The sequence below is a fragment of the Aotus nancymaae genome, unplaced genomic scaffold, assembly GCF_030222135.1.
Source record: "Aotus nancymaae isolate 86718 unplaced genomic scaffold, 86718_ANA_hifiasm-v0.15.2.pri h1tg000040l, whole genome shotgun sequence".
NCBI lineage: Eukaryota > Metazoa > Chordata > Mammalia > Primates > Aotidae > Aotus > Aotus nancymaae.
Genome location: NW_026988454.1, coordinates 61170793 through 61314971, shown reverse-complemented (window position 1 = coordinate 61314971; position 144179 = coordinate 61170793). Strand labels below are relative to the sequence as shown.

Sequence of the window (144179 nt, the reverse complement as noted above, 5' to 3'; positions counted from 1 at the left end):
CCCCACTTAGCACAAGCTTTCAAAGCACCTCACACCTCTCCTGCAGAGCTGGGTAAGTTGCAACTTCAGTCTTTTCTACATGTAAGTTCCATGCAGGCAGGAACCAGGTCTGGTTGGACACTTTTTCCTAACTGTATTCTCTAGCACAGTGCTTGAGATATAAAAGGCTCTCGATGAGTATTTGTTCCATGAATGTCAACACAGATGTGATAAGAGCAGAAAACAGTCCCTCGCCACAGGCACAGCCACTGAAGTTCTTGCCAGGTAGAATCCAGTGGCCCAGTCCTTTTGATGACTCATCAAGTTGAAACTCAAGGTCAAAAAAAGGGGAACTCAGAGAAGCAGTCAAAGCAGACAGAGGGAGGGGGCTTTACTTGCTGAAGACAGAAATGTCTCTGCAGATGGCTGGAGGCGGTCAGTGTGGCTACAGCCTCACATTGATACTGACTTCTCCAAAATACCACCTGCCTCTCAACTCAAACTGGGGCTTATGTAATGACATTTCCTACTTATTACCAGCTGATAAATGTTGAAATTCCCAGAAGCACCTTTTTAAAGTCTTAAATATCAACTCTAGCCTATTAAAGAATAGAAAATGACAAAGAAGTGTCATTACCAGGTTTCTTAAAAATATATATATATCCAGCCCCAGCTGAATTGGAGTGAAGATAAGTGAGTGATTATTACATTTCTTCTTCAGGTTATTTTTACCCTGAGTTACCTGCACTGAATAAGCTAGCAAAGTTCCCAAAATGCCAGGCCACTAGGTCAAGTTTCTAGAAGCATTAGCTACAGCCGATTTCTCAATTCTTTTACGTGGTGATTTTAAGACACATCTTCCAATTCTTCAGCATTCTTCCTAGTGAGAGGTGAAGTCTACATTCCTCCTTTTTAAATCTGGGCAGTTTGCGTCTCCCGTGCCTCTCATGAAATGCATTGGAAGAGCTGTATGTGACTTCCACGGTGGTCATGAATGACAATGAAGTTCTGTCTTCTTCCCAGGAACAGTCATGGTAGGAGCCCTGAGCCCTGAGCCCTGGCAGGTAGGTCTGATTCTCCTGAGGTTGCCTTGCTGTGAAGGAGCCAAGCCATGTGGAAAAGCCACGTGCAAATGCTCCAAGTAGCAGTCCTCCTCTTCAAGCCCTCCTTGCTCAGGTTCGTGAACAAGGTCTCAGATGATTCTAGACCCAGCTGTTGAGTCAACCTCAGCCTTGATTCTTCTCAGCTGAGGCCTCGGCCGTGATGGAGGGGAGGCTCAGACAAGTCACTCCCTTTGTGCCCTTTCAGAATTCTTAACCCAAAAGGATACAAAAACAGTTACTGCTTTACACAACTGTGTTTAGAATGGTGTTTGTTATGTAGCAATAATAACCGGAACAATATAGAAAAATCGGAGTTATTTTGTAGATGTCAAAGCAAATGTCCAACTTTTCTCCATTAACAGCTTCTACCTACAGCAAATCTCTCAAATGTAAACAAATGAACAAAAGAACAAATAAAAGCTAGCCTCAGTACTTTACGAAAAGAGTGAGTTCCAAGCAGCTTCACTTACTGAGAGAGAAAAAGGAATTGCATCTGGAGAAGAGAGAGCTCAATTGATGCTTGAATGAATAAAGGAATGACCCAAGGAGCTATGAAATGTTTCGGTGAGGATACAGGAGGAGGCAAAAGATCATTTTCTGAAACCAATAGCAACCTCAGCCCCCAGTTCAAAAAATTCAGTCCTGCAGAAATCACTACAGCATATCCTTATGTTCTTACTCCGTTATATTGTATGCAACTTAACAACTGAACACACACAAAGAACATATATGTGTAACTGACACGAAACTGAGCTGGATAACAAACACATTCAATGGCAGAAAGACTCGAAATTATTTGGACAAGCTGAAACAGAGAAGAAGAATAAAAGTAAGTAATCTTATCCCAGAGGAGTGACCTCAAACCAGACCACAGCTGAAATGATTGCACAAGGATGTCAAAGTCTTTTGGGAGAGGTATTGGACTCATCTTGAAGATAAGAGCAGCTACAGAATATTTCAAAATAGAAAAATGATAAAATACAGTGTTTTAGAAAACTAACTCGACATCTCTTTGTGTGATGGATTCAAGGGAGAACAAATAGAAGGAATGAATGACACTTAGCTCTTAGGAAATGTTTGCAGTCCTACCACAGTGAAAGTACATGGATCTTGACTGGTCTGACCATGGTGGGAGTGAAAAAGGAGCAAAGATGATTTGGTGGTATGACCAGGAAGACTTGGGCAGCAGGCTGGGTATCAAGAGGCAAGGAGAAGCCAAAGAAGACTCCGAAGCCTGAGTGAGAGGTCAGTAAGTTAAAGGAAACAGAAAAAGATGAGGGAGGAAGTATATTTGGAGACAAGGAAAACAAGCTCAATAGAAATCTATGGACTTGGGGTAATGCTATCAAGATTTTTAGCTTAAAAAAAAAGCTGATGGATAATTGGAGATCTTGGATTAAGGTTTACAGAGAAGATAGGCCTAGAGTAATGGATTTAGGAAACACATCAGCTTGAAGGTGGTACCTAAAGCCATGAATAAATTCCCATATTTTTGCCATGTTAGACTCTATGCTAGACCTTTAGCCTTCATGGTATATTATATTCAGGGTGAAAATTTTTGAAAATATATTGCATCTTTTGCTTTCTTTTTCCTTTTTCTTTCTTTCTTTCTTTCTTTTCCTTTTTTTGAGACAGAGTCTCACTCTGTTGCCCAGACTGAAGTGCAATGGTGCTACCTCGGCTCTACCTTGGCTCACTACCACCTTCGCCTCCCGGGTTCAAGTGATTCTCCTGTGTCTGCCTCCCGAGTAGCTAGGATTACAGGTGCACACCATAATACGTGGCTAATTTTTTTTTTTTTGGTAAAGTCAGGGTTTCACCACTTTGGTCAAGCTGGTCTCAAACTCCTGACCTCAAGTGATCCACCCACCTTGGCCTCCCAAAGTGACGGGACTACAGGTGTGAGCCACCATGTCTGGCCCACTGAATCTTTTTCTTATAGCAAACCACATAATTAGGTCTACCATGCAACAGCAATTTTATTGATATTTTTATAATTAAGAAACAAAATATGAATTGCCAAGAGTACCTATATTCATTTTGGCTCTCAGTATGTTTTGAACTATTTCTCCTACTCCTACCTTCAACTGAGAGGGTTGGCCACAGAAATCACAGAACCATTTTTAATGCTTTTAAAGACTACCTGGGTGGGCCACCATCCCTACTGCTCTTCACTTGAATAAATTGTCAGAACACCAAGAGCTTTTGCAAAGCCAGAAAGAACCAAAGAACGTGCAGCTGGAGGTATCAGCTGTGCATATCTAATTCTGGCCAAAACAAGTCCCCAGAGTGTCCAGCTGGAGAGAGGGGAAGACAAAAAGAAGAAAGACAGTAATTCAGTCAGAGACGCCAACAGCGGCTAAAGTCACGAGCTGGTTGCAGAGCACTGATACTGCTGGGTACCAAAAGAGGTGCTGCTGCCACCACAATATTTGGATAACCTGCAGTTGCAAAGTACACATCTGTCTGTGACCATCTGTCTGAAAGTAGATTGGAGGTCAGAGGCACGGTGAATACAGCAACCTGAAAGTGGAATGAGATAAGATAAAAAAAAAAAAAAAAGAGGGAAATACGCAAGGAATCTAATTGGTTTCACTTAAAAAGAGACAGCAGGTTGAAAGAAAGCGTAGGATATAATCTCCTTAAGTAAATTGTGATTCAGCAAGTGCCGTTTTAACTGTCTAAAAAAGTAATTACAGGAAAGCAGTGTTTCCTAAAAAGTGTCTTTATGGATGAGCCCATTTGGAATAGTGAGAGGGTGGTGGCAGATGAAGGGCAGCAGCAGCATGGCTTCCCTGGAGGTGACCTGGCCTCATCTGTCGGTGCAGAACTGAGATTATTAGTACAGAAAGGTTGGAAACTTACTTTTCTTGACTTCCACAACACCCAGCACCTTCCATGCTCTGATATTCTCCTACCTGTCTTGGCTATCCTTCAGTTGCCTTCACAGTTTATCTTCCTCTGCCTGTTTCTTAATACTGGGGCTCCCCTGGGCTTCAAGCCCTCCTCTCTTCCTATTCAAACACTCTCCCTAAGTGATCTCATGCACTCCCTTGGTTTCAGTGTCATTTGTATATTAACAACTATCAAATATTTACTCTAACTCAGATCTCTTGTCTAGGCTTGGACCTGGATTGTAACTACATCCTTGGTACCTCCTCTTGGGCATTTGATAATCTCAGCTTGTCTGAAGTTGAACTCATGGCTTTCTTCTAGAGACTCATGCCTCTTCTATTGTTTGCTATCAGTGAATGGCATTCACCGGCATTCACATGTTACCCAAGTTGGCCACCTAGGAGTCCTCTCTTTCCCTTGGCCCATGCTTCCACCACACATCAGTGTCCCAATTCCATCTACTGCTCTCCAACCCCACTCCCATTATACTAGGCCAAGGAGCCACCATCTTTCATGACCACAATAAACTTCTGATTTATCTTCCTCTGATTATCACAACAGCCTCCAACTGGTCTGCCTGTCTGTGGTCTTGACTCTGCCCTACTTCATCCCTAATTCATTCTCAAGCTCGCATTCTAAAATTAATTCAATCATCTCACTTCTATCGAAAACTCCTCAACGGATTCTATTGCTCTTAAGATAGGTCCAAATTTATTCAAAGATTTGCACAGTTTGCCATATCCGCCTTTTTATCCCTCACCTTTGCCTTCCTTTAAACTCTGCGGTCTAGTTATACTGAGTTGGTTTTTTTGTTTGTTTTTTTCCTTGAACCCACCAAGTTCTCCTACGATTACAGCATTTTGCAAATGCTGCCTGGCATCCTCCTTTTCTTTGCCAGTCACTATTTATCCTTTAGGTCCAGTATAGACATAACTTTCTCTGAGAAGCCCAACGTAGACTAGGGCCCCCCTTTTTTCCACCATCATCTCCCCAACCACCCTGTATTTCTCCCCATCAAATCACACTCTACTGTTAATGCCTATTTACATAGCTTTATCTTTCACTAGACCTTGAGCTCCATGAGGGCAGAAAGCAGGTCTGTTTTGTGGGCGATTATATCTCCAGTACCCAGCCCAGCATTGGGCTTGTGGTATGTTGAATGAATACATGAATACATGAATTGCAGACGCACGAATTGACAGCAGAACTCCACCAGGTCTACGTTAAACAACATCATCTCAGAGAATTAGAAAGATTCCAACGTTCCTTCATCTAGGATGAGCCTGGCAGCTGCTGCATCTCCAGAAACATTCATGAAAGCCAACAAGAATTTTCTGAGAGATTCTCAACTGCAGCTCACTGAAAGCCTCTTGCACCAAGCACAAAGTAATCTCTTTGCTTCCAGCAAGCGGCATTCAAGATTTAATGAATCTTTCCCTTAGTGTCAGGAGTTTAGGAGGGCAGACTATAAAACGGGTAAGTTGAGATGGACTCTTCCTACTCAGTCTTCCTAGAGTAGATTGTCTTGGACTAGTCTCTAAATCAGTGGTTTCAAACCTTGAGTATGTTATCAGAGTCATCTGGAGAGCTTGTGAAAGCGCAGATGTCTGAACCTGACCCCCAGAGTTTCTGAATCAGTAGGTCTGGGATGAGGCCATAGAATTTGCATTTCTAATAAGTCTCCAGGTGATGCTGATGCTGCTGATCTGGGGACCACAACCTTGAGAACCACCACACTAAACATTTGAGTCACCCCTGTTAGTCATACAAACATAAGAGAAGCAGGCTCCCAATGTACTGAGGGAGGATGGACGCCTCTTCCTGAACACTGGCCCACTGCTAAGCAGGAAGTGGGAAAACTTGGAATTAAGGAAACTCTGGGAAACAAGAAATCAGAAACCTGGAAATCCAACCTCTTCTGTATTGAGGGTGAAGATTACTAGAACACTCTAATAGCTTAGGACAGTCCAAATTAAAATATCTCTGCAAGAAAAGGACATCATGGGCATTGTGACGGATGTGACCACCGAGTATCCATTCCTCTTCTGAAAACAGCTCCTCCTTTTCCCTTGATGAACTGCTGTTCTCCAGCTCTTAGTCCTTATGATTCAAGTAAGGGCAGCTTCACACCCTGGGCACAGAGAGGACCCCAAACTTAGATCTGTGCAATAAGGGTGTGTCACACCCAGCCCATAATGATTGCTTCAGAGCTGGTACATGACCCAGGTTGATCTAATGAAAGTAAGCCCTAGAAGACTGTTAAAACTGTTGAGCTTACCAAACCAACAGGGTGTAAGTCTGGGGCTTCTGGTGGCCATTGCCACCAGAGGGAAAAAAAGTACCAGAGAATGACATGAACACTGAAGAACACCCAGCCAAGAGATGAAGAGACATAATCTTGACAATATCATCTGGATCCAGCAGAGCTTAAAGTTAGAATACCCCAGAATCTGAGCTGAGTTTTTATTGTTTGCAATGAGATTATAGACTGAAATAAAAGAGAGTTCTTTTTTTTTTTTTTTTTGAGACAGAGTCTCGCTCTGTCACCCAGGCTAGAGTACACTGGTGCAATATCAGCTCACTGCAACCTCTATCTCCCAGGTTCCAGCAATTCTCCTGCCTCAGCCTCCTGAGTAGCTGGGACTACAAGCACTCATTACCACACCTGGCTAATTTTTTTTATTTTTAGTAGAGACAGGGTTTCACCATGTTGGCCAGGCTGGTCTCGAACTTCTGACCTTAAGTAATCCACCCACCTCAGCCTCCCAAAGTACTGGGATTATAGGCATGAGGCACTGCGCCCAGCCTGAAATAAGAGGGAATTCTACTAGCCAACTCATGCATTGCTCTGCTCCAGGGTACCTAAGTAGCCAACTGCTCTAATGGTTTCTCTCCAGACAGAGCTGCCAGGTCGATAGCTTTACCAGCCCCTCTGGAATTCCAGTGAATAAAATTTTCCCTAAGAGATCACTTATTTAGTGTAGCACTTAGCCCCTCGCCTCACAACTGTTTACTTACCTCCTTTCCCTCCTCCGTGGGCTCTCTGCATGTAAGAACTACACTCTTCATAACAGTTTTCTTGGTAGCATGCACAGTGGCTGGCTCCCAGTAGATGCTCGATGAAGTGACCGCAAACAACCTTCCAAATAAGATAAGAGTAACAAAATGGAGCCTGGTTAGTCTGCATCCAGATAGAACGGATTTTTTTAAATGACAGCAAGGGAAGTACAGCACATTGGAAGTAATGCTAAACGAAAACAGGCAGCAACCCTCAAAGGTGAGCCTCAAAAGTCAGATGAACCTTAGATTTCTAACTGAATCCCAACTCCCACTGGAAATGTCACCATTTTCCTTTTCTTTGAAAAAGCATTATGGGGGAGGGGGTGATGGAGAATGACAACTGAGAGTGTGACTCCCATGTAAGTCAGCTTCCTCTTCCCCAAATCAGTTTCCAGAAACTCTGCCATATCATGAGACGAGAACCCCCAGCTCCTAATTCAAAGGAATGTCTCAGAGGTCTTGGGTAAAGAGGATGGCAGCTCTCCTTTGGTGGCTTTCAATGATAAACAGCTTCCTGCCTGAGCACTTACAAACCCTGATCTCGTGGAAAAGAATTACTACATGAAAAACAGAACCCAGGCAGTGTTCGTAAATGGTACCGGCATGGGTTTGTCACATCTTCGTTGAAAAACGTCTTGTTGCCTCCTGAGGAATCTGTGAGACTCCTTGAGCACAGCCGTGGTCAGGGACACTTCATGCAACAACTGGACCTGAGAAGTGTCCTTCTTTCTGCCATTGAGACCTGCCCTAGAAGAAAAACAGAAACAGCACAAATGGAGCTGCCTGTTCAAATCCTTGTGGATGTCGTAAGATTAGCAGCTTTCCTCTGAGTTTGCCTCAAAGACTTCCTTTGCAATTGTTCCTAAGCTAGCTCAAGAGATAGGCGGTGAAGTTCACTAAAACAAAAACATAACCTCAAACATACAAAACAGCTGGTGGAAATTGTGACTGTTTAAGCGGAGCTGACTTATCTAGCTGAGTCAAAACAAGTGTGAGCGCTTCAAACGGGCACAAGATCAGAAACAAAATTAGGTGTTTATTGAGTTCTGTCCTCTTGATTTTTTTTCTCCTTTGCTTAGACATGAATCTCCCCCTTAGCTTCATCCTGGCAAGAAATAAAATCTTTTATGATATAAAAATTGGCATGTTGGGAAATTAAGTGTAAAAGAAGGGTCTTTTTCCTAATTGTAAAGGTAATATATGTTCTTTAGAGGAAAATGCAGAAAAAAACACAAAAAGTAAAATAAAAGTCACCTGTAATCCCACCACTGTTTCTATTTAACTTCAGTTTTTCATATACACACACAATTAAAATTATATCTGTATCTAGATCTAGACACGTAGATAGAGATCTCTATTTAAATGACTTGTTTTGATCCTGACTTTTCATCCAGTACATGATCATTTTCCTATGTCATTTATATATTCTTCCACATTTTCTATATCTGCAAAATATCAGACCATACAAACACCATAAACTGTTTAGCTAATGCCAGTTAGGAACATTTAGGATATTTCTTTTTTCTTTTTTGCTATTTTTTTGAGATGTCTCACTCTATCGCCCAGGCTGGAATGCAGTGGTACCATCATGGCTCACTGCTGCCTTAAACTCCTGAACTCCTGGGTTCAAGCAATCCTCTCTCCTCCCAGCCTCCCGAGTAGCTGGGACCACAGGTGTGTGCCACCACACCTGGCTAACTTTTTTTGTTTTTGTAGAAATGGGGTCTTGCTATGTTGTCCAGGCTGGTCTTGAGCTCCTAGTTTCAAGTGATCCTTCTGCCTCAGCTTCCCAAAGTGCTCGGACTACACGCATGCACCACTGTGCCTGGCCTAGGATATTTCTGATTTTGTGCTATTATCAACAATACTGTGAAAAAGATCCTTGTTGATAAATCTTACAAATATACATAGGAAATTTACTTTCTCTTACAGTGCACTGAAATTCAGGATATAAAATGGATGGTAATTGGCATCGAAGAAATCTAGCACCCTTCTCCCTGAGAATTGCTGTCAATTTCTTCTTCTACATATTTCTAGTTAGGCAGCTACTGTTAGAATGACAAGGACTTCCTGGTTTCATAGAAGCCTTGCTTTTAGTCAAGTTGATGGTTTCTTCATTTTGTAATGCAGAAATATTAAAATAACTTTTAGAATCTATGAGGAGAAATGAAAGCAAATAAAATATTAGGAAAGATTACTAATCTTGTTAGGAACAAGAAAACATAGAAATAAAGAGTCATTCCATCAAGTAAGGTTTCAGACCTGATTAAACTAGCCTAAAACTTTATCTTCCAGAAAACCCTCAACTTTAGATAATCAGTAGCATGTTTTTCAATTACAGGAAACCAGTTAAAATGTTTGCACTTTCTTCTATTTTCCAATTCAAAAAAAAAAAAATGAGATGAAATGTTCCTAGGAAGAAGACTCTAAAATGGCATTACTAGCTCTCATTCTAGATTTACTGCCCCCACGGAACAGCTGCTTCTGAATTGGCACAAGACCTCCAGTCGCTCGCGATTGGGAATGAATCACTCCCTAAAATCATTCCAGAATTTGGATAACGGAGAAGTTTGCCTCCTGCCAAAAGCCCAACAAATGCTGGTAAAATTGAGGAAAGTCGTTATCATGAAAGCCTGCGATGGTTTCAGAGAACATCTCTTAGTAGTTACTGCGCTCTATGACCTCCAGGAAAAGTGTAAGCAACTCCATGCGTATACACAGCCCCTGCCAGCTTCCCTTAAAAGTCTCATTCTCTTCATCACCACTGAGTGGAATTAAAAACAGTTGGTCAAGCTCCACTAATCGACAGCTGCTTGCAATTAGATGAAGCATTTAGAGCCGTTTTCTTAACTACCTTCCCAACTGCTTAACCATTCAGCACGAGCAATACACCGTGACAATTTGCCAGAATGTTTAACTTAGCTCCATCTCTAGTAGCTTCCATACCTTCCTTATTTTCTTCAGTCTTCCCACACACTGTCTGACTCTTCCAGTTCCCCTTGTTAAATTAGGGGAATACAGAGAAGCGATTAGTTGAAACCAGGTTGAGCTGAGCTGTTTTGTGCTAAGATGGAAAATTCTACCCAGGCGACTATTACGGGGCAGAGTAATGTTGGTGTTTCTCAAAGAGAAAAGATGCCTTTTTCTTTTCTTTCTTTCTTTTTTTTTTTAACAACGAACTGGAAAGTTCACTTTAATTTTTCTCTCTTAGAATGATGAGAAAAGCAAAAGTTACTGGGCTTTTGTCAACTATCTTCAATTTTCATCACTTCTAAATAGTCCTTTTAAAGCAGGGAGAAAATCTACAGATCACTTTATTCAATTGTTTCCTTTACAAATAAAGAAACTGGGCCAGGCACAGTGGCTCGCGCCTGTAATCTCAGCACTTTGGGAGGCCAGGACGGGCGGATCATGAGGTCAAGAGATCGAGACCAGCCTGACCAATGTGGAGAAACCCCATTTCTACTAAAAATACAAAATTAGCCAGGTGTGGTGGTGCATGCCTTTAATCCCAGCTACTCAGGAGGCTAAGGCAGGAGAATTGCTTGAATCCTGAGAGGTGGAGGTTGCATTAAGCCATGCATCGCACCATTGCACTCCAGCCTGGGCAACAAGAGCAAAATTTTGTCTCGAAAGAGAGAAAGAAAGGAAGGAAGGAGGGAGGGAGAGAGGGAGGGAGGGAGGGAAGGAAGGAGGGAGGGAGGGAGAGAGGGAGGGAGGGAGGGAGAGAGGGAGGGAGGGAGAGAGGGAGGGAGGGAGGGAGGGAAGGAGGGAAGGAAGGAACTGGGCATGAAAAGTCTAGTTGCTCTTTCCAAGGTCACACAAAAAGTGGCTGATATGAACTGAATCCACTTCTGATTCTGAGTCCAGATCACTTTCTGTGACTTCAGCTGCCTTTTTCACAGAAAACTTCAGCTCAACAGCTGCACCAGTTGCCTTGTCTGAGGTTAGAACTGCAGTCCTCCCAGGCTCCTCCCTCCAATCAAGAGTCACCCAGACCTCCAGCCCTGCCCATCTTAGGACTTAAAGTCAAAAGGGGAAAAATTATACGGCTTCTTCTTTGTAATCATTTTTCTCATTATCCTCACTACCCTCCTCTTCCCACCTAAAGGAGACTTTCCACAATCCCCAACTATGGTTCTTCTTCTCCAGCTCACCCTCTGATGTACTCATTTTGCCTATTTTGTCATACAGGGGGCAGGGGGAGTGAAAGAAGGGAAGAGAAAAGTAGTGGAGAGGTGGTTATCGGACAGAGGCAATTTTGCCTACTGAAAACTCAGGAGGAAACTGAGAGCTGAGACAAGAATGGCGGCTCCCACACCCTAGATGTCACACTCATAGCCTGTCTCTTCCCAAACCCACCATTCTTCTTGAGGTTAACCTTCTCTAGAAACCTCCTCCCCGCAACCTCAAGCTTCTAGTCTAGTCTTTGAAAATCATGGGGTCTTCCTTCTTTATCTGAGGGTACCCTGAGTACATTATTTCATTTTCTCCTTAAACTCATATACCACCATACTTATCATGTAGAGAATGTTATTCTTTTTTTTTTTTTTTTTTTTCCAGAACAGAGACAAGTAAACATTTATTTTTGTACCTTTCCTCCTATGTGTATTTCAAGTCTTTCTCACAAGGCCCCAGGAATCACCAGATTCAATTATGTCCCTGGGCTTGTCCACTGCTGCAGGAGTCTTAGGGAGCCTTGTACAAATGCTAGAGTTACTCAATTACCAACATTAAACCCTAGGATAAGAGATGCGGCAAAGCAGGACTCCTTCCTCCATGGAATGTGCTGATTTCAGATGAGGCAGCAGCCAATGTAGAAAACGCTGGAATTTTTCCTTGGAACTGGATTGTGATGAGAGGTGCCTGCCATGAACATAAGCTACTGTTTTTTTCTTTTCTTTTTTCTTTTGAGACAATTTCGCTCGTTGCCTAGGCTAGAGTGCAATGGCATGATCTCGGCTCACCGCAACCTCTGCCTCCCAGGTTCAAGCGATTCTCCTGCCTCAGCCTTCTGAGTAGCTGGGATTACAAGTATGGGCCACCATGCCCCGCTAATTTTTGTATTTTCAGTAGAGTCAGGGTTTCGCCATGTTGGTCAGGCTGGTCTCGAACTCCCGACCTTAGGTGATCCGCCCTCTTCAGCCTCCCAAAGTACTGGGATTACAGGCATGAGCCACCGTGCCTGGCCAGCTACTGTCTTTTCTTTGACCCCTCCTTTCCAGTTTTGAAAGATAAAGCAGGAAATAATCTTCTCTGAAGATACTTGATACAAATTCTCCAAACCCAAAAACACATGCTTCCACTTTGTTGATAAAATTTTATTGCAATTTGGCACCTGGTTCTAGTTCAGCTGGCAGATGAGCTGATTGATGCATTCACCCCGAGAGCCAGGTGTGCCCATCTCCTTGAGGAAGCCCACTCTATTTTTGGTAGCATGACGGGCCACTGAGAGGTGGAAAGGGTGCAAGAACCATGAGATCTCCTGGAAATGCTTCCCCAGGAAGGCAATTTCATGAATGAGGTCTTCCAAGCAAATGACACCAAACTTCCCCAGGTGCTCCTCAATCACAGTGTTGTCTGTCAGAGGGATGGTCTTATTCTTGACCCTGGCTTATCCGCGTTTCAAAATGAGTTCCCGGACAGACTTCAGATTTGGAAATCCCCAGGTCACATAAGGTTCCACTATGCGCAGCATTTTTAGGTTCTGGGGAGTGACTTTTACAAAGACACCACTAAAAATTTTCTTCAGGCGAAGTCTTGCAATGGTTCTCTGCACCATTAAACTCATCCCATCAATCCTTTCAATGCGTACGACAAAGGCCAAAGAATGTTTATCTGGCAATTCCAAGGCGTGAGGCTTCACTTCTAGTCGTCTGACACGGACCTTGTCACGCGTCTGCCGCCAGGAATCACGTAGGAATGATTCCAATCGCTTAAACCTGGGCCCTTTTCCTTTTCTCTGCTCCTTCTTTGCCAAAAGTGCCTGCTTTGCCTGAGTGGGTTTGAGGGCTTGATAAGCCTTTCTCTTTTTCAGGAGATTTTCTGGAACCAAAGGGATTTTTCTTTGCTCTTGCTCCGCCGTCTTTCCGGTGTAACAGCTACTCAAGAATGTTATTCTTATATATTTTTTGGCTTCAAAGTCTTTTGATCATCTAATTATGCTTTTGCAACTCTCTATATATGCTTATATTTATATGTTTATCTTTATATATCTGTTCCTGCTATACATTTGTGTATATATATATATTTCCCTTCTACACTTATTTTCATATACATTGTATATATAAAAGTGAGGAAGAGGAAGAGAGGAATTTTTTAAATTATCATGTGGCCATAATGTGTTAAGTGTTAAAAAATATTCTTGTAGGAGTTACCATTACATTTATTTCAAATGTACAGTTAATCAACATCACATAAACGTATTTAAAATCTCATAAATAATTATTAAGTATATAAAATATGTTGTATTAGAAATGAATCTCCTGGTTGTGACGGTGATCTGGCTGGCTAGGTGGGTGTCCCCTTCCTCCCTCACTGCTCCAAGTGTGTCCCTCCCCAAGCTGCACGCTGGGTCGAAAACGACGACCATCTCTGATAGAGAAGGGTGGGTCTTTGGTCAGGGGTATAGGAGCAGCTGTGCTCCCCTGCAAGAAACTCCAAACAAGCTTTCAAGAAATGAATCTCTTAACAAATTCAGTGGCATGTTTTTCATCCAATTAGTTCAGGTATAGCAGGTCCTTGAATAAAGCTGTTTCCTTGAGCATTGTTTTGTTATAATGTCAAAAAAAAAATTGGTTCCCGGGTTGGGCTGCCATCTGTGTGGAGTTTGCATGTTCTCCCCAGGTCTTTGTGGGTTTTCTCTCACACTTCAAAGATGTGCATGTTGGGTGAAGTGGCATGTCTACATGGTCCCAATGGGGGTGTGAGTGTGAATTCGTCCCGCGATGGAATGGTGTCCTGTCCAAGGACAATTCCCATCTGGCACCCCCAGCTGTCCAGACAGACTCCAGCTACCTGTGACCCTGAACTGTAATAAACTGATAATTAATTATCTTACTTGGTTTTAGTCGTCTTTTAAAAATGTATGTATAGCTCACACTTATTTTAATGTTTAGTAAAAGAAGTGTGTCTTTATTTAGAAGTTTGGTGACATTTATGTGACCAGAAATATGCCATAGGAACTTAACTCTTGTTCATATCAATTAGCCTATGGTAAAAATGGTTTCCTATACATCATCTCACTAACGTAGCAGTTTCCAAGAACTTATTGATGATATTGACTTACTATATTTATAATTTGATATTCCTTAGTGCTAAACTGTAGCCATTTTCAGAATCAATTCTTTTCCCAAGTTTCCATTTTTATGGAGGGAAACACCGAGAAAGTAGTTTTAGTCACCTAAATAGAGGAAATGAAAGACGTTTTGTTATAGTAATAACAGTAAAAATTCTACAATTTTGTAGAAAGCCAAGAATTAGAAACCAATTGACTTGAAAACCAATAAAAACAAGTAACAACTTGGTGGTGGTTGTTGTTATTGATTTTCCAGACGGAGTCTCACTCTGTCACCCAGGCTGGGGTGCACTGGCGCGATCTCGGCTCACTGCACCCTCCGCCTCCCAAGTTCAAGCAATTCTCCTGCTTCAGTCTCCGAAGTAGCTGGGATTACAGGCACCACTGCGCCCAACTAATTTTCTTTGTAGAGACAGGGTTTCACCGTCTTTGCCAGGCTGGTCTTGAATTCCGGACCTCATGATCCACCTGCCTCAGACTCCCAAAGTGCTGGAATTACAGGTGTGAGCCACCGCGCCTGCCCTAAAAACTTGTTTTTATTCCATGATTTTCTTTTGAGACAGAGTCTCAAAAGATAAAGAAAAAGAAAAAAGGAGTGGTGCCATCTTGGCTCACTGCAGCCTCGACCTCCTAGGTTCAAGCGATCCTCCTACCTCAGCCTCCCAAGCAGCTGGGACTACAAGCGCATGCCACCACACCTAGCTAATTTTTAGTAGAGGTAGGCTTTTACTATTTTGCCCAGGCTTGTCTCAAACTCCTGGGCTCAAATGATCTGCCGACTTCAGCCTCCCAAAGTGCTAGGATAACAGGCATGAGCCACCATGCCCAGCCAAGGCTGTTCTTTCAAAATTCATGCCTGTGCCCCTGTTACGTTTTTAATCTGGCATTTCCTCCTCCCTTCATTTCCTCACTCCCAGATCCTAATGAATCTTGAAGGCCTACATCTTATAGTGGATTTCTCTGATATGAAGATCAGCTTTCTCTCTTTCAAATTCCCACTGTGCGCACTTTCTCTGTACCCAGCTTATGGCTTTTCTTACTTTCTCCTTTTAATATAGTATTTGTGAGATATTGCCTTTCCTATTAACAGTTAATCCTTTGAAACAGAATTCAAATCTGATTCATCTTTGCATTTTTCATAGTATACAGTGAATACTTCCAAATACCGTTTTCTAAATAAATTGTACTTTCAAGGAGGGAGCTGCTAATTTCAATTATGGTTTTGTAATAAAATAGTTTAAAAGAAAGTTGGATTTCCATGGGTGGCTAAGAGAGGAAGGGCATGTAAGAAAAAAGGAACCATCTGAGCAAATTGTGATCAGTGCCACATTGTGTAGGAAGTCTTAGACTTTAGTGCAATTGTAATAAATTTGCAGGTAGGTGCTTGAGCTAGAAGTTGGAGGAGTTCTATGTTTCTCAGGAATGGCTCAGTGCTAATATTGCCATCCTTGGTGGCGCAGCTGGGGAAATGTGTCCTCTGCACACAGATCTGAGTGGTGCATTTTAAAACAGAAAAACAACCATATTATTCTGCTTACAGACCTCCCATGGCTTACCTTTCATTGCAGAACAAAGGCCAGGTCATTTAAGGTGCCCTGCCCCCCAACCCCATTTGACATTATAGTGTTTACTCCACCACACATGTGACATTGCCAGAATATGCCCTGCGCTCTTTCTGTTTAAAAAAAAAATTACATCTTCAGTGGCAAGATGCAGAGCTATAAGGGCATGGTGGCTATGAAAGCGGCCACTCAGATCTCTGCAGAGGGCACGTTTCCTCAGCCACCCCACCAGTGATGGCAATACTACCACTGACCCCTTCCTGAGAAACACAGAACTCCTCCAACTTTTAGCTCAAGCACCCTCCATCTACCTACCTGCAGTTTAATTAGAATTGCCCTAAAGTCTGAGATTTTCTACACAATCCTCTTTCTTTCCTCCAGTTAGATCTGCTTTGCAGTGTGAAGCCTTTCCCGCCTATTCCTGCTTCCTCATTTTATCCTCCACCGGCGTTCCCCCCACTAAATACGTTTAATCCTGTCTTGCACTTTTAATCCTGTCTTGGCATCAGCTTCTGTGGGAATCTGAACCAACTACAGAGGGGAAGATAAAATCGGGAAGGAGGTAAGAGGCAAAAAGGTCAAGATGGGCATACCTGATTACAACACACATATGGGCCAGGTGCAGTGGCTCACGCTTGTAATCCCAACACTCTGGGAGGCTGAGGCAGGTGGATCACAAGGTCAGAAAATTGAGACCATCCTGGACAACATAGTGAAACCCTACCTCTACTGAAAAAACAAAAATTAGCTGGGCATGGTGGCATACACCTGTAGTTCCAGCTACTCCAGAGGCTGAAGCAGGAGAATTGCTTGAACTCAGGAGGCAGAGGTTGCGATGAGCTGAGATTGCACCACTGCACTCTAACATGGCAACAGATTGAGACTCCATCTAAACACACACACACGCCCTTCTTCAAAAAATTAAAACTAGAATTAACATATGACCCAGCAATTCCACTTGTGGGTATGGTACACAAAAGAATTGAAAGCAGGGATGCAACAGATATTTGTACACCCAGGCTCATAGTAGCATGGTTCACAATAGCCAAAAGGTGGAAACAACCCAGCAGGTGAATGGATAAACAAAATGTGATATATACATATGATACTACGGAATATCATTCAGCTTTTAAAAGCAAGGAAATTCTCGTGCTAGATCATGAATGAACCTGGAGAACATTATATAAGTGAAATAAGCCACTCACAAAAAGACACATACTATACAACTCTTCTTATATAGGTAAGTAGAGTAATCAAATTCATAGAGACAGAAAATAGAATGATGACCGGCAGGGGCCAGAGGAAAGAGGGAATGGGGGGTTAGTTGTTCAATGGTTATAGAGTTTCAGTTTGCAAGATGAAAAAGTTTTGGAAATCTGTTGCACAACAAGGCTTACCACACTACTGAGCTGTACATTTAAAATGGTTAAGACAGTAATTTTTATGTTATGTGTGTTTTACCACAACTTAAACATATGCCCCAAAATGCACATATGTGTTCATTAATGTGTACATACAGATACTGAATATACAACAGACACTCAGACTTGCTGAAATTGTCAAAAGTCAAAGAAGGAAGAGTTCGCCTAGGAAGCCACTACATAAAAAGGGACGTAGATCTTTTGTCAAACTGCACATCTTCATAGACATAAGTCAAACCAAGGTCAGATTACGCCGGACAGTCTTCCACAAAATGTGAGATGGCTAGCTGAGCAGAACACTCTCACCATGTCACAGGCTTCCAGAGAAGCTGGAGCTACAAAATACAAGCAGATGTCAACACTTTCACCTTCCACTTTCTAAATATCGCTGATCAGGCCAAGTTTCATTTCACTTATTGGGCCACTTTCCATGTTGGGGGAGACGGATTGAGGGAGAGAGGAAGAAAGTGTTAGGATCTGAGTTTCATATCTGCTAATGTAAACTGATGTTGCTTACTGCTGGGTTTCAAGAGTAAACTTCCCTAAATCAGCCAAGAGTTGCTCAGAAAGACATATATAGACCAGGGGTCAGCAAATGTTTTCTGTGAAGTAAATATTTTATATTTTAGTAAATATTTAGACTTTACTAGTCATACAGCCTCTGCTGCTTGCAACTACTTAACTCTCATGTTGTAGCACAAACCTACCATCCACAATACAAGTGAATGTGCGTGGCTGTGTTCCAATAAAACTTTATTTGCAAAAATGGTGGGCCACATCTGGCCCATGGACCATAATTTGCCAAATCCTGATATACAGCACTAAGAGTTCTTGAAAAAATACTTTCTTCCAGTTTGGATTTGGATGCACTACCTGCTTTCTGGTCTTTTATCTATTAATGCCAAAAGTACACAATTAAAATCTAGTTGAAAATGATCAGCTTTATTAAGCTCCAACTTTACTAGAGAAAGTGGCCATGAAACAAGCTCTATCTAGCGTGGAAGAAAGAAACCAAAATAGTCATCTGATCTCAAGCTGAAGCTACTGTTATTTATTAGGCCAGTGGTTGTCAAAGTGCAGTGTTTGGACCAGCAGTGACAATATTACCAGGGAACTTATTTGAAATGAAAATTCTTAGGCCCAGCCTCAGGCCTAAAGAATCAGAATATATAGGAGTGGGGCCCAGTAATCTGTTTTAACAAGTGCTCCAAGTGATTCTGATGCAAGATTTAGTTTGAGAACCACTGAGCAAGGCTATGTCCAAAACCTCCCTTGCCTCAAATTCTCCAGCAGCAAAGTAGGAATATTAAAGTCTTATTATTTTCCCCTATCCATCAGATCACAAAGGTATAGCCAAGGCTGGCTGATACACACTTAAGGTGGTTCACCTAACTTAAGCCTATTAATGTTTAAGGTAAAATACACGTTCTTTTTTTTCTTTGAATTTGGATCATCGGCATGTAGAAGAAAAGATTGTTCTGTTCTAAATTAAATGCAGTAGACCCTTGAACAACATGGGTTTTAACCTCATGGGTCCATTTATATTGGATTTTCTTCAGCCTCTGCCACTCCTGAGACACCAAGACCAACTCTTCCTTTTCCTCCTCCTCCTCAGCCTACTGAAAGTGAAGGTGACAAGAATGAAGACCTTTATGGTGATCCACTTCACTTAATGAATAGTAAACATATTTTCTCTTCCTTGCGATTTTCTTAATAACATTCTTTTCTTTATCTTATTATAAGAATACAGCATACAATACATATAACATATAAAATATATGTTAACTGTTTATATTATCAGTAAGTCTTCCAGTCAACTATAGACTATTGGTAGTTATGTGTTTGCAGAGTCTAAAGTTATACGTAGATTTCCTACTGCTTGGGAGGTCAGTGCCTTACCCCCATGTTGTTTCAAGGTCAACTATATATATTCATAAAGATTTTCTTCAGCTTGATCTGTGGAATGATCAATAGAGTCCTTAGGATAGTAGAGATAAGGTATATAACTTGTGATACAGATTAGATCCCAGCTGGACCAGAGCCAAGATATGTATGTCTCTGGCGTGTGGAATTTGGCAATATCCAAATCCCATCCAAGAATCTATTTGCCCTCATAATGTACATAAGGACAAAAGAGAATCCTGGGAAAAATCTCAAGCCATATCCCTGGCTGAGAATTAGATATTTGAGACATATCTGGGAGACTTGGCAGGGTGGGGAAGGAAAGAAAATAAAGAAGAATGAGAGGGGAAAAGAAACCAGTGTGCTTGCAAACACACACTCATACCCCCTAAAATGAAGTTAACCATAAAGGAAAGTTATGAAAAACCAGCCACGCCAGCCACAATGCACTTCAGAGCCTGAGCTCCTGAGCAGAGGTGGGTTCTGACTATAGCATGGCAGCTGGCACAGGAACCATTTCCCCCAACTGTCCTAGAGGCACACGAGCACCCCAGGGATGCATGGTGACTGGGTTCACCAGGCTTATGCATGGAAAATGCAGGCTCATTAAGTTCTATAATGTCCCATAGGTCCAAGCAATTCTCCAGAAGCATGACTTTCTCTCCACTTTGCAAGAGAATGCCGAACTCCTGAGGAAAAGCATGCCGGCTCTGCAGTCAGATGGGGAATTGGCAGTATAGCAGAAGCCAGGAATTTTGTAGTCAGGGGCACCATCAGAGCTTTTATTAGGCACCCTCTAGGGACTTATTCAATACTTGGGGAAGGAAGTCTGTGCAAAGTCCTAGAGCTCGGAAGTGAGCCAGCTGGAGCTTGGAGGCAGCAAGATTCTGGTAATTATGTTAATGTAAATTTACTGTCCCCATAACATGGTAAGATTGGGGGATGTGTCTGGTAACTCTTGTGCCCTATATCAGATTCTCTTTGCCCCACCTTTCATTGATTCCAAAAACCCCTGTAGTGACTGGTTTTGCAGAGACTCCAATCAACCTCACGTAAATGTAACCCAAAGAGCCGTTCCTCAAGCAAGCCTCTTGCCTCCCGCCCCGGGGCATCCCTGTTGAGTTTGGGGAGGGGGTAAGTAACATAATTGGGGTGGAATTTTGACCAGTGGGGTTAGGAACTGATGAATAAATGTTTCTATCTTCTCTCTGCCATCTCCAAATGAAATGGAAAACCATTTCAATCAGTTTCTCAAGCAGACCCAGGTGGGCAGGGGTGGGGTGGGAGGTGGAATCAAGTACCAGTGGCCCACAGGGTGGTTGACTCTATATTACGCATTTGCTCTGTGCCCCCCTCCTTCTCTGCTTTGCAAATCTGCTTTTCACTAGTGCCTTCTGGAATACTTGCACTTATAACTTTGGTTCAGCCTCTTTTTTTTTCCCAAGATGGAGTCTTGCTGTGTCACCCAGGCTGGAGTGCAGTGGCGCTATCTCAGCTCACTGCAATTTCCAGCTCCCAAGTTCAAGCAATTCTCCGGCCTCAGCCTCCTGAGTAGCTGGGATTACAGGCACCTGCCACCATGCCTGGCTAATTTTTGTATTCTTAGTAGAGACGGGGTGTCACCATGTTGTCCAGGCTGGTGTCTGTCTCCTGACCTCATGGTCTGCCCGCCTCAGCCTCCCTGGGATTACAGGCATGAACCACCATGCCCAGCCCAGGCTCTGCTCTTTTAGGAACCCAGGTTGAGGCAGAAATATTTAGGTTTCATATGACTTAGAAGCAATAATACATCTGCAGTCAATATAGGACTTGCATATCTTTCAAGGCAAATAAATGGTATTATTTCCTATTTTCTGTTTTCTGTGATTTACTGTATAGTATAATAATTTTATTATATACCTCTAGCAAAGATATAATAATCTTCATCATTACCCTAGATTCCTGGCCTTGTGATCTGCCTGCCTTGGCCCCTCAAAGTGCTGGGATTACAGGTGTGAGCCACCATGCCCGGCCGATTGTTACTTCTTCCTTCTGTTTTCTGTTTCAGGTTTAAATACCAAACTTCAAAGATCATTTAGACACAGTTTGCAGGCAGAAATCAAGGAGAATACTTTATTAAGGGGAATAAAATAAACACAGCTAATATTTTCAAAACAATCTATATGCCAAAACACTAATTATTATTATTATTATTTTTAGAAAGGAAAAAGGAAAAAAAGAAAAGAATGAAGGAGAGGAAGAAAAAGGAAGAGAAAGAGGGAGAGAGAACGGGAGTATTGCTTTATTGCCCAGGCTAGAATGCAGTCTAAAAATGGGAATCGAAAACCTCTTTTATGCCAATAATTGAATGGAGACAGAAGAGAATAAGGGAAGAAAATAACAAACAAGCAGCCAACCAATATTTCATTTAAACCTATGAAATGCTATGCGATTATTGAGGAGTGATTTACTTCCAATTATGTAGTCACTTTTGGAATAGGTGTGTTGTAATACTGATAAGAATGTATGTTTTGTGTATTTGAAGTAGAGAGTTCTATAAATGTTTATTAAGTTTGCTTGTTCCGGGTCTGAGTTCAAGTCCTGGATATCCTTGTTAATTTTCTGTCTCATTGATCAGTCTAATATTGACAATGTGATGTTACAGTCTCCCACTATTATTGTGTGGGAGGCTAATTCTCTTTGTAAGTCATTAAGAACTTGTCTTATGTATCTGGGTGCTCCTGTATTGGGTGCATATATATTTAGGGTCGTTAGCTCTTCTTGTTGCATTGATCCTTTTACCATTATGTAATGTCCTTCTTTGCCTCTTTTGATCTTTGTTGCCTTAAAGTCTATTTTATCAGAGGCAAGAATTGCAACTCCTGCTTTTTATTTATTTATTTATTTTTGCTCTCTGGTTGGTTGGTAAATCTTCCTCCATCCCTTTGTTTTGAGTCTTTGTGTATCATTGCATGTGAGATAGGTCTGGATGCAACATACCGATGGGTTTTGGCTTTTTATCCAGTTTGCCTGTCTGTATCTTTTGATTGGGGGATGTAGTCAATTTAAATTTAGGATTAATAATAATATATGTGACTTTAATACTGCCATTTGATGCTAGCTGGCTATTTTGCCCATTAGTTGATGTAAATTCTTCATTATGTTAATGCTTTTTACTTTTTGATATATTTTTGGAAAGGCTGATACTGGTTGTTCCTTTATATGTGTAGTGCTTCTTTCAGAAGTTCTTGTAAAGCAGGCCTGGTGGTGGTGAAATCCCTAAGTATTTGCTTGTTCGCAAAACATTTTATTTTTCCTTTGCTTGTGAAGCTTAGTTTGGCTGGATATGAAATTCTGGGTTGAAAGTTCTTTTCTTTAAGGATGTTGAATATTGGCCCCCACTCTTTTCTGGCTTGTAGGGTTTCTGCTGAGAGATCTGCTGTAAGTCTGATAGGCTTTCCTTTGTGGGTAACCTGACCTTTCTCTCTGGCTGCCCTTAGTATTTTCGCCTTCATTTCAACCCTAATGAATCTGACGACTATGGGCCTTGGGGTTGGTCTTCTTGAGGAATATCTTTGTGGTGTTCTCTGTATTACCTGGAGTTGAATATTGTCCTGCCTTACTAGGTTAGGAAAGTTTTCCTGAATAATATCCTGAAGAGTATTTTCCAACTTGGATTCATTCTCTTCATCACATTCAGGTACACCTATCAAATGTAGATTAGGTCTTTTCACATAGTCCCATATTTCTTGGAGACTTTGCTCATTCCTTTTTATCCTTTTTTCTTTAATCTTGTCTTCTCATTTTATTTCATTAAGTTGGTCTTCAACCTCTGATATCCTTTCTTCTGCTTGATCAATTTGACTGTTAAAACTTGTGCATACTTCGCGAAGTTCTTGTGTTGTGTTTTTCAGCTCCATTAATTCACTTATATTCCGCTCTAAATTGTCTATTCTCGTTAGCATTTCATCAAACCTTTTTTCAAAGTTCTTAGTTTCTTTGCATTGGGTTAGAAGTTTCTTATCATCCACCTTCTGAAGCCTACTTCTGTTAATGGAACACACTCGTTCTCCATCAGGGCTTGTTCCGTTGCTGATGAGGAACTGTGATCCTCTGTAGAGGGAGAGGCATTCTGATTTTGGGTATTCTCTGCCTTTTTAGGCTGGTTTCTTCCCTTCGTTATAAATTTATCCATCTGTCATCTTTGTAATTACCGACTTTCTAATTAAGTCTCTGAGTGGACGTCCAACTCGTTGATTCCCAGTGCCGAAATCTGAGCAATCCACTGCGCCGGCCAAAACAGCGGTGTTAAGATTGATGTTGTTTTCTGCCTGGGAATCTCTGGTCTGGCTCCCTTCTTGAGTCCGTCCTTCAATCAGCTGAATAGGTGACTCTGCCTTCCTGGAGCTCCAAACGTCGACTAAAAGGGGACCCAGTCCTGCTTACTCTTCACCAAGAGCTGCCGTGCCAAGGCGCCAGCAAAACCGCCGCGCTGGCCACAAGAGTAACGCTGGTGACCTGTGGGGCTCCTCCGCTGGGAATCTCCTGGTCCGTGAGCAACAAAAATTCGTCTGAAAGTGTAGCATCCTCTTGTTCTCTGAGCTTTCACTGGGATCTACAATCCTGAGCTGCTAGTGATCAGCCATCTTGGATCTCTCTCCAAAACACTAATTATTTAAAATTTGTTCACATCCAAAACACTATTTAAAATTTTTTTTATTTTTATAGATTCAGGGTGTACATGTGCAGGTTCATTACATGGATGGATTGAATAATGGTGAGGTTTGGGCTTCTAATGTGCCTATCACCCATATAGTGAACATTGTATCCAATAGGTAATTTTTCAACCCTCATCTGCGTCCCAACCTCCTCCTTCTTGGAGTCTCTAGTGTCTACTGTTTCCATCTGCATGTCCATATGCACTCGTTGCTTAGCTCCCTCTTATGAGTGAGAAGACACAGTATTTGATTTCCTGTTTCTTAGTTATTTCACTTAGGATAATGGCCTCCAGCTCCATCCTTGTTGCTGCAAAAGACATGATTTCATTCTTTTTTATGGCTGCATAGTATTCTATGATACAGATATAAATATAGATCACATTTTCTTTATTCAACCATCCATTGATGGACACTTGGGTTGATTCCATGACTTTGCTATTGCGCATAGTGCTATGATAAATATATGAGTAAAAGTGTCTTTGATATATAACAATTTCTCTTCCATTGGATAGATACCTAGTACTAGGATTGCCAGGTGAAATGGCAGTTCTATTTTTAGTTCTTTGAGAAATCTCCATGCTGTTTTTCATAAAGGTTGCATTAATTTACATTCCATCAACAGTAGATAAGCATTCCCTTTTCACCGCATCCTCACCAATATCTGTTGTTTTTTGACTTTTTAATCATAGCCATCTGACTGGTATGAGGTGATATCTCATTGTGGTTTTAATTTGTATTTCTCTGATGATTAGTGATGTTGAGCATTGTTTATGTTTGTTGGCTGCTTGTACATCTTTTGAGAAATGTCTGTTCATGTCCTTTATCCACTTTTTAATGAAGTTATTTATTTTTATCTTGTTGAGTTGCTTGCATTACTTATAGATTCTGAATATCCATTCTTTGTTGGACATATAGTTTGCAAATATCTTCTCCCATTCTGTAGGCTGTTTGCTCTGTTGATTATTTCTTTTGCTGCGTAGAAGCTTTTTAGTTTAATTAAGCTCCACTTGTCATTTTTGTTTTTGTATTTGCTTTTGAAGTCTTAATCATAAATTCTTTGCCTAGGCCAATGTCTAGAAAAGTTGTTCCTAGGTTTTCTTCTAGAATTGTTAGAGTTTCAGGTCTTATATTTAAGCCTTTAATCCATCTTGAGTTCATTTTTGTGTAGGGTAAGAGATAGGGGTCCAGTTTTATTCTTTTGCATTTGACGATCCAGTTTTCTCAGCACCATTATTGAATAGGGTGTCCTTTCCCCATTATATATTTTTGCTGACTTTGTTGAAGTTCAGTTAGTTTAAATATGTAGCTTTATTTCTGGGTTCTTTATTCTGTTCCATCGATCCATATGTCTGTTTTTATACATACCATGCTGTTTTGGTTACTATAGCCTTGTAGCAGAATTTGAAGTCAGGTTGTGTGATGCCTCCAGACTTGTTCTTTTTGCTTATGATTGCTTTGGCTATTTGGGCTCTTTTTTTGGTACCATATGAATTTTTAAATTGTTTTTTCTAATTCTTTGAAAAATGACACTGGTAATTTGATGGGAATTGCATTGAATCTGTAGATCACTTTGAGTAGTGTGTAAAACACTAATTCTTAATTTTTAAACACAAATTCTTGGAGAATGAAGGGTTGAGGACGAGAAGAAATCGCCATTTTGGACACTTTTTACTCTTCTGTCAAAAACAGGGCAGCATGGGTTAACTTTTCTACCTATGGTAGCTATTTTAATTTCTTAAACATAAAAGTAAAATTGCCTTCGCTTTTTATTGCGCATGGACCATTTCACAATAAATGTATTTACATGAATGCCTCAAACATACCCTAATGATGATGGGCATCCCATATCATCAAACTTTACTCGTCTCTGCCAGCCCAAGACCTTCCCAGGTATGAATCACTTTAAATTCCAGGAAATGAAGTTTTTTCTTCAAAGACAAGGCCTTTAAAGCCTATAAAAAATAATTCTCAGGAATTTTGACATTATGACAGAAGACTCTTAACCTTTGTAGCTCTGGGGATCATTTCCCTGAGGATAGTGGAAGCTGACCATCTAGTTCTTTGGCCTTGAACCACTGTGTTTTAATGACTTCACTATGATCATCCTATTAAACAAGTACCACCTTGATATTATTTCAACATAATAATCAATAAATTTAGTCAGAAAATGATTTTGTTGAATTCAAGTTACGTGAAAACTGTGTGTGTGAGAGCGAGAGAGAGAGAGAGAAAGACAGAGAGAGAGAGAGAGACAGAGACAGAGACAGAGACGGAGTCTCATTCTGTCACCCAGGCTGGAGTGCAGTGGCCTGATCTCGACTCCCTGCAACCTCTGCCTCCTGGGTTCAAGCAATTCTCCTGCCTCAGCCTCCCGAGTAGCTGGGATTACAGGCGCATGCCACCACGCCCAGCTAATTTTTTGTTTCTTTTTGTTTTTTCACTAGAGACAGGTTTCACCATGTTGCCCAGGCTGGTCTCAAACTTCTGACCTCAAGTGATCTGCCCACCTTGGCCTCCCAAAGTGCTGGGATTACAGACACGACCCACCACACCTGGCCACATGAAAACATTTGAAGTCACCTTGTATGCCTACACAATTGTCTCTAGTAGTAACCCAAGACCCACACAGTTGTGCTAGGGCAGGAAACGTCAGCTCATTTGATTTTACCCAGCAAAGGGAAATGGCTGAAACAAATAAGCTACTTAAATAATCAAAGGACAGCCAGATACAGTGATTCGCACATGTAATCCCGGCACTTTGGGGGGTTGAGGCAGGTAGATCGCTTGAGCCCAGGAGTTCAAGACCAGCCTGGGCAACATGGTGAAACTCTGTCTTTACAAAAAATACAAAAATTAGTCAGGTGTGGTGGCATGTGCCTGTGGTCTCAGTTACTTGGGAGGCTGAGGTGGGAGGATCACCTGAGCCTGAAAGTTTGAGGCTGCAGTGAGCCATGACTGCACCACTGCACTCCAGCCTGGTTGACAGAGTGAGACCCTGTCTCAAAAATAAAAATAATAATAATAATAATAATCAAAGGAATATCCAATAATATATTTCTTAGCCTTCAAGTGTGACTATGTTCTGACTAATAAAATACAAGCATTATAAACATGTCAATTTTTCCTAAGTTCATCAATAAATATAATATTATTCCCATAAAATTCCATCCATTTGGTTTTTCCCTGGAGCTAGACAAGTTGATTATAAAATTATTTGTTCTTCTAGAATAGGTCATTAAAGAAGCCTTTATCCCCTTCCTCCTTCCTGCTGTTAGAAGTGAGATGTCTGGAGCTCCAGCAGTCATCTTGGGTCATTAGAGGCCTTGCAGATGACTGGCACATGCTAGGATAGTAGACCAGAGAGACAGAAAGAGTTTAAGCCACTGATGATGTCAAAACCACTGTACCAGCCTTGACCTCCTCCTTCAGCCTTCTTTCACTGGGTGGGCGGGGGGCGGGGAAAGACTCTTAAAACACATCAGGCTACTCTTTTTTTATTAACTGAGGCTGAACCTAATCCTGTGTGATGCAGCATAAGTCAAATATTGGTCAAATAACTGATGGTATCATCTATGATTCAAAAATTAGAGCATCATTTCCAATGTCTGTAACTAACTTTGAAATGCATCCAAACAATAATAGGCCAGGCATGGTGGCTCAAGCCTGTAATCCCAGCACTTTGAAAGACGAAGGCAGGAGAACTGCTTGAGCCCAAGAGCTCAAGACCAGTCTTGACATCATAGTGAGACTGCATATCTACAAAAATAAAAGTAAAAATTATCTGGACATTGGTGGCATCCACCTGGGGTCTGGGCTACTCAGGAAGCTGAGATGGGAGTAGCTTGAGCCCAAGAGGTTGAGGCTGTAGTGAGCCATGATTGTGCCACTGCACTCCAGCCTGGGTGACAGTGAGACTCAGTATGAAAAGAAAAAAGGAAAGAAAAGGAAAGGAGAGGAGAGGAGAGGGGAGGAGAGGGGAGGAGAAGGGAGGAGACGGGAGGAGAGGGGAGGAGAGAGGAGGAGAGGGGAGGGGAGGGACCAATCAATAATAATATAGATTAATAAATGGATAGAGATAGACATGTTATGAAGTAAATATAGCAAAATACTAATTGTAGAATATAGATGGTAGGTGCGTGTGCATTGACTACATAATTTCTTCAGCTTTTCATAATGAAATGCTGAAAATCCCATCGGCAAGCCATCAGTAGTATTTATTATGTTTTGAAAAAATATATCCTTGGTAATAAGGAATTCTGTAACTTCTTTTCTCTCACAAAAAAAGAGCCATTTCTCTTCCTGTTCTATAAACACTATTGTGAGCTTCAAGCCTTAAAAAATAGAACTGGAAGTACTGCCAATGGGACAAACTGGGTGCAAGTAAAAATTTTAAAGGCTGTATAAACAGAAATCCATCTGGAAAGATGTTTTCTTCATCAGCACAGTAAAAGCTAGAATAGAATTTCCTGATATAGATGTACCGTTTGACTTTGCAGATCCCACTGGGTACGAGAGAGGAATCTTACCCTTTAATTCAAAAGTAACTTTCACCAGAAAATGAGGCTAGGAATATTCAAATCTCAACTAAACTGAGCTCAGCACTAGGAATATCATTTTCTTCCTCTTTTGAGATTCCCTTCTCTCTTTTTGTCAATACAAGGACACTTCTAAGGAGATATCATTTCAGTTTGGTCTCATGATCAACTGGAAGCATTTCTGTTGAGAGAGTAACAACTGGGTGTTGGATCTTTTCCCACAGGTTTGTATCCTAACAAAAAAAAAAAATTGGAAAGGACCAATGAACAATTACTGGCAAGAATGCTAAAGTTGCAGAAGCCTTGGCTGCAAACTGCCAACACAGAAGAAAAAGTCTTTTCCTATTCTCAGAGATGCAGTAAGAATGTAAGGCCGGGTGCGGTGGTTCACACCTCTTGTAATCCCAGTACTTTGGGAGGCCGAGGCAGGCAGATAACCTGAGGTCAGGAGTTCGAGACCAGCCTCTCCAGCATGGAGAAACCTCATCTCTACTAAAAATACAAAATTAGCCAGGCGTGGTGGCGCATGCCTGTAATCCCGTCTACTCGGGAGGCTGAGGCAGGGGAATCACTTGAACTAGGGATGCAGAGGTTGCAGTGAGCCCAGATCACGCCATTGCACTCCAGCCTGGCAACAAGAGCAAAACTTCGTCTCAAAAAAAAAAAAAAAATGTGAATTAGAGCTCCTGAAAACAATGCCAAAACTGATTTGGGCTATTGTATTTACTAAAAGAATCTATCAGTTGGTACTAAAATGTCTTCAGGAAATGGTGCAAATTTAATTCTTGAGAATTCAATTCTGGTGTCATCAGTAGTGTTCATTTGTTATGCTTAATGAAGGCCTGCAGGAGCAGACAGTAAGTTAAATGAGGACATAGATTCACATTATCACCCTGTGGCATCACTTGCTTATGACTTGCTGAGAGGTTCTGCATCTGGATTAACATTTTCCAAATTTGATCTCATCTCAGAAAGAACGCTCTTACAAAGCTGAAGGAAACATCCTCACCTGTGTTTAAATTATTCAAGGATTTTTTTTAAAGAATGAAAAAATAGGCCCGGTGTGGTGGCTCACGCCTGTAATCCCAGCACTTTGGGAGGCTGAGGAGGGTGGGTCACCTGAGGTCAGGAGTCTGGTGCTTATCTTTGACAGGTGGGGATACTCACCACTATACTCATGAGGATTGGCTATGGTACTTACCTTTTGAGTCTGTGCTTTAAAACTCTTACTACTTTGCCTGGCAAAGATGGTGAAACCCTGTCTCTACTAAAAATACAAAAATTAGCCGGGCATGGTGGCACATGCCTGTAATCCCAGCTACTCGGGAGGTTGAGGCAGGAGAATCACTTGAGTCCCGGGGGGCAGAGGTTGCAGCGAGTCAGGATTGCGCCACTGCACTCCGGCCTGGGTGACAGAGTGAGACTCTGTCTCAAAAAAAAACAAAGAATGAAAAATACAATTAACATATATATTTAATTTGGCTGAATATCACCCACTGTATATAGAGTTCTGTAACATAGCCTTGTGGGAGAGAAATAAGGAACGAAGGCCATACATTATATATATTATTGGTGTTTACCACTTTGCCTGTATCATCACCCTCATGAAACTCTACAAGATAGAAATTGTTATCACCATTTTATAGGTGAAGAAACAGAGGCTTAGCAATGTTTGCTCAAGGGGTCACCCTGATAGGAAATGGTGGGGGCAACATTAAGACTCAAAATCTGTCTGATGCCAGATCTTTTTTTTCTTTTTTAGATGGGTCTCACTAGGTCACCCAAAATGGAGTGCAGTGGTGCAATCACAGTTCACTAAAGCCTTGGACCCCTGGGCTCGATCCATTCTCCTGCCTCAACCTCCTGAGTAACTAGGACTGTAGTTGTATGCCACCACACCTGGCTAATTTTATTTTTTTGTAGAAACAGGGTATCACTACTTTGCCCAGGCTGTTCTCAAACTCCTGGGCTCAAGTAATCCTCCCACCTCAGCCTCCTAAGTAGCTGAAAATCCTGATCTTTTAAACACCACTGATACTGCTATGATCTTTGAAAGCCAAGTACCACACAGAACACTCAGCAATGAGACAGCCAGAGAAAGAGAGGAAGAGGAAGAATAAAAGGAAGGGAGGAGAGAAAGATAGGTCAAACCTACAAGTTGGGAATATTTTAGAAGTATTTAGAGGTTACAGATACAAAGTACTTAGCATCAAATCTGGGTGATTTATCTGTGTTTTACTTTGTTCATCCTTTATTTCTTTAGTGTTTTATTTCTTCCAGTAATTAAAAAAATAGGTACAGTACTTATATCTTAATCAATTGTAAAATTGATTCATTGTAAACACTCTTCTTCCCTCCATGTTTTCTGCTTCTCTTTTTCCCAAATAATTATTGAACACTGCTGTGTGCCAGACTCTGTCATTTATATTCTTCCTCTACCATAGAATAAATCCACTCAGTTCACTTCTAATAATTAAGAGGAAAAATATTTTAACTTACTGACATAGAGTAAGACAATGAGGCACTAAGGAAAAAAGCAACAAATGAGCTGTCTGAATATTAAAAATGCTGGCCAGGCATGGTGGCTCACGCCTGTAATCCCAGCACTTTGGAAGGCAGAGGTGGGTGGATCACTTGAGGTCAGGAGTTCAAGACCAGCCTGGCCAACATGGTGAAACCCCATCTCTACTAAACATACAAAAATTAGCCAGGCATGGTGGCACACATGTGTAGTTCCAGCTACTTGGAAGGCTGAGGCAGAAGAATCACTTGAACCTGGGCGGTGGACGTTGAATGTTGCAGTGAGCCGAGATTGCGCCACTGCACTCCAGCCTGGGCAACAGAGCAAGACTCTATCTCAGTAAATAAGTAAATAAATAAAATAATAAAAAGAATGCTAACATTAAGGCATTAATGAAATGGACAAGACATCCAGCTCGAGTGACAACTCCACTTTCTCATATCTTCACTCGAGAGGTTTGCAACCAGCACCACCACCCCTACCACTACCAAAGAAGTTGATGCCACTCGAGAAGGGCCTTTTATGGGGAAGAGAGCAGAAAAGAATGTGGGTGGCATCTATAGTCCCAGTGAAGGTCAATCAGGAGAATGGAAAATACCCCATTTTCACTTTGTTTATGGCCTGCTGGGTCAGTGAGTTATAAGAAAAGTGTTAACACCCCATCTTGGTCACCGTGGTATCCATAGCATTTGGCATTCTCCCTGCAATATAGCAGCTACTCATTTAAAAATTCACTGAATAGATAAATGAATGAATGAATAAGCCAGAAAATGACAAAGAGGCAGTGACCATATATTGTCTCTGCTACATGATGCAAAAGGAATAGCCATTTACCCAGAAAATGTTTAAGTGTCTAAGTCCAAATTATGTACATTCAGAAATCCCTGACATCCTCACGGTTCTAGTATGAATCCCCATCTCTTAGTAGCCTCAACAGAAACCACAGTGCTCTATCTATCTTATAGAAGATGCAATCATAGGTAAGAGATGTAGACAGGCAGCACAGACAGGGAATTACTCACTTCCTTACTCTTAAACCTGTTTGGTTTCATAGAAATTCAGTCACCCTCAAGATTTGTCACACCCATAGGGGAATCTTCCTCTTGGAAAGAACACCTTGTTGGTTTCAGAAAGCCACTGACCACCGCCTTCCAAGCATCTTGAATCATGAAATGATGGTAAGATGTAGGGAAATCTTCTTTAACTCAAGTCATAAGACCCCAAAACCCTAACCAACAGTCACTGATATTTCTTCTCCTCAAGTATAATGGAAGGCAAATATTCTGGTCAGTTTCTCTCATTAAGTCACCTGTTTCTCTTTCCACTTCACCCCAAGAGAGTTTTGTGTAATAGAGCTATGGTACTTCAGTATAAAAAAAAAATTAGAACATGTCAAAATGACAATATATTGTAGGCTTCATTTTTATTCAAGCCTTTGGCATCCCCCAACATTTATTTGCTCCCTATCGTAACAACAACCCACAAAAGACATTGAGAGCAACGGCCCTGGTGCCTTTCTGTCCACAAGTAGAGAGAAGCCAAGACATGACCCACGGGTGAGAAGAGCAAAGCCCAGTGTGAGCCAGGGAGAGCATCTGGAAGCCGCCGAGTAGAGGCACCTGGCGTGGAATACGGGGGTTCTAAGAAAAGCAGCTGCACAGGCAGAGCTAACGTGGGTTACCATCGCCCCTCAGTATCACAGGGGGACTGGTTCCAGAACCTCCTTGGATACCAAAATTCACAGATGCCCAAGTCCCTGAGAGAAAATGGTTCAGCGTTTGCCTATAACCTACACACTTCTGCCTGTATGCTTTAAATCATCTCTAGATTATGTGTTAAGCCTAATACTGCATAAATGCTATGTAAATAATTGTTCTACTGTATTGTTTATATTTGTATTATTTTTATTGTTGTATTGTTATTTTTTACCATTTTTCCAAATACGTTCTATCCACCGTTGTTTAAATCTGTGGATGCAAAGCCCACAGATGTGGAGGGTCAACTGTATAAAGAATTTGGGTCTTGATGTGGTGACAACAGAGTACAATAATACCCAAATAATAATATGAAGAAACCTACATACGGTAGTTCCCCCTTACCCATGGGGGATATATTCTAAGAAAACCTCAGATAGTACCAAACCTGATGTGTTTTATGTTTTTTCCTATATATGCATACATACCTTTGATAAAGTTCAATTTTAAAAATAGGCATAAGAGGTTAACAACAACAGTTAACCATGAAATATCACAATTATAATAATATACTGTAATTGAAGTTAGATGAATGTGGCCTCTCTCTTTCTCTTTCTCTCTTGCTCTCTCTCTCAAAGCATCTTATTGTGCTGTACTTACCTGCCTTCTTTTTATGGTAACGTGGATGATAAAACGCCTCCACGATGAGATGAAGTGAGGTGAATGAAGGAGGCACTGTGGTGTAGCATTAGGCAATGACTGACCTTCAAACAGGACATCAGAGGGAGGCTCATCTGCTTCAGCTGATCCTGGAGGATCAGCCATGACGATGTTGATGGCTGGATGTCAGGAGCAGATGATGCCAGGGACGGATAGTGTATACAGCGTGGATATACTGGAAAAGGGGATTCACGTCCCAAGTGGGATGGGGCAGGTTGACAAGAAATTGTATCACGCTACTCAGAACAGCACACGATGTAAAACTTAGGAATTGTTTATGTCTAGAATTGTCCATTTAATATGTTCAGACTGTGGTTGACTGCCAGTAAATGAAACCGTGGAAAATGAAACCACTGATAAGAGGGACCTACTGTAGATGAATAGGAAAGAGACAGGGAGCGGAGGCAAACTAAATAAACTGTCGGGGAATCCGAACTTAGCCAACAAGGACTTTAGCTAGAGCTGTAGCCGCAGAAAAGTCAAGGAGGGGCCAGATAAAAGACTAGGCTGTGTCCTCGGTGCCTCACGTGTTCCTGGGACCACAATTCACAACACATTTTTGTTGAAAACAGAATAAGGTTGGGCATGGTGGCTCACTTCTGTAATCCCAGCACTTTGGGAGGCTGAGGAGGGCGGATCACCTGAGGTCAGGAGTTGGAGACTAACCTGGCCAAAATGGTGATACCCTGTCTCTATTAAAAATACAAAAAAGCCCGGGCCTGGTGGCTCACACCTGTAATCCCAGCACTTTGGGAGACCGAGGCAGGTGGATTGCCTAAGGTCAGGAGTTCGAGACCAGCCTGGCCAACATGGTGAAACCCCGTCTCTACTAAAAATACAAAAATTAGCCGGATGTGTGGCACATGCCTGTAATTCCAGCTACTCGGGAGGCTGAGGCAGAAGAATTGCATGAGCCCAGGAGATGGAGGTTGCAGTGAGCTGAGATTGTGCTACTGTACCCCAGCCTGGCAAACAGAGTGAGACTCTGTCTCAAAAAGTTTAAAAAAAAATAGTTCAGCCAGATGTAGTGGCACATGCCTGTAGTCCCAGCTGTTCAGGAGGCTGAGGCAGGAGAATCACTTGAACCCAGGAGGCAGAGGTTGCAATGAGCCAAGATCATGCCATTGCACTCCAGCCTGGGTAACAGAGAGAGACTCTGTCTCAAAAAAAAGAAAAGAAAAAAAAGAAAAAGAAAAAATATGGAATAAAAAAGATGAAAAGAATAAGAAGAGGAGGAAGGAGGAAGAGGAGGAAGGCAAGGAAAAAAGGGAGAGAAAGGAGAGGAGGAGTAGGAAGAATAAGAAGAACAAGAAGAGGAGAGGGAAGTTTGGTAGCTGATAGGATGGATCTAAGTATTTACTCCAAAGGAAGGAAAAAGGAGGAGTGTCTGTGACAAACTGGAGAAACAGCATCTGTCCATGGGATTGATGTGGGAACTCCAAGAGGAAGTGTCCTATAGGAAGTCATCAATATGGAGGCACAGCCCAGGACCAAATCAGGAATGGAGATGGGAAGTTGAGGGGGCAGCTAACAGTGGGCACATACATGCAATCACAAGGAGAGAAAAGCTGAGGACAGGGAGCAAAGCCTGAGGTGCAGTAGGAAAGGCAACTAGTAAAGGGGACTGAGAACCAAAAACTTGAAGTTTCACGACTTTGGTGGAGAAAGTTTCAAGGAAATGATTGTGGTATGAAAAGGACTCAGGCCTGAGATTCAGAGAAGCCAGCCCTGAGCACGGGTTCTGCCACAAGCTGGGCTTGTGAGCTAGGGCAAGTGTCTGAACGTCTTTGGCCTCCATGTCATAATCTGAATGTAGTCACTGAGGTCAATCCCAGCTCTCAGGATCCTTGAGACTCTAAGGGTTAAACATTTTGGAGATCAAGAAAGACAGAAGAGGGAAAAGAGGGTGGTAACTATAATAATCTCGAAGAGAAAATGTCACCATTAAGAGTAGAAACTAGAAGGCAAGGATTGGGAGGAAAAGGGTGGCTAGGTCTTCCATACTTTACAAATAAATGCAAGTGTCCCAGAAAGCAGCAAGATCAAAGGGAGGTGATCTTTTTAATCTTCATTTTTTTTATTTTTATGGGTGTATATATAGTTGTACATATTTATGGAGTACATGTGATATTTCCATACAAGTCTGCCATGTTTAATGATCAAATCTAGGTAATTGGGATATCCATCACCTCAAATGTTTTTCAGTTCTTGGTGTATCATTCCAAATTTACTTTCCCAGCTATTTTGAAATATACGGTAAGTTATTGTTAACTATAGCTGTCCTATTGTGCTGCCGAACACTGGATATTATTCCTACTATTTAACTGCATTTTCGCATCCATTAACTAATTCCTTTATTCTCCCATCCCCAGTACCCTTCCCAGCCTCTGGTAACTATCACTCTACTCTCTGCTTCCATGAGATCAACTTTTTTAACTCCCGCATATGAGTGAGAACATGCAATATTTTTCTTCCTCTGCCTGGCTTACTTCACTTAACATAATATCCTCCAGTTCCATCCATGTTGTTGCAAATGACAGTATTTCATTCTTTTCATGACAGAATAATATTCCATTGTGTATATGTACTACATTTCCTTTATCCATTCATCTACTGATGGACCCTTAGGTTGCTTCTGTGTCTTGGCTATTATGAACAGTGCTGCAATAAACATGGGAGTGCAGATCTCTCTTTGATATATTGACTTCCTTTTGTTTGGATATAAACCCAGCAGTGAGATTGCTGGATCACATGATAGTTCTACTTTTGGTTTTTTGAAGAACTCCCATCCTGTTTTCCATAGTGGTTGTGCTAATTTATATCCCCACCAACAGTGTGCAAATGTTCCCCTTTCTCTGCATCCTTGCCAGCATCTGTTTGTTGTGTTTTTTTGTTGTTGTTTTTTTTTTTTTGTGTGTGTGTGTGTGTGTGTGTTGTTTTGTCCTTTTTATAAAAGCCATTTTAGTTGGGGTGTGATGACATCTCAGGAGGTTTTGTTTGGTGATGGGAGAGAATAGAGCTTGTAGAGGCTAAGGAGAGGAAGAAATTAAAGATGAAAATTAGAGGTTAGGTACTGTGGCTCATGCCTGCAATCCCAACATTTGGGAGGCTGAGAGGGGAAGATCACTTGAGTCCAGGAGTTCAAGACTAGCCTTGGCAACATGGTGAAACCCCATCTCTACTAAAAGTATATATTTTTTAATTAGCTGGGAGTGGTGGCACAGGCCTATAGTCCCAACTATTAGGGAGGCTGAGGTGGGAGAATCACATGGACCTGGGAAGTCAAGGCTTCAGTGAGCCATGATTATACCACTGCACTCCAGCCTGGACTACAGAGTGAGATCCCGTCTCAAAAAGAAAAAAAAAAGAGAAAGGTGAAAATTAGAGACAAGAATTTAGAGAAGATGAGTAAGAATGGAACTCAAAGTATAAGCAGATAAAAATGAAAGAACATTTTTTTATCTGAGGTGCTAACAAAAGGGTTGTCAGAAAAGTCAAAAGAGCTATGTTATATAAAGTACTATGAAGGAAAAATGAAAGAATAGAGACTATTCACCTAGAAAGGAGTCTCTTTACAACATAGTCTGAAGAGGAAGCAAGATTTTATATTAGTTATCTATTGCAGCATTACAAATTATCTTAATTATTTGAAACAACAAATGTTTACTATTTTATACAGCTGGTATGAGGCAGCTTAGCTTGCTGGTTCTGGCTCAGGATCTCTCATGAGATTGAGTCATAGTGCCAGCCTGGCTGCAATCATCTGAAGGTTTCACTGCGGCTGGAGAGTTCACTTCCAAGGTGGCTGCCTCACATGGCTTTTGGCTGGTAGCCTCGATACCTTGTCACATGCACATTTTCTCAAGCCATGGCAGCTAGCCTCCCACAGAGCAAGTAATTCAAGACGGTAAGCAAAATGGAAGCTGCCACATCTTCTATGACACAGTCTCTGAAGTGACACACTGTCACTTCCACCACAGTCTATTCATTAGAAAGGACTCACCAAGTTCAGCTCATTCTCAAGGAAAAGGGAACTAGGCTCCACTTCTTGAAGGGAGAAGCATAAAATAATTTGTCAATATATTATAAAGACACTCCAGCCTTCAAAGACATTGAATTAGGAGGACTGGCAGTAGGTATGGATTATCCATTTTGGGGATGTCCTAGGGGTCATTGAGAAAAGATGAAAAGGTTCCCAGAAGAGGTTATACTGTTGCCATAACAGCACCAACAAGTGACCTTTCACAAAGAGCAAAAATGATGATACGGATTTATACCAGTAAGCCCAGAATTTTACAAAGGGGAGAAAAGTAATGTTATCAGACACAGTTGCAGCTTAAAAAGAACCTGTTGAAGGTCACAAAAGGAAGAAGACTGGTACCACCACAGACCCAGCAGACTTATCTGACCTCTTTGAAGATCAGAATGAATCAGCATGGAAACACTGATGCATTCACAACATCTGGCAGATGGCAGTGCTCACTGTGGCTGTCACTGAACTCTAACTTGAATCTCCATCCAAATGGGTCGGAAAGTTGCTGTGCTATTAACCTGAGCACTCTCAGCAACACTGAATTAATTATTCCTTGAGAGCAATTTAAAGCAAGAATCATGTTGGTGGTGGTGGGGGTTTTCATTTTAGTACTCCAGCGGTAGCACAGTGTCTGAGGGGAAAAATCATAGAGATTACAGAAATATCTATTTGATGGAAAGATGGATGGGTGAATGGGTGGATAGAAAAACTAGCCTATTGTATGTTATTCCCCTTCATGTACTTTGAATGCTTAGGTTTTAGTAGGACAGAAGGTTTTGAACTCTGTCTTGGAAATACTGGTAGTTTGCAAAGGATCACATAGCATACAATGTAGTAGCATTTCAAAAGATGCGACAATTACCAAATTTATTAATAAGGTTGCTATTATGCTGAGTAGTTAAATAATTTGTTAGAGTTTTAAGGTACATTTTAAAATCAAATTATGTGTTCATTTTTATGTTCTTCTACCTGTCATTACTATTTAATAATGAGTTTAATAGATACACTTGAACTTAAAACATTTTTTAAAAAAGAGGGATCCAGAATCAATGAATACACTTTCTTAATCTAATTAGTCATAATCAAGGTCTCGCTGTAGCTGAAACCTATGTCTTAAAACCCATAGGTTTAAGGTTTTACGATAGCTCAGTCGAATATGGTAGCTCACGCCTATAATCCCAGCACTTTGGGAGGCTGAGGCAAGTAGATCAGTCGAGCACAGGAGTTCGAGACCAGCCTGGCCAACATGGTGAAACCCCATCTCTACTAAAACATAAAAAAAAAATTAGCCAGGAGTTTTGGTGCACATCTGTCATCCCAGCTACTCCAGAGGCTGAGGCTAGAGAATCGCTTGAACTCAGGAGGTGGAGGTTGCAGTGAGCCGAGATCAAGCTCCAGCCTGGGCAACAGGAGTGAAACTCCATCTCAAAAAAATAAAATAAAATAAAAAATAAAAACCATGCTTGTCAAAAATAAAAGAAAAACAAGAAAGTCAGCTTAAAAAATAAGCTAAATTCTTCCCAATTATAGATAGCCAGGTGTGCATTTTAACATGTAAGAGATATTATTTCTCCTGCCTCATAAAGCATAATAAAACTATATCATCAAAAGCATATGCTTAATTTTGTTGGGTATCTGTAATACATAAATTGGATATTGCACCAGAAATAAACAGCACGTGAATCTACTTATTGAGTAGAGATAATAAAATAGCTGGCGGACAGCTACATTTGCAGAAAACTGTCCAGATCCATTTTCAGCATGGCTATAACTTTTCCGCACACTTTAGTGAATAATGTAAACCAACCTTAAGCTAAATAAGTTAAATAAGATTAAAAGTAAATGGGATGTTTGTTGTTTATTTCAGTATTAACTTTATTGTGACATTATTCTAATTTAATATTATACTCATGTTTGATACTTGCTATACACATGGAGATGTATGTTGTATCAAGTAATGAAACATGAAATGTATATAAATGGAAACTATATCGGATGGCGTCAACACCAACATATTAAATGCTCTTCAGAAAGAAATGCATAGTCTACTCTGGATTTTTATAGAAAAAAGATGAAATGATTGTCTACATTTATACAAATCAACATCCATCATTTTTAAACACGGGGCAATGAAATGTTCTAATCTTTATAACAGAAGGAGAAAAGGGCTAAAGTTTTAAGAAACAAATAAAAATTCACCTCCTTGATGCTTCTAGATAATTCTTCGAAGTAACAAATGGTAAAATAGGAAGAAAGAAAACCCATCCACAAAGAAGAACGGGCTGACAGCCGAGAATTTTCATGAGAAGGTAATGACTTAATTGGACTTCTCCAGTAAGCCTCAGCGTTCCTAACAAAAGGATCAATGTGCCCTAGCCCTACTGCAGAGTAAATGACTCTAAATGCATTCCCAAAGCCTACAATGTTAGAAGCAATCCTGAGACTTCAATGGAGTCATGGGATGATTAGAGACGGTAGGGCAGCTGAGGAGAAATTTCACATGCCTACAGTGTTTGAATTTGTGGATATCTGTTGGGACAGTCAGGGGATTACATTTAGTGATGCGTACTGAGTCAGCACCTACAAGCTCTCAAGAGTCAATTGTGCAAATCTCTTCCCAACTCCACATTCAGTGGTGTTGCACTGGCAGCTGGAAATGGGCTATGGTGCGAGTATTTGTACCACAGTAACTAGCAAATGCTACAAATCAGGCTTTTTCTCCAGACAGCTAGTTTTTGAACATTTATGGGCATACCTTTGATTAATTACAACTCAATATATTCCTACAAAAACACTAGTGAGCAGTGTTCACGCTACATTTTCCCCATCATACTGATCCTAGGAGATCATCTTCTTCTGATCCCAACTTTCTAGGTGAAATCAATTTCCTTTTAGAAATAGGTTAGTCTATAGTTACTAATTACTTTATTATTTAAATGCCAAGTTATGGATTCTGGTGACCCCATTGTCAAAGCTGGTAAAATTTCACTTAATTCAAATTTCCCAAGTTCTTAGTAGCAGAGACACAGAAAAGTAGAAGATGTCTTTCCCAATATTATCTGTACTACTTACAGCATCGAGACTTATTTTACATTACATTAAAGTTTGTTGAAATGATTTGCTCCTATAAATAACAATCATATGTTAAAGAGAATTAAGCAACGTAGGATGAAAAAAGAGGAAGGGACGCTAATAATCCAGGGACACAGATTGTATCAGTTGGTGGGTGAATCCCCTAAAACCTTCCCAGATAATAGAATGAAACAGAGGGTCTGGCTTTTTTCTGTTTTTTTCCCCTAAGCTGGCACTAACAGTAAAGATGATTTTGCTGAGTGTCTTCCATTTCCTTCTCCAAATCTGCTCCCCACCTCTCTCCACCCTTCTCTGTTCCCCAGGAACAGATAAACCTCCCTTGTCATCTGCTCCTGGGAAGGAGGGGAGGGTGGAGAGATCAAGGTCTTTCCCCCAGATCTTCTCCTCCCTGCAGGGTTGCAGTGCGCTGGCTACACCCCTTCACCAAAGATCACAACTCTGTCAGGCAGCAACTCCAGGCACAGTTCTCTTTCCAGCTCCAATAACCCAACCCTCTATTGCCCTCAAGTCTTGGGTGGTAGCAGTGTCTGGCTGTGACAGCTCCGGTGTACTGCATTATTTCTTATGGGTTGCCGAACACCTTACCAAGACCTTTTTAATGGTGCCTTTATCACATTCTCTATTATTCAATTTGAGCATACCACCTATTTTCTCCTGGGACCTTCACAGATACCACAGTATTGGAAAATCCAGAAAAACCACCAAACACTACCAAATTGTTGTCACCTGTGTTGCCTCTGATACCGTCCATATGACTCTGTGCTGTGCAAAAACTTCCACGTCTTCAGACCCATCTAAGGTATTAACCAAACAACCCGCAACAACTCACTAAGTCCCTGTCCTGCACCCAGCACCACCCTGGGAATTGTGTCTTACACTACCTACAAGGGGACCGAAGTGATCAACTTTTTATTTTTCCAAGTTTAACTTCTATTTGGAGCCTGATCTAATTTATCTTACAGAGCTGTACAAATTTACATGATCACATTAATTTTGATATTATTTCATTCCCCATGTCAGACTCCTACATTTAAAGTCCAGGTTACCAAAAAGAAAATAAACAAAGCCCCTACCTCCTGTATTATCATCAGGGTAAGGCTAGCACAGAACAGGTCACAGAGAGAACATCCATCTCCAAAATGTCAAACACATAAACCTAAAGTTAAAGGGACCACTATGTCCACCTCACTAGTTTCACACAGAGCCATCCTTGAAGCCCAGATAACAAGAGCTAATAGTTTTGAGTACTTAATTGCGGGGCATATCCTGTGCTGCGTTTCACTCAAATATCTCACTCAACACTTTAAACAACTCTACAATGTAAGCACACTATATTAGTATTCTCATTTTCTAGATGACAAAACCAAGGCCCACAAGTTACATTCCTGTTCCAGATTCACACAGCTGCTAACAAGTTGAGATTCAAATGCAGGCAGCCTGCTTCTTGAATCCAGGCTCTGAACCACTGCACCTGAAATCAGGTTTGCCTCGCTTCTAGAGGCTGGAAAACCTGACGTTTCAGGGGCAGTTTGTTTGTTTTTGTTGTTGTTGTTGTTTGAGATGGCGTTTTGCTCTAGTTGCCCAGGCTGGAGTGCAATGGCACAATCTCAGCTCACCGTAACCTCCGCCTCCCGGGTTCAAGCGATCCTTCTATTTCAGCCTCCTGAGTAGCTTGGATTACAGGCACCTGCCACTATGCCTGGCTAATTTTTGGTATTTTTAGTAGAGATGGGGTTTCACCATGTTGGCCAAGCTGGTCTCGAACTCCTGACCTCAGGTGATCCGCCCGCTTCTGCCTCCCAAAGTGCTGGGTTTACAGGTGTGAGCCACCATGCCCAGCCTCAGGGACAGTTTTAAAGAAGAAGAAAAAAAAAACCTTTTCATTTTCCTGTAAAGTATTCCTTTTTCCCCTTTAAATCTTCAAGGTTACCCACCTGGAGCTGGGAGCTGATGGGTGTGTTGTTCTGTATATTACATTTGTGTTCTGGACAGAATGTCTTCTTGGCCTCAAATTCGGTTCCCCCCACACCCTGCAGGGTTCTCAAGTTCACATACTTCCAGAAGCCCCTATTGTCTTGATTTGATAAAGGCTTTGCAGTGCTCAAGGACATTAAGTATTTATTCCTGTAGTTCCTTGTAACTGACAAAGGCAAGAACAATGATTCCAATGAATTTTTTACCTACAGCTTCACTCTCCTTTGTGATATTTCAGGTATGCAACAATTAATAGAAAAAGTTCCCCAGGATATTCTAATTATAATCTTCCTTCACATGTGAGGGGAAATGGTCTATTTCACAGAAGGATATTTTGTGAAACACAGATCTCAAATTCAGCTGAAAATGAGTTCAATTATTGCACTTAGGCTGTTTTTGCCCTTGGAGCACTGATATATCAAAACTAGAACTTTGAATCATGGCTGTCAGCTACTTTCTTTGGAGGCGAGTTTGGGTTTAAGGTTATAAATTCATTGGAACTAACGACCCTAGCCTTTCGGGTTTCTCAGGACGTTATTACATCTACTCCATCCACCTAATAGAGCCTTAGACCCTAATCCTTAGAAACTCCCTTCTAGATGTCTTTTTTCTACCACTTATGATTCTTGCTGGGCACCTACCTGCCTATCTCTGCTCTTTTTTTTTTTAATTGCTGTTTTTCACTCATTAGAACATTTATTGTTGTGGTTTCCTTTTTATATATTCCCCAGGGTGAATTTTCCCAATTGGGTTTTCCTTCCTATATTTATCTTTCCCCTGGCTTTGGATGAAGTCCATGTGGGCAGGTTTCGATGGAAAGAACAAGATAAAGGCAATATATCCACCACACACCAGCAAAAGCAAGCAAGCTGTCTTTCATAACATTTCTCCTTGAGTACCATTTCTTACTTTGAGAGATAGCAAAGGGGGAGTTAAATGCAAGAAGCCATTCATTAGCAGCGTATGTATTTTCTCACCACTTCACTTCTGACCACTACAAAATGCACATTCACAAGTTGGCCAAAATGAAGTTCAGCACATGCCCATAAAATAAATATCTTTCTTTCTTTTCTCTTTCTTTCTTTCTTTTTCTTTCCTTCCTTCCTTCCTTTTTCTTTTTCTTTCTTTCCTTCCTTTCTTCCTTTCTTCTTCTCTTTCTTTCTTTCTTTCTTCTCACTGCAGCCTCTGCCTCCCGAGTTCCAGTGATTCTCCTGCCTCAGCCTCCTGAGTAGCTGGGACCACAGGCGCACACCACCATGCCCAGCTAATTTTTGTATTTTTAGTAGGGACGGGTTTCACCATGTTGGCCAGGATGGTCTCAATCTCTTGACCTTGTGATCTGCCTGCCTCAGCCTCCCAAAGTGCAGTGATTACAGGCGTGAGCCACCAGGCCCAGCCATAAATGTGTTTATGTGTTTTATTGTACATAACTAGTTGGTTAGTCATTCAATAGCAGAATTTAGTGATTCAAACTACTAAGTAGCTTATGTAACCTTAAAGTTGTTTCATGTCTTTGCCTCAGATTTCCTATCACTGAAGTATGAGTTATATCACTCAAAATACTTATTTCATAGACTTTTGTAAGAAAAAAATAGAAATATATGTTTTAGAAAAAAAGAGCAAGTTGTTTTCAACTTATGAATGAGCTCTATTTCAAAAGTCCATTGCTAAGAACCTGGAGCACATTTTCCCAGAGAAAAAATATGACAAAGGGTGGTTAGGTTGACAGGCACCCCATGGGAGTTTCGGGAACCCATATGCAGGTGACCTGCAGATCTCATGGCCTCCTAGATTACAATCAGTGTATGAATGATGATGGTGGGAAAGTGCATTCACGTACCAGTGGGGAGTGATTAGGAAGCCTCTGTTAAAGGAATGTGAATAGATGTTAAAAGACAGAAAGGCGAACTTTACTATTTCATCCTTCTATGCTGTTTAAATTTTTACCACAGGCAAGAATGATTTTTTATCATTTTTTTACTGTGTAAAAATACACCTAAAATAAAACTTACCATTGTACATCCATCAGTGTGACTGCACTTAATGCCACTGAAGTGTATACATAACCATGGTATTAAGTAGATTACCAATGTTGTGCAACCATCACTACCACCTATCTTCAGAACCTTTTTTTTTCTTGTGACGGAATCTCGCACTGTCGCCCAGGCTGGAGTGCAATGGCGCGATCTCGGCTCACTGCAACCTTCTCTTTCCAGGTTCAAACAATTCTCCTGCCTCAGCCTCCCAAGCAGCTGGGATTACAAGCACCCGCCACCACACTCAGCTAATTTTTGTATCTTTAGTAGAGATGGAATTTCACTATGTTGGCCAGGCTGGTCTCAAACGCCTCACCTTGTGATCCACCTGCTTCAACCTCCCAAAGTGCTGGGATTACAGGATTAAGCGACCATGCACAGCCTAGAATTTCTTTTTGTCTCCCCAAACTGAAACCTTATGCCCATTAAACAGTGACTCCCCATTCTCCCCCTCCCAAGAATTGTTTTTTAAAAAATCTTTTAGTTTCGGGGTACAAGTGCAGGTTTGTTATATAGGTAAATTATATATCTCAGAGGTGTGCTGTACAGATTATTTTGTCACCCAGGTAATAAGCATGGTATCTAATAAGCAGTTTTTCAATCCTCAGCCTCCTCCCACCCCCCACCCTCAAGTAGAGCCTGGTGTCTGTTGTTCCCGTCTTTGTATCCATGTGTACTCAATGTTAGCTTCACTTACACATGAGAACATATGGTATTTGGTTTTCTGTTCCTGCGTTAGTTCACTTAGGATAATGATCTCCAGATCTACCCATGTTGCTGCAAAGGAGATAATCTCATTCTTTTTTATGGCTGCATAGTATTCCACGGTGTATATGTGTCACATTTTCTTTCTCTAGTCTACCATTGATGGGCATTTAGGTTGACTCCATGTCTTTGCTATGGTGAATAGTGCTGCAATTGGACATAGATGTGCATGTGTCTTTATGGCAGAATGATTTATATTCCTTTGAGTATATACCCAATAATGAGATGGCAGAATGATTTATATTCCTTTGAGTGTATACTCAATAATGAGATAAAGTTAAATTGCCATTTAACCACGTGGTTAAATGGCAGTGCTAATTTCTTTGAGAAATTTCGAAACTGCTTTCCACAATAGAAAACTAATTTACTATTCCTACCAGCAGCATATAAGCATTCCTTTTTCTCCACAACCTTACCAGCATTTATTATTTTTTGGCTTTTTAATAATAGCCATGAGGCCTGGCATGGTGGCTTATGCCTGTAATCCCAGCACCTTGGGAGGCCGAGGCAGGCAGATCACTTGAGCTCAGAAGTTTGAGACCAGCCTGGCCAACATGGTGAAACCCTGTCTCTACTAAAAAATACCAAAAAAATTAGTCTGGTGTGTTAGCACACACCTGTAATCCTAGCTACTCAGGAGGCTGAGGCAGGAGAATTGCTTGAACCTAGGAGGCAGAGGTTGGAGTGAGCCAAGATCGCACTACTGCACTCCAACCTGGGTGACAGAGTGAGGCTCCTTCTTGAAAAAAAAAAAGAAAATAATAATAATAGCCATGAAGAATGGCTTTTATAACTAAGTAAAGTAACAGAAACTTTTTCCATACAAAAGGCCATACTAACAACAGTGCCATCTTTGGAAGTGAAATAATAACCATATGCTGTTTCTGAAACAGGAAGTTCCAAGACACAGTATCAGATTGAGTGTTCATCTGTGTGCCAGTGATGTACGCAATTTATCAATCATCCTGGTTGGGGTTCTTTGCCCCTTCCCATTGTCGATCATTGTTACATCCATACAGTGAAATTCGGAGAACGCCACCAAACAAAAGTATCGGTATGCTAATCAACCCAAATGCTTCACTCACCTTTCCCAGATCCTGTTCCCTCTTTCCTCTTCCTAGTTCATGCCACCAATGGGTCCAGTGAGAGGAGAAATTTTTTTATTTACACAAATTTATGTAAATTTGCTCTGAAAAGAGGACCCACATATAATACACACTACCCGTATTCAGGTACCACCTGAGAGGGGACAACAGGCCAAAAGCAGGGGTAAGCAAGTTGGGTGGGTGTGAGATGAGCAGGGTGTAAAGGGAAGGAGACTGGGGAGGCTCAGATGGCAGGAGCCCTGCCAAGGGCACCTGGGACACAGGACTGGGGAGCAGCAGTGCTCCTGGGAAGGAGGAGGTAGAAAAGCCCCATCAGGAATGATTAATAAATTGCATGCATCAATGCAACAGAACCTACAAAATCCGCTTGTTAGTCCGACTTCACAGCATGATTTTATCATCAAATTATGCCTATCAATAAGTGATTCCGTATTTTTATCACTTCTAACTTAAGAAAATAACAGAGAAACTTCTGCCATCCACACAGAAAAGTCCATACTAAATTAACTAATAACAATGCTATCTTTGGAAGTTGAAATAATAATCAGACTCTGTTTCTAAAACAGGAAATTCCATGACGCAGCATCAAATAGAGTATTTGTCAATAGTATACCATCCAGGAAGCCCCAGAAAGTCTTCAGAGATAAAAATTACTTCTTTTTTCTTGTTTGCTTGTTTTTATTTTGGGGGTTATTTTGATTGTTTGTTTTCTGAGACAGAGTCATGCTCTGCTACCTAGGCTGGAGTGCAGTGGTGTGATCTCAGCTCACTGAAACCTCTACCTCCTAGGTTCAAGTGATTCTCCTGCCTCAGCCTCACAAGTAGCTGGGACTACAGCACAAGCCACCACACCTGACTAATTTTTTGTATTTTTAGCAGAGATGTGATTTTGCCATGTTAACGAGGCTGGTCTTGAACTCCTGAGCTTAAATGATCTGCCCACCTTTGCCTCCCAAGATGCTGCAATTACAGGCATGAGCCACCATGCCTGGCTGAAATTACTTCTTAACTTACAAACTGAGGAAGTGCCTTATGAATGTGATCACTGGGCCAAGGTGGCCTCATCACGGAGGGCCTTGTTGAAAATGTCATTGTAGCTGGGCCATCTACAGGAATGAAGTGTTAAGATTAATTTGCCAAATCCAGTATTGGTTCAGCTCTATTCTTCCCTTACACACAGTTGTAGTTCACTCCAAATCTGCCCTTTCTCTAGATGTTAATTTAATGGCTATTTCTTCACAGATACATGAAGGATTCCCTGGTTAAGAGAAAAATCAGAGGGCTTGGTTCATGGCTTAGATGTTTAAGCACATAAGGGAGGTGATAGAAACTTAAGCAATGAATTGGGGGAAATTCTGCAAACTTTTGTTTTGAGTGTTTAGAACTTAGATTTATCAGGTTTCAAGGTTTTGTTTTTATTGAAGATAGATTCAACAAATATGCATGGAGCATACCTCCATGTCCCAAACCCTGTGCTAGGACCTCTAGATACAAAGGCACATTAAACCTCAAAATCTCACATTCTACAAACCTCAAGAAACTCACATTCCATAGATAGCTTGTTTCTTTCCTCAGCATGGCCAGGAATACAGTCATATTTAATCCATAAATTTTTAAGTTGACATAAGTTTTGTTAATTTCAGATCAGTGAAAGCAACTCAGTAAGTGTTAGTGAACGCTTTTTATTCCACTGTATTTTCTTTCCTATTTCTGTTGAATGACACAAGCCTGAAACTTATTTTCTCAGAGGCAATTAAATAGTGTATTCTATTAGTTTTCTGTGTAGGTTTACTGGTCATCTACTGGAAGCCAGATACTACCTTTAGCTTCATTAATAATAATTCTAATAATGTCAAGGGCATGCATTTTGGAGGCAAGGAATCTGAACATGGTCCCATTTCTACAAACTCATAGCTCTGAGTTTTTCACTTCAGTTTCTTCATTTGTAGGTTGCATATCATAATAATACCTACCCTGCCTACCCTCAGGTGAGTAACACAAGGATTGTTTTCAAAATAAACTATTTATATTTGAAGATAACATTGCTAACAGTATCTTTTAAAAACAAAAACAAAAATACCAGACTTATCACAGGCAGCATTCCATATTCTTCCTTAACACCAAAGCAAGTAAGGGTGTCCTGTGGCTTATCAGGAGTGGAGGCTTATAGGACTTGTTGCTACGTGCTGCTCAACTTCTCTGCAACATCCTGGTCCCTAAAAAGTCTTTGTTAGAATGAAACATAGATGCTGTGATGGCTGCCAGGGTTGTGTTATCAGAAGATGTGCTTCGAGATATTTAACTGCTGAGAAAACTTAGCAGTTGAAAGTCTTAGTGCCTGAACATCTTGAGAACTCTATAACTTGGATGAAAATGTTCATAGTTCAGATCAGGCTTGGTTGCATTAGAAAGCACATCATCACCACTGGGGCCGCTTTGTGATTTTTGTGAATCCTAGGCTCTTTCGGTTTGATGGGTGCTTCCTCCATCAAAAAAAATTGAAATTATATTTTATGACTACCTTGGTATAAAAATGAATATAATCCATGCAGGATTCATTATTACAAATTGAGTATCTCTTATGTGAAATGCTTGGGACGAGAAGGGTTTCAGATTTCAGATATTTTCGGATTTTTGAATATTTACCAGTTCAGCATCCCTAATCCAAACATCCAAAATCTGAAATGCTCCAATGAGCATTTCCTTTGAGCAGCATGTTGGCACTCAAAAAGTCTTAGATTTTGGAACATTTTGTACTTTGAATTTTTGGATTAGGAATACTCGACCTGTATATATTTACTATTATTACTATACTGTCTTTTTCCCTGTGATGTTTAAATAAATTAAAACATTTTCATGGGCCCTAAAAGTAATGCGAACTCTAGCCCCTGCTCCTGCCGTAACTAGCAGTTACAAGTCAGGCCTGCTCATCGGAGCAGACATCCATCATCTGACTGCTGCTACCTCTCCAGCCATATCTCCCACTGCCCTGCCCTCCTTCACTCTGTTCCAGCCTGCCCAGCCCTGCTTCATGCCCTCTATCATGCCCAGCATATTCCTATTCCAGAGCCTGAGCCCTAGAGTTCTCTTCTGAGGAAGAGCATCCTCAGATTTTTGCAAGTCACTCTGGTGTCCACAAATGTCACCTCCCCAGAGAGGCCTTCCCTGACAATCCTGACAATCCCAGTCACCCTCCATGCCATTATCCTGTTGTTGTTTCTTTTTTTTTTTTGAAATGGAGTCTCGCTCTGTCACCCAGGCTGGAGTGCAATGGTGCAATCTCAGCTCACTGCAACCTCTGCTTCCTGGGTTCAAGCCATTCTCCTGCCTCAGCCTCCTGAGTAGCTAGGACTACAGGCGCCCGCCACCAAGCCCACCTAATTTTTGTATTTTTAGTAAAGACAGAGTTTCACCATATTGGCCAGGCTGGTCTCGAACTCCTGACCTTGTGATCCACCCACCTCAGCCTCCCAAAGTGCTGGGATTACAGGCATGAGCCACTGCGACCAGCCTATCCTGTTGTGGTTTCTTAGTGGAACTTACAACAATCTGAAAAGGTCTCGTTTCTTTGTTTATTGTTGGTCTCTTGTGCCAAGATGATATAAGGGCTATGAGATATATGAGGGCAGGGACTTGGTCTGCCTTATTCACTGTCACATCCCCAGTGCTTGGTCCATGGTAGGTTCTTAATAAACATTTATGGAATAAATGAATGGGTGGATAGGCTGCAAAGCTTTCTCAGCTCATTTGAAGAATGTGGGAACAAAATAGACAGTACCTGCCATTTTGTTCATTTATTTATTCTTTATCAATAGCAGGTATCCACCAGATCAGGACTGGAATCCTTGGGGTGTTAGTGCCCAGAGCTGCAGGAAGAGAGAGAGAAGGCGGCAAGCACTTCTGCACATACAACTAGACCAGACTGAAAGGAGAGCACAAAAATGCTCATAGCTGGGCTGTCTGGGTTCCTTTAAGAAAGGTCATTCAGGACGGGGACTGTGGCTCATGCCTGTAATCCCAGCACTTTGAGAGGCCGAGGCGGGCAGATTGCCTAAGGTCAGGAGTTCGAGGCCAGCCTGGTCAGCATGGTGAAACCCCGTCTTTACTAAAAAAACAAAACTTAGCCGGGGGCGGGGGGGTGGCAGGTGTCTGTAATCCCAGCTACTCGGGAAGCTGAGGTAGGAGAATCGCTTGAACCCAGGAGGCGGAGGTTGCAGTGAGCCAAGATCACACCATTGCACTCCAGCCTGGGCAACAAAGCAAGACTCTGTCTGTCTCAAAAAAAAAAAAAAAAAAGAAAAAAGAAAAGAAAAAAGAAAGTTCATTCAGTATCTCTTAAATGGCTGCTTGTGTTAGCCACCAGCTCAAAAGAAGAGGACGAGTTTCCACTCTCAAAGGATACAGTGAAAAGGCAACCACATGGAAAGTTGAATTTGAAAAGCACCTTGAAAGGACATACGTTTCCCTCCTGTCGTCAGGTAGAACGTGGGACATTATTGTGAGACTTGGAGACGGCGGTTTAGGGACTGTGAGAGATGCTCACTTTTTCTCAGCATCCATTCCTTCTTCTTCTTGATAATAACACATTCATTTTCATTTTCTTATGAGGAATTCTTCCTCCCCCATTATACGTAGGTTTGGTGGAATTCTTATTAAAGATCCTCAGCCTTCTCTGAGAAAAGGGGTGGTTGGTCATGTGACCTGAGTCAATCAGACTCAATTCAATTAGAGGCTTGAATTTTAGCAGAGTGATACAAGGTGAGGAACTCAATAAACTACATAAACACTAAATAACTGAGTTTAAAATTTAAAATATATATATTTTAATCTTTCCCACACTGACTCCTTCCTAGTTCCACTCACAGACACATGCATAGACAGCTGATTGAAGTTGAAGGAAGGCAAAATAAATTGTACCAGACTTAATAACAATGAAACATTTTAACCTAAATGAAAAAATCAGTTTTCAAAAGATTAAAATTGGTTTAAGCCATTTTTAAGACTAATTTGCCTATGTGCTGTTAATGAAATTATTCTATTTATTTTTTAAATAAGCAACTACTCAGGACAGGAAGACAGAAAACAAAGGATTTCTCCTGGCCCATCTGAACCAGTTATCAAGAAAGAACATTGTGCTTCTTTTTGAAATACAATTTATAGAGTAACAAAATATGGGTGTGAGGGAAGGAAGAGATCCCTTTTCTCTCCCAAACTGTCCAAGTGTTGACATTAGGAAGATTAACATCTGATTCTAAGTGACCCTAGGATCCACTTATTTGTCATCTTGGAAACAATAGGTTAACAGTTTTCAAAATAACTGAACAATGCAAACAAACAGCTGCTTTGACTAATCTGGGATCTGCTGCTGCCATAAAGTCACCTTCAGGACATTTTCAAAAAGAATTTAGGGGAGTTTTTTTTGTTGTTTTTTATCTCCTTACAGTGTGAAAAGCCTTGCCTGAAAATTGACTAATGTGTAAAAGGAAGCCATCATTCACACTAATGGGGTCCTTCAACAGGTCCTTCTCCCTGTACTCCGAGCTGCCCTAGAGCTGAAATGTGAGGCTTCTTTCACCTGGGGCCGGCTGAAGGAATTTCACTACCCTTCCAAGGCATTCAGTGTAGGCTTCTTTCTAGTACATTTCCTTCAGGTTTTTTATTCACACGCTAATCACTAAAATAAAGCACCTGAAAGGTGCTGACATAGTACACCTCAGATGAATGGGGTGTTTAATCCTCCCTTCCACGTCTCCACCTGCACAAAAACCAAAAATCAGCCCTGGGCAGTGCACGGGCACCATCCATCTGGTACTCAAAACGCCTCACTCAGTTTGTTTTCTCTTTCCTTCACCGACCCTCACCATAGGCGGATGTGCAAAATTTGAATCACCTCCAAACCTGAACCAGTACAACTAAGATGCTCAATATTTTTATTTATCTATGATTATTTCTAAAGCCTGGAAAATTTTGAGTTTTCATAAATTCTGAGAAGGAAAATTCTCCATAACCACAGAAGGTTTCATAATCACTCCAAGGAAATGACAAGTTCTGCTTGGGAACAATTCCTTTTGCTTTCTGAAATTTGAGGTGAGAAATTTCATTTGTTTTTCACCGAACCACAAAAATGAATGATGTCATTTTTATACCATGGGAACTGGTACTATAAGTTCTATCAAGAGACGTTGGTTCTCATTTCCAACACAGATGATTAAATTATGTGTAGGGCTAGTGAGAAAAAGGAGAGGGAGGGTGGAAGCCGCATTACTGTTACTGCTTGTTCAGAACCTTATGTATTCCCACATTTCTCCCTTCCAGTGTTTTCTTGCTAAAAGGATTAAGGAAATATTTGGGACTTTTCTCTTTGTCTCATTTCCCCTCAGTTTTGAGCTGCTAGCTAGTTTTCTAAATAGGTACTGAATGAGAGTAATCTGTGTGCTGAAATAGAAGTTCTACCTCCTAAACCGCGTTTGTAACAGAGATTCTTAGGTCCAAAGAGATATCACAGAAACTGTACCAAACATGTGGTAAAATATCTGCTTCAAAGTCTTTTGATTTATTAAGATAAGATGAGCCTTCTGAAAACTTAGAGACATCAGTCCGGGCACAGTGGCTCACACCTGTAATTCCAGCACTTTGGGATTGGCCGAGGCAGGCGGATCACCTGAGATCAGGAGTTTAAGACCAGCCAGACCAACATGGGGAATCCCTGTCTCTACCAAAAATTAGCCAGGTGTGGTGGCGGACACCTGTAATCCCAGCTACTTGGGAGGCTGAGGCAGGAGAATTGCTTAAACCCGGGAGGCGGAGATTGCAGGGAGCCCAGATCACACCACTGTACTCCAGCCTGAGTGACAGAACAAGACTCTGTCTCAAAACAAACAAACAAACAAACAAACAAACAAACAAACAAACAAACAAACCTAGAGACATTGCAGTCCAGCCAGATATCTCCTCTCTCTATAGGAAGCTAAGCACCAAAATGATGAGTTGATTTTTCCCAAGATCACATAGCTAATTAGGTAGGGACACAGTTGAGCCAAGATCTTTTACATTTCTCTTCATTGTGTAATTATAAAGGGGGCCAAGAAGATATTTATATTTATAAAATGGAATTTAAGCTAGATTTTCATGTTCAAAGAAATCCTCAAATGCTGTTTTCTATTTTTAAAAAATCCACTTACACAATAGCAACGACTTGGAACCAACCCAAATGCTCATCAACTGGATAAAGAAAATGTGGCACACATACACCATGGAATACTATGCAGCCACAAAAAAGGATGAGTTCATGTCCTTTGCAGGGACATGGATGAAACTGGAAACCATCATTCTCAGCAAACTGACACAAGAACAGAAAACCAAACACCACATGTTCACACTCGTAAGTGGGTGTTGAGCAATGAGAACACACAGACACAGGGAGGGGAACATCACACACAGGGGCCTGTGAGGGGTTAGGGGAGGAATAGCAAGGAGTGGGGGATTGGGGAGGGATAGCATTAGGAGAAATACCTAATGTAGATGATGGGGTGATGGATGCAGCAAACCATCATGACACGTGTATACCTATGTAACAAACCTGCATGATCTGCACATGTACCCCAGAACTTAAAGTATAATAAATAATTTTTTAAATTCTATTACATTTTATCTGAAGATTATTACTTCTGTAAGACTATCCAGATCTATCTTCACCTTTACTACAGAGAAAATAAATAAAAATATTCAAAAGATATTAATTGAGTAACTTTCAGGATAATACAATTATTATAGATGGGTACATATTATAGATATAGTCTAAGTCTTAAGAAAACATACTGAAGAAATTTGTAGGACTAGGATGCTAAGGGCAGGCATAGCAAAGTTGGGACCATATTAATGAAACCCAGTGTTATGTATAAAATTTTTTTTTTTTTTTTTTTTTGGTTCAGCAAAGAAAAATTAGTACTGGGACAAAGGATCTCTCAGCAAAGCAATTTTTTTTACATTTTGCAGAAAGGATACTCCCACTAGCAATCCTGCCACAAGAGTACAACAAACAAAGGAAAACAGACATATTTATTTCTTAGGCGTTGGGGTTGTCCTTACTGCTATGTCTGATCTCTGTTGGCTGGAGTCAGACCTCACAATCTAAACTAAAACCTGATTGGCTAACTTGAAACTTTATTCTAAACAGGTAAAAACAATGGAGAGCAAAAAAGGGAAGTCCAGATAAGGAAGGGGAATAGGCTGCCAGCTGGGACATGCCCGTGAGCACGTCCAGCACAGATATCTTGGTTAAAGTACAAGGACATAGAATGTACTACGTGCCTGTAAGCATGTTTAACAGCTACATACTATATGGCTTCTAGCAAAAAGGCAAGAAGACTTTTGAAGAAAGTGTTTAAAACAAACTATTATTTCTAATATTTACGAATTTTTCTTAAACAAGAAAGGAAACTTTGAAGAGGAACTTTTCTGCTTCCAACACCCAAGAAGAACAGTAATAGGTTGCATCCAGGTCTAAATTCAATGTTAGTGATGAGTGGGATCATCCAACCCAGAAAGGTAAGGTAGACAAAATGTGTTTGAACAAGAATGCTTTTGACAGACTTAAAACTGACTGATTTTATATCTCTTACTGTGGAAAAGACCACAAGAAATAACCTACATTATAAAGGAATATGTAAAAAACAAAGCAAAACAAAACAAAAACCCAATAATCTGATCCTTAAAGCACTGAAAAAGTAAAAGGAAAGAAGGTACATAATTCCAGTACCCAGAGCACACCCCACCAGTGTTAAAGAAGAAAAGCAGCCAAATTAAAACGCACGTTCAAAATCTTAATTGAAATGGTGGGCCAGGTGCAGTGGGCTCACACCTGTAATCCCAGCATTTTGGGAGGACAAGGTAGGAGGCTTTTCTTCAGGTCAGAAGTTCAAGACCAGTGTGGGCAACATAGTGAGATCTTGTCTCTACAAAAATAAAAAATCTAGCTGGATGTGGTGGTGCATGCCTGTGGTCCCAGCTACTTGGGAGGCTGAGGTGGGAGGGGCTTGAGCTCAGGAGGTTGAGGCTGCAGTGAGTCATGATCACACCACTGCACTCCAGCCTGGGCAATGGAGCAAGACCCTGTCCCTTCCAAAAAAAACTAACGAAAATAGTGGAATAAGGGTCTCCAAAAATTCTCTCCTCTACAAAAGCAATAAAAAAAATTCTAAATTTTAAGTATCAGTTTTGTGGTTAAATAAGAATGAGACAGAGTGATCTGGAAGCAGCAATAGAAAGCAAGGGAGACTGCCAGGCGCGGTGGCTCACACCTGTAATCCCAGCACTTTGAGAGGCCAAGGCAGGTGGATCACAAGATCAGGAGTTCAAGACCAGCCTGACTAATATGGTGAAACCCCGTCTCTACTAGCAATATAAAAGTTAGCTGGGCATGGTGGTGTGCACCTGTAGTCCCAGCTACTTGGGAGGCTGAGGCAAGAGAATCGCTTGAACCCGGGAGGTGGAGGTTGCAGTCAGCCAAGATCATGCCACTGCACTCCAGCCTGGGCAACAGAACTAGACTCCGTCTAAAAAAAAAGCAAGGGCAATCCCTGCCCTCCACCTCCAAACTCTGAGGGATGAGCATGTGAGCAAATGAAAGCATCCAGGTAACAGCCAGACTCCAGGAGAAGGGTAGAAATGTGTCCAGATGAGATTGCAAACTCGGAGCAGGAGTTGCAGGGTGAATAATAGTGGGCACTGGACCATGTTTGAGGAATGAGAGTACAAAGCATGTTCATGCTGCAGATGGGAACTAGGAGCAACTGCATGGGGGATGGAGAGATTGGTTTTTTGACTACAGATGGAGGAAAACATTCCGTACCTCCTGAAGAGGTAGAAAGATAACCACCCACAGTTATCTTTCTAAAGGCCAATCTGATCAGGACTGCCTGTCTCAAAACACTTCAATGATGTACTACGGCTTCGAGGATAAAACCCATACTCTTCAGTATGATTTGCTAGACCCTTCAAGATCTAGGCCCAGTTTGTCTTCCAACCACCGCACCCTATCTCTCCTCTCTCTGCTACACACTTGATAACACAAATCAACATACTAAACCAGTTCTGGGGCCTGGGATCTGCATGCTCTCTCCTTCAGTGTCTGAGTCTTTGCACCCTCTAAATCCTTGCATATAACCTTCCCATCCTGCCCCTGAAGCAGAAGAGGGCATAGTCCCATCTCAGACACCAGTTCCTTTGGGACACCCTTCCTAATGCATCCTCTGAGCTGGGTTAGTTGGGTCTCTTGAGCATTCCCATTGAATGCTGTGTTCTGCTGGCTTGTAATTGTGTGTTGATGTATCCCATAGCACCTGCAATACTGTAAGCTCTCTGAGGGTACATATTACATGCCCTGTCAGACGTGTATCCATAAAGTAGAGCACAGTGCCTGCCACATCATAAACACTCAGTAAATAATGCTGATTAAGGTCAGATATGGTGGCTCACGCCTGTAATGCCAGCACTTTGGGAGGCCAAGGCAGGAGAATCACCTGAGGTCAGGAGTTCAAAATAGCCTGGCCAACATGATGAAACCCCATCTCTACTAAAAATACAAAAATTAGCAGGGAGTGGTGGTGGGCACCTGTAATCCCAGCTACTTGTGAGGCTGAGACAGGAGAATTGCTTGAACCTGGGAGGCACAGGTTGCAGTGAGCAGAGTTCACACCATTGCACTCCAGCCTGGGCAACAAGAGAGAAACTCTATCTCAAAATAAATAAATAGATACAATAAAATAATTCTGATTAAATTTGTTAATTAATTAAACTGACGCAAATAAATGAAAAATCTGTTAAAGGATTCTAGATTGAAGAGAACCTACCTAATGTGAATGGCAGCTGAATGTGGGAAAAGATATGGGTGTTTAGTTGACCCCAAAGATAATGAAATGTTAAAAATCCACTAAAAAAGATACGTCATCAAGATCAGAAAATGTGATGGTACTTGAGTACTTTGATTGGAAAGTTGGCCTTAAATGCTTTTTTTTTTTTTTTGAGACAGAATCTCACTCTGTCACTCAGCTCACTGCAATTTCCGCCTCCCAGGTTCAAGCAATTCCCCTGTCTCAGCCTCCTGAGTAGCTGGGACTACAGGCGCACACCACCATGCCCAGCTAATTTTTTGTATTTTAGTAGAGATGGGGTTTCACCATATTGGTCAGAATGGTCTCGATCTCCTGACCTCGTGATCCACCCACCTCGGCCTCCCAAAGTACTGGGATTACAGGCTTTAAAATCTCTTTCTATTCTAAGATGATATAGTTCAATGCATTTCTCTTTCAATGACCTGTCTCAAACAAAATGAGATTCAGATAATGATAGTTTGAGGCCTCATTGTTAGCAAGTTGTTAGAAATTCATATCTTTCAAAAATCAACCTATGGGATGGTAGAAAAATCCTCAAACTACAGTAGAACTGCAAAGAATATCTGTTAAGACTGGGCTCAGTTTACTCCTATTGTGGAGTAAGTAATTCTAAACAAGGAATTCAATATATGAACCTAGACATAAGAATGATATTACCCAGCCTCACCCTCCATTCAAGTCTTCCTGTCTAGTCAGTAAAATTAGTGAATCTGTGGATCTGTCCTTATCTCACTTTATAAAGTCAGTGAAAACAGAAACTTTTTTTGAAAAAAAAAAAGGTTTCACTCTGTCATACAGGCTGGAGTGCAGTAACATGATCAAGTTCACTGCAGCCTCAATCTTCTGAGCTCAAGCGATCCTCCCACCTCAGCCTCCTAAGTAGCTGGGACTACAGACGCATGCCACCATGTCTGACTAATTTTTTTTTTTTGGTAGAGTTGAAGTCTCACTATGTTGTCCAGGCTGATCTTGAACTCAGCTCAAGCAATCCTCCTGCTCTGGCCATCTAAAGTGCTGGGATTATAGCCATGAGCCACCATGCCTGGCCGAGAATAGAAACTTTTTTTTTTAAGATGGAGTCTCACCCTGTCGCCCAGACTGGAGTGCAATGGCACGATCTTGGTTCACTGCAACCTTCGCCTCCCAGGTTCAAGCAATTCTCCTGCCTCAGCCTCCTGAGTAGCTGGGATTACAGGGATTTGCCACCATGCTGAGCTAATTTTAGTATTTTTAGTAGAGAAGGGGTTTCGCCATGTTGACCAGACTGGTCTCAAACTCCTGACCTTGTGATCCGCCCGCCTCAGCCTCCCAAAGTGCTGGGATTACAGGCATGAGCTACTGCGCCCAGCCGAGAATAGAAACTTTTTAAAAGGAAATAACTTTGGAAAATCAAAGGCTTGCCATTAGCTTTGGGATCATAAGATACCTGATACTGTGGTTTGAATTACTCTTTGTACCTTAGAATCACTGATTAAAAACAAAGGTATGAGCAATAGAATTGTTGCTACCAATACTTATTCCTCTTTTTCAAGTTTGCTGATACTTTTATCATTATTACTGCAAAATCTACAGTTTTTACAAAGTTATTGCACACCTTAAGAGAATAAATCATCCCTAAAAGGGAAGTGGGGGAAACTTCTTTCCCTCAGGTTCTCCTTTGCAAATTCTTCATTGTCTTATTTCAAAGGGGGTGAAATTTATCTATAGGCTCCAGTTTCCTGTTGGTCAAGAGTGGCCACATCAGCATGAACTCCCTGGTATTTCTGGGTTGTGCAAGCATGAATGGTAAGCGGGTTTCTGCTGGTACCCCCATGATGTAGCACCAAGAAGTCATAGGTCAGATGTTCACTTGAGCCCAGGAGCCCATAGCAAGACCCTGCGTCAGAAGAAGAAAGAAGAAGAAGGAGGAGGAGGAGGAAGCAAAGGAAAGAAGAAGGAAAAAGAAGGAAGAAGAGGAGGAAGAAAGAGAGGAAGAAAGGAAAGAAGGAAGAGGAAGAAGAAGAAAAGAAAGAAGGAAGAAGGAAGAGGAGGAGGAAGAAGGAGAAGAAGAAGAAGACAGTGACAACAAAGTTGTCATTGTCCTAGATCGGGAATCAAAAGCGTGTGAATGTGGATAATGCAGGTCCCAGTGGAGCTGCCATCGGATTACACTTCTGTGAAGCTGGTTGAAGCCTCTGGGACTAATCCCTGTAGCAGTGGCTGGAGTAATAAAAAGAGAGGATTTGAAGTGGTGCCCGATAGGTGTCCGTTACAAACGTGCTCTTTCCTCTGCCTAGAACACTCTTCTTCCAGAAATCCAAATGGCACATTCTCACGGCTCAGATGTCATCTTATTAGAGAGGCCTTCCCCAAGCGTCTGATTTAAGATAGTAACCCGCCACCCCCCACCACAGAGCTCCATTTCCCCATGTCTGTTTTTCTGCTGTCTATGTGCTGTGCTTTGCATGGTCTGAAATATTTATAGATTTAATTGCCTATTTGTTTATAATCTGCATCTCTGCAGCTAGAATGCAGATTCCATGAGGACAGGCACTTTGTTCTGTTTACTGCTGTATCCCTAGAACAAGGTATACACAGAGAGATATATATCCAGATCTTTCACATTTAAAACTAAAATTATGACTCCTATATGGTTTTACTGGATATTTTCCTATAGAGGGAAACATACAAAAATTAAAAATTCCTAAAAGATTGTGAACTATTTTGAAGTTCGTGGAAAAAGTAAACAAAAAACATGAGCATGGTCAGCTGATAAAACTTAACTGAATCTTATTTAATATCAGCTTTAACTCTATAAAAGCTTAATATTAGCCAGACAGCAAGAAAATAGCATTTTCATTATAAATGATTTTCTAAACAGAGTCAAGGACTCTCTATCAACAGGAAAAACAGGAAAAAAAAAAAAAAAAGAAGAGAGAGGAAAAAAATCTCTTTCCCTGAACCACCTAGGTCCCTTGTAGTTTTAGAGCTATTTAAAACCATTGGGACAGTGCATTTAACTGACAGTCAAATCATTTCTCTTTAAGAAACAAGGACTAGGCCAGGTGTGGTGGCTTATGCCTGTAATCCCAGCACTATTGGAGGCTGAGACGGGAGGATAGCTTGGGACCAGGAGATCAGACTGGTCAACACAGTCAGACCCTGTCTCTACAAAAATAAAAAAATAAGGACTTATATAATTAGTGATCTACAGACAGGTAAGAGGTGATGGATTCAGGAACAAGATAAACAGCATGACAATTTAATGTACTGTTTTACAGTGAACACAATCTGTGTAATAATGCCTACTGCTGTGACTATGAACCATCTCTCCTCGGAAGTCATAAGTGGCACTCTGGTTCAATGTTACCTTTAGAGGCTTACGAGAAAAATGCTGCTGGATGACCATCTTATTTTAAAGTCCCATGGAGAAAAGAGGAAATCTAAATGCCCCTTTTAAGGGTCTGTGTCTTCACTGAGACATAATTCTATTCTGCAGTTAACTCAGTCCTGGCAAAGCAGAGGATTGACTTTGAATAGAATGGGAGGCAGATTTGCCCTAAGCAGTTCCCAACTTGAAGGGGCCCAAGATATTTTCCTTTCACACCATTATATGCAGACTTAATAAAGCCATCAAACTCTCTGTGTAACAGTCTATATTTTTGATACATATTATTATAGACGGCCTGTAGTTCCTTTTTTAAAATGCTACAGGAGGCTGGGCGTAGTGGCTCACATCTATAATCCTAGCACTTTGGGAGGCTGAGGTGGGTGGATCACTTGAGGTCAGGAGTTCGAAACCAGCCTGGTCAACAGGGTGAAACCCCGTTTCTACTACAAATAGAAAAAAATTAGCAGGGCATGGTGGCATACGCCTGTAATCCCAGCTACTTGGGAGGCTGAGGTGGGAGAATCACTTGAACCCGGGAGGTGGGGGTTGCAGTGAGCTGAGGTTGTGCCACTGCACTCTAGCCTGGGCAACAAAGCAAGACTCCATCACAAAAATAAATAAAATAAAATAAAGTGCTGCATGATAGTAACTTTTTTCATCCTTTCTGGCAAATTTAATTTTCTCTTATCTCTGGCTCAAAACTTTCTAGATCCTTTGGTCCAAGGATTCAAGAGTTTAACCAACATGGATTTCCATAGCAGGTTAGTGTTTCTCAGTCCAATATGGTCTATCCCCTTGCCATTACTCAAAGTGTGGGTTAGCACGAGCAGCACCAGCATCATCTGAGAGCTTGTCAGAAATGCAGATTCTCAGGCCTACTCCAACTACTGAATCGGCATTTGTGTTTTAACAAGATCCTAGGTGACTCCTTGCATGTCTGAGAAACATTGTTTCAGAGAAGTAGGAAATGAGAGCGCTACCATCATTCCCAATACATACTCTCAGGTCTTGGTGTTTTGATCTCTTACACTGTTGATTTTTTTTTCTTACAACCACATTTCTGGAATACATTAGTAATTTATCTCTAAAAATAGTAAAAACACATTGTTTTTAGACTTAAAAGATGGTGGTATTTATTTTAATCCTTTTAAAAAGTCTTCTCTCTAAGGTGCCATTTACTATTTATCACACAAATGAAGCTCGCTATATGTTACGTGTATTGTTTCTTGTTTATGTCTGTCTCCGTAGTGCCCCGGAGGACAATCACTGGGTTTTATGTCTCTTTGCAACTCTAACTCTGCATATATTCAGATTTTTGTAAGCAGTTGTAAATGATTATAAAAAGAAGGTGGTCCACGGTGTCTTTTGTCTCAAACAATTAACCCACAGATGCAAAAAGCTTGAGTCAAACTGCTCTTCTCAATTTCATTATGGAAAGACAATAACAAAATTCTTGCTAAAATCGATATAGATAAAATCTGTCTTTTTTCCTACCAATTTCCTTTTTCCTACCAATCCCTTTACCATATCACAGTAAGAGATAAGATAGTCTGACCGAATGTAAGACCAGGCTGTCACTACCCAGGACTTCTTCAAACAGTTAGCAGATTAAATCCATGGCTACTTTGTTCCCTAGTGGAACCCATTTAAAGTCATTTATTTTCTAAACTGTAGAGACCTTTTCTATCATATGCAAGTTCTTAAGGATAATCAGTGACATTGCAAATGCAATCAGTGCACTACAGAGTGCGAGTGCAAGATCATTTTTATGCAGAGTAGCCAAGATCAATTTATTTAATTGTTCAAAAGGTAGTGACCTACTCATTTTGGTTCCTCTATCTACTGAATTTCCTGTTAGGAGTGGAAGAATTTTTTTTGCTAAGGAATATATCTACATGCCATGAATGCCTTTTTCATGTCATTCCTTAGCAGCTTTTATCTTTAAAAAAAAGAGATCAACATTTTCCATTACCTTCTCTGATTGCTGTGCATGGTGGTAATATACGGCCTTTTTGAAGAGCTTTTTGGACCTCACTCCTACAAACCTTCAACACTTACTTGAATTTCTTGATAATCTACCAAGCTATCTACTTTCTCTGGCCAATCGTTTTATAAAAAACTTATTCAATACTTTGTTTAAGTACATAGATTTACTTCTCTCATTCTTTTTACATTCCCAGCATAATTGTAACTATTGATAGTTATATAATGTTAACATGTTTATATTAATATTAACATAATATAGTAATAATATACTAGAAACATTAAAATTTATATTATATTTATATCATAAATTTTTATATATTATATAAATTTTATTATATAATACATATTATATATTTATATTAATATATTATTGAATTAAGATATATAACATGATATATTAAATATTTCTATTAATGTATTAATTATTGTATTAATTACTATAGCGATATAATATATAATAGGTTAATTATTGTATTAATATAGTTATATAAACATATGAATTTTTATATGTATAAAAAATATATAAACTTTCAATCCCAGCTACTCTTCTACTACTACAACCCTAGCTCAGGCCCATGAGACTTGCATTCACTGCTACATGAAATTTTTCATTGCTTTGCATTGTGCCCTAATTATTCCATGGGAAACATGCTTATCTACCCCATGTAAACTACTTGATGCGAATTACAGAAACCAGATAAATACCTAGTACCTACCACCACCCTGAGCCCTTTATACTATTCTGAGCACTTACTACAACCTTGAACACTTACACACTTCTTTGTTGGATCAACATCCATTGACTGGCTTTTACTCTTTCGCCAGTAGATGAAGTCTGTATCAATATAGGCAATGTGTAATTCAGAGTTGAGGTAATTATCTAGGCAGTAAAAGCAAAAAGTCAATCACTCTCTCCAGCTTTCATTTCTCTCCCATAATAAAACTTGCAAAATCAGCAGTCTGGGTACTCCCAACCTGAATCTGCATGTAGTTGCTAGTTAGTAGCTCAGACTTCCGTATAAAATAGTTTGTTTAGAAGTAGTCAAAGATAGCACAGAGCTTTGTAAAACACAGAACCAGTATAACCAATATTTCTCCATATGAGCACAGACTTTCAATTTACTGTATATATTATATTGTCCCAAAACATATCAATCATACTATAGGTTACTTATCATTTTCTTTTAAAATCTGATCTTTCTTTTTTATTGGATGCAAAGCAAAGATGAAAACACCTAAATTTTTATGGATTAGAGACAAGTAGGCTTTCTAATAAATATTAACATTTGCTTTGTTTTTAATTAAAACTCTTTCCGCTGTATACATGCAGTCTGTAGCTGTATTAGTTTTTAACAAAATTTTTTTTAAATTTTGTGTGTGTACATGATTTGGAAATAGAACTATATTTATTATTATACTTATTTATAATCACCTTATTGGAAAAAAGTATCTAAGACGTTACACCGAAATGTAAAACCCACATCCATGCGCTTATTAGCATATACAAACACATTTAATGGCTCCTACTATGCTAGGCACTATTAAGAATCAACTGTAGAACAAAATTCAAGCTTTAGTTCCTGTTTGATGTGTTTCACTGAATTACAGAAGGCCGCATATTTAAATATTTTTATTATATAAATTATGTTTTAAAAGTGTATATAAATTATGTTTTAAAAGTGTATATAAATTCCTTTGCTAATTAGATTTGAATGAATACAATGGCATACTTTGATTTCAGAAATATAAGTAACAATATACTGCATCGTTAGTCATCTTCAAAGACTAGGAGGTCTTCACACCTTTCTCTCAGTTTCCCTTGCCAGGACCAAAAAAGGATACTATAAATGTCATGTTGTAAATGATAAATCACATTTTTATGGACTTGGAAGTTAATTTTGCTTAGAAGCATTTTTATGGACTTTGGAAGCTAAAGAATAAAAGCAGCTAGTTTGTAAGATCAAAAACTTTCCTTCCAGGGAGTAACATTTGGGTTTTTTTTTCCTCCACATTCACCATTGGTTTCAGTTTCCTCTTGCTATTTTTTCACTGCTAACAGGTACAAGCTGAAAACAATATACTTACTTAAGGCAGCTTTTCACCTAGCCTCTCAATTGAAAGCAATTTTGTTGTTGTTGTTGTTTTTATGTAGTAGAAACAATAAAACAATTTAGAAAGCCCTCCCCACTGACTGTTGCTCTTTCTTCCTGTGATCCAGAATCACAGATGAACCATGATTCTCTTCAGGTGTCCACACTCCTTTAAAAACATGAGAAAGGCTGGGTCCAGATCCAAGAGGTGCATTTGGTTAGTGTATGGCACTCATAGCAATGAATGATGACCTTAGGAAGGGGCATGTGACCCAGGTCTGGTCAATGAGATCCCATTTTCTGCCCTTCTTATTGTCCCCCTCAAAGGGTTTGTGGAAAACTGAAGCAGGCATCTTGCCACTACTAGAGAAGGTAGGTCACCTGGGTAAGGACGGTGCAACAGAGACGTGGAACCTGGATCTCTAGTGACACTACTGAGCCACCAAATTAACCAACCTCGAAACTGCCCAATTTTTGAATTTTCTGTAACATAAAATAAAAATTACTAATCTTTAAAGCCAGTTGAAGTAGAGGTTTTGGTTATTTGCAACTGAAAATGAATAGAGTCCCCTCTATCTCGTGCTGTGATGAGGTAGGGCAAAAATCAAAATGTAAGGATGACTTCTTCATACTTGACTCTACAAGTTGTAGGAGGAAGGGAGAAAGATGAACACATGGCCTAAACATGAACACTCCATTCACGTATTAACTGTCTCATTTAACCTCAGTGCTCACTCACTCATTCCATAGTCTGTTAAAGAACACAAAACTCCCCCTCATTTTGCAAACCCTTACCCTTAAAGAACTCATAGGCCAATGGATGAGACAGATGCGTCTACCAAAATCTCTACCTCACTGTGCTCATACGCCATCTGCCAAGGAAGTCCTAAGCAGCACCTAATTCAACCTGGGAGTGAGAGGCTAGTTATTAGGTTGGGTTCAAGGAAATGGACTGTTCAGGGAAGATTCTAGAAGGAATTTTTTTTAAGTTATGAAGGTATTTTTCTTTAATTTATCCAAACATTTCACATTCATGAAGCCATTTATTTCAAAGCGAATCTAAGTGACTCTTGGAGTTGATCTTGAAGAAAGAGCCTTAGACAGACACATCAGAGAAGGGACCATCTAAGAAGGGAATAGGGTACACGAGGGCACAGAGCATGAAAGAGCACCTCTGGGGAAATCAAATTAACCCCGAAGGGCAGGGCAAAGCTGCATGTGAGGGAGTGCCGGCAATGACCTTAGAGGAACAGACAATGAAGGTCTTTATCCTAGTGAAAGTCAAGCGCTACTGAAGGATCACAAGTGACAGGGGGGCGTAATCTGATATGCTTCTCAGGAAAACCACTCTGGCAGTAGAAGAAATGATACATTTGAAAGAGGAAGAGTTAAGAGAGAAATGGACAAGACTCTGAAGCTATTACAGAAATCCAGTCCAACAAATGGTAAGGACCTGAGCAAAGACAATGAAAACAGGGACTATGAGGATGATTAAAAGAAATTATTGTTTGGGTTGAGCGCAGTGGCTCATGCCTGTAATCCCAGCAGTTTGGGAGGCCAAGGCAGACGGATCCCCTGAGGTCAGGAGTTCGAGACGAGCCTGGCCAACATGGCGAAACCCCATCTCTACTAAAATACAAAAAAAATTAGCAGAGCATGGCGATGGGCACCTATAATTCCGGCTACTTGAGAGGCTGAGGCAGGAGAATTGCTTAAACCCAGGAGATGGAAATTGCTGTGACCCAGGATCATGCCACTGCACTTCAGCCTGAGTGACAGAGCAAGACTCCATCTCAAAAAAAAAAAAAAAGTATTGTTTGATGGCAGAAAGTGCATGAAGGGAGGACAAGAGGTAACTTAAACTGAATCCCTAGGACTAGACTGGATTGGACAATAGGGGAGAGGACTGTGCAGCCAAGAGGGGCAGGGCACTTCTGGAGAGGGGACAGTGCCCAGGCCAGCAGCCAGAGGGAGAGCACCGCATGTCCCAACCCCAAGTCACCATAACAGTCATAACCCATCAGAACTGATGATCTCAGAAAATGTTATCTGTAGCTGTGAACAAACTGTCAATGGATTCCTATTCCTAGCCCTCCCAAACCTCAAAGTAACAGAAAACTTGAGGTGGATATTAATATGCTAATTTATTTTATGCATAGATAAAACATAATGTAATACAAGGGAAATGGAAGAATACGTTGAATGTCTGTTTACATTTAGAAGCATGAGTCCAAAATTAAAGAGAAATAATTGGAAATAACTTTCCTTTTTTAATATGGCTAGTTGGTCTAGATCACACTATGTAAATGCAACAGTTAAATTACGTTATTTGTATTTGTTTGTGTATATTGTATAGGATATAGAAAATATATAAATACAGATGTATTTTTATGAGCCTTCTGATTGAATCCTTAGAGACACAGATGTTACCTATAAAAAAAGTACTTGAAGCTCTCATTGAGATTCTGTAAGAAAGAGAAATGGCTTTCTATAAACAAATGAGAAACTAAACCCCTAAGGGGCAGATTTTTTGGCCCACGGCAGTTGCTTAAACCTGCTTGTTTTCCCCCGAGTCCCCCATTGCTGGCTGAGAGTCAGCAGTGGCTGCACCGGTATCTCTCTCCAACGTATCTGGTTTATATAACAGTAACTTATTACTGTTGCTGAGGTTAATTTTTTTCTCACTGCCTATCTGAGAAAAGTTGTATTGGATGAGTAGGAGTTAGGGGATAAGGGATGCCTACTACTGATGGAAGAAAAAAATGCATGAACTTATGGGCAAAGTTCCCACTGAGATGCATTTCCCATTTGCAAGGAGATTAAAACAAGTGTTATTAGCATACTAAAGGTGAAAAGCGTGTATAGCAGAACTATAGCAGCACCAGACGCTTCAGGGCATGTTCACAGTTGAGCGGGTTTTTGAGCTAGCTCTTATAACTGAGTAACAGCGGCCAGGGGCTATGGCTCATGCCTGTAATCTCAGGGTTTTGGAAGGCCGAGGCAGGCGAATCACAGAGTCAGGAGTTTGAGACCAGCCTGGCAAACATGTTGAAACCCCATCTCTACTAAAAATACGAAAAATTAGCTGGGCATGGTGTCAGGCACCTGTAATCCCAGCTGCTCAGGAGGCTGAGGCAGGAGGATGACTTGAACCCAGGAGGCGGAGGTTGCAGTGAGCTGAGATCACGCCATTGCACTCCAGCATGGGCAATAAGAGCAAGACTCCATCTCAAAACAAACAAACAAACAAACAAACAAAAAACCCTGAGTAACAAACAGAAACAGGAAGAAGAAAGAGTACTCCAAGTGAAGAAACAGCATGAGCAAGAAATGGAGTCTAGAAAGAAGATGGTAATCCACATGGCTTAATGCAAATTATCTCCTTTTTGATGACCTCCCTCAGGCCTGAGACACCACTCTGGGGCCCCCATAGCACCTACCATATGTATTACGGTTATTTCTTTATGGATGTCTCTTCCCAGCTAAAATGCTAACTCCTAAGGATCTGGAACTGTCATTTTTCTCATCTTTGCATTCGTAGCACATAAAACCACACGAGGAAGGAGGGAAGGTAGGAAGGAAGGAGGGAGGGAGGGAGGGAAGGAAGGAAAGAGGGAAGAAAGGAAGGAAGGAGGGAGGGAAGGAAGGAGGGAAGAAATGAGGGAAGAAAGGAAGGGAGGGAGGAAGGAAGGGAGGGAGGGAAAGACAGACCACAAACCTCACTTTGTGGTATATAGTAGTATTTGTCAGGAGACAGCCTCTTAAAGCAGGTTGCTCTCAGGAGGCAACATCCTGACTGAGCACAAGTTAAGGTTTATTGCCCTGGTCAAAAACAGACAAGTATGGGGGGAAAATGTGAAGATCCTTGTTGCCTGGAATGAAGATAAGCAGCAATGAAATGCGGAAGAGAGAAGGATACCTACATCCTTTTTGGAAGAAAACAAGCCTTAGGCAATAAAAATCATGATTGTCTCTATTGTAACAGTTCAGGAAGTGAGCAAATGGAGTCAAATCAGAAGAAACATAGAAACAGAAACCAGGAGACCATGAGGTAGTTTTACACATCAGTATTGTTATTGCAAAGAAAACCATGTGAACATACCCTCACTTCTGAAAGGGTGTGAGCTGATTTCAGTTTTAGTGTTGATGAACGTCTGACACAACACAACATCTTCATGGATATGCTCTCAGCACACGCTCATTTCAAGCGTCATCAATCTCAGCTTGTTGCCTTTTGGTTTTTTCCCTCACTAGCTCAAATAAGGTCAAGAAATCTCTGAAACATTCTTTTTAAAGAACAGAATCAATCTCCCAAATCTTTCGTTCTTTGTACTGTATAAATATTTTTACTGAGCGTGTGCTAAACATGAAAGCATGAATTTGCCATGTGAAGACTTCACCACACGGCTGTGCCATGGGTAAAGTGATGATAAAAGACACATTGCAGGGAGTTTTAAACTTGTGACAGGGAGAAGTGGCACGTATGCAAAGAACTGTAATTCAAGTAGTAAGTGTCATGAGAGAGAAGCATGCCGCTAAGAGTTCAGAAAAGGACATATCACTTCTGGCTGGAGTGATCTGAAGAAGTTCCATGTGGAAGAAAATGAGCACATTTCTTGAACCTCAAAATGCCCCTGATGGCTTACGGCAGCCTCAAACTTCCGGGCTCAAGTGATCCTCCCACCTCAACCTCCCAAGTAGCTGGGACCACAAATGCGGGCAACCACACACTCCTAAAAAAGAAACACACACACACACACATTTTGTAGAGTTAGGGTCTCCCTATGTTATCCAGGCTGGTCTCAAACTCCTAGGCTCAAGCAATCCTCCCACCTCAGCCTCCCAAAGTGTTGGGATTACAGGCATGAGCCACCACACTCGGCTCATTTGACTTTTAGAAAGAGTTTTTACCTGATGACAGTATCTTTGCTTTCTACTCTGTGTGATTGCTAGTTGATGAAGGAGAGAAATCCTAACCTATCAGGGTGTCCCTAAGCCAAATATAATAGCACACAAAAAATACCCACCAATAGAATTTCTAGTAATGTTTTCAAATCACGAACAATCACAGAAGCAAAGTGGGCAGTAGATACAGCAGTGTACTGTGGGACAATCCACCCTCTCACTCCTTATGCTTCACCTCATTTATACAAAGGAACTATTTTCATTCTACCTGTAAGGTCTGTGAAGAAACTGAGGCCAGCACAAGAAGATTCAATGCGAAGGGATTTATTCAGGCTCCCGGACGAGGTTCTGCAGTCCGACAGGAGGGGCCGGAGAATTCGCGCAGACTCCTCTCAGACGTGGGGTTTTATAGGGAGTGGAGGCATTTGATTGGTTGTGCCTAAGGTGAGTGGGACAAAATGGTGGGGAGTGGGGCCCAGATAGGACAAAATGGTAGGCAGGGAGTGGGGCCTGGATGGGACAAAATGCTATCAGGTAGGTCCTGGCGGGGCTTTTTTCCCGGGCTCCCGGGTGAGGGGTGTCCAAGCTCCCGGCAAGGGAAGGAGGTGTGTCCGAGCTCTCCGTGAGGGAGGGGGGTGTGTCCGAGCTCCCCACAAGGGAAGGGGGTGTGTCCGAGCTCCCCACAAGGGAAGGGGGTGTGTCCGAGCTCTCCACGAGGGAAGGGGGAGCGTCCAAGCTCCCGGCGAGGAGAGGGGTGTGCACGAGCTCCCGGCAATGCAACCAGCCTTACACTACCTATCTTTGCACCTGAAAAAATAAATAATGCAACAAATAAAAAACTCAACACTATTGGCTGTAATACGTAAAGCTTTAATATTAGTGGTGATGCCATCATGTTTAGTTTTCACTCCTGGCACTTCTGTATATGCCAGGAGCCCTTCCAGTGGATTGGGAGTACCAAAATTCCATCCCTAACCCCTACCTCCAAAATCTTGCCTGCCTCTGTCCCCTTCTGAAATTCCTCACCCTTCTGAAAAGAGTAGGGTTTGCATAATGAGGGTGCTATACAAGGGAATCACATAAAACACTTTTTTTTTTTTTTTGAGACAGGTTCTCTGTCGCCCAGGCTGGAGGGCAGCAGTGCGATCATGACTCACTGGAGCCTCCACCTCCCAGGATCAAGCAATCAGTCCACCTCAGCTTCCTCAGTACCTGGGACTGCAGGCATGTGCCACCACACCTCTGGCTAATTTATTTTATTGTATTTTTTTGTAAAGATGGGGTCTCACTATGCTGCCCAGGCTGGTCTTGAACTCCTGGACTTGAGCAATCCTCCCGCCTTGGCCTCCTAAAGTGCTGGAATTACAGGAATGAGCCACCTCACCTGGCCAGGATGTTTCCCATTATTCAAATTACAGTGCTGCTAAGATCCTCTTCCTCTGCCTTTTTGTGCCCCTGTGCAACAGTGTGGTACATTTGTGCCATGTTAACTTTGCTAAACTGAACTGTTTCTCAGAATTCCCTCCTGGCATATATATGAATTAGCATGTGCCTCAGGAGTTATTTTGCCCAAGGTTTGGGAGGGAGCTTGAATCAGCAGCCAGGCCTGCAGCTTCCCCAGCTCCTATAGATGTCCTTCAGCTCCTCTGCCTCCTGGGCCAGATGCAAATGGAGCTCCCTAACAAAGAGAATCAGCTTTTTCTGCAGGTTACACCCGTCATCAAAGCCAAAAGCTTGGAGGTAGTGAGAGACCCATGCAGGCTCCAGGCCATCCCTGGAGTTCCAGCTTGTCCCTACTCTTCCCCACCTCACATCCGTCATTCTTTCCTGACCGCTTGACCTTCTGACTTTAAGCTCAAGCACCAGCCACAGAAGCCAACAGGTCTCACATGAACTGTTTAAAGTAAATCCCTATAATCAAGCCCTCATTCTATATTGTATCTCGTGGTTCAGCTTCCATTGATCCAACCCTGACCTGTTACACCAGGAAGTGTCTTAAGAGTCAGAGAAATTGACCCTAAACTGCTCCCTACTCCAATCACTTTACTCCCTTACTCCCTCCTGCTTCCTTTGGAGGTTTGGATGGACAGTAACTGCCTGTGCCAAGGAAAGAAATGTTGTCCATGCCAGAATGACATTGCCTCCCACCTCCTCTGCTGACCTTCCTTCTTCCCTTTTAAGGACACTGTCTCCTCCTTGCTCAGAAATTAACTGATCAGGGGACCATAAAAATCCCTCTTTGCCAAGTACCCACAAAGACGGTGACTGCCTTATTTTTGAAATAAAGGAAATTCACTTTCTTGACATTAAATACCAAACATTATCATTTGAAAACAATAAGTCAATCTAGTACTCCACCAGGGGATTCCCCTTTATTAGGATTTCATCAACACTGAAACAGACAGGGCTCGAGAAAAAGCAAGTTCTTTTAGTTTTTAAAACTGAAAAGTAGCTTACATAGGCATTAAGCCATAGTAAAAATCCAGCTCATTTGCTTGTCCCAAGGAGAAATAGACATAGCTAACTCTGTAACATTCTAAGAGACTTTCATATGGCAAGGCTAAATTGAACATCCCTATCAAGAGGATGCCAACAACCAGGCCATCAACATCAACACAGAGAGCAGTGAAGAGACTATGTGATTTGGGTAACTCAGCCTCGTACAGGAGAAAATTACTACTTCTTCAATGTTGCAAGATGCTGAAAGCTTGGGACTTAAGAAAAGCAAAGCACAACAAGATAGGCTGAATGACACCAACTCTATCACCTTTTTCAGTAAGATTACATCATCCTGCCAAAACGAACACTCTTCCTTCAACTTTAGGATTGACAAGGAGAAATAATTCATCCTTCATTGCTCATCTTCTTAAAAGAGAGAGGCTGGGTGCGGTGGCTCATGCCTATAATCCCATCACCTTGGGAGGCCAAGGTAGGAGGATCTCTTGAGCCCAGGAGTTCGAGACCAGCCTGGGCAACATGACAAAACCCTGTCTCCACAAAAAATAAAATAGGCTGGGCTCGGTGGCTCGTGCCTGTAATCCTAACATTTTGGAAGGCTGAGGCAGGTAGATCCCGAGATCAGGAATTCAAGACCAGCCTGGCCAACATAGTGAAACTCTGTCTCTACTAAAAATCCAAAAATTAGCCAGGCTTGATGGCGGGTGCCTGTAGTCCCAGCTACTAGAGAGGCTGAGGCAGGAGAATTACTTGAACTGGGAGGCGGATGTTGTAGTGAGTGGAGATTGTGCCACTGCACTCCAGCCTAGGTGACAGAGCAAGACTCCATCTCAAAAAATAATAATAATAAATAATAAATAAAATAAATCAGCCTGGTGTGGTGGTATGCCTGTAGTCCCAGCTATTTGGTGGGGACTGAGGCAAGACTGTCCCTTGAGTCCAGATTGTGGTTGCAAGGAGCCAAGATCATACCACTTCACTCCAGTCTGGGTAACTGAGACTCTATCTAAAGAAAAGAGAGAGAGAGAGACAGAGAGAAAATGTCTGAATAAATTGAATACTTTCCTCCCATTCAACTTTTATCAAATTAGGGTTATGAAACAGACTCATGAAATCATTTTTTAAAGTATAAGTCAACAATTATTTATTGTTGATTTATTTTATATCTTAACTCAAAAAGCATAATTGGAATGTTCATAACACAAAGAAATGATAAATGCTTGAAGTGATGATTCTTCAAGCTCCTTCTCATCTCCTTGTCCAGAAGCCCATTTGCCCTGATGTGTTATTATTTTACGCCTGTATCAAAATATGTACCCCATAAATAATATGTTCACCTACTATGTACCCATAATTTAAAATTAGAAAAATAAAAAATATAAGGTAGAAAAATATATTTTTGGCAAACTAAGCGGTAGAATGCAGTTAGTGAGAGTGATTATTGTACATAATGCTCCACATGGTTGTACACATGTCATAGTGAAGAATATATCTTTATGCGTCTATAGGAATCTACTTGTAGAGTGAGGGGAAAGTTAAGTATGGTAGTTTCTAAATCCATCTCCTGTTAAATACTCAAATACAAGTAAGAAAGAAGCTCCAGACAGCTATAAGGAGGTCTTTGTTTCCATTAGAATGTCTTTAGAAGTGAGCGACTGAAGATGGCCTATATTCTAAGGGGATTTATTTTCTTATGTAACAAAAGTCCAGAGGAAGATCAGTTCCAGAGCTGATTAATTCAGTGGCTCAGCAACATGGCCATGGACCCAGGGTCTTTCCATCTTCCCACTTCATCATCAGGGTGTCAGCTAGATCATAATCACAAGACAGTAGCAGCCTCACATCCTCAAACCCAATGTCCAGAGGTGTATTTCTCTTTTACAAACTAAGATGCTCCTTCTCATCTCCTTGTCCAGAACTTGATAGTGACCCATCCCGAAGCCATTCACAAGTAAGAAGAATGAGACCTTCATGAGCTGCTTAGATCAGGCAAGGTTTAAGTAAGTCCCATGGTTGGATACAGGAACAAAGTCAAAACTCTGGGTGAGCCATGGACCGTGCATGTTAGGCTGCTGTTAAGCCAATGTGTGATTCTGCATAAGAATAAACTACTTGCTATGAGATCCAAAATGGGCTATTTCCATAATTCTTTTTCTAGTTTAATACTTTGTCCTTTGGAAAACCTCATGAATAAAATGTTAGCAGACACTAGCCCTAAATGAAACAGATTTATACTGGTAATTAGAGCTTGTTCTAAATTAGCAACATGAAGGTTTTTTTAGATAGCATGCCCCCAAAACATCAGCAAATAGTCAAAGACTACCTATCTTTTTGTAGCCTTGAGAAAGACTTGTTGAGAAAATACTGTTACTCTGAGTTAAATGAACAACTTCGATAACAGTGGGTTTTTATAAGAAAGGCATCTTGTTTTGTCTACACAGCAGTCTCTTTCTGTTGGAAAACATAAACCCTCACCACCTAGTATTCCTATGTGGTTCTAGCAGACCTGCCAACCACCGTGTGCACTGCAGAGGTGGACATGTGGCCCAGGGCTTGGCAATGAGGACACTGCAGTCCCCTGATCACAATATTACACCACACCAACAATTAAACAATTAGACACTTAACCTTGCACCAGGCAGGGACCAAAAAAGTCCTCCCCTGATATTTACTAGATGAAAAATCAAGAGAATAAATGTCACCCTTCTTTTATTAGATCCTGCCATGTTTGGATCCTGAGGGCGCCACAGGAGAAAATGTAGTCAATGCAATGACACACACACACAAAATCAGAGACTAATGACAGAGCGAGGGTGGGGGGAATAAAGAGGTAGGTTTAGCTGGCCTAAAGCTACGAACTTCCCAGTGATGACAGATTGTATAATTGGCCCCAAATTTCAACCCTCCCTGCATCCAAAATTTTGCCATGAGACTGCAGTTTCCCCTACTTCCATGGAGAAAGTATATTTCCCCACTCCCTGACTTGGAGCTTGACTAGGTAACTGACTGTCCAGTGGGAGGTTAGCAAACAAGATACAAACAAGGGTTTTACTGTGCCTTCACCGTGACCAGGAGAACATGCCTCAGCTCAACTGCTGGTCCAAAGACAAGAGACACATGAAGCAGACCCACAGCTCTGTACCACAGCCTTCCAAGCCTAAATCTGCTGATGTATTAGCAAGCTCAGCTGAGATCAGCAGAGCTGGTCTAGTCACCCACAGATGTGCGAGCTAAATAAATGCTTGCTATCACATGTCACTGGGATATGCATGGTTGTTTATTACGCAGAAATGGCTGGCCAATACACAGGTTATGTGAGCCAATAGATTACATGCACATCATTTTCTTAATAATTTTGTTTGTTTTCAAATACCAAAATGGAGGATTCAAACACAAGGGACTTCCTGCCTGTTTGGTTTTCTATTATATCCTCAAAGTCAGTAAAATGAGCTGGGACATCGTAGGCACTCAATAAATATTTGATGAATAAAGCAAGTTTGAGTTGAGTATCTGTCACTTCAAACAAGAGCTCTGACTAATACAAGCCCCAAATCAAATATTTGTTTTCCTTTGATCTGGCAACATAGATTTCCATCACAAAAATCACATCAGTAGAACTTATCCTAGTGGTTTTCTCCCGTGTTTGAAAGATTTTTAGTGTTAACAAATCATTAATGTATCAAGAATCAACACAAAAGTACAGACTGTACTTAATGAAGTCAATCCGCTTAGTAGAGAAAATGCAAGTTGTAAAGCCCTAAACTCAGCCAGCCAAGGACACACTTGTGCCACTGGTTTGTTGTTTGTTAATTGCACCATTTCTGCTGATAAACTAGACCAGGTGGCTTTGTATCATATGGCTTCTATTTGTTTTTTAATTTTTATTTCACACTTAGAGAAAAATTGTAAGAATAGTACAAAGAATTACTGTACACCTTTTTTTTTTTTTGAGATGGGGTCTCACTCTGTTGCCTAGGCTGAAGTGCAGTGGCGTAATCTCGGCTCACTGCAACTTCCACCTCCTGGATTCAAGCAATTCTCCTGCCTCAGCCTTCTGAGTAGCTGGGACTACAGGTGCCCACCACCATGCCTAGCTAATTTTTTTGTATTTTGAGTACAGACAGGGTTTCACTGTGTTAGCCAGAATGGTCTCAATCTCCTGAATTTGTGATCTGCCCACCTTGGCCTCCCAAAGTGCTGGGATTATAGGCGTGAGCCACAGTGCCCAGCCTACTGTACACCTTTTATTCAGATTCAGCAGTTGTTAATATTTTGTTCTTTTTGCTTTATCATCTGCTCACTCTATATATTTTTACACTTAGTCATTTGAGAGTAATTGCAGGCATAATTCCCCTTTACCAGTAAATACTTCAGTGTATACGTCTTAGGAAGAAGAACTTTCCTTGACATACCACAGCACATTTATCAAAGTCAACAAATACAACTTTTAATATAATATCCAACCCACTCTTCATATTCAAATTTTGTCAATTGTCCCAGTAATGTTCTTTACAACTTTTCTTCCCCTGATGTGGGGTTCAATCCACGATTACATAATATAATCAATCGTCATATCTTTTTAGTCTCCTCTAACCTAGAACATTTCTTCAACCTTTCATTCTTTTCATGGTTTAAGCATACTTTAAAATTTGTAATTGAAGCTACATTTATTTAATAGAATGTAAGAGAGAAACTCTTATGCTCACCTTCTCTCTCTCTCTCTCTCCCCGTCCCCATTATATGATTGACTATATAGTTGCAAGAAATTTTATTTATCCTAAGACACTTTTGTGGTAAAATATACATAATATGAAATTTACCATCATTACCGTTTTTAAGTGTAAGGTTGAGTAGTTGTACAACCCTCATTATCATCCAATTCCACAGATCTTTTCATCTTACAAAGCTGAAACTCTGCACCTATTAAACAATAGTTTTAACTCCCTTTCTCTCTTCCCCCAGCCTCAAGCAACCATTTTACTTGAATTTAACTATTCTAGGCACTTCATATAAGTGAAATCATACAGTATTTGGATTTTTAAAAATAGCTTATTTCACTTAGCATAATATGTCAATGTTCATCTGTGTTGTTGCGTATATCTGAATTTCCTTCCTTTTTAAAGTTTAATAATATTCCATTATAGGAAAGTAAACCAAGTTACAATATATACTACCCTTGAAGAAAGTTCAGGTTAATCTGTGCACTTAGTCAAAAAACACTTATTAAGAAAATGTGGAGAGAGAGATCCAAGATGGCTGATGATTAGCAGCTCGGGCACGTACCTCCCAGTGAAAGCGCAAAGAACGAGAGGACGCCACACTTTCAGACGAATATTAGTTGCTCACAGACCAGTAGATTCCCAGTGGAGGAACCCCACGGGTCGCCAGGGCGACTCTTGTGGCCGGCGTGGTGGTTTTGCTGGTGCCTTAGCACGCCAGTTCTTGGTGCAGAGTCCGGAGATTCCCGGGCAGAAAAGCACCATCAATCTTAACACCACTGTTTTGGCCGGCTCAGTGGATTGCTCAGATCTCGGCGCAGAGAATCAACAAGTTGGTCGTCAGAGACCCAGTTAGAAAGCCGGTAATTATAAAGACGACAGACGGACAAATATATAATGAAGGGAAGAAACCAGCATAAAAAGGTAGAGAATACTCAAAATCAGAATGCCTCTCCCTCTACAGGGGATTGCAATTCCTCATCAGTAACGGAACAAGGCTTAATAGATTACACGTGTGTTCCAAAAACAGAAGCAGGTTTCAAAACGTGGGTGATAAGAAACTTCTGTGAATTAAAAGAACTTGTTCTAACCCAATGCAAAGAAACTAAGAACCTTGAAAAAAGGTTTGACGAAATGCTAATGAGAATGGACAATTTAGAGAAGAATATAAGTGAATTGATGGAGCTGAAAAACACAACACGAGAAATTCGCGAAGCATGCACAAGTTTAAACAGTCGAATTGATCAAGCAGAAGGAAGGATATCAGAAGTCGAGGACCAGCTCAGTGAAATGAAACGAGAAGACAAGAATGCAGAAAAAAGGATGAAAAGGAATGAGCAAAGTCTCCAGGAAATATGGGACTATGTGAAAAGACCTAATTTACGTTTGATAGGTGTACCTGAATGTGATGAAGAGAATGAATCCAAGTTGGAAAATACTCTTCAGGATATCATTCAGGAAAATTTTCCCAACCTGGCAAGGCAGGGTAATATTCAACTCCAGGTAATACAGAGAACACCACAAAGATATTCTTCAAGAAGACCAACCCCAAGGCACATAATCGCCAGATTTATTAGGGTTGAAATGAAGGAGAAAATACTAAGGGCAGCCAGAGAGAAAGGTCAGGTTACCCATAAAGGGAAACCTATCAGACTTACAGCAGATCTCTCAGCAGAAACCCTACAAGCCAGAAAAGAGTGGGGACCAATATTTAACATCCTTAAAGAAAAGAACTTGCAACCCAGAATTTCCTATCCAGCCAAACTAAACTTTATGAGCGAAGGAAAAATTAAATCTTTTGCGAACAAACAAGTACTTAGAGAGTTCACCACCACCAGGCCTGCTTTACAAGAGCTTCTGAAAGAAGCACTATACATATAAAGGAACAACCAATATCAGCCTTTCCAAAAATATATCAAAAAGCAAAGAACTTTAACACAATAAAAAATTTACATCAACTAATGGGCAAAACAGCCAGCTAGCATCAAACGCCGGTATTAAACCTATATATATTTTAATTGGATAAAAAGCCAAAACCCATTGGTATGCTGCATCCGGGCCCATCTTACATGCAACAATACACAAAGACTCAGAGAGAAGGAGGAAGATTTACCAATCAAACAGAGAGTAAAAATAAACTAATAAACAAAAAGCAGGAGATGCAATTCTCGCCTCTGATAAACTAGACTTTAAAGCAACAAAGATCAAAAGAGGCGAGGAATGACATTACATAATGGCAAAAGGATCAATGTAACAAGAAGAGCTAACGATTCTATAGATCAACGAGATAGAAAATTAACAAGGATATTCAGAACTTGAACTCAGACCCGGAACAAGTAAACTTAATAAACATTTATAGAACTCTCCACTTCAAATACATAAAACATACATTACCACCTCACACCTATTCCAAAGGTGACTATATAATTGGAAGTAAATCACTCCTCAGTAATCGCATAGCATTTCATAGGTTTAAATTAAATATTGGTTGGCTGTTTGTTTGTTATCTTCTTCCCTTATTCCTTCCTGACTACATCATTAAGTATAATTATCAGTATAAAAGAGGTTTTCAATACCCATTACTAAATTGCATTCTAGCCTGGGCAAGAAAGCAATACTCCCATTCTCTCTCCCTCTTTCTTTTCCTTTTCCCTCCTCCCCATTCTCTCTCTGTCTTTCTCTTCCTTTTTCCTCCTTCCTATTCTCTAAAAAAAAAAAAAGAAAGAAAGAAAATGTGAAGTTTGTGGCAAGTGGCTCTCTTGGCACTGAAGTTCCAAAGGTGAAGAAGATCCTTTCTTCCAGAGTGCCACAGTGGGCTGAGGGAGCCAGGCCCGTCCCAGGCAGCTCAGGTAGTCTGTGCCCTAGACACAACAGTGTATCAACCACATCCTCCTCTTAGGTCATGGAGTTCCCTTAGACCATCATGCCCTGACCCTCCTCCCGTTTTTGCTTGTCAAAATCATTGAACTGCCAGGTGTGGTGGTTCACACCTATAATTTCCAGCACTTTGGGAGGCTGAGGTGGGCAGATACCTTGAGCTCAGTAGTTCAAGACCAGCCTGGGCAATGTGGTGAAACCTGGTCTCTACAAAAAAATTAGCTGGGCATGGTGGTGCATGCCTTTAGTCCCAGCTGAGGTGGGTCCCAGATGAGGTGGGAGGATCACCTGAGCCTTGGAGGTTGAAGGCTGCAGTGAGCCATGATTGTGCAACTGCGCTCCAGCCTGAGTGACACAGTGAGACCCTGTCTCAAAAAAAAAAAAAAACTCATAGTTTTTTTTCCAGTCCTAGCTAAAATTCCACTTATACTGAGAAATCTTTTCTGATCACCTTGTCCAGAAGTAATTATCATGTCTCTGTAATAGTTTAGAAACTATTAAAGGTATATCACAGGATGAAGCAAATAATTACTTGTGTTAATTTCCTTGTGACCCAAGATTTCAGCATAAGGGAAAATAGATATAATTATAAAATCACAGAAGTTAAGGGAAAATGCTGTATTTTAAATTTGAATTAAAATATCTTAGTGTAAATGAAAGATTTTTCTTTAAAAAAAATTTCCTATCTTTCACCACCAAAAGGCTTGTAAGAAATCATAAATTCAGCAGCAAGAAGCACCCATGATGCCCAGTTATGCTCTATAAATATAATTTACCACCAAAAGGAACCAGGACTTTGAAGAAATGACTGTTCCAGATTTGCAGCAGGAAATATATAAGATGAGCTAAAGACATTTTGTTGTACCAGAAATGAAGGAAAATATCAAAGAGTAATTTGGTCCTATCAAAGAACATAGGAGGCAACTTCAAGAGACTAGCTTAAGATGTGACAATCTGAGTATCAAACAGGAAAATAACTACAATGGGTTAAAACACATAAAATAGATGCACATCAATTGGTCATCATTGGTGGTTGGTTGGTTGGGCATTAGTTCATCAACTTATTCCTTTGAAAATGTAACAATAAAGGGAAAACATCAAGCATCTTTCCTGCCTTCCCTGTACCATGGTACTTCAAGGGAGACAAAGAGTAGGTGACAGAAAGTTCTTTAAAGAATTATTCCACTTTATAAGTGCAGATGAGGTGTGGCATGGTGGCTCACGCTGTAATCCAAGCCATTTGGGAGGCCAACGTGGGTGGATTGCTGGAGGCTGGGAATTCAAGATCAGCCTGGCCAGCATGGAAAAACCCTGCTCTATTAAAAATACAAAAAAAAAAAAAAAAAAAAAAAAAATGGGCCGGGTGCAGTGGCCCATGCCTGTAATCTCAGCACTTTGGGAAGCCAAGGTGGGCAAATCATTTGAGGTCAGGGGTTCGAGACCAGCATGGCCAACATGGTGAAACCCTGTCTCTACTAAAAAATGATAATAATTTTAAAAAAGCCAGATGTGGTGGCGGGTGCCTCAGCTACCGAGAGGCTGAGGCTGGAGAATCCACGGAACCCAGGAGGCGGAGGTTGCAGTGAGCCAATATTGCGCCACTGCACTCCAGGCTGGGTGACTGAGCGAGACTCCGTCTCAAAAAAAAAAAAAAAAAATTTAGCTGGGCGTGGTATCATGAGCCTGTAATCCCAGCTACTTGGGAGGCTGAGGCAGGAGAATTGCTTGAACCCTGGAGGCACAGGTTGCAGGCATTCCAGCCTGGGTGACAAAGCAAGGAGACTGTATCAAAAAAAAAAAAAAAAAAAAAATCCAACAAAAGGAGAATGAGTTGTTACAGAATAACAGAGGCTTACAAACCGTAATAACCAAATACAATATGTGGACCATATTTGGCTACCAATTCAAACAAATGAATAGTAAAAAGATATCTTTGAGGTTGCTAGAGAAAAATGTGAACAAGGAGTGGGTATTAGATGATATGAAGGTTTATTGTACATTTTGTTAGGTGTGCTAATAGTATGGTGGTTATGTTTTTTCAAGGTCTTTATCACTTAGAGTGCCATCCTGGAGTAATTACTGGTAAAACAATGTAGATGCTTGGAATTGCTTTAAAATACTCCAGAAAAAAATTAAGTTAAAATGAGGAAACAGATGAAATCAGAGTGGCATAAAGCTAGATAATATAGGCCAGGCCCGGTGGCTCATGCCTGTAATCCCAGCACTTTGGGAGGCCAAGGCAGGTGGATCACAAGGTCAGGAGTTCAAGTCCAGCCTGGCCAAGATGGTGAAACCCCGTCTGTACTAAAAGTACAAAAATTAGCCAGGTGTGGTGGCAGGCGCCTGCAATCCCAGATACTCAGAAGGCTGTGGCAAAGAATTGCTTGAACTCAGGAGGCAGAGGTTTCAGTGAGCCAAGATCCCACCACTGCACTCCAGCCTGGGCAACAGAATGAGACTTCATCTTAGAAAAAAAAAGAAAAAGGAAAGCTAGACAATATTTATGAAGGTTTATTGTACTATTCTTTATTTGTATGTATTTAAGATTTTTCATAAGAAGTAAAACCAAAACAACCAATAAACAGCAAGAAGAAAAAAACCCAACCAAAGAGACAAAAAACGTTTGACATGGAAGAGCACCACAGCATCAGAGAGTGATCATCTACATTGTAGTCCAGATCTGCTACTAACTCACCATTCAAGGGCTTTGGCCCTCAGCTTCTTTATTCATAAAATGAATTAGATTTTGATTTCTTTCTTTTTTTTTTTTTTTTTTTTTGAGACAGAGTCTCGCTCTGTCACCCAGGCTGGAGTGCAGTGGTGTGATCTCAGCTTGCTGCAACCTCTGCCTCCCAAGTTCAAGCAATTTTCCTGCCTCAGCCTCTGGAGTAGCTGGGATTACAAGTGTGCGCCCCTGTGCCTAGCTAATTTTGTGTGTGTTTTTAGTAGAAATGGGGTTTCGCCATGTTGGCCAGGCTGGTCTCAAACTCCTGACCTCGGGTGATCCACCTGACTCAGCCTCCCAAAGTGCTGGGATTACAGGCATGAGCCACCATGCCTGGCTAGATTTTGACTTCTAAAGGCTCTTCAATCCTAACGTACTGTGATTCTGTTACTCTGAAATCCCCATCTCTGGCTCCTTCTCAAGAATCCTTTCCCAACTAAGTAACTGTAAGCAAGACAGGAGTTTCCTCTAACTCTCCCAAGAATGCTTTCTCTGGTGACTTGCATATCTCACTTTCTATTCTCTTGTGCATAAAAAGCACCAGAACTAATTCCTGTATATCTAAATCATTCAACACTTGCTGCACTCCATATATACATCTGCTTCTGTAATATGTGTGTATGTGTCAGTGTTGAATGTCTAAGACCATAAACTAGGGCACTGTCAACCAAGCATATGGATGTTCACTTTAATCATACTGATGACTTAATACATTGTCAACATGGAGCAAATATATAATACCATAATACTATAGTATAAATAGTGAACTTTCTCAGCAATCTGTTGCAGCTGGCCTAACTATCCACATTGTATTTTCTGGTTCAATTTGTTTCTTCTTCTCTTGTCCAACACCACAAGTCATCATTTGGTAGATTATATTTCCAGGATGGATAAAAGATCTTTATGTTTTATGCAAAATAGACCTAATCCACATTTAAATAAGGGTATATGAACCTCTTTCTTATGTAAAGAATATAAGCTTCTCCAATTTTCATATTTTGCCTATGAACTATATATCTATTAGCTAGACTGTATTGTATTGCCTTTTCTTCCTGTCTAAAATCTGCAAGTTCATAATTCAAACACACCATATAAGCAAGAGTCTTAGGCCAGGCACCGTGGCTCATGCCTATAATCCCAGCACTTGGGAGGCCGAGGCGGGCGGATCACCTGAGGTCAGGAGTTCAAGACCTGCCTGGACATCGTAGTGAAACCCTGTCTCTACAAAAATACAAAAATTAGCCAGGTGTGGTGGCACATGCCTATAATCCTAGCTACTTTGGAGGCTGAGGCAGGAGAATTGCTTGTACCTGGCAGACAGAGGTTGCAATGAGCAGAGATCATGCCACTGCACTCCAGCCTGGGCTGCAAAGCAAGACTCTGTCTCAAAAAAAAAAAAAAAAAAAAAATAGTCTTAGTATGGCAATGACACCTGGAAGTGATTAGATATCACTTTAACACTTGAGACAAGCTCAAATCAATGGCGTTGATATGATTCTTAAAATTTTGCCTTTTAGATAATTTCTAAAAACCAGGTAGTGACCACATGAAAGCTTATGTGCATTTCTTCTCTTTCTTTTTGTGGGGAGTATAGAGGTGACAGGTGGTTATACTTTTGGATGTTTGGCTAATTGCAACTAAGTCCTCATATTTTGCTGATATGTAAATTTTGTCTAATTCATCCTTTCAACTCTGGATGACCCGGTTCAAGGAAGTTAAACACTGCAAGATAGCTGAATTTCATACTTGCTGAGGCAGTGTTGGCAAAACCTTCTTTCTTCTTAAAAACAAAATAAAAAGTGACCATAAATTTCCATCAGAGGTTTTAAGAAAGTACCTCCTTGCTGCTTCAAGTGACCTCACAAAACTATGCTACTCTGCTGATGTCACTTCCCTGATTCAAAAGTCTTCAGTATTTTGCTCACTGAATTACACAGCAACTCTTGAGCCTGCACTCGATACACCAGGAAATGACAGTATAGTACCTGCATCTCAGTGAGTTTCTGAGAAGTAAGTGAACTAATTTAAAGAACATAACACAATGCCTGGGAGCTGGAGACATACAAGATTGGTCCTTGTAAGCATTCCCTAAACCTCTTGAAGTCCTCAGAAAAAGTATATTTTCAGTGAATATTTATTGAATAAATACATTGAATGATTTAAGGAGAAAAATAAATTCTTCAATATCTATGAACAAATACAGGTTCTCCTTTAACATGCTAGTACAACTTGTTGAGGACACTTACACAGGGTATTAAGTGATAGAATGCCCCTGCATAGAATTTTAAAACCAAACAACCCAATATTGAACACTAACAGTAAGATTTCATAAAGGGAAGGCTCATTTATTCAGATGACTCAAAGAGGAATCTGAGATGCAATCATGTTTTATTTGTACAGGGTCATTCACCCTAGAATCAAAGCACTCATCATATATCTCATTAACCCTTGCAACACCCCCAGGGGCAGGTAGATGGTGAAGATGATCCCCTTGTTATTGGTTTAGAGAGCCTGAGGCCCGGGACAGTGAAGGGACTTGTCAGAGGCCACATCAAGTGAGTGAGTAATGGAGCAAGAAACAGAGCTAAATTCATCCTTGGTGTACAATTATATTTTACCATGAGGTTGCCAAACATCTCAATTACTTTTTGTTCCAAAATTCATTTTAAAATAAGCCTTCTTAAAAAAAGTCAGCCCAAAGTACAAGATTCAATAACTGACATTTTAAAAAACACAAATCAGCTGGGTCTTTTGTTTGTTGTTTTATTTTAATGATTCCATGATGCCATTTATGTCTGGGGACGAAAACTGGAGCAAGTATTGGTTCAGAAACAAACTTCTGCGTAAGGCAATTGTAGGGCAAGTAATATGAACTCTAATTTGCAACTGAAAACATAGGAGCTTAGTTTTGAGTTTCCAAATGTAACTGCAGAAGTTTCTTTTCTTTTCTTTTCCTTTCTCTCTCTCTCTCTTTCCATCTTTTTTTTCATGATTCTGCCTGGCTGTGATGTGTAAACGAACTCTTTTTAATTGACTCATCAGAACAGAAATTACCAGAATTTTCAGGTGTTTTAACCTCCAGATTTTACCAGAAGCCCACAGAATGAATTGTTATGCTTTCAATATCCCGTGACTGAAAATAAAACACATCACAACAAAATGACCAAATGGTGCTATGAATTCGGTGACTCTGCAATGAAATTGTCAACTATCCCCTCTGCCTCTCTGAGTGTAAAGACTTTTAAAAACTTGTGGAGGGTGGATGAATTCTAGGACGGATGCGGGCGGTCCCCGGACTGGGAATCCGGGGTCGCAAGACTGTAGAGCCAGAAGATTGGATTCCATCTCTGCAAGGATTGAGAAAAACGGGCTCACCAAGTAAACTATTCCATCTCCAAGCCGTTTTGCTGATTTTCCTCTTTAAGCATAGGAACCATAAGAACCAGGAGCCAAGCGGCCCCGGGTCCCGGTGGGAGCGCAGGTGCCCGCGGGTCCCCGCTAGGGGCCGGCCGGGCGCGCTCGCTCGTCCTTGCCTTTCCCGGAACGGAGCGCGGGAGCTCACAACGCACAGCTGCGGCCAGGGCAATCAGGTTCTCGGTTCCCGGAGTCCTAGTTCCCGGTTTCGAGTTTCCTTATCGATGCGATTGCACCGTCGGGGGCTTCCACGGGGATCCGAATGGTGGCCGTGTCCCGTTGAGGAAACCCGCAGGGGCGCGGCCTGCGGGGCCTTTGGGGGCGCACCTACGCCACGCGCTCTGCCATTCCTACCTGAAAAATTCAAGCTGTTTGGGGACCAGCAGGGATTCTGAGACAGAGGGCGTTGGAGAAGGGGCGTCCCTGCTTGTCCTTCTGGGCTGACTAAAGGTCGCACGCCAGGCCCGCGCTGGCCTCGGGACAGCTCCGCCTCGGCGAGGGCCACAAGGGTGGCCGCGGAAGGGACGAAAGGATTTGGAAGGGAGGCAGTCTCTTTGGACTTTGCAGGGTCCAGGCCTGCTGTGCCTGATGCTGCCTGCGACCCACCTTCCCAAGTAAGGCTAAAACTCAGGCCCTGGACCCAGGCTGTCTGGATTCTGTCCTTAGCTCCACCGTTTGCCAGCTGCCGCGCGACTCTGAGCGACTTATGTAACCTCACTGGTCTTCACTTTATTTGTAAAGTCGGGATCATCATAACACCTACCTCAGAGGGCTGTTGTGAGAATATGAGATTGATTCATTTAAAGAGTTCTGGCACGGGGGTTGCTCAATTAATGTCAGAGGCTGCTTGGTAGAATTCAATAAGCTCTGTCAGAGGAGTCGTGCCACTATCAACAATTTGACAGTGACGTTTTGCCAGGCCCTGCCCTTCGAACTAGGAAGAAAGCAGAGGCATAACAGAGAGAAACTGCCGTCCTCCTTGAGCTTGCATGAGTGTGGGCACGGTGGGGGAGTGAGAATGCGCAGTGTGGGGCAGTTGCGATTTTAAACGAGGTGGACAGTGAGCAAAGCCAGGTAGGAGGGAGCCAGTGGAGAAGCTGGGCTAGCCAGAGGGATGAGCACGAGGGAGCTCCAGTTTCCCTCACTAAATCCTGTCTCTCTCTCTCACACACACACACACACACACACACACACGTCATCAGGCAAGTCCTCCCTAGGGAGATATACCTAAGGAGACAGGCTGGGCAGCTGGAAGGATGCCCAATTCTAGCACCACCTCCAGCCTGTGGTGGTTTAAGCCAAGTGCCGCCTCCTCCATCCCACCTGGTACCCTGCAGCCCCTTCCTTGTAAGTCTTCAGAAGAATTTCCCTGGAAAAAGACATAAGGAATGTGGGTGGGGGCAGAGAAGAAAAAACCATGTGAAGATACAGCAAGACAGTGGCCATCTGCAAGCCAAGGAGAGGGGCATCAGGAGAAACCAAACCTCTTGACACCTTGATCTTGGACTTCCAGCCTCCAGAACCCTGAGAAAATTATTTTCTGTTGTTTACCAAAAAGAAAAAAAAAATTTCTGATAGAGTCATAAACGGGGATAATTCACATTCTCTCCAGGAATCTAACTTCCCCTTCCCCCTTTCCATGGAAGATGACGAGAAGTGTAGGTGATGCTGCTGACACAAACCAAGCGAAAAGTGGTTTTCAGAATTTCTTCTGAACCAACTTTTCTTTAAGCTTTTGAGAGTAACAGTGACCACACACTTCTGAGGCACCATACAAATAATATTAGTAACAAGGAGACATTTTGAGTTGGATGCTACTTTTTTTTTGAGACAGAGTCTCACTCTATTGCCCAGGCTGGAGTGCAGTGGTGTGATCTTGGGTCACTGCAACCTCTGCCTCCCGGGTTCCAGCGATTCTTCTGCCTCATCCTCCTGAGTAGCTGGGATTACAGGCATGTGCTACCATGCCTGGCTAATTTTTTGCATTTTTAGTAGAGATGGGTTTTCACCATGTTGGCCAGGCTAGTCTCAAACTCCTGACCTCAAGGGATCTGCCCACCTCAGCCTCCCAAAGTGCTGGGATTACAGGTGTGAGCCATTGCACCCAGCCTGCTACATTCCTAATTACATTGTGCAGCTACAAGTGGACAGGAGAAATGGCTTCTAAAAGATAGGAAGGTAAGATAAGGTACAAACCATATATACACAGAAGTCAGGCCTGCATACATACAATATCACATACCAGTAAAAATAACTGCCACTTACTGTGTTATGTACTTAATGTTTTATGTGTATTTACTTATAGATAACCCCATAAGGTAGCATCTATCATCGTTTTACAGATGAGAGAATTGAGGTTTAGAGCGGTTAAATCACTTGTCCAAGGTCATCGAGCTAGTAAATACCAGAGCCACTCCCTTCCCCCATTTTACTAAAATAAATATTTATTGAGTGCTTTCCATGTGCCAGGCTCTGTTTGAGACACTGAAGATACAGCTACTAAAAAGAAAATCCCTGCCCTCATATATATTACTTACATTCTTGTGGAGAGACAGAAGCAGTAAGAGGGGGGATAATGTAAATGTAGTATATGGGAAGTTAAGTACCATGGAGGAAAACAAAGCAGGGAAAGGAGAAAAGGAGGGGATCAGGTGGCAATGTTAAATAGGTGGTCAGGGAAAGCTGCCCTCAGGAGGGGACATTTGACCAAAAACTTGAAACAAACTATGCCTATCTGGGTAACAATGCTCCAAGCAGAACGGGGACAGCAAGTGCAAAGGCCCTAAGGCAGGAAAAACAGGAGGATCAGTGTAGACAGAGGGGAGTGGGCATGGGCAAGGAGAAAGCAGAAGAGATCAGATATGCAGTGGTCAGTCAGATAGGCTTTTACTCTGAGTGAAGTGGGGAATCGCGGAGGGGTTCTGGGCTCCTTGATGTATTACAGTCACTCTGACTGCTGTGCTGAGAATTAATGCACTGTAAAGGGGGACAAGGCAGAAGCATGGAGAGCAGTCAAGAAGCTGTCATAGCAATCTAGGTGAGAGAGGATGGTGGTGTGAGTCCATGCAGTAGGAGCAGACGTCATAAGCAATGGTCAGATTCTGGATATACACGGAAGATGGAGGCCCAGCATTCACCAACAGGCTCCATTTGGAATATGATCAAGGAGTTAAGGGCTGCTCCAAGGTTTTTGGCCTGAGCACTTCTTGAAAAAAATGGTGTTGCTCTTAATCTAAAGGGGGAACACTGAAGATGGGGCAGGTATAGGGGCTAAGCATCTAACAAATGAATTTGAGACCAGGCTCAGTGGCTCACGCTTGTAATCCCAGCACTTTGGGAGGCTGAGGCAGGTGGATCACTTGAGGTCAGGAGTTCAAGACCAGCCTGGCCAACATGGAGAAACCCTGTCTCTACTAAAAATACAAAAAAATAATTGGCTGGGCATGGTGGTGGGTGCCTTTAATTCCAGCTAATCAGGAGGCTGAGGCAGGAGAATCGCTTGAACCTAGGAGGCAGAGGTTGCAGTGAGCCTAGATCGTACCACAGCACTCCAGCCTGGGCGACAGAGTGAGACTCCATCTCAAAAATTAATTAATTGAGGTTCCTTTAGACATGTAAGTGAAGATAGATATCAAAGTAGGCAGTTGAATAAACAAAACAAGGTTGGAGTTTAGGGAAGAAGTACAGGCCGGATTTTTTTTTTAATTCGGTGATGGTTAGGCTGTAGGTGCTGGTAGTTGCAGGAGAAAACATAAGGGGTGAGGATTGATTTAAAAAAAGAGAGAGAGAGAGACGAGACACCAGCCCTATGCTCCAATTTTTCCCACTTCAGAAGGACTGAAGAGCTAAAGAGAAGCGCATACAGCCACACTCAGGTTCATGGATGCTTCCTCTGTTATATCTCTGCCTACTCTCCTGGGCAGAGTTAATCCTTTTCACTGGAGACAGCTGGGAGGAAGCTATGTTTGGCAGTGGACAGCCACAGGCTCCAGCGCCATGGTCCTAGGCACTTGATCTCTCTGGGTGTCGGTATTTCCCTCTGTAAAAGGGGATCCTAACACTCCCTTCTGGAGTAGTAATCTTGGATCAGTGAGAGAAAGGAGCCCATAAAACTGGCTCTTTTGCTGGTTCCTGCTACTCAGGACTTTCCCCAGCACTTTATGGATTAATCTATTCACCTAGATCCAGACATTGTCCTATCCACAGAGATGCTTCCTATCTCCAGCGCCATGCCGGTTCAAAACAAGGGCTCAGAGAAAGAACTAATGGAGCCAAAGATCGGTGGTGACATAGCCGGCCAGGAGTGAACCCTGTCAATTCCTCTTGCCCTTAAGGGAGGGGACCCCGCACACCATACATAGTGCAAGCCGCAATGGTGGGTCTGGCCTGGGGCCTGGGCAGGGCGCTGGGTCTCCTGACTCCGGCGAGCACCTTCTCCTAACCGCAAGCGACGCGGGGAGGGGCGACCAGGGTGCTTCCTCTCCCGCCAGAGCTGAGTCCTCTGGGCCGCAGTCCTTCCTGGACGAGCTCTGAGGCCGAAGACGCTCTGTGTGACTATGCTACTGCCTGGATGCGGGATGTCTGGTCCAGGAGCGCGGAAGGGCCCGCCTACCTGACTCGAGTCTGCTGGTCTCGGGCACCCGCGCACTTCCTGCCCCGCCCGCGTAAATGCCCTGGGGAAAGGCGCCCTCTCTTTTATGAAGTTTTTTAAGAGACGAATTCCCTTTTTCCCTCTATAGCAATCCCTCAGATTTCTGGGCGGAAATAGGGCCCAGTTCTCCTGTAGACAGGCCACCCGAGAAAGACTGCGTCGGACCCTGTGTGACCTGGAGAGTGCATTCTGCCCACTGAGGTCCTGCTTTTGCTCGCCCAGGACGTGGCTGCGTGGGGTCAGCTCCGGAGGAGGTTGCATTTGGATGAAGTTGGCAGAGCCTGCGGGTGACATCCCGAGGGCAGTTGCTGGGGAGATTGAAGATATTTGTATTAATTCATTAAAACGACTTTTCAATGCATTCCTGCAACCGGGGCCTAGCAAGAACCCACCTCTGGCAACAATGGAGAAATTAACCTGGATGTTACAGGGAGTGGATGTTAACTATTTGGGGGTCATTAATCTCTTCAAAATTGGGCACAAACTATGGAAAGTAGCCCCCCAAAATACAACACTTTGGGATGCATGTTCTGCGTTCTAGTAATACCTCCCATCTCACACACACACACACACACACACACACACACACACACACACACACCCCTACCCTATCACACCTGGAGCCATGGATAAGAACTGGCATACAAACTTTGTGATCTCAGCAGGGAAAAAAAAAATCCAGTCAATCTTACAGAGCTTGTTTGGATGGTTGTTTCTTTCTTCTCAGTAACAAGTGGACAACAGTTAATCAAGGGATCAAGTGAGTTTGGTGGATATGAAAGGACACAGACCTCCTGGGAAAGGAAAGATGCAATTAGAATGAAATCATCCCCTTGGGTTGTCCTGGCCTCTCCAAACCAACAACAAAAATGTAATTAGGGCAAAAATGTTTTGGAAGGAAGTTAGCACACAGGGAAGGTTTCCTCAGACGTAATGATGACAGTTTTGTATTTTGTTATTCTATTAACCAAGAAATTTCTATGTTATATGCCAAGAACTTTTGTTGGCCTCCGAGAAGCAGCACAGGCTCTGGTTGTTTTGTTTTGTTTATGTGGGGTGGGGGGACAATAATGCTATACCTACTGCAGCAGGGACAGCAGCTACTCACCATCTAACTGGCCTGCTGCTGGTGTTTTTGTGTTAACAGAGGAGAATAACATATCTGTCTTATGTTATTTTACCAGATGGAGAAAATGCAACAATATTTGGGGGGAAAACACTTCCATTTTGTTCTTAACATAAAAAAGCACTTTATAACTATTTTTTTAGCATATTTTCTCCTCCTCTGAGGAACGTCTTAAAACCTTAAAACATATATTTGCCAGGAGTCCTTGAATTCTCACGATATTCCTCTCTCTACAACCAAGACTTGCTGGACTTGCTCCATTAGGGAAACTTGTGTTTTACAAGCTGTAGACGATAACTGCAATAGCTGAACTTTTTTTTTTTTTTGAGGGAAAATTTTAAACTTAAAACACTTAGCATTTATGGGCCATTGATTTTTTTTTATTACCCATTTAACCATGTCTTTACTTTGACGCTCATCCAGAGGGACTCTCATCATCCATGGCTAGATCAGAGAAACAAAAAGGAAAGGTCTTCATCATCTCTAATCTCCATCTCTCACCTCCCTCCAAAGCAGTTTACAATAAAGAGAACTCACTCCCACATCCTGATCCCTGCTCTTCTTTGATCTTCCCCATCATTTTCTTATTAAAAACAACTGCTCTGTTGCCACCACCAGTTTCAAGTTGTCTGAGTAACTATTTTCATGCTTAAATTTTTAATTTTGAAAATCAAGTCATATATTAGCATTATTATAGTAGCAAATACAATATTCCCACTTGAAAAACAGGGGAAATCTGTAGAGAACAACCTACTAATTTTCCACCAGCTAGAAAGCACTAAAATGCTACTTTCTGAATATGGGTCTCTGGTTTTCCAGCCTGGCTTCTTCCTGTCTCAGTCACACTACCTTTCATGGTTTCCTGGGTTATTTCTTTCATTGAGCACTAATTAAAAGTGAGCAAACATTAAGTTTCATTCCCATCAGCAAAATAAAAAAAAATACATTCTGTAACAAGTTACCAAACTCCAGCCGATGATGCAATATACCACCAAATTCCAGTGGAACAAAATAATTTGAATAAGCCCTCATATTTCAAAGTTTGGAATGTATTACCTACTAAAACAGACACACTGCATTCTCTCTTTACAAACAAATAGGACAAATAACTTATCAAATAAAAATTTTAAAACAGAGGTTAAAAAGTGTCTGCTTTATAAACACATAAAGATTGTAATCAGATTTGGAAAAGGAGCACTAACATTAGCCAAACTTGAAAAAAAATTGAGCAAAGATAGAACAAATTTTTTAGATGTTTATATAATATCTAGTACCTTATACAAATTCATAGGGGATTCTTTCATTGACAACTATAACTCCACATTATGAATTTCAGTATTCTAGGGCCGATGGCACATTCCTCTTGGAATTATCTTCCTCCAGGACAGATGCTGTCACTGTTTGGCCTTCTCAAGCTAAATTTGGCACTACTGCTATAGTGGTATACTGCTCAGCGGCCCTTTGTACTTCCCCCATCAGAGCAATGACTGCACTTTACTGTCCTTGTTTATACCATTCTGGATCTTCCCTGTTATGGTATAAATTCCACTAGGGAAGGGAATAGATCAGTTTTGCTCAGCACTGTATTCCAAGTACATGGCACACAATAGGTACTTATTAAATGTTTCATGAGTTAATTAATAGACCCAGTAGAAATGATAAGTGGGGATTTTTTTTAAGCACAAAGAAGCCAAGTGCAAGAAACAAAACGAGAGATAAAGTCCTTCTATCTCTTTTATTCAATCTAGTGAGGAAGTCTCATTAGTGAAGAGTGTAGGGTAACAACAGGCCAGACAGCTGAGTTTGAAACTCAGCTCAGTTATTTACCAGCTGTGTGACTTTGGATAAGTTACTTAACCTCTCTGAACTTCATTTCCTCTTCTGTAAAATAGGTACACTAGAGCTCCCTTGTAGGGTGGTTTTAAGAATTAATAAACATATATACCTGACATATGGAGGTACTCTACAAACAAACATTACCATTCATTCACTAAGCATCTGAGGGCTTGCTATATGCACTGGGGATAAAAAATATACTAGAATCCTTCCTTAAGATATAACTCTTAAGTAATATGGCAACTACAATAATAGAGATGATCACAAGGATCTATGGGAGCAGAAAGAGCTGGAGAGAGGGAAGGCAGCACATCTTTAAAGAACATAGGGCTAAACAATACGACTTGTAGGTAAGAGTGTGACCACGAGAAGTAGTTGGCTCCCCATTAAATACAAAGTCCCCAACTTATTACAATGGCTAATGAGGGCCTGTCCAAAGGCACACTCCCCTGCTGTCTCTCCGCCCTCATCTCCTGTCACTCCCCCTGCTCTCTCCTCTCCTGGATGTGCTAAGCACACTCCTACCTCAGGGATTTGCACTGGCTGTTGCCTCGGCCTAGATATTCTTCCTCTGTTTATTCACATAGCTCACTGCCTCATTTTTTGCATCTTTGCTCAAAAGTCACCTTTTCAATAAAGCCAACTCTGACCAGCCTATCTAAAATTACCTCATCCTATCAAATGTGCTTACTTATGTTTATTGTTTACTGATGTGATCCTGCCCATGATATAAGCTCCACAAGGGCAAAGATCTTAGTTTTTCTTTTCCCTGAGGCATCCCAAGTGGCTAGGACAGTAGCTAGCACACAGTAGTGTTGAATGAATGAATGAATGAAGTGTGGCTAGAATGCGAAGTCAGGGCAGGAAGGAGAAAAAGGCGAAGCCAGAGAAAGATCCAGAGCCTTTGAATAGTAGTGAAGAGCTTAGATTTTTATCTGGTAAGTAATAGGAAGCCTATAAAGGTGAGTGGCATGTCCAGATCTGCTTTTCAGATAAGTCACTCAATGAAAGGACTGGAAGGAAACGACAGTGGCAGAGCCTTACAGTGAAGAGGCTGCTGCAGCAAGTGAACCAGGGAGCAAGACAAGGAAGGCCTAGACTGGAGCAGTAGGAATGAGAAAGGAAGGGAAAGAACATAACCGAGGTATAATTAGGAGGTTAAATGAGGCAGGACTTGATAATGACTTAAAGTGGAGAACAGAAAAAGAGAAGATTCAAGCATGGCTCCGAGGTTTGTAGTATGGGTGACTGGGAGGTTGAAGTAAGATTGATCTAGAATTGTGCAAAGGGAGAACAGCAGAAGAGGTGATGAGTTTAGCACCATATATATCTAAGTAGTTAGCACACAATAGTGTAGAATGAATGAATGAGTGGTTCCTTGGTCATTTGTGAAAGAGGGAACTTGGAGCACAGAAGAGAAGTTCAGACCAGAGATATTCTTTCTAGGTTGCCTAGTGATAATTATACTAATTTTAAAGGGAAAACAAATTTTCATTTCAAACATCCAAATTGGCTTCCAAAAGCAGGGATTAAAAAAGAGCTATATTTTAAAATTAATATTTTATATATCTAGTCTATGTAATTTTTTCCCAGATAGCAAAAGAAAAATGATCTTTTTGGTTATTTAATTAATTCTTACTCTAGACTGTACTTTTTGGTAGATTTTCAGCTAACTTCCCAGAGAAAATAATAATCTCTTCCCCTAAAAGAGTTACCATGTTTGGTTGTGAAATAGCTAGTGGTGTAAGACCATACCCTTTCATTTTGTAAAAGTATAAGGAAGAAGTTAAGGAAATTCAAAGGCCATATTATATATTCAAAACAAATTTGAGGAAATACTTTCAAAATGACGTGTAATTAGTAGAAGTTACTATCACAACCAAAGATTGAAGCAAATTGCTTTATAAGCTTTCCCTTCTCCCTAATCAAACTTCTATATAAAAATAAAGCATGGAAGAGGGGACAATACTATACTGTCACTTAAAACTACAAACAGGAGGAAGTATAACTTGTTTAACAATAATAATTTATTGAGCATTTACTTTGTACCAGTCATTGTGCTAAGCAACTGTCAACATTTTACCTGGTTTCCTCTTACCCTCTGAAGTGTACAAATAACAAACAAACAAACAAACAAAAAATCTCAGAACTTTTAAAAGTTTGAGCAACTTGCTGAAAGTTGTTATGCTATCGGGTGTTGGAGAAATCTTTTTAGAGAGGAGAAAACAACATTTTTTCCCTTTGAAAGATCCAATTATTTGTTGCAACTTGCCCTCACTTGTTACAGATGAACACCTGAAGGTCACTGTAGGCAAAAGAGCCTGACTGGTTCACGTGTTGCTGCTGTGCTTCAGAACCTATTAAGTCAGGCACTGGAAAATGTCAATATGTAAAATAACACTGTTATATAAATGTAAGAACAAATGAATGGGCCAAGTTCATGTTAGTGATCTGGAATATTTTCTTTCTATAGGTGAACTTATTTAGGACTACGGAAGAATGTTTTAGTGACCAGCCGCGATAATGACTGATAAGGACAGGTACAGACATCGGACCCTTGGCTTGGCTCATCTAGAGCTGGCGCGCAGCCCTCTCCCCGCACTTGTGCTGAACTGAGTCCAGTCCAGTCCCCCACAGGTTAGAGGTGAGTCAGAAGCCACCGTGAGTTTGTTTTTTCAGAGAGCGCCGTTTCCTAGATTGGATGACAAGAGGGCTTTGGTGGTCCTTCGCTCTCGCTACCATAACAAACTACCTGGAGCACTTTCCTCTCCAAAAACAAACCACCACGTCCGCGCTCGGTGGGTGAAGCCCCGACTGCTTTCTACTTTTGGTTGCGATGCTGGAGGCCCTTACAACTTCGCAAAACGTTTTGGGGACGCGGGGGCTCAGTGTTACCCTTGCAACGGGGGAAACACCTCTTTTCCGGGTCCCAGTCCTTCCCGGAGCACGGACCTTGTACAGCCAGCGTCCGACCTCCCCGGCTGATCGCCCCCTTCCAGAAACGCATGGAGCTCTTGTTCGTTCGACTGCCTCCTTTTTGTACTGGCCACCTCAAAAATCAAATCAAAACAAAACAAAACAGCTTCGCTCAGGTGTGAAACCCCAGAGCAGAAAGTGAAAGTGGGACTAAGCCCGGCGGCTGCTGCACCTCCGAGTGCGCGCCGTGGTGGGCGGGGCTCCAGGGCACGGCGCCCGGTCACGTGACGCCCGCCCGCCCAATCCCAGCAGCCCCGCGCCTCACGCAGACCCGGGCCTGGGAAGCTCTTCTCGCTCGCTGAAAGCTGTATTTTGGGCTGTTACCGCCTAAACGCCTTGTGGTGACTATGCACCTCTCTCCGCTTCAGGTCTCCCTTGCCTGTAAACCTCGAGAGCTGGACGTCCCTAGCTTGGGGGTTCCTGGGCACTGTGCACGATCACTTTCATCAACCGCTACCTACTAGGTAGGCGGGAAAGAGCTTTGCTCTCTAGGCGTGTGTCCCCAGAAGGGCCCAAGAAAGATGGGGCCTTGTTTGCTGGGGAGGGAGTTAGGGCTGCACGCCTCCTTCCTCCAAAGCAGAAGTGCAAAGGGATGGTTGGAGGGTGTCCGCAACCTTTGGGTCCCAAGACACGACCTGAGGAGTCCCGCTATTGCCACCCTTCCCAGTTTGGCAGAGGGGGCCTGTGAGTGGCATTTAGCTCCCGCAAAACTGGGCAGATAGATGTAGACGTCGACCCTCCTTTTACAGTAGTTCAAAATGATTCTGGATTGTTTCTCTACTGGAATCGTTAATTATGCATAACTCAGTATCTTAATTTAAAGGAACTGAAGTCCTAACTTTGGGTTAGGTTCTCTGACAAAGACTTCAGGGATGCCTAGCTGGCATCTCGGGTTTGACCCCCAACATCCACCACGAAACAAAAGCTAGCTTTCCTAAACTCAGCAACAATAGGAGAACTGGTTTAAGCCACCTCTAGGTAGGCAACCCCCACCCCTAAAGCCCTCCTTCTCACTCCAACCTGCCCCTAGGTATGTTTGTGTAATCAGAGACTGATTGTAGCTGCATTGACGTTTCTCCCCAGGAAAGCTTAGTTTGCATTCATTGAAGTTGCTGGATTTCTAGGTTTATCTAGGCTGGCAGGGAAGGGGCCACTTGGAAGATTGCTGGGTTTCCTGCTTCGACGTCTTCAGGAGCCGGCTGAGCTGCGCTGGTATGCCATGAGGAGGGTGACGTTAGAAGGTCTTTAAAACGTTACCTTTGCTATTTGAGGAAATAGATTTTCAAAGAATCAAGGCTACGGGGACAATACAAATACACTTCGGCTAGGATATTAGTGAAGAGGGAATCACGCCCAGAATTAGGGATAGTAAAAGAGTGGTGGTGTGGGGCTCTGAGATGGCTTAATCTGTGAACTCTGGCAGCGTTAATAGATACCTCTCTCCTGGCATTAATTCTTCAGCCTTTTACAACGGAGTAGAAAGGGACGTTGGATTGATCATTACGGTTTGTTTGGAGAATAGAATCTCGTGTCACCAACTTGGAAGGGTAAATGGATTGCAGAGTCGGATACAGTTAATTTGGGGAAATGTAAGCTTTATGTCTTTTTCTAATTTATGAAAACTGAAGGCGGGTAAGCTATTTATTGGTACGTTGGTTGAAGTGGGGCAGGAGCACTAGTTCCTGGTCAGTCAAGCAAAAGCTGCGCCCAGAGTTTTAAAAAGCGCGGGGACCTTGGCGAGGGAGTCGAACAACCCGCGCGGCTGGGCTGGGCTGGGCTGGGCTCGGGTGCCGCGCTGGGGACGCCGCATCGACTGATCGGTCTACGGATCGGTCGCCGAAGACGCGGAGAGGCGAGGGCCGAGGTAAGACGCCGCCTGAAGGGGCCCGGGCTCTCTCCCGGGGTCGTTGTTGGAAAGCAAATTCCACGGTGAACTCTAAGCTCAGCGCGTAGGCAGCTAGCGGCTCTGGATTGGATTGCATTCGCCTAAATTGCGTAATTAAAAAAAAAAAAAAAACACCGCTGCCACCCTACAGCGACGCTTCCTCTGGAAGACTAGAGGGGACGCGTGACAGCGCGGGGATAGCTTTTCTATGACGCTTCTAGTACTACGAGCTCGAGCCCCCTTTTAAAAAATCGCTCACCAAAAAGGGGGTAGAGGGAGGAGGTGGGGATGAGAAGTTCCCGAATGCTGCGTTCGTTTGGACGAGGTGAGGAGAATTAGGGTCCTCACAGCCGGTCAGGGAACTTTGGAGATAGCTTTAGAACCCGTCCTTTTGTCTGGAGTGTCGCGGGGTTCCAGAAGTGGGTTGTGCAAGACAAACTTCCAGATAAATCTCTGCCCGGATCCCCCTGCGGTCAAAGCATCCGTCCTGCCCGTAACTTCTAACGACATCTTCTTGGAGCCGATTCTGCGGCGGGGATGGCTGGGTGTGCAAACTGAAAACGGTTTGTCAGCGCTCCCGTCCCGAAGCATTGGGAATGCGTGCCCGGCCACGCGGTCCGGCCGGGTCGGGTCCGCAGCCCTCGTAGCATCCCGGCTTGCGGAGGGCTGGAGTTTTTTGGCGGAGACAGAGGAGAGCCTCTCGTCGAGAGGATGAGAGCGCGCGTTTTTTTCTCGCCCAGCACGCTGCCCGGCGCCGTCGCAGCCGCGCACTTCCCGGTTTTGAAAGCCAGAGAGATGAGTCAAGCGCAAAAGCTCCAGGGTGACAATGAAAGCTTTTGACCAGCCTCATCCTCCTTCCCATTCCCTCGCCTTCTTTTAGGTCTTCGGTTCGTGACAAGTGCCTTGGTTAAGCTTAGGCGGAAGAGGGTCGGGGCAGGTGCCAGCTCGGGGCACCTACTCGGCACTGATTCTTTGGGATCAATGATCCTTCATAACCAGGCTGGGCATGTTCACGCAGCCCTCTGGGCACTCTAGGGGACGTTCTCTTAAGGCTTTTTTTTTTTTTCTTTTCTACCTTTTAACAGAACCTTCTAGGAAATTTCTTTTTTAAGGTTTAAATACGTTCATGTCTACAGAAACAGATCAACAAAATTTCAAAACGGAAGGCAGGAAACAAAAAGGTGTTTTACTTGGCAGTCATGGCTGAAGCTACCACAGTGTTGGATAGAGGAAGAGCGTTTCAGAAGAGAATTGGTTAAGTAAAATTTTCAGCTGAAAAGTAACAGAAAAGACACAGTAAATAGGAAAAACAATAAAATGTACCCTAGATACATGACACAGACGACTGAGAACCTGTGCTCCCACTGAGAGCCTCTTTCTTCCAGGCAGAATATTTGTGGAGGAAATTATTTGGTTATTTTCACAGTATTACATTTTCCTTTGAATTAAAGTTTTCTTTTTTTCATCAGTCAGCTAGACTTGGTTCTTTAGGAGGCACAGTGAAGTTTCTAACAGATGTTGTCAGCCACAAACTCTGATCCAAAATAATAAGTGTAGTTAATTTGCAGGGACATCTTTAGTTTATAAGGCCTGAAATTAAAATACGATGCTTTTAAATATTGTGGTTCAGAAATGTAGGAAAACATTTGTTCCAGATCTTGTAGTGGCACCATTTCCTTGCTCTATGTTGGAAAAGCCTTAAGTAGGATATGACCCTTCTCTCTCACTCCAAAACCTCTTTTTTCAAACGTTATTTCTTGCTGATCTTAAAAATTCTACTTTAAAAGTATTTCCTGATTTTTAAAAGTCGGCAAGATGAGCTGAAATCCTTAAAATATAACATATTCCTGATCAGATCACATAACTTTTATCATAAACTGAGTGTTATAAAGAATATGCTTAAGCAACTCTTCATCTAAATATGTGCAATTTAATCTGAATGTTGTTAAACTTCTAGTACCCTGGAATACAAGCACAAAGATCAAGTTATCTATAATTGTCAGATAAATATGGCAGTCACTGGTTCAGCTGGGTGTAGTAAAAGTTAATTAACAATTGATCATTTCAAAATTGAACATACAATGTTAAGATAAAATATTGAATGGGATGCTCTAATATATCCAGTTCTTAATTCTTATGGTATCAGGTCTTCTAAACTCTATATGGTGTGTTGAAGATTTGGAGATCTGTCGTTGTAAGTTACCTGTTTCCCACACATTGGAAAGAGGGGGAAGTTAATATGTTTTCAATAGCATTCAACTCCTCTGCTGCCAAAACATCTTATGGTTTGGACTGCATTTTAATACATGCCACGTTTTGAAATCTATTTGGTTTTGAGCAATCTGCAGCCTCTGTGCAAATAACCTATCATCCTTCAGTAGATCTTTATGGCTATTTTAAATAAAAATTTTAAAGAAGTGCCAAGAGAGGACATTACGAAGTGAGGTCTGTCTTCTTGGGAGTCTGTAACTGTGTTGTCTTCAAACAGTAGAGACACTGATATATCAGTAGAGAGGGCTGATATTACATCTTCTGACAGAGGGCTGGTAGAATCCTGTGTTTCTGACACAAATTAAATGTGATTTCTGCCAAATAGACTGTCTCCTGGGTTGGAGACACATCACCATGATTTTGGTTTGCCACATTTAAGTAAATAAGAAAACAAAGACTGAACTTGCAAAAGCTGCTACTTATTTTTCAGCTTCTTTAATGACTATAAGATTCTTTTACTTATCTGCCCTGCGCTATATACTGACAGGCTGCTGGAGTTCTGAACAGTAAAAATCTTCTAGATGGACAATATAATTTAATATAATTTAAATGACAAATGTGTATTGAGCACATATTATAAGGACTGGGGCAAGAAGTGGCAGACCAGTACCTCAGTCTTCCAAAAGCACAGGCCTCACTATAAGCCTAAAGCACTGGGATAGGGCTGCATCTTCTTTTAATAGCAATTTCACAAGGCTTTTTTTTTCTTTTCTCTTCTGCCTTTTAACAGAATCTTTGTTGAATGATTTTTTTTTTTTTTTTTTTTTGATATTGTACTCACTAGTTTTTCCTAGCTGTCTCAATTGTTCTAGAGCTTCTTCATGTGTCATGGAAGGCCTGAAAGTCTGGGCCAGGATTATAATTGTTAAAAAAAAAATCATATTTCTCAGTTTGTTCTCTCTTTTAAATACTAGGATATTTGCTTGGTTAACAGTAGAATTTTAGTTCTTTCTTTAAAAATATTATTGGTTCTTCATTAACATTAATGACATTTCTCAATTGCACTTGGTTCAGTCTCATTTGGGAATGGGCCCAGTCTTGACTCCTTAACTGGTTAGTGGTGATGACACTGCATGTAGTACCAGAGGTTCCCTAAGTTCTGCTGTCAACTCACACATCTGTTTTAAGGCAAGTAGGTTGGAGAGGTTACCCTTGTAAAACTCATATTCTCCATATTTGTAAAAGGGATTTTGAAGTATTTCTTTACCTATTAGAAATTATAAAATCATTGGAGACATTACAAAGTAGAGAAAATGCTGGAAAACAAAAGAAGAGCTCTCTGGACTTTGTAATGAGCATTTGGATGAGAGCTTCTAGATTATGTATTGAGAAAAGTAACTATACTTTCTGTTTCAGTAGTATTTTATTGTTCAGTAGTTAAGTTTTAAATATGATGGCTTCTTGCCCTCCAAAAATGTACCTTAATTTGAAAGGGATTTTTCTTTCAAGATTTTAGCAGCATTTGCTCATAACTTTTAGAGTTCTGTAAGCAAAGTTGCTTGTGTAAGCAGTGGAAGGCTTTGTACACCAAGCAGAATGTCTTTCAATAGTTGTCTGAGTAAAAGATGTGTGGCATTTTCAGTTAAAATATGAAATTTTAACTATGGTGCTATGAATTCTGATACAGTCTGTGGATAATAGATGAATGAAAGTACGTGTGTTAAACATTACCATTGCAGAAGAAACGTGTTTTGTTTCTTTTAAATGAAATACTTTCAACTTGGTAATGATGAGGATCACTGCTTTAAAGAAAAGATCACTGCATGTAATATTCACATCTGACAACTGAGAGTCAGAGTTTGTGATTAATTCACTTAGTAAAATGATATTGTATGCTCAAGCAGAATTAAAAAGTAAACTGGCTGAGTTTAGAAATATTCTATTAGAAAACTGTATATGTTTAGTTGGTTTCTATCTTGTTAATATGTATAATAACAAAGTACAGGGAGTTTGAATAAATGAATTTTAAGTATTTTTATTACACATTTAATTTGCTTCTGGTTGTGGTTTTTTAAGTTTGCTCTTATGGATATAAACATTGCTGCCTTGCACAGCATTTCACATTTGAAGTATCTGTATGTTACATTTTGGGTCCATCAAACTGAAAGTATGTGGCTAAATATTAACCTTTTTTCAGTCATTTAATTGAAAAGATACTTTAAGCTACAAGAAGTGGCATATGTCTGTAGACCTAGCTACTTGGAAGGCTGAAGCAGGAGGATAGTTTGAGCCCAGGAGTTCAAAGCCAGCATGGACAACGTAGTGAGACACCATCTCCAAAGAAAAAATAAAAAAGAGGAATACTTTAAATGTAAGACATACTTGAAAAAACTTTTTAGACCATTTTACATTTGACAATAAATATTTTCTGTCTCTAACATAAATTAATGTGTAAGGTACAACATTTTGCTTGATAGGAAGTTTATGCTGTAAATAAAACCATAAGTCAAATGGATATACTTGTTTTTTTTCTGTACATATGACAGCTAATTTTACTTTATTTAGATTTTTGCTTCTCCTAGGATTACCAGTTTCAAAAAGTTACTTCTTCAGTCAGACATCGGGAAGCTAGTCCACCTAATTTAAAATAAAATGACATGAATTCCCAGTGTTTCATTTCTTCATTTCACATCTTTTCTTTGTCTGCCCAAGGACTGTTAGTCAACTTTCATCAAAAGAAAACTGTTTTTACCATTTATAGTTCTGTCTCTACCAGGCTGGTAACATCCATCTTCCCTTATTGGGTTATTATAATCAAGCTGTCTATTGGTTTGCATTGGGATTTTTAAAAGTTAATGTATATGTGTGTATATATATATTTGGAGACAGGGTCTCATTCTGTCACTCATGTTGGAGTACAATGGCATAATCTTGGTTTATTGCAACTTGTCAACTTCCCAGGCTCAAGCAATCCTCCCACCTCAGCCTCTCAAGTAGCTGGGACACAGACATGTGCTATCACGCCCAGCTAATTTTGTTTATTTTTTGTAGAGATGGGATCTCACTATGTTGCCCAGGTTGGTCTCAAACTCCTGGGTTCACGCAATCCTCTTGCCTTGGCTTCCCAAAGTGCTGGTAATACAGGCCTGAGCCACCACACTCAGCCCAAATGTATCTTTTCATTCAATTTAGAAAACAAGGGGTTGGTCAGCAGTGGCTCAGACCTGTAATTCCAGCCCTTTGGGAGGCAAGGTAAACTTGCCTCAAGGCAAACTCCTGCTTGAGACCAGGAGTTTGAGACCAGCCTGGGCAATGTAGCAAGACCCCATTTCTACCAAAAAAAAAAATTAGAAAACACATTGTGATCAATTAGAACAAAATTTGTATACAAAAGTGACACCCGATTTTTTTTTTTTTTTTTTGGCATTAAACTAGAGTGAGACACCAGCTTTAGGAAGTTTTTGGTTCATGATTAGGTGGAACATGAGTGATTAGGTGGAACACTACACCTCAGAACCAGAGAGAATTGTTGTCCCAAGTATGCAGTTGCTCTACTGCCTCTGCTCTGCCTCTGCTCGTCGTATTACTGTCTGCTCCTGACAGTCCAGTGTAGACTTAACATCCAAGGAAACATTTGGTTCAGCCAGGGGCACTCCTCCCGTGGACTTTGATCATGTGTGTTGACACTGCTGTGTGACTTACGTTAAGTCCTCTCGGACTTGAGTGTCCTTGTGTGATGGGCTCAGGTGTACCAAAGCTACTTTCCAATTCCATGCCCTCCTGCACTGGGTCAGAACCGTGATTACAGTAGAAATAGACTTAGACCTAGTGTTTACCAACAAGCTCATGTAACCTTTTGAGTACAATGCCTCAGTTTCTTTATGGGTTAAATATAAGTTATTGAAATTAAATGACATTTGTAAAAATATCCAACTTAAATCCAAGAGTTTCAGAGTATTTTAAGTCATTTTTAAAGGGTAAAGCATGTGACCTTCCTTTACCTATGTATTTCAAGAATACCAAAAACTATAGAGAATATTATAAACTAACACTTATCTCCAATATACTTATTTCTGTGTACCTATCTCCCAGACATTTCAAAACCGTCTTTACCTCACCTTTAAAAAATATCTACAAGCCAGGGGCAGTGGTGCATGCCTGTAGTTCCAGCTGTTCTCAAGGCTGACGCAGAGGCTGAGGTGGGAGGATCGCTTGAAGCCAGGGTTCAAGGCTGCAGTGAGCTATGATAGTGCCTTTGATAGTTACTTCACTCCAGCCTGGGTAACATAATGAGACTCCATCTTTAAAAAATAAAATAAAAAATTGAAATACATACATTTTTGAATGTTAAAGCCTCCTATGTATTCTTTCCATCTCTTTTCCTTCCCTTCTTCACTGAGGTTATTTCCATGTATGTTTTCCATGTATGTAATTTCCTTGTATGTACAGGCTTTTATATTTGTATGTATTTATAGTAATGTTTATCTTATTTAAAAAGCTGACATAAATAGTATATCATATACATGTATTCTGTTTAAGCATTAGATTTTTCTGAGATATATTCATACTGATATATGTTGCTTTGTTCCATTCCATTGTCAATACTGTAGTAGTCTGTTAATGGACATGCCATTATTAATTTCTCAATTTTATAGTGTTCACTATTTCTTTTCTTTTTTTTTTTTTTTTTTGAGACAGAGTCTCGCATCGTTGCCTGGGCTGGAGTGCAATGTCGCGATCTCGGCTCACTGCAACCTCCACCTCCCAGGTTCAAGCGATTCTTCTGCCTCAGCCTCCCAGGTAGCTGGGATTACAGGCACCCACCACCACACTCGGCTAATTTTTTTGAATTGTTTAGTAGAGATGGGGTTTCACTATGTTGGCCAGGCTGGTCTTGAACTCCTGACCTCGTGATCCGCCCCCGCCTCAGTATCCTCAGGCCTCACCTCGGCATCTGCCCACCTTGGCATACCAAAGTGGTGAGATTACAGGCGTGAGCTACCGCGCCCGGGATAATGCTCACTATTTCAAATGAGGCTGCTGTGAACTTCTCCTACATGTCTCCTTGTGCACGGGTGTAATTGTCTCTCCAGGGTACCACATAGAAATGGAATTGTGGGGTCCTAGGGCAGGAATATTATCAACTTTGATAAATATCACTAAATTGCTTTTCTGAGTGGTTGCATTAGTTTACACAGATACTATTATAGCTTCATGTGAGCGTTCCTTTTGCAAGTATATTGTCACCAACACTTTGATAAGGTCTGACTTTCAAATACTTTTCCACTTCAGCTGGGTCTAAGATGGTGACTCATTTTTAAATTATGTTTTCCTGACCTAGTGAAAATTGAGCATCTTTTCACTGTTGGACACCTGGCTTTCCTCTGCTGTGAATTGCTTGTTCTTACCCTTTGCTCTTTTTTATTTTGGGAGATTTGTTTTTTATTAACGATTTATTATTCTGTGTCTAGTCTGGATTCTAATTCCTTACTGGTATGTTTGCTGTAAAAATATAGTCTTAATCTTTGGTTTAACGTTGCATTGTTTATGGTGTCTTCAAAATGCAGAATCTTTTTAATACAATGAAATGTATTAATCTTGTAGAGTTTATCTTTTTGTCTTTTAAAACATTCTCATTTAAAAGTTGTAGATATATTTACCCATATATTCTTCTAAAAGTTTCATACAATTTTGCTGAGGTTTTAATTTATCTAAAATGTATTTTTGTTGTTGTTATGAGATAGAAAGCTGTTTTTTTCTACCAAGTAGATAACTAAGTATCCAGGCACCTTTTGTTAAGTAGCCCATCCTCTCCTTGCACGTTTACAATGCCATCTCTATCATGTATTAGGTTGTTGTATACTTTTGTATGTCTCTTTTATTGTCATTGGTCTATTTGTCTTTGTTCCACTATCCTTGTTCCGTTACACTGGAGTAAATTGCTTTATGCCTTGATATCTGATAGAGTGAGTTCCCAGCTGTTTTTCAAAATTGTCTTGGTTATTCTTGGTGTTTTGCTCTCCTCTGTGGATTGTAGGGTCAGTAGATATACTTTTTAAAAACTGAGAAAACATTATAAAAATTATTTTTTTGAGCTAATATCCACAATAACTTTTTGTAGATTTGAAACTGGAAATATTTAATAGTTTCTCTATTTAGTTTTTGGATCTTCATTGAAATGCATTATGTGGTTGATACCAAACTAACTTGAAACCTGCTGTTGAATTTGGCTGTCCTGAATTTCAGTGTGTGAACAAAGTTGGAAAAGTTAATTTAGATTAAAAAAAAAATGGAGCTTGACTAAGCTGAAGAGTGTTGGGTTGCAAAAAAATGAGGTTTTTTGTTTTCTTAAGTAGCATTTGAATTGAGATGTAGAGGTAAGGCCAGGTAATCGCTTTCTTTTTTCCTTTTGTCATTAAGCAGAGATAGAACAATGGGTGTTATTTGAGCGCTGCCCTTCTAACCCTTGCTGCTCTTAAAATGCCTTCAGGTCATCACAAGGTTCTCAGTGGTGTTTTAATTTTTTAATTTAATGTTTAACTTCTGAGAGAATTGTTTATAAACGTTTACCTTGTTGATGTTGCTGGGACAAGGTTAGAAAATGGTGGCTATGGGTGATGATAAGGGATTTCATAATATGTTTATTTTGGGGAGTGATAAAAAGTAGGATTGTCAAGTTTAATTGGAAATTTATTTTGAATTCTTTCATCCTTAAGGCATCTAATATTAGAAATGAGTTTTAATGTTAAAAAGTAGAAAGATGTGTAAATCTTAAGATTTTTAAAATGTATTCTGCTTTATGCAACCTTAGAAAATATTTTTATTATCCTCATCAGATGTGACTTTACATCATAGTTGTTTTATAAATATTTTGAGATTTCTTTTCTTACTGCCTTTGCCCACTAGAAGAAAAAATGATATTTGAGGCATTCAGTTCATTCTATGTTATAACTTATCGAAGACTGGCCCTAGATACTCTGTGTTTACCTATAGAGAGTGTGGTCGCTGGTTCAAGGTCCTATGTTTCTCAATTCTTAATCCTTTGCTGTTCTGAGCTTCGCTTGACCAGGTTCCCAACTGTGTGTAATCAAGAGAAGAGGAATAGAGCTGGCCATTCTTTTTTGAAGCATTATATTATGGAGTTTATGAGTTTTTACTTTATTATAATGCAATGTTATTAGTTTGTGATTATTTTTGTTCTTTTTCTTTTTATGTAAGTTGATATATTCCAAGTTAATAAAGACCAAAATATACCTAGTCAGAGAATACCTTTGTAGACATACATAGGAACAGAGAGTTGGAATTTAAGATAGTTGTTCATTGATTCCTTCACTTATGCACAAGCATGCATATTATGAATAAAGTGACCCTATAAAGTATTGTCCAAAGCAGGAGACTTTTAAGACTGAAAGGGGGCATTAGGGACAATTATACTGGCACTATAAACAGAAATCAGGATCCTCCCTGGCAGGTCTTCAGAGACTGACTACTATGTGTCATGCTTCCTACATTCAGGATGTTTTAAATAATTTAGTTAACACTCAGGGGGAAAGGAAGGGAAAGAGTTGATTAGAAAGAAGAGGGAGGCTTTAGCAACAGACTGAAGGTTTATTGGGTGCTAAGTGTGCCCTGCTGTAGTCTGCTAGTTTTATTTCATTTGCATACTCTACCTTGCTTCCTTACTATTCTTAGACATTTTTAAAAATTACCTTTAGCTTCTGCATTACCTTTATTTGGGGCTGGTAACATACTTCTGGCCCTTGTCGTTGTTACTATTTTTCTTCTTTTATAGTTGGATTAATTGGATTTTTAGACCATTCTCTAGGCAAAATTGGTTAGGTATTTCTTTTGACCACTTGTGAAGAAGGCCTCCTAGTAATGCACGTGCTATCCTGTCTGATTGCTCCAATCAAACGTTTTGTAGGTGGTTTATTTGGAATATAAAGTATCTGAAAGGAGCACAGACTTTCACCACAGGTCCAGAGCTTGCTAATTTTTGGTCATGAGTGTACTCGGTTCTCAAGGCAGAACAGCTTTGCGTGCCTGTATTCCAGCATTGTTGCTTTAATTGCAGTTGGCTTCCTTCTCCAAAGGGAGAGTGAGTGGTGAATCAGCAGAGAAGTGACAGATGGAGGAAGGGGTCACCTTTCCTTGTGTAGGTATATGGACTGTTTTGCAAAGAGTCATTTTGTTTTTGTGGGCAATGCTCTCCCCACTGCCCTTTTCTGAAATCTATATCTGAGAGTACAAAATATGGGAGTGTGTGTTTGCTGATAATCAGATCAAAGGTTCCCAGGGGGCTAACCTACCTGAAAAGGGAAAGGGGCTACCTTGGCTCTCTGAAGCCTGACCTCTCCACTCTCTCATTGTAACCAAGTTTTTGATAGGCATCTAGATAGAAAGCTGCTCAGGGGAGCTTCCCAGGTGCTTCTGAGGTAGAATGTGTGCATCTTTCCATGGATACAATAAATGTGAGCTATTGGGGGTAGAAAAAACAGTAACATATATGCTAACATAAATATTGAAACAGATTGTTAATCTTTCATCAGAGCCTCTTGGTTTAGAATCCTTTTATTTGGCAATAATGAATGTAACTATTGACTAATATTGTTTGAAAGACTGCTATTTGTGGCACCAAAGATGAGCATAACCTGAGTGACTTCTTGATGCTTTGCAAATGTTTACAGGCTGGAAGAATATAGTTTGACAAAAAAGCCAAGTGATTTTGTAGTGGCTTATTTTCTGGTTTTTCTACAGTTCAGAATGTAATTTACCTGAAAAAAAGGATAAGTTTTGCTTGTGGAGGTGTAATGGATTTCAAAACACAAAATATGGATTAATTTTTTTGAGGAGGGATAGTAATGATGATAACCGTATGTATGACACATGCTGTTATGATTATATTAAAAAGCATTTTAACATATTAGAGTCATCAAAAGTTATATCCACTTTCATTTTATATATTTTGGCATTTCATGATTAAAAATATATTGTCAGCATAAAACTACCATTTCTTGGAATAGATGTTTTGTTAAAAATGTATCCTTATCAGTTTATCAAAACAATTGTTAAAAATGATATATTTGTGGAAAGGGGAACAACTTCCCAAAATAAATATTTTTATGGAAACAATGAACTCTGCTAGATTTCCTCTTCTAATACATGGTTCTTCTAATAATGTAGTAAGTTTACAACAGGTCTGATACCTTTAATTCTCCGTTCTTTCATACAGTTAAATGCTGGCTGCAATCTTCTTAAGGCTGAAAGAATGACACATTCAAGAAGTCTTTGACAGTGTTTAAACACCTCTTATCAAAACTTAATTTCCATGAATGATTGATTTTGGCACTTGATGGAAGGCTGAAGAATGTTCAATTACCCCGTTTTCATGTGCTAATGAAGCCGAAAGTGACTTAAGAGGATTTCTTTACACTGTGGCAGCCTGTTTGGATATGCACATGACTTCTTAGGTTTCTCTCCCAGGGTTTGTCTCTACTAAATAGTTGTCTTATTGAGTAACTGTGGCTAATCTGTCTGCTTGGCCACAGGCCTTGGCCTTCCTCTGTAGAGTGGACTGTAATTAGTGAAGCTGTCAAACCAGGTGTTTAATTTCAAGAGAACTTTTTGTTCAAATCTTCCAATAACTTGCAGAATCAAATCAGGTTTAGATTTTCTGTTTGTTCACAGGCACTCCTTGAATTTTGAGTAAAATTAATATGGAAAACATTTTAAACTAGGAAAAAATGCAACTTTCAATTCCAAACTTTAGGCTTATAAAGCTTGACTGTGAGATTCACTTTTTCACACATTGTGCTAGAATTGTCATTAAAACACTAAGCTTGGCTGGAAATATAAGTATGAAATTGAAGAATTTCCTGCTTTGTTTTTTGACAGGGGTGGTTGAATGAAGAAGAAAAATTATACTTTAGGAAAATACGTAAGACTGTCCCCACTAAAATACATGCAGTTCGTGGGTTTAAATTTTGATGACTATGCTTCATGTTCTTGCATAATTTTAGTATTAGAAATGAGAAAACTTTACTGTTAGATATCCTTCAGGCTTGTGATCCCTTGCAGTTTATAATCCTGTGGATCCAGAAAGGTTATTTCTCCGGCATCAGAAGACATCTGAAGCTTGCAGTAAAGTCACCCACTGGTTTTGTGACCCTAGATGAGCCACTTCTGGCCTCTTCAGTTCAAAACAACAGTCCTCATCCAAACTGCTCGTTACTTTCTCACAGCTTCCACTTCCTTCTCACGAAGGTGTCTGATTCCTCTGAGCATGGAAAGTGCTGCATTCTGGGGACAGCAGAAACTTGTTCAGATTGAGGCAAACATGCTGCGTGTAAACACTTAATGCGTGTGTTCTAGCAGACTCAGCCAAGACTGATGGGTGACTTCTTTTTTCTTTTTCCTCCCTTGTATGGATGGTAGGACTGACTTCTCTAGATAACAACTCAGTAGTTGATTAGTGACTTCTGGTATAATCTTTATTTTGTAGTAAGGAGGAAAATATGTCAAGGAAAGAAGCAGCTCTATTTCCCCCAAGCACCCCTATCTAACAAGCTTGCAATTATGAGAATTTAATACATTTGCCTTGTGTGGTGAACCTAAACTCTACACTGAAGTTTGAGATTCTCAACGTCATTTAACTTCAGATACCCTTTTATCATCTATGTTTGTATGTAGAAGACACCTTCTCTTTTCCTCTACCCTCCCAGGAGTTATCTCCACCTCATCTCCCCACCAAAAATAGATACAAATAAAAAGAGGGAAGAAAATAAGACCTTTGCCATATAGCATCAAAGTGTCCTCGGGGTTTGGGTGGTACACATAATGGAGAAATTACTTCCGTCTTTCTAGTTTGTTGAGGTGAAGGCAGTGTCCTGGCTGGTCCACGCCGTACTCAGGCATGGTGCTGTAGTGGGGAAAGAATATCTTACTGGAAGGCAGCCTTATTCCTCATGGCTTCTCTACTTTGACAATAGAGCAAAGTTACCTCGTCACCCTGGGGCTGGCTATATCACAGTAAGCTTAAAATGTCTAAAGTCTCTTCTAACTCTCAGGCTCAGTGATAGTTTATGGCACCTGCATGTAATTTGGAAAATGTACTAAGAGATAGCAACACACTGCACTCCAAGTCACGCTTATTATCTGCAGCGTCCCCAGTGTATTTCACTGGGGCTTGGTCACAATCACGTCTGACTTGATTTCTTTTCCTTCGGAGTGATTTCTCTCTCACTTTTCTTAGTTTGCTTCCTTACCATTCTACATGTTCTTTAGGAGTTGGTGGATCCAAAATTATTTGAGACAGGCCAGGCGCAGTGGCTCACACCTGTAATCCCAGCACTTTGGGAGGCTGCGGCGGGTGGATCACCTGAGGTCAAGAGTTTGAGAACAGCCTGGCCAACATGGTGAAACTCCGTCTCTACTAAAAATACAAAAATTAGCCAGACGTGGTGGTGGGTGTCTGTAATCCTAGCTACTCAGAAGGCCGAGGCAGGAGAATTGCTTGAACCTGGGAGGCAGAGGTTGCAGTGAGCCAAAATCACGCCACTGTACTCCAGCCTGGGCAACAGAGTGAGATACATCTAAAAAAAAAAAAAAAAGTTATTTGAGACTAAGGCAACTGTCATTTTTGTTACAGTACTATTTGGGCAGACCATTCATGTGAAATTATCTACTACTGAATCTTCCAAATTACATGCAACTAAAGATGGGGGGATTGACAACTCTAAAGTTATATTCACAATTAATGTTCCTGGTACTTTAAATCTTTTTAATTTCTTAAGACTTTTAAACAAAGCAGGTGATATATAAACCTCCCACATTATTTGGACTTTGCTCTCCTTTACCTAAGAGTTCTCCTACTGTCATTTGTCACTTGAGTTTAGCTAATGGGGTCACCTGCCTGCCTACCTATTCTTTTTGCATTGCACTGGTAGCTTTATTTCTGTTTTCCTAAGCAACTCCTAATGACTTTCTCTAGCTCCAAGCTCTTCCATCGCCAGGCCTTCCTCCTAAGCTTCTTATCCAGTAGCCGGTACACCCTATGAGGACATGGGCCAGGCCTGTCCTCTTCCCCACTGCACCCCATGCATTCACTCAGTGTTTGTTCCATGAAAAATCGACAATTTTGGTGAAATCTTTACCTTCAGAACCTTTAATGGCTTTACATCATATATAGACTAAACTTCAGGCACCTTAATCCCGCATTTTTTCAATGCATTTTAAGAAATGGTCCCGCCGAGCACAGTGGCTTGCCTGTAACCCCAGCACTTTGGGAGGCCGAGGCAGGCAGATCACAAAGTCAGGAGTTCGGGAACAGCCTGGCCAGCATGGTGAAACCCCATCTCTACTAAAAATACAAAAATTAGCCAGGCATGGTGGCGCATGCCTATAGTCCCAGCTATTTGGGAGGCTGGGGCAGGAGAATCGCTTGAACCCAGGAGGCGGGAGTTTGCAGTGAGCCAAGATTGTGCCACTGCACTCCAGCCTGGGTGATAGAGCGAGACTCCATCTCAATAAAAAAAGAAAAAGAAATGGTCCCAATGTTTCTCACATGATTCACACTCGTGGGAATCTTCTTTATGTGCAGAGAGCTGGGGTACCCCTCCGTAAGGCCTTTCAGTACCTGTGCACCAGATCCTCACCCTTTCACACTGTCTTTTGCCACAAGTGTCCCCTTTATAACATTTGTGAAACACACTATTTACTGAGTACCTGGTACAGAGGATATAGGCAAGATAAGTCAAGCAGCTCCTGCTCTCTAGCATTCTTCTTCCCTCCCAGGAGGAGCAGGCGGGGAAGGAGAACTGGCCACTTCTGCATGTGAGAGGGAGAGTGGGGCTCTTTGATGGTGCCCCTTACCAGAAGTCAAGGTAGAGACTAGAAACTGGCTCTGTATCCCTGTTTTCTCCAGGACTTCTCCTGATGCTTTGACTAAAATAGACGCTTGGTTACTGGCAATTGCTTGTATTGCCTTTGTCTTTCTTTTCTTGATGGCTTTGTCTGCTGCTGTCTCCGGTAGCTTTTACCTGGAATGTCTACTCCTTCAACTTTGCCTCTAGGAATACTCATTCCTTTTTCCACAAGGTCCAAATCAAAGACTCTAGTCGCTGTGTAGTGATGGCCGGGTCCATGGCCAGGCATCGTCTCTGACTCCTGAAGACCCCAGCAACTGAACCCAGGCCCCTCATGGCAGGGGTTGTATTCTGTCACGTTGTATGTCTGCTCATGCCCCCATCTGTCTTAGCTCTCTTGCCTCCCTGGAACACTTGCATAGGGGGTTGTAAGGTGCTTGGTGTTGGTTCTCAGCATAAATGAACTTTGACAAAAGATGTCTGAAGCAAGGAAATTGGACAAATTCCAAATGAATGAAATATATTTGAAGTACATATGTGACGATCAGGTTTTAAAATGTTACTCTTGTGCTTCGAAGTGGATTCATTCTAGTTCCAGTTTCTAGTGTGGCAAATATTCACATGGATTTTTCAGTATGACTTTTGCTTCCTTCTGGTCCAGAGAGCTGGATCACCCTAGGCTGAAGAAAAAAAAAATTTAGAAAGATTATAAATTTACTTGGGTGAGTAGTTAGCATCCTTTAGGGAAATCCCCTCCAGAATTATACTTTTATTTTCTCACAACTCTGCTCATTTCAAAAAGTTGCACATATTCAGAGCTATAGTAAAGGAGGAATAAAGTGTGCAAGAAAGCTACCTACATATATACACGGGGGGAAAACTGTATCCAGGTGGAAAGCATAAGTGAACGAATTAGAGGTACATGTGGGAGAGAAAGCCCTGAAACTAAACAAGGAGCTAACTCAGGTCGAAAGTTGTGAGCATACAACTTGAGTGTAATGTGATTATCTCCTCCCTCCTGAATATTTTTTTTGAGATGGAGTGTCGCTGTGTCACCCACGCTGGAGTGCAGTGGCATGATCTTGGCTCACCGCAACCTCTGCTTCCCAGGTTCAAGCAATTCTCCTGCCTCAGCCTCTTGAGTAGCTAAGATTATAGACGTGCACCACCACACCTGGCTAATTTTTGTATTTTTAGTAGAGACGGGGTTTCACCAGGTTGGCCAGGCTGGTCTGAAACTCCTGACCTCAAGTGATCTACCTGCTTGGGCCTCCCAAAGTGCAGAGATTACAGGCATGAGCCACTGCGCCTGGCCCTCCTGAATATTTGAGTCACCCCAATGTTAGGTTAAAGTCAGCGAAGTCTAGCAGGCACTCTGAGAGCTATGGGGCCCCAAGATGTGCCCAGTGCCCCTCTCTGCAAAGTATGGTAAGCTTGGTGTAGGCCCTTTACAAACTAATTTAGCTTGTGTAATTAAGTCTCACAGCTTGAGATACCCAAGAGTCTGACAGTCACTCTCCGACAGGCATTTCTAATCTTTATTTGTTTATCCTTTTTTGTCAAAGAAAAGCTTACTATGAATCTTAATAAATAGAATATGAATGAATGATAGCTAAATACTACAAATGCATAATCTCATACATATTTTATATATTTACCTTTAAAACATTTATTTATTGGGAAGTGAATCAGCTCAACTTTTATTGACTCCCAAACGTGAAATCTATAGTTATGGATGATAGTTATAGCCTTATATCAGCCTGGGCATCTAATTGAATTCTATGTCTTTATAATTTAATTAAGTATATGCAACACGTGGCTTATCAAATCAATCCATTTCGTGAACATAATTGGCCAGTTTGGTTCAATTCAACTTAAGGCTGATTGATCTTATCACCTCTATCAGCAAGTTTTTTTTTTAAATTTACTTTTTTAAAAAGTTCTAGTTTGAAGGTCACAGAAGTACCCCAAACTATCAAGTACTAAAACCAGAACTCTCTGAAGCGTGACACTGTGGAGCTGTGTTATCACAATGTGCCCGATCGGGTAAGGGGTGCACAACTCACTTTTGGTCAAGAACCTGCATGGGGTGATGACCCCGAGCCTTTCCCAGGATCTCACTGAGTTCAACCTATGGGCACTGGAAATCCACTTAGATAGCTTGACGTGTGTGAACTTGCTCAGGACTACAGTTTTAAAAGACCAGGGCAGAGCACGTGTGTTCTCGGTAATGCACATCTGGGGATTTCAGCTGCAGCCACCGAGTAGTGAGTAGCGGCAGGACTAGGGTAGCGGCAGGTCTAGCCCACAGAGTCCCGTTTGAAAGCCCTTGCTGTGGTTGGCCCTGCACTGTTAATCCCGATAGGGTACAGCTTTTCATCTTTATTGTCTTCTCTGATTGTTTTTATTTTGGGGTAGTTCTCTTCTATTGTTTATTTTGTTTAGTTTCTATTTTAAAGAATTAAATTACATTGCTATAGATATTACCCAAGATGGACAAAGGCTTAAATTTGTCAGTCTTTATAATAGTCCCAGAGTGTGAGGAACCTCTGCTGCTGATTTGGGCCTGGTCTGTGGAAAGGGCAGTTGACCCTACACTGAGATTTCTTGAAGTTGACTGCAGCTATTGTAAAGCTATTATAAAAAGGCATTTAGGTCCTTTTTTTAGTGAAACCTGAACTCTTCAGTCTATCTCCAGCCTGGGAGAATACCAGGACTTGCCTGGGTCTGTTCAGGTTGCTGGAGGCAGCCTGCCTTCCTGGGGTGGAAGCAGGAAGGGCGGTATGTGGAGGGGAGTGAGCCTTGGGAGTGTGAAGAGTGGAATACACTAGGCTGTCCTCCCTGAGGGCAGTGCTCAGACACGTGAGCCAGGACCCCTCATTCCCTCCTGCCTTCTGACACACCCCACCCCCCCCCACCACCCCGGCCCCCTGCATAGTTTACTGTAGTGCAAGAAACAGGAGTTAGAGTCCGAAGTACCAGGTTAGTGGCATTGCCAAAGCGGGTGGCTTGGGAATGGTTCAAGCTCACCTCAACATTCAGTTTAAATGAAGACTGTGCTTGGTGGCCAAGTTTCTTACTCTCAGTCAACCTCCTGCCTCCGTCACTCACATACATATCCCCACACATTCACACACATGCCACACACAAACACACTACACACATACCACATCACACACCCCCTCATACCACATCACAAATACCACATACACAGCCCTCTACATTCACACACACATGCACATACAACACACACCACACCATACACACACACCACACCCTCCACATACATGCCCATATCCACATGCCCCATCTACACTATACCACATATACCACATACACACTCCCCTCCACATTTACACACACACCACACACATACCACATCACAAATACCACATACACACCCCTCTACATCCACACACACACACATACACACATAAACATACAACACACACCACACCATGTATACACCACATCCTTCACACACATGCCCCCATCTATACTATACCACGCATACCACACACACCTCCTCCATATTTATACAGATATCATACTACACAGGTTATGCACACCCTGACTTACCACCCCCCGCAGCACCCTCCACATCTCTCACGCACACTACACATATTGCACACTTGTTGCGAACATACACTGTGTATTACCCCCTACACACACAGCACTCCCCACACACATCCCACAGCCACAGCCCTCACACACACCCATGTATTGCACACTTGTTGCAAACATATCCCATCCATCACCCCCCTACACACACAGCCTTTGATTATACTTGATTTGCAGCTTGCAAGTCTCCCTCTTCCAGCACCTGCCACAGATGTGTTCAGGTGAATGGTTTTCTAGAGCAGCTTCAGAAAACTGAGGAACTCTGAAGAGCTGAAGCTGAGTGATATACTCTAGGGAAAAGATTACTTGTTTCTCTGTCTGAAAATGCAGAAAAAGTTTTGAAGTTTGTTTTCTGCTTTTTCAGTTTTTAATTTGTCAGATGGCTGAACAGTTATGCAGTTAGATGTATAAGATTTGGCATGTCCTTTTTTTTTTTTTGTAAGACAGTCTCATTCTGTCACCCAGGCTGGAATGCAGTGGTGCTATCTCTGCTCGTTGCAACCTCCCATCTCCAAGGCTGAAGCAATTCCTGTGCCTCAGCCTTCTGAATAACTGGGATTACAGATACGCACAACCACGCCTGGCTAATTTTTGTATTTTCAATAGAGATGAGGTTTCACCATGTTGGCCAGGTTGGTCTTGAACTCCTGTCCTCAAGTAAGCCATCCTCCTCAGCCTCCCAAAATGCTGGGATTACAGGTGTGAGCCATCGTGCCTGGCCATACTCTTGAACAATAGATTGTTAATCATTGCAGTGCATGTCGTCAACCTTCCGAATCTCTAAAAAAGAAATATTGTACGGGCACCTGCCTAAACTGAGCTTATCTTCATTCATTCTGCCTGTAAACTTCCTTTTGACATTTTCTTAAAGTTCCTTTCTTCTTTTGAGAATCATTTTCACTAAGAGCCAATATTGTAATCTTCATTAGTACTACCAGGAGTTCCTGAGGTCTCATATGTACCAGTAGAGATTCCGCTGCTGAAGTGGCTGCTTGCCCACTTGGCCAGCCACGCTGTCCTCTGCCATTTCCTCCTAGGCTCTGTTCACTTGCTGGTTCTTCTGGATAGAATTCTTTTCACCCTAATCTTGTTCTCCTCCCTTAATGGGTTTGGTGACCTCTTCACAGAGTCCTTTCCTGCTAGTCCTATCAAAAAGGGGTTCCTCCTTTCCAATCCCTTTGTCTTGCTTTATTTTACTCTTCCATAGTTCTTGTCACTGTCTGAATGTATTTGTTTACTTCTTTATTGTCTGTATTGTCTGTCTCTCCAACCAGATTGCTAACTCTATGAGGACAAGGTATTTTTTTTTTTTTTTTTTTGAGACGGGGTCTTTGTCATCCAGACTGGAGTGCAGTGGTGCAATCATGGCTCACTGCAGCCTCTGCTTCCCAGGCTCAAGTCATCCTCCTGCTCAGCCTCCTGAATAGCTGGACCACAGGCATGCACCACCATGCCTGGCTAATTTGTTATTTTTTTGTAGAGACAAGGTCTCCCTGTGTTGCCCAGGCTGGTCTCAAACTTCTGGGCTCAAGTGCTCCTACCGCCGCTGCCTCCCAAAGTGCTGGGATTACAGGCATGAGCCACCGCAGCCAGCCTCAGGACATGGAATTGATGTGTTTACCTTGTTCGCTGTTGTCTCCAGTGTTTAGAACATAAGAAATGATTTAAAAAAAAAACTTGAATAAAAAGTATTGAACAAAGGACTTGGATGAATGCAAATGCTGAAGTGTTTAGGATTTTTAAAAAAATTGAAACCAGGTTATTTTAATATATATTATCTACCTTTAATCTTAATGTAAGTCTAAATTTAATCTATAACAAATGTATTATAGATTAATATAGATAATAGATATAATCTATGATATTAAACTAAATATACATACATTTATTTAATATTATAATAAAGTTAATCTGTAATCATCACATTTCTAAATTTTGGATTTATCCTGAGAAGATAGAACACGCTGTTTTTTTTTATAGAACCTTAAAAGGCAGCTGTTGACTTTCTGGTGACAGGTGTCTCTTTCTTTCCTTTTTAAAATAGCCAAAGCTGTAAATTATTGTGACCAAAAATAGGTTGGGAAGATGGTGGGCAGGAATTTTGCTTTCTCTTGCTTGTCTTTCTGTGAGATGAGGGTGAGGAGAAGAGAAGGAGACATAGGGACGTAATAGGTTCATAGAGTTCAAGAAACAACCCCCTGGGATGCCCAGTGAATTTCCTTAAATTTAAAAGAACACAGCTTTGCCCTTGTAGCTGAGCAGTGGTCATCTAGAGGCCACCCCCAACCAAGGGTTCCCTTTTCTGGGATGGATAACTCAAAGGTGGGGAGGTTGCGTTTCTTCCTTTCTTTTACAAGGTGGTAATCTCTTAGCTGCCTATGGAAATAAGGCTGCTTTGAAAGAGGAGCTTTACACATTGTAAACTCTTCCCCCAGGGCAAATCAGCCATCCTTAATGCTTCTTGAAGTTAAAATTTCTTTTCTCTCTTTCTCTTCTTTTCTTTCCTTTAAAAGTTTTTTTTGTTAATGAAGTTGAAAATGAACTTCTCTGCACTTGTTAAAAAGTGCTACTTGGGTAAAGAAAATGTCTGTCCCTTCTACAAATGTATGAAATTATCCCATTTGAGTTTGGCATTTCAAGATTTCAGACTCCTCAAGACTTAATGAAAGGCAAGGTGCTGAACAATGAATATACCACCTTTTGCATTAGAAAGAGAAAAAGAGATTTGCTGCTGTTTGCTAAAGAAACACTGGAAGAATAAAGAAGAAAGCAGTAACAATGGTCTCTGATGGACAGGTGTGGATGCAAGGGGTGGGTGGGAAGGACATGGGTGGAGATAGGACCCAGGGTGGGACTTCTCCCTGTTTATCTTTTTATATCATTCTGATTTTTGAATCATGTAGTATATTACCTATCCAAAAATGTAAAACAAAACTTCTTAAATCCCGTCTTTAACCTTTGATACTTTTCTGATTTTTTTTCTTTTCTTTCTTTTTTTTTTTAAGAGAGTAGGGTGTTTTTTTTTTAAAAAAAATAGTAAAATATACATAACAAAAGTTACCATTTTAACCATCTTTAAGTGTGCTATTCAGTAGCATTAAGTTTATTCCTAGTGTTGTGCACTGTCAACATTATCTGTTTCTAGAATTTTTTCATCATCCCAAATAAAAGCTCTCTACTGATTCAACAATAACTCTTCCCCTTTGTGAGCCCCTGGCTATTATACTTTGTTTATATGAATTTGGCTTATATCTGTAAAATCATACAATATTTGGCCTTTGGCTTATTTCACTTAGCATAATGTTTTCAAGGAACTTGCATATTGTGGCATGTATCAGGATTTCATTCCTTGATGTGACTGAATAATACTCCATTGTATGTATGGATTGCCACATTTTGTTTATTCATTTGTTGATGGACATTGGGCTGTTGCCACCTTTTAGCTATTGAGGATAATGCTGCTATGAATCTTCTAGTGCTTTCTTAATACTGTTACATACTTATGATGTATAATTATTTACGTGTATCTTTTTATTTACTTTTTAAAATTTTATACTATTTGCATTTATCTTTCCTTCTAGCCTGGGAACTTGACTTGAGAGTAAGGGACATGTCTTATGTCTTATTCATTCCTGTACTCTGGGTACCAGTAGAGTAACAAGCAGGTGTTTAGTTGGCATTTCATAAATGTTTGTCAGATGACTAAATGGTAGATGGAAAATGAGTTTTGAGTTTACTTCATAAAGGACAAAACAAGATTTGAAAAGTTGATACTTGAACAAGGGTTTGAACTTTGAGGGTCCACTGATGCACAGATTTTTTTTCAAGAAATATGTTGGAAATGTTTTGGAGATTTGCAAAAATTTGAAAAAACTCCTAGATGCATCATGAAGCCTAGAAATATTTAAAAAATTAAGAAAAATGCATTATGAATACATAAATATATATAGATATTTGTCCATTTATGTGTTTGTTAATTGACTGTTTATGTTATTGGTTTGGCTTCTGGTCAACAGGAGGCTATTAGTTAAGTTGTGGGGGAGTCAAAAGTTACATGCAGATTTTTGACTGCACAGGGGAACTGGTGCCCCTAGCCCCCTCATTGCTCAGTGGACAACTTGTATTTGTTCAGCTCTGTCAGCTTTGAAGAAGTGATCTTGTTTATTTGGAATTAGTTTTAAGTTAAAACATATTTAGATGATAGGAAGTTGCTGTAGAAATGTATCCATTTTCTAAACACAACATGGCAGTCAGAAGGCAATATTAATGGACACAGGCTAATAGAAAACACTCTTGCTGTGTGTGTGTCTGAGTCTGGGTGTGTGACTCCATTGTGAACTGGCCTTAAAGGGTGACCTGCGCACCTTCACCCTACCCCTGCCGGAGGGCACTATGTTATGAATAAAGCAACTAAGTTTAGAAACAGGCAAAGGGAAGCAGAGGTGAGGTTTTGGGTAAGTTCACACAGTTGCTTGGCCAGTCTGACCCTGGGCAAATGTCCCCTTATCTGTCAATGATGGATGATGCAGCAGCTTTGACCAGACTGAACAATCCTCATTTCAAGGCCAGCTGCCCGATTTTTTTCTTTTTTGGAAAGGGACCCTGAAGGGATGTTGATTTAGTGGCATCTCATCACGGTTGACTCTGTCAGTCATCAGGATGCTGTGGAAGCAGGGGCAGATTAAAGGCCAGGCCCACTTTTTGAATGAGAAATAAAGCCTGGGGTGGGCTGAGGGTCAGGGGGAGTGTGGGTGGGAAAGTTCTTTCTTATTTCAAATATGTGCCTCTGGCTTTTGGAGAAATGATATTGAACCTGGTGAACGTGTAGGGCTGTAAAGAACCATATTGATAATCTAGTCCAGCTTCTTGGATTTACTGGTGGGGAAATTAACAGATGAGATTGCTTAGGAGGTTTCTATGTGACCATGTAATTAGGAGGCAGAACTAGGCAGACATTTTCATCTGAACTGCTCAGCCTTTATGAAACATCTGGCTATTTCGATGACTATTTTCTCAACAGAATACCTTTAAGAAAAAATAAAGCTGGAATCAAAGATATTTGATACAAAAAAGTAAATTTGTTACTAATGGAATGTATAGTAATTAAAGTAGTTTTGTTAATATAGTAATTTATAGTGTGTTAAGTAGACCATAATTTTTAGAACAGCTTAGATTTACAGAAAAATTGAGAAGCTAGTATAGTTTTCATATTCCTCACACTCAGTTTCCTAGGTTATTCACATCTTACATTAGTCAATTAATGAACCAATGTTGATATATTCTTATTAACGAAAATCCATACTTTATTCAGATTTCCTTAGTTTTTACCTAGTCTCCTTTTTCTGTTCCGGGATTACATTGAGGATATCACATTACGTTTAATGGTCATGTTTTCTTTAGACTCCTCTGGTCTTGACAGTTTCTCTGAATTTTCTTGTTTTTCATAACCTTGACAGTTTTGAGGAGCAGTGGGCAGGTGTTTTTTAGAATGTCTTTTTTTTTTTTTTTTTTAAACATGATTAGTCTGGGGTTATGGGTTTTTGGAAGGAAGACCAGAGAGGTAAAGTGCTGTTTCATCACAACACGGTCAATGTTAACCTTGATCACCTAGCCAAGTTAGTGTTTTTCAGGTTTCTCCAGAGGCAAAATTACCCACTTTTTCCCACCTTTCCATATGGTACTCTTTGGAAGGAAGTTACTGTATCCACCTCACACGTAAGAGGGGGACAGTTATGTTCCACCTCCTTGGGGACAAAGTATCTACATATGTTATTTGGTATAGTGGGGTTTTGTATTCTAAGAAACGTGCTGGGCACAATGGCTCACACCTGTAATCCCAGCACTTTGGGAGACCAAGGCAGGTGGATCACTTGAGGTCAGGAGTTCGAGATCAACCTGGCCAACATGGTGAAACCCTGTCTCTACTAAAAATACAAAAATTAGCAGGGTGTGGTGGCATACACCTGTAGTCCCAGCTACTCAGGAAGCTGAGGCACCAGAACCACTTGAACCTAGGAGGAGGAGTTGGAGTTTGCAGTAAGCCAAGATCATGCTGGCAACAGAATGAGACTCCATCTCAAAGCAAAAGAAAAGCTTAGAACCTTCTATATGATTTTATGTGATATTTTAATGTGTTTTATATGTTATCTACTCATGGCATCTGAAAATAACATGAATGATTGAAATATAGATCGTTCATAAATACTGAGTTTATAACTTTTAAGTTTTTCTTCTCCCTACAATAAAAAAAATAGAACTGAAAATTTGATTAATTGTATTTTCACTTATCTGTGCCAAAAAGAAGCTAGCTAAAAATGAAATGCGATAGTTGGAGTAGATGTGAATATTTTGTATATTGGCTATCAACCCTTGAATAATAAATGGTGCTCTATGCTTACTATTGACTTACTTAATTTCTTTCTGTTTTTGAATTTTACTTAATTAAAGTTAAAAAGAGGCTGGGTGCGGTGGCTCATGCCTATAATCCCAGCACTTTGGGAAACCGAGGTGGGTGGATCACTTGAGGTCAGGAGTTTGCGACCAGCCTCAACATGGTGAAACCCCGTCTCCACCAAAAATACCAAAATTAGCCAGGCCATGGTGGCATGCACCTGTAATCCCAGCTACTTGGGAGGCTGAGGCAGGAGAATCCCTTGAACCTGGGAGGCAGAGATTGCAGTGAACTGTGATCACACCACTGCACTCCAGCCTGGGTGATAGAATGAGAAGACTCTGTCTCAAAACACACACACACACACACACACACACACACACACACAAGTTAAAAGAGAACCAATATTTACTTAGAACTTTCTGTATGCTAGCAAGTTCACATTTATATGTGTATTTTTACTTTTTTAATTTTTTTTGAGGCAGGATCTGGTTCCCTCACCCAGACTGGAGGATAGTGGCACAGTGACAGCTCATTGCAACTTCAAATGCCTGGCCTCAAGTGATCCTCCCACCTCAGCCTCCCAAAGTGCTGGAATTAGAGGCATGAGCCACCATGCCCAGCCTACATTTATGTTATCTGACAAGAACTCGGAGAACTGATGGGGAGCAGTGGAGTATATTGTCCCCATTTTACAGATGAAGAAGCTGAGACTTCGAGAGATTAAGCAGTTTGCCCAAAGTTTATACAGACCAACCTGGAACCAGTCCAGGTCTACAAAACCCCTAAGTGTTCTTTGTATTCTATTATGCACCCCCTACCATTTTTTCCCCTATCCTTCATGGTGAATTTGATAATGGGGCGAAGGAAGGGTTTGCCCTAATTCATAAAACATTCTAAAGTAATGTGCTTGGCATTCCATATGAAACTACTTTTCTATGACTTATGTAATTTATAAATTGATTGTTGGCTATCAAATTCTTGGCAAGTACCTTCACACCTAAATCTCAGTTTCCAAATGGATAAAAAGAGAACTTTGAGCAGGTCACTCTAGAGTGCCTTCCCAGCAGTCACACCTGCACCCTGATCCATGCCAGTCCTTTCCCCTTCTTGTCTACCTGCACATTCTCTGAGGACTTTCAATTTTGTTGGTATGGATTTGGGCTTTTTTTTTTTTTCTTGAGACAGAATTTTGATCTTGTTGCCCAGGCTGGAGGGCAATGGTGCCATCTTGGCTCATGGCAACCTCCACCTCCCGGGTTCAAGCAATTCTCCTGCCTCAGCCTCCCAAATAGCTGGGATTACAGGCATGAGCCACCATGCCTGGCTAATTTTGTATTTGTGGTAGAGACGGGGTTTCTCAATGTTGGTCAGGCTGGTCTTGAACTCCCGACCCCAGGTGATCTGCCTGCCTCAGCCTCCCAAAGTGCTGAGATGAAAGGTGTGAGCCACTGCCCCCGGCTGGATTTGGGCTCTTATTATAAAAGACTAGCATTAATAAGTACAGTAAAAAGTAGGCCATTCATAACAATAACTTATTAAAGATAGTTTTTTTGGTTTTTGATAATCTAAGAAAAGCACAAGTGTGTGCAAGAGTGTGTAATCTGATGCCAAGTATAAACTGAGCAGACTTTAGACTTACTGACATCAGATTCTTTGGTTATGCCTTCTTTTTACTTTTTAAGCCAGACAAGGTTGGTTTTCTCTGAATTAATTGGAGAGGCTCCTACTCCTTTACCCAGGGCAAAGAGGAAGCTTTCTTGAGTGCTGTTGCAGGAAAACATAATTATGGTCATGCAGTTAATTAAGAAGCAAAAAGGAACATTCCTCTCCTCAGAGTGGAATGTTTATTTCTTCAAGTGTGTACCAACTATCAGGAGATTGTCACAAAGTAGATTGATGACAGAGAAAGTCACTTTATGCTTGATGTTTCCTCATCTCTGAAATGGGAATTAAAGTATCTATCCTACCACCCAAAAGACTAGTATAAGGATAAAATAAATCAAGAAAGAGCTTAAGATGTACAGGTGTTACACAAACATAATGGTACTTCTATTGAAAGAGAAAGCTGTTCTGGCAGAATTGGAAATGTGTGATTCCATGCAAATCTAGATAATTGGGCATTTACCCTTAAGCACTAAATGGAATAGTTTAAAAAATTATTTATTTAGTTAGTTGATTTATTTAGAGACAGGGTCTTGCTTTGCTGCCCAGGCTGGAGTACAGTGGCAAGAGTGATCATAGCTCACTGCAGCCTCCAACTCCTGGGCTTAGGCTATCCTCCTGCCTCAGCCTCATATACTGTGGACATTATTTTGATTTTCTTTCTTTTTTTTTCCTCTGCTACTATTTCTATAGTGTTCGTAAGATTCTGGCACTTTAATAAGACTACCTGTAGTGTTTAACAGTAGTTTAAATTTTAATGATTTGAACTAAGTTCTGACAGCCCTCCCTTCTTCTAGGAAGCTTTACTAAACTAGGCAATGAAGGTCATTACATTTTCTTCATCTAACAGGAATTTTGCTGAATTCTTGTCATTTCTGTTGTGTAGACTCTTAGTTCTTCCTTAGGGCAGGAAACACAACTTTCCAAGAAAATCCTGTCCTTTAGAACAGGGCTGGACACTGTTGGCATGCAATTGTCCCAGTGGCTGGACAGGCCACACTGCTTGTGCTGCCAGAGTCTGCTGGCTGATATTTGATTCGAAGTTGATTTTCTACCCCCATTTCAACAGTGACCAGAATCTTTACTTTTTCTCTGATAAAAGATTCAGAAAAATCAAGTTGGCTTGGCACAGTGGCTCATGGCTATAATCCTAGCACTTTGGGAGGCCAAGATGGGAGGATTACTTGAGAACAGGAGTTTGAGACCAGCCTAGGCAACATAGTGAGACAACGTCTCTACAAAAAATTTAAAAATTAGCCAGGCATGTGGCATGCGCCAGTAGTCCTAGGTCCTTGGGAGGCTGAGGCAGGAGGATTGCTTGAGCCCAAGAGGTTGAGGATGCAGTGAGCCATGCTGGTGCCACTGCGTTCCAGCCTGGGTGACAAAGCAAGACCCTGTCTCAATAAAATAATAATAATAAAAAAAATAAAATCAGTGCTTGCATGTCAATTTAAGTTTTCCTGAAGCAGGTTTGATTCTTTCTTGCCTGCAGGCCATTTCTTCCCATGCAGCACTGTCCTACGCTGTCTCCAGATGGCCATGAACCCCCAAAATTAAATGCAAGCATTTCTGTGCCTATAGTTTTCTTCAGCATTTCAAGAAATGGCCTTTAAAAATTTGTCATACGTTGATGTATTATTTTCTCTTCACTACATTTTCCCCCCACCTAATTAGTACTATGTTCCATTCAGAGGATTAAAAATACTCTAGACACCTTATTTTATTTTATTTATGTATTTTAAGATGACGTCTCACTCTTGTCGCCCAGGCTGGAGTGCAGTGGTGTAATCTCTGCTCACTGCAACCTCTGCCTCCTGGGTTCAAGTGATTCTCCTGCCTCAGCCACCTGAGTAGCTAGGATTACAGGCGCCTGCCACCACACCTGGCTACTTTTTGTATTTTTAGTAGAGACAGGTTTTACCATGTTGGCCAGGCTAGTGTCGAACTCCTGGCCTCAGGTGATCTGCCTGCCTTGGCCTCCCAAAATGCTGGGATTACAGGCATGAACCACAGTGCTCGGCCCTAGACACCTTATTTTATTTGCATGATATGGTAATGATGACAGATTGCAGTTGAAGTTTTAAACTTGTCTCCAACATCTCTTCTATGAGAGGACTTTCTTATAAGACAGACGTGATGTTTGCAACTGTCATTATACTATAAATTCAAATGATTATTTTCTTCGTTCTTAATCATCTGTCCAGTAGAAGACATCACATAAGATGGTGTGGAGCTTTTTAAATCTCACCAGATCTGAATCTTTTTCTGACCAGTAGAGTACAAATGAAGGCACTGGTTTTTCCGTGGGCTTTTCACACAGATTTTATGTACCACTGTGTGCCAGACATTGTTTAGCCCATCCTTTCAGGAGATTATTTGCCATGTTCTAGAAAGAGAGAGACTGAAATCCCTCTTTTTTCTTAGCCATCAGATTTGCAACTGAAGTATGTGTCAGGTAGCATATCCATGCTCATACCCACCAACAACAAAATGGAAATGGAAACAGTTCTATGTAGAGGAGGGTGGGTGTTTGATATTTGGCACTTACGAATGAATCCCACAGTCGTGTGTCTGCTGAATATTTTCTTCCCTACCTTGGCAAGGTAGAACTTCTTTGATCCCTTTAAGAAAAAGTATATGTAAAATTAATGATTTAAAAATAACTAAAGCTGTGTAGAGGTGAGGCTTTTTAAGCAAGCACACCATGTCTGAGCAATCTAAAGTTAAAATACACTATCAATCAACTTCTTTCCCATTTTTTAAAAGGAGGAACAGTGGAGATGGAGACCTTACGTTAAGTTTGAAAAAGCACTAAAGGCCTACATGGTAAAATGCAAAATTGCTTTTGTGTAATTTAGGCTCTCCTACAGCTGTATTCCTTTGTGTTGTTGAATTAGTTAACTTTTATGCCATATGCTTAACATAATCCATAGTACAAAATGATCCAGAAGCACAAGAGGTCTAATTTGTCATAAAAGATCCGTAACTTTTAGCCCATTGACATTACTCAGGTTGAGTATCTGGCAATATTTTAGAAAATTATTTAATTAGTACTTATTATCCATAGTAATATAAGTTTAGGATTGTGTTTCTTGTTTTTGAATTGTTTTCTAGTTGAAACCCAGATTTGAAATAGTCAAATCTTGAATCTGCTTTTTAGAATAAATATTTCAGTATGAGAGTAAGAGGTTGCTTAGCATGTTCAGAATTAAGTGAGAGGAGGGATATATGTAAAAGTAATTTTCATTTCTCACCTGAGGAAAGCAAAAAGAATAAAATCTCAAAGGTGTAATAATAGCATTATTATGCATCATGTTGTCAAATTGATACTCTTTGGGGAGTTAATAAGTTGTTTATACAGCGTTTCCTCATAAAGTTGGTTGACATTGTAACATACTAAACTAATGTCTTTCTGGTGTTTAGTCATGGGGAGTAATAAGAATAATAAACATGACTAAAAGTTGGCAATCTCATATACAGGGGATTCAAGTTTTGAAACAGACCTCATGCATTTCTGAAATTAAGTGAAACATTATGAAGGCATTATTTTAGTTCATTTCTTTTTTCCTTTCTTTGTTTTAATCATCTTCCCTCATATTCTATAACGAAACTGTGTTAACAGAGATACTTAGGATGGTCTACTTTTTCTTTGAGTGATATTAAGGAAATATATAATTAGACAACTTCTTTGAGAAAAGGTTGTTTTTTTTTTTTTCATTCTAATACAGTCTTCAATGCAAGAGGAATCCTATTTATATATTTGATTTAAAGAGCAGAAAACTGAACAATGTTTTAGTCTGGTGTAGTGGGAGGGAGGAGTGTAAATTTCCTACCTGTTAGCGACGGTGAGTGAAGGGTGAACTAAGCAGCCTCTGGCTGTCCAGCGTGGTTGGATGGCACCCAATAATTACCTTCTTACTTCTTTAGTTAGTTCAGCCCTTAGATATGCAGGTCTTTATTTTTCCTGTCTTATATAGAAAATTATTTGTGCATACAAACGTGTGTTAGTAGAAGGGAGACCATAGCATAAGAATGAATGTAGATCAAGACAGTCATGGATGAGAAGCAGCAAGCAGAAATCTCTTCAGCTGTGGGAGAACATGGACCAGGAAAACCACAGACAGGAAGCAGCGCTAAATCTAAACGAGTCACAGCAGTAAGTTTCAGCAAATGGGAAGAGAATGTAAGATGTGCTGTTTTTACCAAAGACATGTGTCAGAGTTGGAGCATTGCCTGCCGCAACTTGCATCAGTTCCCTCTCTCAGCCCCCAGTACTTCCACGTTGTTGAAATTCGGATCCCCACCACCCACCTTATTCTTCCACAATATGTCCTATGTGATCTATTCGAATCTCATTAAACTGATTTACTGGGCCCGCTGGTTCTGCTCACCCTCAGTTTATTCCTACTCTGTTTAAAATTCGGGAAGTGCTGGGGGAGGGGCAAGACATTAATCGCTGCACTTGTGCAAACGGAGTGCCAGCTGATTTATGGCAAAGGTTATAAAGGAAAAGTATTAAGTGTGCTTCATTCCATTTGGCAAAACCATCCTGCACAATGTCCACAGAAACCCCAAGAGTCCTGTTTTGTAGAAAGAAGGGGGGAAAAACTCCACCAAAGATGTGCTCTTCTTCTTTTGAGCATTAATTAAGACTGTAAATCACAGGCCACATGAAACAACTGTATACGACAGAATGTGGATGGTCCGGGACTTCTGCTGGGCTCGTGTGATCAGTCTGAATACCTACACCAAAGCCCTAATGGGAGGGCAGACTTCAAAGGGTAGTTTTGGCATGAAGGAGAGGTCTGCTTCAGCAGGGAGAGAAAGAGTTGTAAAGTACAGACTGCATGGAAAAATAGGTGGTGGGGGACCAGGAAGGAGGGAAGGAGGAGAGAATGAGAGTGGAGCAGTGTACGGTTTTATTTTAAATGTACCAGACAAGTGTTGAATAATGTATATTCTTCTATTCTAAGTGGTTTTGATTTCGTCACTCAAGAATGTCTTACAGATGAGGGGGAAAGAAACCTCCATTTGGGGGAAAAGAAAAAAAATTCTTTTAAACCCAGGTGAAATGTCTTTTGGCTGCTTTGCTGACTATTCACCATCTCCTAATGCTGGGTCTCAGGCTATTCTTACAGCTGGCAGTTGTACATGATCCCTTGGAGTGGGTTTGCAAATAGTGAATTTACCTACTTAAGTCACTTTCCTCAGTGCGAGATCAGCTTTCAGCACCAATAGAGTTGAGACTGTGTTATGTTCCTTGGAGAGGTCTTCTGCATTCCTCTTCTACCCAAAAAACATATTGAATACCTGCAATAAATATTTTTTTCTTTCATGATTCTCTTAAGGCTGATCAAGCATATTCTTTGCTTTTTGAGATAATATGACTGATCTGCCATTTCAGCATATGTATCTTTTTCCTCTGGTGGGGCTGGATGTCTGGTAATTTTTCCTCACACTGAGGTGGTCCAGTGTCTTTGGGTCCAATCGCATATATTTTTAGCACAGCAATCCAAGACTAAGGTTACGTCCAAGTTCATGGCTATGAAACAGAATTTTAATGTTAGACCTTTGCTTCATAAGTGTAGTATTTTAACTAACTGAGGTAATGCAACTAAGAATTATACATGGCCTCTCTTTGAAAATACTGTTATCTGCGGTTGTAATAGTAAACAATTGAAAGCAACTTGAATATCCAATAACAAGAGTTTGGTTAAATAAATCAGATTATGTTCATGTAATGGAATACTACAACATGGTACAGAAATATAGGCATTAATATGAAAACGTGTTTACACCATATTATCAAATTAAGAATTAATAGGTATGATCCCATGTTTTGGTTTTGCTTTTCCACCTTATTAAGGTAAAATTGAAGTACCATGAACTACACATATTTAAAGTATACAGTTTGATACATTTTGATATCTGCAGACACATGTGATATCATGACAATTGAGATGATAAACATTCCATTAGAAACCCTCCCCCAAAGTTTCTTTGTGTCTCTTTGTAATCCATTAATCCATCTTTCCTTCCATCCTCATCTCCAGGCCAACACTGATCTGTCTCCTGTCACTAGAAATTAGATTGTATTTTCTAGAATTTTTCAAGGTTGTAAATATATTCCCCTAGGTTTTCTTATAGCAGTTTCATAGTTTTGGGTTTTACATTTAGGTCTAAGATTCATCAAGAGTTAATTTATATGTATGTGATGTATGGCACATAAGGGTCAATTTTAACTGTTTTGCCATGTGCATATCCAGTTGGTCCAGCACCATAATGTTAAAAAGACTTTCTCCATTCCCCCACTGCATTGCCTGAGCACCTTTGTCTAAAGTCAGTAGATCAAATATGCATTGTCTAGAATATGCAGTATGCACTTGTTTGTTTTGTTTTCTTTCACTCAGCATCATTATTTTGAGATTCATCCATGTTGTTGCATGGATCAAGAGTTCATTCCTTTATGTTGTTGAGTAGTCCATTGTATGGATATACTAGTCTCTTCAACTTTTTTTTTTTTTGCTTTCATTTTTGGTGTTTTGTTTTGTTTTTGTTTTTGTTTTATGAAAGGGCCTCACTCTGTCACCCAAGCTGAGTACAGTGGGGCCATCATGGCTCACTACAGCCTCAACCTCCCCATACTCAGGTGATCCTCCTACCTCGACCTTCCTAGTAGCTGGCACTACAAGCGTGCGCCACTATGCCTGGCTAATTGTGGGGTTTTTTTGGTATATTTTCTACAGATGGGGGTTTCACCATGTTGCCCAGGCTGGTGTCGAACCCCTGGGCTCAAGCAATTTGCCCCTCTTGGCCTCCCAAAGTGTTAGGATTTACAGGCGTGAGCCACTGCATCAAGCCTCATTGTATTTGAATTTGCATTTCCCTGGTGACTAATGATGTTGAGCGTCATTTCATGGGCTTATTAGCCATTGTTTATCTTTTCTGATGAAGTATCTATTCAACTGTTGTATTATTTTTTAATGCTTTCTGCTTTTTTTGAGGGGGGGGCGGTCTTATCTAAAAAAGTTTGGCTGACTCCAAGGTTGTAAATATATTTTCTTACATTTTCTTATGGCAGTTTCATAGTTTTTGGTTTTACATTTAGGTTTAAGGTTCATTTAGAGATAATTTATATGTATGGTGGTGTATAGTGATAAGGGTCAATTTTCATTTTTTTGCCATGTGACTATCCAGTTGGTCCAGCACTGTATGTTAAAAAAGACTTTCCATTCCCCCGTTGAATTGCTCAAGTATCTTCGTCTAAAATCAGTAGATCACATATGTGCAGGTCTATTTCTGCATTATTATATTGATCTGTGTATCTGCAGTGATCCTATTTTAATATTGGCATATGATTAAAAGCTTCTGGAAGAATATGCCCAAAGAAGTTAAGGATAGTTGGTAGGATCGAGTCTGCGGTCATTTGTATTGTCTTGTTTTTTTTTTCTCCCGATTTTTTTCTTCATAATGAATATGCATTACTTTTGTAGTAATAAAAAATAAAGTTTGTTTTGGAAAGAACCTGCAAGCAAAGCCCAAGTGGTGCCGAGAATTTGGCATTCTGATAAGTTTATTGGGAAACATTTATTCTTCAATTTTTAGAATATGTATCAAACAACTTCTGTGTTATATAGAGGAAACCAATATACATAAGCCAGAAATAACTTTTGCCTACTTGGAACTTACAGCCTGAGATGTAGAGAAATGTAAATGGGTCCCTAAATATACGGTTCTGTGATAAGTGCAATGAAGGTAGAAGTTCCAGGATCTTCAGGGATGACCCAGCAGAGGGATCTGCCTAGACTTAGGGGGCAAGAGAATGCCCCCCAAGTGCCCTTCAATCTATGGCCTCCTTTTAATACTCCTTTCACTGAACCCAGAGGAAAGAAATAAGGATGTTGGTGAATTTAACTTTGGATGGTAGTAAGTTGAGGATAATTTAGTGGTTTGTATTTCTCTGTGAAACAGAGTGATCTTCAGTTTCCTGAGACTGAAGGGCAGAGGATTGAGGATGAAATTGAGGTTGTGGAAAACGAGTGAGAGCACTGAGGTAGGAAACCTGAATTAAGGCCAGGCAATAGGGAAAGTCCAGGGAGTTGGAAACCATGATTTTATCTGTGGCTTGGGCTATCTCCAAGCTTAGTTTTCTGCAGTGTGTGGGAACAGGTGCCAGGACCACACTATGCAACTTTGAAATTTAGAGCTGAAAGAGACCTTTAAGAGAAGTAGATCAGCTGTCTAATTTTACAACCAAGAAACAAAAAGGCAGAGTTGGAATTAGAGCCGGGTCTTCTGATTCCCATCCCAGTTTTGTGTTGTTTTTAAAATTTTTTGGTGCCTAGACCATAGCTGTCTCCTTTAATAGGCTTGCATCCATCAGATGCAGTAATCTTACTTATTTTTTTCCTTAGGCATTTTCTCTACAATTAGTGTATTCTGTGACTCAGTTGAAAATAATGCCTTACCCACAGATAGATTCTCACAAAACCAGACACAGACTTTGTTAAAAAGAGAATAAATGAACTTTTTTTTTTTGCATGAAATTATCAAGAAATTAAAGTGGTAAAATAGCTAGGCATATTAAAGAATACTTTATTCATTCATTCATTCATTCGTTCGTTCAGAGACAGGGCCTTGCTCTGTCACCCAGACTGGAGTGCAGTGGTGCAATTACAGCTCAATGCATCCTCTGCCTCTCGGACTTAAGCAATCCTCCTGCCTCAGCCTCCCCAGTAGTTGGGACTACAGGTGTGCATCACCACACCCAGCTCATTTTTGTTTTGTTTTGTTTTGCTTTTTTTGGTAGAGACAGGGTTTCATCATGTTGCCCAGGCTGGTCTTGAACTCCTGGGCTCAAGTGATCCACCTTTCTCAGTCTCCCAAAGTTAAAATACCATATTTTCATGACAACCCTGAATTAAAGTAAAATTTGAAGAAATAAGCACCTTCATACAATTTGGTACCTTTCTTACTATTTGCTAATTGTTATCAATTATTGATTATTTTAGTTCTAGTTCCCTTCCACTCACTAAAGTTACTTTTAAGTAAGAATAATAGCTAAGAGTATTGAAAATTTACTGTTGTGTCTGGCACTGCACTAAAGGGCTTAACAAATATTTTCTCATTTAATCCTCACAAAAGCCCTGTAAGGTGGATTGTATTATTCCATTTTAGAGACATAAAAATATGGGCTTAGAGATACCAAAACATGGGTAGTTTCTTTTTTTTTCAATTTTTTAATTGTGATAAAATATATATAACATAAAATTTACCATCTAACCTTTTCTTTAATCTTTTTTTTGGTTTTGTTTTTTGTTTTTGAGATGAAATTTCACTCTTGTTGCCTAGGGTAGAGTGCAATGGTGTGATTTCAGCTCACCGCAACCTCTGCCTCCCAGAGGCAGTTCTTCAAGCAATTCTTCTGCCTCAGCCCCCTGAGTAGCTGGGATTACAGGCATGCGCCAACACGCCCAGCTAATTTTATATTTTTAGTAGAGATGGGGTTTCTCCATGTTGGTCAGGCTTGTCTTTGAACTCCCGACCTCAGGTGATCCACCTGCCTCAGCCTCCCAAAGCGTTGCAATTACAGGCATGAGCCACCGCCCCTGGCCTAATCTCTTTTTTTTTTTTAAGAAAGAGAGTTGTGCTTTGTCATCAAGGCTGGAGTGTAGTGGCACAATTATAGCTCACTGTAACCTGTAACTCCTGGGCTCAATTGATACCCCACCACTACCTTAGCTTCCCAAGTAGCTAGGACTACAGGTATATACCATCATGCCCAGCTAATATTAATTTTTTTTTTTGTAGAGATAGGATCTCTCCCCGTTGCCCAGGCTGGTCTCAAACTCCTGACTTCAAGTGATCCTCCTGCCTTGATATCCCAAACGTGTTGGGATTACAGGCATGAGCCACGACGCCTGGAGATGATGTATAATATTTCTTTAAATTTTATTATGTTTTTTTCTTTAAGAGATGAGATCTTTCTCTGTTGACCAGGCTGGTCTTGAACTCCTGGCCTCAAGTGATCCTCCCACCTAGGCCTCTCAAAATGCTGGGATTACAAGCATGAGCCACTGTGCCTGGCCTAATCTTTGTAATATGCTGTTGAATTTATTTGCTAGTATACTGGTGAGGAATTTTGCATCAATATTTATAAGGGATATTGGTCTGTAGCTTTCTTGTAGTGTCTTTGACTAGCTTTTGTATCAGGATAATGCTGGCATCATACAATGAGTAAAGAAATGTTCTTTAAGCTTTAATTTTTTTTTTTAAAGCTTGAGAAGGATTGGTGTTAGTTCTTTAAATATTTGGTAGAATTTACCAGTGAAGCCATCAGGTTTAGGGCTTTTCTTTGTCAAGAGATTTTTATTTATTATTATTACTCATTTATTCTTCATACTAGTTATAGGTCTCTTCAGATTTTCTATTTCTTCATGATTCAGTCTTGGTAGGTTTTGCGTTTCTAGGAATTTGTCTATCTTATCTAGTTTATCCAATCTGTTAGCATACAAATATTCATGGTATTCTCTTTTAATCATTTTTATTTCTGTAGAATCAGTAGTAATGTTCCCACTTTCATTTCTGATTTTAGTAATTTGAGTTTTCTCTTTTTTTCTTAGTCCATCTAGCTAAAGATTTGCCTATTTTTGTTAGCTTTTAAGAACTAGTGTTTTTGGTCTCATTTATTTCTTTATTGTTTTCTATTCTCCATTTTGTTTATCTTTGCTCTAATCTTTATTATTCCTTCATCTTCTAGCTTTGGGTTTAGTTTGTTCTTTTCCTAGTTACTTAAGTTACATAGTTAGGTTGCTGATTTAAGATCTTTCTTATTTTCTTGTGTGTTTATAGCTATACATTTTCCCCCTTAGCAATGCTTTTGCTGCATCCCATAAGTTTTGGCATGTTGTACTTTTGTTTTCATTCATCTCTAATTTTTCTTCTAATTTCCATTTTGATTTCTTCTTTGATTTATTATTTAATACTGTGTTTTAAATTTCTACAAATTTGTTCATTTTCTGGTTTCCCTTCCATTACTGATGTCTAACTTCATTCCATTCCATAACGCTGCGATTTTTTCTTTTCTTTTTTTTTTGTTTTTTGAGATGGAGTCTCACTCTATCGCCCAGGCTGGTATGCAGTGGCGTGATCTTGGCTCACTGCAACCTCTATCTCCTGGGTTCAAGCAAGCAATTCTCCTGTCTCGGCCTCCCAGGTACCTGGGATTACAGATGTGTACCACCACGCTTGGCTAGTTTTTGTATTTTTAGCAGAGATGGGGTTTCACGATGTTGCCCAGGCTGGTCTCGAACTCCTGAGCTCAGGTGATCTGCCCACCTTGTACTCTCTAAAAGTGCTAGGAGGATTACAGGTGTGAACCACTATGCTGGGCCTAACACTAAAGTCTTTTTAAGTCTGTTTCATAAGTCTGTTCTGGAGAATGTGCTGTGCACACTTGAGAAGAATGTATACTGTTATTATTGGGTATAATGTCCTATATGTGTCTGTTTAATATAATTGGTTTGTTGTGTTATTCAGGTGCTCCATTTCCTTACTTCTGTTTGTTCTATCCTTTATTGAGAGTGAAATATTGAAATCTCCGACTATCATTGTAGAACTGACTACTTCTTCCTTCAGTCTAAGTTCTATCAATTTTTGTTTTTTGTATTATGATGGTCTATTACTACGTGTTTAAATGTTTGTAATTGTTACATCTTATTGCTGTATTGAATCTTTTATTAATAAAATGCATCCTTCTTTGTCTCTTCTAAACTGTTGGGATTTGAATCTATTTTGGCCAGGCATGGTGGTTCATGCCTGTAAGCTCAGCACTTTGGGAGACTAAGGCAGGAGAATTGCTTGAGGCCAGGAGTTCAAGACCAACTTGGACAACATGGTGAGACCCCTGTCTCTACAAAAACTTAAAAAATTAACTGGGTGTGATGGCACATGCCTGTAACCCCAGCTGCTCAGGAGGCTGAGGTGAGAGGATAGCTTGAGCCTGAGAGGTTGAGACTGGAGTGAGCTATGATCATGTTACTGAACTTCAGCTTGGGTGACAGAAAGAGAGAGAGAGAGATATCTCAAAAAAATAAAGACTATTTTGTCTAAAATTAGTATACCTCCCCTGCTTTCTTTTAATTACTATTTATACTGGATGTATATTTCTATCTTTTGCTTCCAAATTATTTGTCTTTGGATCTAAAGTGAATCTTTTATAGATAACATAAAATTGGGTCATGGGTCATGTTTTCTAATTCAGTCTGTCAATCTTTGTCTTTTGATTGGAGAGTTTAATCCATTTACATTTAAAGTAATGACTGATAAGGTGAGACTTCTGTAATTTTTCTTTTTGTTTTCTTTTTTGATTTATGTTTTTTAAAATAAATTTTTTAAAAATAGAGACACTGTTTCACCATGTTGTCTAGGCTGGTCTTGAAGTCCGGAGCTCAAGTGACCCACCTGCCTCAGCCTCCCAAAACACTAGGATTACAGGCGTGTGTTACTGCGCCTGGATACCTATTTGTTTTCTATATTCCTTATAGAGAAGCAATTTTTGTCCCTCATTTCCTGCATTACTGTCTCTTTAGAATTTGGTTGATTTTTTTTTTTTTTTTTTTTTTTTGAGACAGAGTCTAACTCTGTTGCCCAGGCTGAAGTGCAGTGGTGCAATCTCAGCTTACTGCAACCTCTGCCTCCTGAGTTCAAGAGATTCTTGTGCCCAGCCTCCCGAGTAGCTGGGATTATAGATGTGCACTACCATGCACAGAACTTTTGTATGTTTAATAGAGACAGGGTTTCACCATGTTGCCCACGCTAGATTAGTTGATTTTTTGTGGTGAAACATTTTAATTCGCATTTCTTTATTTGTATATTCTGTAACTTTTTTTTATATTTACTGTGAGATCATGTTACAACACTCTATTTTGAATTTACACTAAATCAATTCATAGTATGCTAACTTCTGTTCATATATGGCTCCATTCCCATCTCTCTGTGTTATGATGCCACAAAATTACATCTTTGTACATTGTGTGCTCAGAAACATGTGAATAATTGTGTTTCTTAATGTAACAGTCTCTTAAATCATGTAGAAAATGAAGTAGAGTTAAGAAGAACTTTACAGCTGGGCACTGTGGCTCATGTCTGTAATCTCAGCACTTTGGGAGGCCAAGGCGGGCTGATCACTTGAAGTCAGGAGTTCGAGACCAGCCTGGCCAAGCTAGTGAAACCTTGTCTCGACCAAAACTACAAACTTAGCTGGGCATGGTGCTGCAAGCCTGTAATACCAGCTACTTGGGAGGCTGAGACAGGAGAATCACTTGAACCTGGGAGACAGAGGTTACAATGAGCCTAGATCAGGCCTCTGCACTCCAGCATGGGTGACAAAGTGAGACTCTGTCCTAAAACAAACAAACAATTGTACATGTAACATTTGCTTTTGTAATTGTCCATCTAGTTACATTTACTTATTTTTAGATCTTCCTTTTTTTAATTAAAAAAAAAAAGTAGAGATGGGTTCTTTCCCTGTTTCCAAGGTTGGAGTGTAGTAGCATAGTCATAACTCACTGCAGCCTTAACCTCCTGGACTCAAGTGATTCTCCTGCCTCAGCCCTCTAAGTAGATGGGACTATAGGCTTTTTATTTCTTCACATTGCTTCAAGTTACTATCTGGTGTTCTTTTATTTCATTCAACCTGCAAGACTTCTTTTGGCATTTCTTGCAAGACAGTTCTGGTAGTAACCAAGTTCCTCAAGTTTTGTTCATCTGGGAATGTCTTAATTCCGCCTCATTTTTGAAGGATAGTTTTGCTGGATATAGGATTCTTGGCTGAGTGTTTTTATTTGTTGGTTTGCCTTCTTTGCTGTTAGTACATTGAATATACTAGCTCACTGACTTCTTGCCCCAAAAGTTCCTGAGAGAAATCTGTTGATGATCTTATCGATGATTCACTTTTCTCAATCACTTGTCTTCGTGTGGATTTTGAGTTCATTATACTTGAAGTTTATTGAGTTTCTTAGATGTTTATATTCATATCTTTCATAAAATTTGGTCAGTTTTCAGCCACTATTTCCTCAGATGATCTTTCTACCCCTTTTCCCTCTTCTCCTTATAAGATTCCCATGATGATGAGTATGTTGGTTTACCAATGGTGTCCCATAGGTCCCTTAGGCTCTTGTTACTTTTCTTCCATCTTTTTGTTGTTGTTGTTTCTCAGACTCAATCATTTTCTTTGTCCTATATTCAAGTTTGCTGATTTTTTTCTTCTGCTTGCACAAATCTGGCCAAATACCTCTAGTGAATTTTTCATTTATGTCCTTTACTTTTCAGCTATAGAGTTTTTTGGTTTCTTTTAGGTTTTCTGTTTTTTTATTGCCATTTCCATTCCATTCATACATTGTTTTCTTGACTTTCCCCACATCTTTCTTAGTTCTTTGAACATATTAACTAAGACTATTGTTTTATAGTCTTTGTCTAGAAGGTCTGCTATCTTATCTTTCTTCGGGACAGGTTTTGTTGCTTTATTTATTTATTTATTTTTGAATAGGCCATACTTTCCTGTTTCTTTGTGTGCCTTGTGATTTTTGCTGGAAGTGCTGGACATTTGAATCAAATGAGATTACTGGAAATCAGGCTCTTTCCCTTTCCTATGGTTTGCTATTTTTGTTTTTGTTTTGTTTTGTTTTGTTTTTGAGACCGAGTGTCACTCTGTCACCCAGGCTGGAGTACAGTGGCATGATCTCAGTTCACTGCAACCTCTGCCTCCCAGGTTCAAGCAATTCTCCTGTCTCAGCCTCCCAAGTAGCTGGGATTACAGGTGTGCACCACCATGACTGGCTAATTTTTCTATTTTTAGTAGAGATGGGGTTTCACCATGTTGGCCAGGCTGGTCTTGAACTACTGACCTCAGGTGATCCACCCACCTCAGCTTCCCAAAGTGCTGGGTTATAGGCATGAGCCACCACACCCAGCCTGCTAGTTTTGTCTCTATCTTGTTTTATTTTTTATTCTTGTAGACTGTCTCTGTGCCAAGAATCAGCCTGAGGTATAAACATAAGGTTTTCTCAGGTCTTTTCTGAGCCCGTACATTTCATTGGGCATGTGTAGTGACTTCTAAATTTACTCCTTCTATGCATTGTTTTTGCATATCCTAGTTTTTAATGTCTGGCTCCCAAAAGGGAAAAAGGAGAAAAATGAAGAACAAAAGGGGTGCTGGTCCTTTAAAACCTCTGGCAGTTGCTTTAGCTGGAGGAGGAGGATTTTGTAATGAAGTGATGGTATGTGCAACAGACAGGCTGCCTCTGTATCTGCACTTCCATGATCAAAAGCAGCAATCACTGATCAGGACATAGATCCTAATCTTTGGAGGATAGAGTCCCTTTTGCACACCTTGGCAAGCTTCTCCAAGGGTACATACACAGTTGCCTGTCATGAGGCTGAGAGGTAGAGAATGGGTAGCTGCTAAGAGCTGAAATTGACCAAAATTAGACATAATTTGATATCCAAGCCTTCCCCTAGAGGTTGCATGCCTTCAGTATACTCCAGAGTTCCGAAATAGTTACATGAGACAAATTTTGCTAGTGTGATTGTTGTCTAGGTGAGAAGACAGGTTCCTAGTCCTTCCTATTCCATCATCTTTCCAGAATCATCTCTCCCAATGGCCATTGTACACACATTTTTATTCTTCTATGGGTATTTTTAGGAATCGTATTTTGATTTGAATAGAACTTGTAAATCCTAATGGCCCATCGCTAGAGAATATCAAATGAGATAATATATGAGTATGTGTTTTTAAAACATTTTGAAAATAAGTAAGTAACCTTTCTTGTTCACACTCTTTATAATTAGACCATAAACTTAGAAAGTTCAAAAACAGCTGTGGTATAAAAAGTCACTTTAATTGCTTATAGTCATCTTTACTATCTCAGGCTGCATTGGAGGAGTGGGGAGAGGCTGAGAGGTTTCCTCAAAGGATAAGGACATGTCTTTAAAAACAGACAGGTAGAGAGCCTTTTTGTGTATGTGGCTTTTATTAAATCCAAGAGTATAAAAATATATTTGGTCTGTGTAGTCATAAAAAGCTGTCTTAAGTTTATTTTCATCTAAGAGAAAAGTGAATCAATCTCTGTTATGTTTGTCTAAGTTTCTATATAATCCAACACATTGATGATAGAAAGATGAATTATCCTTTATAGCTACTATTTGGGTTACTCATAAATGTCTTTGAAACATTGTGCCAATTTATCAAACAAATCTATATTCCTAAGCCCACTCATTTCAGGAAACAACCACAGCTATTTTTTTTATTGTTTTTATTTTGTACTGATTGAAATATAGGCCACCTGGAATTAGCTTCCTTCTGTCTCCCTTATTATTAAATTCAAGTGTATAATTTTACCCCTGATGTGTTCAGTGAAGCATGATTAAAATGTTACTTTTAAAGTTAAAATAAGCTAGTTTGTGAAACAATAGTACTAAATGGGTTAGTCACAAATCTATTGTCATATAATATTAGAAATAAGTATTTCTTGCTGACATCCCTCCCTTAATCAGTTAGCTAGTCCATAGCGGCTTAGCGAGATTGTGTTTAGCCTATTTCCCGAATGGCAATTAAGAAATGGTTTTATTTCCTAGTAAAGGTTTGCCAGTGATATTTTTCTGGCCTGTCCACCCCTGTAAATTCTCCATCTCCATCCCTCCTTTTACAATACCCACACCTCTTTAGAAACCTCTTACTTTCCCTGATCACTAAGACCAAGGCATCCAAAATATTCCTTGTGTGTTTGGGCACTGCCCAGTGAGGAAGAAATGATTAAGCAGCCAAATGTTTGAAACCCAGCTAGCTACAGGCACTGATTATCATCTGCTTAACTCTTTCTTATCTTGAACTGTGAGGAGCTTAATGGCTGGGACCCATTGTTCTTCTCTTGACATTAATGATGAAATCAGAGCATGCAGCTGATTTCCTAAGACGGCTGAGAGTGACATGCTGGATTGATTGATTTGTCCTCTTCTCCCCAGGACCATTCTAGCTAGACTAGAGCAACGGAGAGTGTGGGGTTGCTGGAATAAACACATGTGCACATATAAGCACACACAAATACAAGCACACCACCTCCATCTATCTGCAGGCCAGGGTGTATTTACCTTCTAAGTAAAAGGATTGAAGAGGCTCTCAGATAGTCTGCTTAAGAGATCTACTGTCCTCCTAGTTTCTGTTCTACTTTCTCGGTGATTAAGAATCCCGGTAGCAGCAGCTGCCTGCAGCTTTCCTCTGTAAAGCAGACTTCACAGTTCAGACCTGCATCCTGTGGGCCCAGGTGTCGTCCAGATACATAAATACTTGACTGAATTGATCAGAAGGTTGTCTATTTCTTATTTGTTGTAATTACAGGAATTATTATTAATTTGCAGTTCTGAATTAAGAGTAAAAGCTCCCTTTTCGATGTTAATAACATGATGTGTATCCATTATTACTTTCTTCCGTGTGCGTGTAATTATAGGGGAACAGTTAAATGTTTTCTGTCATTGTCTTTTAAAAACAGATCATATTATTATCCTGCATTTGTCAATAAAAGGATGATGAAAATCCTTCTACAGCCACTGTTAGAGATCTAACTTATTCTATTGAGTTTGACCTGGCATTCAACCGTATGTTCGACTATAGTATATTCAACCATTCCTGCTGGGCCTTAGTTTACTTTCCTAGTTTTTCCCCACTATAAACAACGTGACATTCTAGGAGAGGTAATAGTAACACATTTCTGAAGTTGGACCGCTTGGATTAAAATCCTGTGGCACCACATAGCAATGTTGGAATCTCCAGCAGGAATGCTTCTTGGGTTCGACTCTGTTTGCTCTCCCTCCTAGGTCTTTTGAGCTGGTATTATTATTAATATTACTATATGTCTCTCTGTTACTTTTCATTGTCATTGTTCTTTTGAGTGAATCTTCTTGGTAACGTAAAACGTTCCCCAGGCCCTACCCGCAAACACTGTATTTTTCATTTTGTTCAAAGGTTAGTATTTTTGCTCAGGAGCAGAATGAGTCAGTTGAGGAAGATTCTAAATTGAAAACTATCTGAGATATCTATCTCAAATAATGATTAAGAAAAAAAGCCATTGCTTTAGGTTATTGCGATTTATTATGTTCTTTTACTTTCATTACCTTAAAATACTTATTTTTCCTGAAAATTCAAGCAATACCTACTAATTACAGAGAGTTTGGAAGCTACAGAAAAGGCTAACAATTAAATAAAACCATCAGGTGTGACTATGAAGAAATAGCATGAGATAGTTTCTTGGCATGATTGAACCATTCTATATCCTGATAGTGGTGGTGGTTATATGAAGCTACATGTGTTAAAATTCATAGAACTGAACATCCCCAGAAAAGTTTGACTGTATAATAATTTTGTTTAAGTTAAATAAAAAGTAGAACCATCCATAATTCCTCCACTTAGCATTAATCATTATTAACATGGTAACATGGTGGCATCTTTCTTCCTAGTATTTTTTTCTGGTTTTTTTTGAGACTGATTCTCACTCTGTCACCCAGCCTGGAGTGTAATGGCGCTATATTGGCTGACTGCATCCTCCACCTCTTGGGCTCAAGCAGTCTTCCACCTCAGCCTCCTGAGTAGCTCAGACCACAGGTGTATCAGGTGCATGCCACCACATGTGGCTAATTTTTCTTTCTTTTTTCTTTTTTCTTTTTGAGATGGAATTTTGCTCTTACTGCCCAGTCTGGAGTGCAATAGTATGATCTCAGCTCACCACAACCTCCACCTCCCGAGTTCAAGCGATTCTCCTGGCTTAGGCTCCTGATTAGCTGGGATTACAGGCATGTGGCACCACACTCGGCTAATTTTGTATTTTTAGTAGAGACAGGGTTTCTCCATGTTGGTCAGGCTGGTCTTCAAATTCCTGACCTCAGGTGATCTGCCCACCTTGGCCTCCCAGAGTGCTGAGCTTAAAGGTGTCAGCCACTGTACCCGGTCTTAATTTTTCATAGTTTTGTAGAGATGGGGTTTCTCCATGTTGCCCAGGCTGGTCACAAACTCCTGAGCTCAAGTGATCCACCACCTCAACTGCCCAAAGTTCTGGGATTATAGGCATGAGCCACCA

The 144179-nt window shown here is 40.8% G+C and overlaps 1 pseudogene; it reads right to left on the bottom strand.

Annotated features, from left to right (window-relative positions):
- Positions 1 to 12381: 12381 nt before the first annotated feature.
- LOC105707408 (large ribosomal subunit protein uL30-like 1) lies at positions 12382 to 14018 on the bottom strand (annotated as a pseudogene).
- Positions 14019 to 144179: the final 130161 nt, after the last annotated feature.